General features: G+C 43.0%; 1 protein-coding gene across 2 annotated transcripts; it reads right to left on the reverse strand.

Annotated features, from left to right (window-relative positions):
* Window positions 1–6013: 6013 nt before the first annotated feature.
* On the reverse strand, window positions 6014–97349 carry LOC147426758 (Ribosomal protein L4/L1 family). 2 transcript variants are annotated; one of them, XM_086499021.1, is made up of 8 exons: window positions 97211–97349; window positions 27305–27374; window positions 8924–9072; window positions 8698–8805; window positions 8449–8568; window positions 8194–8370; window positions 7634–7744; window positions 6014–6319 (listed from the first exon to the last, which is right to left on the reverse strand). In XM_086499021.1, exons 1-7 carry the CDS (start codon window positions 97283–97285, stop codon window positions 7643–7645), a joined length of 801 nt encoding a protein of 266 aa, XP_086355147.1. In that variant the 5' UTR covers window positions 97286–97349; the 3' UTR covers window positions 6014–6319; window positions 7634–7642. The 2 variants fall into 2 exon arrangements, with proteins under 2 accessions (XP_086355147.1, XP_086355146.1); XM_086499020.1 differs by lacking the exon at window positions 6014–6319 and adding an exon at window positions 6975–7467 and having other exon boundaries at window positions 97211–97348.
* Window positions 97350–144179: the final 46830 nt, after the last annotated feature.

Here is a 144179-nt window from a genome sequence, read left to right on the forward strand (position 1 = left end):
CCAATCTAAAGTGTAAAAATAGTTTAAATGCGAACATCATATGGCCGCGTTGCCGCTGATGCCCATATTTTCTTTTGCACGTGGACGGGAAGTTGACTCGCCATAATGATACTGATATTGTTGTGTTACCGATGTAGTACCCATACAATGAGCCAATACTTACCACAAGGACATCATATTTCCCACCACGTAACCAAGGTAATATCCCCGTGGTAAGCATCGTCATGTATAACTGCTAACGCACACACCCACATGTGGTAAGTTACCTTGTTATTTTTGTACAATATGACACAAGGCACGCTACCACACAACACAAAAACGTGCATCGTGTGGTTGGGTACTCTACTAATGTTGCGCACTGCAATGCAAAGCACGCTCCCACACAGAGGAAGGCACAAGGCTCCTCTTTTAAAGAAGGTCAAAAGACATTAAGGCTTGGAGTTTTGATGGATCCTTTTATTTGGACGTTTAGTAAAATGCTTAACTCTTGATTAAGTTTGATCAAGTTTAAAGATATAGGCTTGAAAATACGTATTTTTATTTTTACAAATTAAAACCTATCCAAAAAGCGAGGTAATGAACGCATTCAGATTCATGGGAAGAAATGTAGCTTTAACTACCTAAGAGGTACTTTTAACTTGTTAAAGATCTGTCACATTCTCCCAAATTATATCTTTCTCTTTATTCCTTTTCTACACTTCAAATTTTCGTCTATTTTTTCTTCCCACTTTTTAAGAGGTTGTAGATCTACATTATCTCTCTACCCTCTCTTCAAAAAATATGATGCACTAGTTCCATATGATAAAGTGATTCATTTTCTCTCTACAAGCCATAGCTAGCAGATCTGTACCATTTCATTTCCATTTCCATTCCCACCTTCCAATCTCTATCCATCACTATTCTATCCACCACCATATCTTCTCTCTACAAGCCATAGTTATGAAATTTGCACCATTTTCTTCTCCAAGAACTCAAAGAATTGGTGACCTCATGGAAGCAGTGGCTGTGTAAAAACATGCACACCCTTATATCATCGTGAAGCACTTTAGTGGACATGCTACCGCTCCCATTGCTGATCAAGTGCAACAACACAACCCTCCCATCATAAATCAAGAGCAACAACTCCTCCTCTCATTGTGTATCAAGAGCAACAAGATGGAGGGGAGCCGACAATCCCCCCATCACCACTGAGAGCAACATGGCAGAGATAGAGAGGACACTCTTCCCATTGTGGTTGAGGAGCAGAGAGAGAGAGAGAGAGAGAGAGAGAGAGAGAGAGAGAGAGAGATCAATTTTTCCATTGTCAATGATGGCAAAAGATTGCAAGATTAAGAAGTGCGAATGTCAAAGGAAGAGAGGAGCAACAAAACAACTCAAAACACACGGTCGGAGAGGGAGCAAAAAAACAAATCAAAGAAAAATACTTTGCATCAATGGAAACACAGAGAAATGTGGAATTGTTTGCTCAAAGATATAGCCAAGAGCAAATAGATACAATCGTTATGAACACACTTACAGTCACATCTAAGAGGAAGAGGAGAGATGAACGTATCCAGCAGATGGGAGAATTTTTAACAAGAAGACATCCATGAAATATTCTCTAAAGCAACTAGTATTGCGGGTGCATGGGTGAAAGAACCCAAGCAAGAAGCTCAATGTAGGGCCAATCTGAAGAGCAGGAGGGAAGAGCAGATAAAGGATGAGCACTTAAAGAGAGGAGGAGAAACAATAGAAAGCTCTTTGCTGCCATGGGAAGATCAAAGCCAAAGCTTTCTCCATGCAAGAGAGAATGCACCAAGCGGAAGAAGCCTCTTTCTGCCTCTACATTTGTGGGCTTCTTCCGCTTGGTCCAATCTCTCTTGCATGGAGAGCCCACAAACGTAGAGGCAGCCAAAGGACATGGTGTCAACTCTTAAACTTAAAGATAACAATGTCTTACACTCCATTTAGTTATTTTCAAACCCTTGTAACACTCAAGTCAGCACACATTGTAACTATTTATGGTTAGTGTCAAAAAAAATCATCTTGAGTGTTTTATGTTTTTGTGTATTTTCATGGACTATTTGTCACGTGGTTTTGAATTTGTGAATAATGTATTTTGAGGACTTGTAGGAAATCATAGGGTGATTCTTCGAATAGTACGAAAAATCTGATCCGATTGACATCAGCTTGCTTGAGGAGCCCGAAACCAACCTGAAATCCATCTATCGTAAGCCTGTCCGTGGGAGGGGAGGTTCGGAGTGATGTCAGGTCCATCGCGTAGCAAACAAGTCGTCACCGAGCGATTAGGAGCCGTTCACAAAAGTGGGTGGTCAAACAGCTCCTTGTCGCTTTGTGACGCACAAGCCACTTTTTGGCGGGCCCCGCCCCGGCAACCTTACAGAGCCTATGTATGGGTTTCAAGGAGGTTCTTCAACCCTGAAGCAGATCGACGTCGATCGAAACGAATTTTTTCTACCATTTCTCACGGTGAACAACCACACTAATAAAAATATGAAACACGAAGTGTATACTTTCACCAACACAATTCATGTCATAAGACACTAATTCAACTATACGGACACAATGTATTTTTAAAAAAATGGATTACAAAAACCATGTTAAAGAACTTTGTTGCTATTCATTCAATGAAAACATTACATAGTATGGTATTGTAAGTGTTAGAGTTATGGCATCTCTATGGATTCGTTCAGTCGGTTCCAGTTTCTCCCAAGGATATGTGCTAGGGAGTGAGTGCTATTTTGTGGTTGTGTCCAGGTAGTGTGAAGTTGTTTTCTCGTGTTGAGATGTGTCTAGCCATGTTTAGCTCAGGGTTTTGCCTTGGTTACACGACCATCACGCTCCTGCACCATGGGGGTATTTTTCCTAGCCTTGTCAGTATTTTTTCCACTACCCTTGAGGGCTTCTAGTGCTTTCTTTCCACTTGCCTCCCTATTTATGAGGTCGTGGGAAAACAAGATGGCTGGCCGACCTAGACTTATGGGGGTCTATAGGAGACCCCGAGGGTAACAGAGGGGTAGTGTGTGCACATGCTTAGGGGTTGCACGGTACCCCTATTGGGTAGCACTAGGGTGTCTAGTGGACAAAGGGGGAGGGACAACTCCTAGCGTTTTTGGAGCAGTCCTCTTGGCGTTTTTGGGGAGCCCACTTACCTTCGGCCACTGATAAAGGAGCAGCACCACTATGGGATGGATGGACTACATGGAGGTTTTCCTTGAATTTTCCTTCTTAGAGCACCCAGACAGAGACGATGATCATTTTGATGCAAAGCACCACATATGGGGTGCAAGCAGTAGAGTAAGATGTCCCATGCTCACTAGATGGCACCAATGCCATGGCACATGTCCTTCTCCCCCTCCAGATCGGTTCTCTTGCTAGGAGGAGATCCCGCTAGAGCCTTACTTTCTCAATAGGCTAGGATAGCCCATGTGGAGTCTATGCCAGTGGTCTTGTGTTCATGGGTAGATGATAGTATCAATGGCAATCGTGTGTACCTCAGGTCTATCCATTGTGGCATGTCAGATCTATGCCATCGGACCACCTTTGGTCACTTGTATGAGCAATTTGTTATCAACATGGAGAGCCATTCCAAGATCTCCACTCTCTCTCTCTCTCTCTCTCTCTCTCTCTCTCTCTCTCTCTCTCTCTCACACACACACACACACACACATTCTCAGATGTCATGTCTCTTCCTACCTCAATAATCTATCTTCTCCATAGGTGCCTTGTTTATGTATGTGGCATTGCAAGTGTTCTAGATTGGAGTTGAGGTGTCCACCAGATCGCGAGCCAGTTCTTATCTTCATTGCATCTTTCACTGCCTATTCTAACATGGTATTGGAGCAAAGGTGACTCAACCGCCTTGGTTGCTTGGTATTGGCTAATCCGGTGCCGTTTTGGACTTGATTGAGATAGAAGATGCTTGTTGTTTGTTCCTAGTTTTTCTTTAATTTGGGATTGATTTGGGTATTCAGAGGCTATGGACACTCATCGACTTCCTTATCCTTTACCCTTGATTACTTTGGATGGCTTTGGTTTTTCGAGATGGAGTCCTATTGTTGTGTCCTCCCGCAAGCAGGCATGCGACTGTTGGATGCAGAGGGGAAGCTATTTATTTCCAGCCTCCTTCAGAGAGAAGTGTTTGGATAGCAACAAGATCATCTTCATCACTTCTGGAGTAGGTTTCTATACGTGTTTTCTTCGAGAAGATCAACAAATGATAGTTAACCTGATCACAATGAAGCCGATTAAGGGCGACCTAGTAACCCACAAAAAACCCACCGGGAAACATTACAATACCGGCGGGCCTGCTGAGAAATACAAAAAGACTGGCGGGCTGACACTTGATATATAGACGGGCCTACGGGGTTGCATTTTTTGAGCCTTGGAGAGAGAGACAAAGCTTCAGAAAGAGAAAGAGAGAGAGAGAGAGAGAGAGAGAGAGAGAGAGAGACCTCCGCAAGTATGTTGAGAGGAGAGGGGGTAAAATTCGACAACCAAATACCCCACACACACACATCCACACCCACAAACAAACACACTTCTCCCTTATTCGCAATTTTCATGATTGATGAAAATCATAGTCTCTCTCTCTCTCTCTCTCTCTCTCTCTCTCTCTCTCTCTCTCTCTCTCTCTCTACCATAAAATCCATGTAACAACGACAAATCCTGTGAAGCTTGTTTTTCCCAGATGCAATTGGAAGGCCTATCACTTCTTAATGGCCTGTTACTAATTTAGGTGAGGAATGCACAGGGACTACTTGCGAAATATGACGCACTTGGCAATGCTTTGATTGATATGTCTACACAGAGGTAGAGGGGACACAGAGAACGAATGTAGGACACAAAGGGCAGATGCGAGGCACAATGGGAGAATCTTTATACTAATGTGTTTTATTTCTAGTATACATATGTATCTATAAAAGCTCTTTAAAGCATAATAGCGAATCCATAGGCAAACATGATGGGTGGAAATGATGGTGGCCAACAATTAGAAGGCACGGGCCTCTTGACACATCTTTAGAAGGCTCTCTTAGCTAGAAACAACGACAAGTCTAGTGTGTAGGTGACCTCCCTTTTGACCTATTATACAAGGTAGTAATGAAAATAGGGTTGTAGGGAAAAACACGCAGCTTGAAGAAGACGAAGAATCTCAAGCCATGCAACAAAGAGTATATATTGCTTAGTGCACAATGAAAGATAAGTTAACCCTAGAGTAATGAGTGAGGAAAAAAATGCTCCGCTGGTCCTAAGTGTGTTCACACACATCACTACCATATGTTTATGATAACAAATCGCTCTCACACTTTACATACAAAGTGACTTCTCATAGACTGTTACAAAAGCCTTGCTTGACCAAATAAGTGCCAGCCTTCTTATACCAAGCACGAGGAGATTGCTTCAACCCATACAAAGCTTTCTTACATTTGAACACTTTTATTTTCTTGTCCTTCCTTGACAAAATTGCGAAGGTACGTTACATAACCATTCAAGAAAGCAATAACAATGTGTGATTGATGTACATCCCAACCAAAATGAGTTGCCAATATATATAGAAAACACATAGTAGTCATACGACAAACGGGAGCAAAAGTCTCTTCATAATCTATACCTTTCTATTGTGGATAACCTTTTGCAACAAGTCGAGCCTTATAGCAATTAATCTCACCATCCGGCTTGCGTATCAACTTGTAAACTCACTTTGTACCAATGGTCTTTTTGTCAGGTGGCAAATCACGTGTCATTTTCTAGTGCATCATACATGATGGCCAACCAATATTCTGAATTATGGGCTTCATCAAAAGGCAGAGGTTCCTCTACATCACATAAGCTAGAAACAACCAAAATCTAAGATGCATGGCGAGAACCTGAACGAGTACGAGTCACAAAAACTCGCTGAATATTTGAGAAAGTTAGAATGCGTGTGCTAGCGACTGGATGCAACCTGGTTTGATACCAATTGTTAGAAATAGGATTGCACGGAAACACAGCTTGGAGAAGACGAAGAAGCTCGAGGCACGCAAGAGAGAGTATGTATTGCTTAGTGCACAATGAAAAATGAGTTGGCCTTAGAGTGATGGGCATATATACCTAGGAAAAAATTTGACCCCGTGGTCTTAAGTGTGTTCAAATACATCACTACCACGTGTATGGTAACAAGTAGTCTCTTCTCTTTTGTGAATTTCATATCCTAACATCTTTAAAGGTAAAATTATGGGGCTGCACGAGTGGCCTTGACCCTCCAGCTTTTGCCATTATCCCATTAGCATGCTCCTCGCTAGACTTCCCATCTTGGTCGGCCACCCTACCCAACCATGCCCTATGCAACACCAAATCATGAAATTTTGTCATCATACATAAGCTTATATTTCTACATTCCTAATGAATTAACAGCTCACCACCAAGAGACCAACACACAGACACAATTCCACGCCCTTCCGACCCCCCTTTTGTCAACTTTCCTTTCCCAACTACACACTCACCTACACGCACAAAACTGCCAAAAAGCACAGCCCCATTCCATAAAGAGAAGATTTCCCTGTCAATTACATAATTGTCTTTTGACTTTTGTGAGCAATATAGCACATCTATACAAGCGAGCAGCCAAATCAAAGCATACATAGTCAAATAAACAAGAAATGTAAATGGAAATGGCTAAGTTCTGTAAACTGAACCAATTTTAAGCCTGATAAACGTCTCTCGAGATTTAATTGAATAGGAGACCAACAAACAACTATGAAAATGCATGAAATAGGAAATGGCTTCCAGAGGCCTGAAGTGCCTTTCATGAAAGCTAGATTGCCTTGATTGCCTTCCATCATCTCATGAATTTTGGTTCAATCCAAATACCCATCAAGAATAAAATCCAACTACTGATATAATCTATTGACATTAGAGTCGCAGACGACAATACAGAACGAACGCTACAAAGCGGAATACTCATCACAGTGCTTGCAAAAATTTTAAATAGCCCCTGCCATAAACTACATAACTATGTATGCTATTCATAACTTTTTAGAGTAGTCAAGATGAGATCTTCCTGCTTCCTGCGTATACTTATTGAGCATAAACCTCCCTTTCTATCAAGAAAATTACAGCCCATTTGTCAAACAATCTGTGGGCCAAAGACCTGGGCTGCAAGAAGTTTCTCTGCATGGCTCCTTACATCATGCACCAGTATGATGACAACGGCAATTGACAACACAAAGAAAATGAAAAACAGCTTTGCAAAAAAGGAAACAGAAAAATCTCTATGCCAGCCATACAAATCGAGCACTAGAAAACTCTATTTAAGGTGCTGCAGCTTCTGCCGGACACTTGATGGCATCAGCAGCGACTTCCAATGGGAGTAAACTGGGAGGTGTGTCTTGACCTGTTATGAGCTGCTTTCACCTTATGGTCACAATCGCCATGTCATTCTCTCTTGAACACCTCAGCAGCAACAATTCAGTGATAAGACCCAAAACGCTACACAAGTAATAACAACTTTTTAGAAGCTATTACCGCTACAAGATATGTATTGATTGTTTTTCTATCCAAGCAGCATGTGCAAGTGGGCGCAGCCAGACAGAGAGAGAGAGAGACACACAAACACACACAGGGAGAGGGGAGAGAGAGGGAGAGGCTGATTGACCTTGGCTCTTTAGCGATTGATTGGTGTGTGCATACGGTTCTCAATAAGGCGAATGGCATCGAGCGACATGATCAACGCATCATGCTGAAGAATACTATAGACATTCAGTCCCTGCAGTTATCAGTTGAAAGTCTCTTTAGTATTCACTTAATGCATATGTACATTTCAGACGAGAGTGCTTTGATGCAGTTTATCATCGCTGAAAATGTACAACAAGGTACGAAGCAAAAGCAAATAAATGTTGATGTAGAGAAACAAAGTGGATTTGAGAGGCATCTCATTACCCTCAAGAATGTAGCAATCAGCAATTTAATTGATAAAAGCACATGAAATTATTATTCTTTCTTTTTCTTTTTTTCTTTTCTTCTTTTTTTGGTGGTGGTGGTGGCACCGGGGGGGGGGGGGGGGGGGATGGTGTTGTTGTAAGTAACAATACGCCCTACTCCATCATCATGAAACAGGGAATTAGTGGGGCTGGAGCTCCTAAGGACTGTATATGTCAGCATTGAAGCCTTGCGGAGAATTGTGAGATCGTATTTTTCTTGCAAAAACGCACATACCTTGGCTGGCAACACATCAGCAGCATATAAATTGCTTGTTGCTCGACATAAAAGTGTATTGACTTTGTCAGTTCCATCAACAATCAAAACCCTCTTGCACTGTTCTATCCCTTCGATGTATTTTGCCATTTCTTTCGTCTTATGACTTGAAGGACTAACATCATCAAATATCAATAACTGCAACATGGTCAAATAAAAATCTTCAATACACATCAGGATAAAACCACATAGAAAAGCGACACGCAAAACAATAACCTTGCCCTCAGCCACACGAGCTGACAGTGCTATCTTAAGTCCAAGCCTTCGCACTTTTTTCGGAAGAGTATAAGAATAATCCCGAGGCTTGGGCCCATGCATTCTAGCACCATGCCTAAACTGTCCACAGTAAGAAATTTAACAATGAAAGGCAAAAGAAGACCTGATGAAATTTCTATTTTGAAGAGTCACAGTTAAACCCAGACAATAACACATACTTCAGCTCCCTGCATGTAAACATAACTCTACCTGTGGGCCTCGCAAAGTTCCGTGTCTAGCCTGACCAGTTCCTTTCTGCTTGTATGGTTTCCTTCCAGTCCCACTTACTTCACTGATTGTCTTGGTTGAATGGGTGCCCTGGAATATGTAACATTGATCTCAGTTTGTGCAAGCTTCATTTAATTTTCCTCAACTCTATCCTGGACCACAGGACTAGCAGAAAAAACTGAACAGCAAAAACTGCAATTTTGATCACCTGTCGGCGTTTTGCCAGCTGCCAAACCACCACACGATGAACAATATCTCGACGAATTGGAACATCAAAAACATCTCCAGCAAGTAAGGCTGTACCCTTATCTTCATTGTTGAAATTTGTCACCTTCATCTCAATATCATTATAACAACCTGAAAGGTTAAAAAATCACAAATTGGAAATAGTAAAACCATTTTCAAGAAAAAAACTTAAATGGATTGGAAGGCAATCTTGTAATGCACTTTCAAGAACCATCACCAGTACCCACTTTCATAAAAGTTACCAATGAGGAAGATAAATCCTTAAAGTACACAATGTACAGCTCATATTTCTTCCGCTAAAGTATACACACTATCTTTTGGGCTGAGGCTGGGCAGCTTGGACTACCGATTCCTTGAGTCGAGCGGTTTCACTTGTTTCCCCCATCATCATGGAGCTAGTACAATGGACCGTGTCATGACTACTGTCACAAAGCGATGACGTGGCTACCAAGAGAAACTGCCAGAAACCCTAATTCCTGCAAACCCTAATTTCCGCCAGAAAACCCTAATCTTCAGAAACCCTAATTACTGCAAACCCTAATTCCTGCAAACCCTAATTTCTGTCAGAAACCCTAATTCCTGCAAACCCTAACCCTAACTGCTGGCTGAAACCCTAATTTCAGGCAGGCAAATGCCACGTGGCAAGTAGTACGAATTTCCGGAAAATGCGGCGGATTTTACAAGCTGAAAATCCAGCTTTTGAGCGACGCAAAGTGCTGCTTTTCTCTACGCATGGGCCGAGAGAGAGAGAGAGAGAGAGAGAGAAAAAAAAATTGATTGCTTTATTTTTACTCTCTTGAGAGAGAGAGAACTTTTGCTTTTGTTCTGGAAGCTTTTGGGGCTCTGCTTTTGGTATCCCTTGTAATCTTTAAATAAGCGGTGAGGGGCTCACTCTGCAGAGCATCTAGACGCAGAGTCTGACAGTGAAACCCTAACCGCTCTCTTGTACTTTGACATTGATTAATACATAAAGAAATACCGAAAGGGGCGCCAGTCTTTGGGGCCAATATCTCTAGGCACGGAACTCCGCCGGGCCAGTGCAAATCTATTGTGATCTGTGAATTGTTTTGAAGTGGTTATTTGGTGCTGTCGTGATTGATTCTTGACTTGGAGTGTCCAAGTCTGTTACAGTGGTATCAGAGCACGGCCGATTTCTCTTCTACGGGAAATCCGATCCCCTATTTTTTTTCCGTGGCACCTATGGCTTCACGCAAGGATCAATCGACTCCCTCTGCATCTGGAGATGCGGGCAAGGATCACAACGAAGATTCCGGCAGAGAGTATGGCCCACCTCGGCCTACTCAGGCGGAGCAACGAGAGATGGAGCGTCGTCAATTGATCAGCGATGCAACAAAGATGATGCTCAATTTTGCGAAGGACCCAAAATTTGCAAAATATATGAGCGAGACTTCGTTTCAGGAAGTGCACAAGCAGTGGTAGAAAACTACAACACCACCCCCGAAACCTTCTGCTCACAAGAAATATACAAAGAAGGAATTAGAAGAGGTGGTTGATGCACAGATTGCTCAGCTTTTTGACGCACAAAAGAAAGCTCAAAAGCACGGCAAAAAGCAGAAGAAAGGCACTGACTTCCCGGGTTATTTGGGTCGTCAGTCGGCATTTGACAAAGCAAAGAAACAGAAGAAGCGTGTTCACTTTGAAGAAGTACCCAGTTCTTCTTCTTTTTCTTCTTCTTCTGACAGTTCTTCTAGCTCTTCAAATTCGAGCGAAGAAGACAGAAAAGGCAAAAAGTGAAGCAAGAAACAACGCTTCGGAAAGGGCAAGAAAAAAGCAAAGAAGTCTAAATCTCACCCTGTGATTGATAGTGTTCTACTGAGGACTCGTCTACAGTCAGTTCAGACTCCGATGACGGAACTTTTATGCGAACAAGAAGAATTTTTATAAAGCCAACCAGTATGACTTTCTGGAAGATAAAAGCAAGAAAGTCCGAGAGTTTAAGGAAGGTGGACACTCCATCAAATTTGATTTTTTCAAGATACTCAGATGCTTCGAAGGCTTTGTCTTTTACAGCAGTTTGACATCGCTTTCGCTGGAGGACGCTACTCAGAGCACTCCAAGATTCGGAGAGCTGCCTCTTACTTTAAGGGGAATGCTCGCACTTGGTGGTCCACACTTCTTTTAAACAAGACTGCGCCAGTTAAGCTTCATCAAGAAGAGGAAGTGCTTTGGATGCGGGGAACATGGACATATCTCCGCGAAGTGCCCTAAAAAGGCACAGAAAGAACAGAATGATACGGACGACGAGAAGCCTGAGAGTTCGAGGGCAGCTGAGGAACGTGGACGAAAAGGCAAGATGAAAACAGGACTGGTTCCAGATTGTGTGGGTACCGATCTTAACACCATGGACGAGAGTACAGAACTTTGTCGAGCTTGGGACAAACTGAAAGATCAAGAGGCCCTGATCTTCTTTGATGGAGGAGCCAAGGCCAACTTCATTTCACCGGAATTGGCGCGTGGCTCAAGATCACTCCCGATCGGATGGGACCACTTGCGGAGGCAGTTCTAGCAGCACCCGGCAGGGACGTAGCCATTACACCTGTCATTGGCAAACTTCGGTTGCATTGTCAGGGGTATTTGGGGCATGAGGACTTCTTCATAATGCCTTTGGAGGGTTGTAATGTTCTCTTAGCGATTCCCTGGTACCACAAGAACAACGCCGTGGTCGATTATCATGTGAGGAAAGCGACTTTGACTACAGAGAAGGACAGAACCATTGTACTTGATATTAAACTGAAGGGCGAGTCTGTCCCTATTGTATCGGCTTTGGTCATTTCAAAATTAATGAAATCCAATCTGTTTGTTTACTCGATATACCTTCATAAGTTCAGAATAGTCTGAACTCACGAATTATAAGAGGGAATAAAGCACTCATAAAACAATAAAAGCAAGGGACACAAGAAAAGCAAAAACAAACAAACAAACTAACTAAATCACTTAGTTTGCTACGAAACAAAACATTATTAACTTAAAAACGTTCTTAGAAAAAACATGTGTAAAATAAGATGACGCAACTTACTTGGCTTAAAACAAGTACTCAACTTTAAGCAAAAGAAGGATAAGACATCTTAAAAACTTAATCCTAGAAATCAAACTTCACACAACAACTTCTAACGGAACACATTCTTAAGTCCTCAGGTAAGCTAAATACGAAATCGAAAAATGAATACTCTCATGTTTACTCGATCTTTATGAAAGAATTGAGCGATAAGGATAGGCCAAATATGTCTAAACTTGATAAAGAACGCCAAGATTTTCTCCACTCTCACACCAATTGCTTCTCAGAGGGCCTACCAGACGAGTTACCACCTGCTCATCCTGAAGATCATACAATTGATTTGATACCTGGAAGCACACCACCGAACCAGCCACCTTACCATGTAATCCGAGCACAAAATGAAGAGATTATGAACCAAGTGAAAGACCTCTTGGAAAAGGGTCTTGTCCAGCCTAGTACTCACCATCAAGAACAGATTTCCGATTCCTAGGATCGATGATATACTCGACAGGTTAGAGGGATCCTCGTGCTTTAGCAGGATTGACCTAAAGAGTGGATATCATCAGATCCGAATTGCGTCGGGATACGTCTACAAGACAACCTTTCGGACTACTTTTGGGTTATTTGAGTTTTTGGTGATGCCTTTTGGCTTAACCAATGCTCCTGCGACATTTAACCGGATGATGGACAGGATTTTCCGAGAGTACAGGCTATTTGTTGGCACTTTCTGACATCATTGTTTTCTCCAAGCATGAGGCAGAACATAGAGATCATCTGCTTCAGGTCTTTCAGGCATTACGAGATCCCAAGTTAGTGATTAATGCAAAGAAAAGTGAATTTTTCTTACCAGAGATACACTTTTTGGGGCACATTGTCTCAGCAGCAGGAGTGCAATTGGATCCGGCCAAGATAGAAACTATACGTGATTGGCCCGATTTAAAGAATGTCCATGAAGTTAGAAGCTTCTTTGGACTGTGTTTGTGCTACAGGCGGTTCATTCAAAAGTTTGCAGAGGTTGCTTCCCCTTTGCATATCTTGACACAGAAAGGAGTCCCTTTCTCGTGGGGACCCACAGAGGTGACTGCCTTTCAGACATTGAAAGAGAAATTCATTACAGGACCAGTTTTGACTTTGCCGGACTTGCAGAATTCATTTGAAGTATATTGTGATGCTTGTGGTCGTAGTCTGGGTGCGGTCTTAATGCAAGGCCATGTCATTGCTTACGAGAGCCGATTGTTCTCTAGGCCAGAGATGACAGCACAAATTTATGAGAAAGAGCTTTTGGCGGTTATCCATGCTCTTACTCAGTGGCGGCATTACCTACTCGGAGCGCATTTAACTGTCTTTACAGACCATCAGAGTTTGCGCTACTTCTTGTCACAGAAGCAGCTTTCGGAAAAGCAGATGCGGTGGGCGAACATCTTGTCACAGTTTCACTTCCAGATTGTCCATGTTCAAGGACAGAAGAATGTGGTGGCAGATGCTTTGTCTCGCAAGGCGTTGGTTCTGGCTATTTCTGCGATACATCATAGGAGCTTCGAGGATATGGTCAACCAGTATGCCACAGATATAGATTTTACAGATATTTTCACACGGATACGGGATGGGGAGACAGTAGCAGGATACTCCATTCGGGAAGGCTACTTGATGAGAAAAACCATGTTGTGCGTTACACAGCCGTTGAGGGAAAAGGTTATGACTGAATGCCATTGTCCACCTTTTATGGGTCACCACGGCATTGCTACCACCATGAAAGGGGTAGAGAGATACTTCTTTTGGCCGAGACTCAAAAAGGATGTGGAAGAGTTTGTGCGCAGTTGCTTAGTATGCCAGAAGGTCAAGTTTGACAGGCATAAGGCACAGGGATTGTTACAGCCTTTACCCATACCCACCCGCCCCTGGGAAAGTATTGCAATGGATTTCATTTTTGATCTCCCGAGAACACAGAGTGGTCATGATGGTATCTGGACTGTTATTGACAGATCTAGCAAACAGGCTCATTTCATTCCAGTGAAGAAAACAGTCTAGCCGGATCACTTAGCAAGATTGTTTGTGGCCCAGATCTTCATATTACATGGCATGCCTGAGACGATTGTTTCCGACAAAGACCCCAGATTTAGGAGTTTGTTTTGGAAGGCAATTTGGGAGAACATTGGCACGCGGTTGCAGTTCTCGTCATCGTTCCACCCGCAGACTGATGGGCAATCTGAGATTGCAAATTCAGTGGTTCTAGATTTATTGAAGTCTTATATCTCAGATCAGAAGACTCAATGGGAAAAGTACTTACCTTTGGTGGAATTTGCCTACAATAACACGATACACTCTTCGACGGGAAGGCGCCATTTGAGATTGTTGAAGGTGCTGCGAAGGTTCCACCCTTCCTAAGCACGAAAGATAAGATCTTTGAAGCGGATTAATATATGCGAGACTTGGATACGGCTTTTGCCAAGGTTCGCGAGACTTTGCAGAAGTCTCAAGAACGACAAAAAAAGGCAGCGCATCGCCATCGTCGCGACTTGAAATTGGAGGATGATTGGGTGCTCCTGCGTTTTGAGAAGGCACGCCTAAGAAAGAAAAAGCGAAAGGAGAGGCTTTTTCCAAAGCTTAGTATGCGATATTACGGACCTTTCCAGATCACTGAAAAGATAAATGATGTCTCCTTCCGATTGAAATTGCCAGATACTTGGAGGATTCACAATGCATTTCATGCGTCTCTTGAAACCTTTTAAGGGTGATGTGCCTGATGATGAGCAGCCTGATGAGCAACCCGAAGTGGAAGAAAACGAGGAGATCCTTGTTCCTGAACAGATTTTGGCACATAAGGATACGAAGATTAAAGGTAAAGTCCGAAGGCGGTTCTTGGTTAAGTTCAAGAACTATCCTGCATTGGATGCGAAGTGGATGGAGGAGGAGGACCTAGCAGATACCCCTCAGATTGTGAAACTTTACCTTGATGCTTTTGGTTTAGCATAGTCCACTTCAAATGGAACCCAGAATTCAGCTTGGCCGAAGATCTGGTGCAGTGGATACACAAGATGGGAGTTACTCCGCTCCTTTGTCAACAGATGCTTTGACTTTAGATACTAGAGTCGCTGATGTCTCTTTGAGCTTCACGGATACTGAAAGTTGACAGTATTCTGTTGTATGACTTTCTGAAATGGAATTCCTGATTATGATACTGATTTGTTCTTGACTTCTTTTAAGTGCAGGAACTGATCGACGAAATGGCTGCAGCATTTTGGTATGATTGATCTTGAATAGACATGGTTGCAATAGGGGTTAGTCAATCGGACATCGATGAGGTCCCGATTGGATCTAGATGCAATTGCTAGCTACATTGCCGATAAATCATGGTCTAAGATCCGAATGAATGTTGAATGTCATGTGATGTCCTGTGATGTCGTGTGATGTGACTGTCGATTGGTACATGTGCTAGATGTGTGTTCCTAGTACGTAGGTTCTGACAATCAGTGTCTGCTAAGACGGTTTATGGCTTCTGTTGGTTTTGCAAGCGTAATCGAGGACGATTACAATGCTTTCAAGAGGGGGGTATGTCACAAAGTGATGACGTGGCTACCGAGAGCAGAAACTGCCAGAAACCCTAATTTCTGCCAGAAACCCTAAGCTGCAGAAACCCTAATTCCTGCCAGAAACCCTAATCTGCAGAAACCCTAATTTCTGGAAACCCTAACCCTAACTGCTGGCTGAAACCCTAATTTCAGGCAGCGGCCAAATGCCACGTGGCAAGCAGTACGGATTTCCAAAAAATGCGACGGATTTTACGGGCTGAAAATCCAGCTTTTGAGCGACGCAAAGTGCTGCTTTTCTCTACACATGGGCCAAGAGAGAGAGAAAAAAATTGATGGCTTTATTTTTACTCTCTTGAGAGAGAGAGAGAGAGAATTTTTGCTTTTGTTCTGGAAGCTTTTGGGGCTCTGCTTTTGGGCATCCCTTGTAATCTTTAAATAAGCGGTGAGGGGCTCACTCTGCACAGCATCTCGACGCAGAGTCTGAGAGTGAAACCCTAACCACTCTCTTGTACTTTGACATTGATTAATACATAAAGAAATACCGAAAGGGGCGCCAGTCTTTGGGGCCAATATCTCTAGGCACGGAACTCCGTCGGGCCAGTGCAAACCTATTGTGATCTGTGAATTGTTTTGAAGTGGTTATTTGGTGTTGTTGTGATTGATTCTTGACTTGGAGTGTCCAAGTCTGTTACAACTACACCCAGTTTCATTCCATGTATTGATGATTTTGTTATGGGCCCTAAGCCAGTTGGGGTGGTAGTGGATCATGTTGTCCTGACTTTTACTCTTATGTAAGAGCTAGTGGTATTCTATGGCATTTGTAAGCTTCAACCATCGCACGTAGTTCTCATAATTGCTTTCAAGGCTCAACTTTGTTTTCATTTCAGCTTCGTTGTAGTTCAGACCATAAACAGTATGTTCTGTCTAATGTATGTTGAAATACGTACTAATACCGTCAAACAAGGCTGAACTTGCATATCTGCTCCATGGAATCTTTGTTTCCATTTCAGCTTTGCTAAAGCTTAAAGTTCAATGTAAGCTGATCTTTAGTGTGATTTTATATGACGAACAGTTAAATGCAATATCAGCTATACAGCTTGACAATTGACATAAATGATGGTACAACATCGTCAAAACTTCCATTGTAGTGTGTGTAATGTGACACATATACGTCACATCGAACATGGTTTAAGTCCAGCAGAAGCTAAAGTGTGCCAGACAGTTCAAAGTCACAAGAAACGTGACCTAAACCCTTGTAGTTTTTAAAAGTGTATGTAGGCTTACTTTGAAAAAGCTAGCTAGGCAGTGGGCACTTAAAATGTCACGAAAGGTTGTAAGATTCAAGCACACCACAAGTCGAGAGTCACAACTCACAACTCAGAGTTGTAGTAAACCCTCTACTATTGCAAGGAACAAATACACCATAAGACCTTTTCTCGAAGCCACCATGAGCAAACTGGCAAAACTATAACAGATTGAAAAAGACAGAACTGTCACAAAGTGATGACGTGTCTGCCCGGGAGCCGAGCTGCTGAAAACCCTAATTCTGCAAACCCTAACCCTAAAACCTGCAAACCCTAAAATCTGCCAGAAACCCTAAACCTAACCCTAACCCTAAAACCTGTCCTAAACCCTAACCCTAACCCTAGCAACAGGACAGAATTTCGTGAAATGCGCTGGCATGATGACGTGGCATCGTACGGAATTCTCCAGAAATTGCGGCGCTGAAATTGCAGCTTTTGCTTTATTTTGGCTACGCAATTTGTGTGTGTGTGTGTGTGTGTGTGTGTGTGTGTGTGTGTGTGTGTGTGAGAGAGAGAGAGAGAGAGAGAGAGAGAGAGAGAGAGAGAGAGAGAGAGAGAGAGAGAATTCCCTTGCTTTATTTTTAAAAACTCAAGTGAGTTTGTGAGAGAAACTGATTTTGCTTTTCGTTGGAAACTTTTGGGGCTCTGCTTTTGGTATCCCTTGTAAACAATAAATAAGTGGTTTGGGCTCACTCTGCAGGGCATCTGGACACAGAGTCTGAGAGTGAAACCCTAACCGCTCTCTTGTACTTTGAACATTGATTAATACATAAAGAACTACCGAAAGGAGCGCCAGTCTTTGGGGCCAATATCTCTAGGCACGGAACTCCGCCGGGCCAGTGCAAATCTAGTGTGATCTGTGAATTGTTTTGAAGTGGTTATTTGGTGTTGTCGTGATTGATTCCTGACTTGGAGTGTCCAAATCTGTTACAATGGTATCAGAGCACGGCCGATTTCTCTTCTATGGGAAATCCGATCCCAAATTCTTTTTCCGCGGCACCTATGGCTTCACACAAGGATCAGTCGACTCCCTCTGCATCTGGAGATGCGGGCAGGGATCACAACAAAGATTCCGACAGAGAGTATGGCCCGCCTCGGCCTACTCAGGCAGAGCAACGAGAGATGAAGCATCGTCAATTGATCGGCAATGCAACAAAGATGATGCTCAGTTTTGCAAAGGACCCGAAATTGGCAAAATATATGAGCGAGACCTCTTTTCAGGAAGTGTATGCGCAGTGGCAGAAAACCACACCACCACCCCCGAAACCCGCTCTCAAGAAACCTTCTGATCACAAGCACTATTCAGAGAAGGAATTAGAAGAGGTGGTTGATGCACGGATTGCTCAGCTTTTTGACGTGCAGAAGAAAGCCAAAAAGCACAGCAAAAAGCAAAAGAAAGGCATTGACTTCCCGGGTTATTTGGGTCGTCAATCGACATTTGACAAAGCAAAGAAACAGAAGAAGCGTGTTCGCTTTGAATGAGTACCCAGTTCTTCTTCTTCTTCTTCTTCTTCTTCTGACAAGTCTTCTAGCTCTTCAGATTCGAACGAAGAAGACAGAAAAGGCAAAAAGCGAAGCAACAAACAACGCTTCGGAAAGGGCACGAAAAAGGCAAAGAAGTCTAAATTTGGCCCAGTGACTGACAGTTCTACAGAGGACTCGTCTACAGACAGTTCAGACTCCGATGACAGAAAATTTTATGCGAACAAGAAGAATTTTTATAAAGCCAACCAGTATGCCTTTCTGGAAGATAAAAGCAAGAAAGTCCGAGAGTTTAAAAAGAAGGTGGACAGTTGATCAAATTTGACAATTTTTCAAGATATACAGATGCTTCGAAGGCTTTGTCTTTTATACAGCAATTTGACATCGCTTTCGCGGGAGGATGCTACTCAGAGCACTCCAAGATTCGGAGAGCTGCCTCTTATTTTAAGAGGAATGCTCGAAATTGGTGGTCCACGCTTCTTTTAAACAAGACTGCGCCAATTAAATGGCTGAAATTTAAGAAGCTTTTTATTTCTTCTTGGTTGACGCAAGAGTATGAACGCGATATACGAGCTGCTTGGAACCATCTTCAGATGACCAAGAGAGATACAGTGGATGCTTATTGCGAGAGATTCTGGAGCTCTTTTCTACCCGCCTCTTCATTCAAGAAGATCTCGTTCAGAGAACAGATTGAGCCGTTCACCTTGGGTCTACCTAAAGAGATCCGAGATCACTGCTTGGAATAGAAGTCAGCTTCTATTCAGGAGTTGATGAGTCATGCGAAGGGGGGCTTTGCCATTCACTCTAGCAGTCTGACCTACCCCACAGATGAAGCCATGACACAACGAGCCGAACAGACTTCTTGGAATGAAAGTAGAAAGAGAAAGAGCAACCCAGAGAAGAAGGATGAACGACCCAAGCTTACTCCTCAGGAGCGAGCTCGCTTCATCAGGGAGGGGAAGTGCTTTGGATGCGGGGAACATGGACATATCTCCGCGAAGTGCCCTAAAAAGGCACAAAAAGAACAAAATGATAAGGACGACAACAGGCCAGAGCGTTCGAGAGCAGCTGAGGAACGTGGACAAAAAGGCAAGATGAAAACAGGACTGGTTCCAGATTGTGTGGGTACCGATCCCAACACCATGGACGAGAGTACAGAACTTGCCGAGCTTGGGGCAAAGTGAAAGATCAAGAGGCCTTGATCTTCTTTGATGGAGGAGCCAAGGCCAACTTCATTTCAACGGAATTAGCAGCGCGGCTCGAGATCACTCCCAATCGGATGGGACCACTTGCGGAGGCAGTTCTAGCATTACCCGGCACGGACGTAGCCATTACACCTATCATTGGCAAACTTCGGTTGCATTGTCAGGGGTATTTGGGGCATGAGGACTTTTTCATAATGCCTTTAAAGGGTTGTGATGTTCTCTTAGGGATTCCCTGGTACCACAAGAACAACGCCGTGGTCGATTATCGAGCGAGGAAAGCGACATTGACTACAGAGAAGGGAAGAACCATTGTACTTGATATTAAACTAAAGGGCGAGTCTGTCCCTATTGTATCGGCATCGGCCATTTCTACATTAATGAAATCCAGTCTGTTTGTTTACTCGATCTTTATGAGAGAATTGAGCGATAAGGATAGGCCAAATATGTCTAAACTTGATAAAGAACGCCAAGATTTTCTCCACTCTCACGCCAATTGCTTCTCAGAGGGCCTACCAAGCAAGTTACCACCTGCTCGTCTTGAAGATCATACCATTGATCTGATACTTGGAAGCACACCACCGAACCCGCCACCTTACCGTGTGAGCCGAGCACAGAATGAAGAGATTATGAACCAAGTGAAAGACCTCTTGGAAAAGGGTCTTGTCCAGCCTAGTACTTCACCGTATTGCTCTCCAATGTTGTTGGTTTTGAAGAAAGACGGATCTTGGAGAATGTGCATCGATTATAGAGCTCTCAACAAAATCACCTTCAAGAACAGATTTCCGATTCCTAGGATCGATGACATACTCGACAGATTACAGGGATCCTCGTGCTTTAGCAGGATTGATCTGAAGAGTGGATATCATCATATCAGAATGTGCCGGGAGACGTCTACAAGACAGCTTTTTAAACGACTTTTGGGTAATTTGAGTTTTTCGTGATGCCATTTGGCTTAACCAACGCTCCTGCAACATTTAACCGGATGATGGACACGATTTTTCGAGAGTACAAGCTAATTGTTGGCACTTTCTTTGACGACATCATTGTTTTCTCCAAGAATGAGGCAGAACACAAAGATCATCTGCTTCAAGTCTTTCAAGCATTACGAGATCACACGTTAGTGATTAATGCAAAGAAAAGTGAATTTTTCCTACCAAAGATACACTTTTTGGGACACATTGTCTCAGCAACAGGAGTGCAAATGGATCCGGCCAAGATAGAGACTATCCGTGATTGGCTCGATTTGAAGAATGTCCATGAGGTTAGAAGCTTCTTGGGACTGTGTTCGTACTACAGGCGGTTCATTCGAAAGTTTGCAGAGGTTGCTTCCCCTTTGCATATCTTGACACAGAAAGGAGTCCCTTTCGCGTGGGGATCCACATAGGTGACTACCTTTCAGACATTGAAAGAGAAATTGACTATATGACCAGTTTTGACTTTGCCGGACTTGCAGAAGTCATTTGAAGTATATTGTGATGCTTGTGGTCGTAGTCTGAAGGCCATGTCACTCCTTACGAGAGCCAATTGTTCTCAACGCCGGAGATGACAGCACAGATTTATGAGAAAGAGCTTTTGGCAGTTATCAATGCTCTCACTCAGTGGCGGCATTACCTACTCGGAGCGGATTTTACCGTCTTTACAGACCATTAGAGTTTGCGCTACTTCTGGTCACAAAAGCATCTTTCGGAAAAGCAGATGCGGTGGGCGAACGTCTTGTCACAGTTTCACTTCCAGACTGTCCATGTGTAGGGACAGAAGAATGTGGTGGCAGATGCTTTGTCTCGGAAGTCGTTGGTTCTGGCTATTTCCACGATACATCATAGGAGCTTCGAGAATATGGTCGACCAGTATGCCACACATACAAATTTTGCAGACGTTTTCACACGGATACTGGATGGGGAGACAGTAGCTGGATATTCCATTCGAGAGGCTACTTGATGAGAAAAAACATGTTGTGCGTTACACAGCCGTTGAGGGAAAAGCTTATGACTAAATGCCACTGTCCACCTTTTATGGGTCACCGCGGCATTCCTACCACCATAAAAGGGGTAGAGAGATACTTCTTTTGGCCGAGACTCAAAAAGGATGTGGAAGAGTTTGTCCGCAGTTGCTTAGTATGCCAGAAGGTCAAGTTTGACAGGCATTAAGCACAGGGATTGTTACAGCCTTTACCCATACCCACCCGCCCCTGGGAAAGTATTGCAATGGATTTCATTTTTTATCTCCCGAGAAGACAAAGTGGTCGCGATGGTATCTGGACTGTTATTGACAGATTTAGCAAACAGGCTCATTTCATTCCAGTGAAGAAAACAGTCAAGCCGGATCACTTAGCGAGACTGTTTGTGGCCCAGATCTTCAGATTACATGGCATGCCTGAGACAATTGTCTCCGACAGAGACCCCAGATGTACAAGTTTGTTTTGGAAGGAAATTTGGGAGAATATTGGCACGCGGTTGCAGTTCTAGTCATCGTTTCACCCGCAGACTGATGGGCAATCTGGGATTGCAAATTCAGTGGTTCTAGATTTACTGAAGTCTATATCTCAGATCGGACGACTCAATGCGAAAAGTACTTACCTTTGGTGGAATTTGCCTACAATAACACGATACACTCTTCGACGGGAAGGTGCCATTTGAGATTGTTGAAGGTGCTGCAAAGGTTCCACCCTTCCTAAGCACGAAAGATAAGATCTTTGAAGCGGATGAATATACGCGAGACTTGGATACGGCTTTTGCCAAGGTTCGCGAGACTTTGCAGAAGTCTCAAGAACGACAGAAAAAGACAACAGATCGCCATCGTCGCGACTTGAAATTGAAGGAGGATGATTGGGTGCTCTTACGCTTTGAGAAGGCACGCCTAAGAAAGAAAAAGCGAAAGGAGAGGCTTTTTCCAAAGCTTAGTATGCGATATTACGGACCTTTCCAGATCACTGAAAAGATAAATGATGTCTCCTTCCGATTGAAACTGCCAGATACTTGGAGGATTCACAATGCATTTCATGTGAGTCTCTTGAAACCTTTTAAAGGTGATGTGCCTGATGATAGGGAGCTTGATGAGTAACCCGAAGTGGAAGAAAACGAGGAGATCCTTGTTCCTGAACAGATTTTGGCACATAAGGATACGAAGAATAAAGGTAAAGTCCGAAGGCGGTTCTTGGTTAAGTTCAAGAATATCCTGCATTGGATGCGAAGTGGATGGAGGAGGAGGACCTAGCAGATACTCCTTAGATTGTGAAACTTTACCTCGATACTTTTGGTTTAACATAGTCTACTTCAAATGGAACCCAGAATTCAACTTGGCCGGAGATCTAGTGCAATGGGACGCACAAGAGGGGAGTAACTCCGCTCCTTTGTCAACAGATGCCTTGATTTAGATACTAGAGTCCCTGATGTCTCTTTGAGCTTCAAGGATACTGAAAGCTGACAGTATTCTGCTGTATGACTTTATGAAATGGAATTCTTGATTATGATACTGATTTGTTCTTGACTTCATTTAAGTGCAGGAATTGATAGACGAAATGACTGCAGCATGTTGGTCTGATTGATCTCGAATAGACATGGTTGCAATAGGGGTTAGTCAATCGGACATCGATGAGGTCCCGATTGGATCTAGATGCGATTGCTAGCTACATTGCCAATAAATCATGGTCTAAAATCCGAATGAATGTTGAATGTCATGTGATGTCCTGTGATGTCGTGTGATGTGACTGTCGATTGGTACATGTGCTAGATGTGTGTTCCTAGTACGTAGGTACTAACAGTCAGTGTCTGCTAAGACGGTTTATGGCCTCTGTCTGTTTTGCAGGCGTAATCGAGGGCGATCACAATGCTTTAAAGAGGGGGGTATGTCACAAGTGATGACGTGTCTCCTCGGGAGCCGAGCTGCTGAAAACCCTAATTCTGCAAACCCTAACCCTAAAACCTGCAAACCCTAAAATCTGTCAAAAACCCTAACCCTAACCCTAAAACCTGTCCTAAACCCTAACCCTAACCCTAGCAACAGGACAAAATTTCCGTGAAATGCGCTGGCCTAATGATGTGGCATCGTACGGAATTCTCCGAAAATTGCGGCGCTGAAATTGCAGCTTTTGCTTTATTTTGGCTACGCAATTTGTGTGAGAGGGAGAGAGAGAATTCCCTTGCTTGATTTTTTAAAACTCAAGTGAGTTTGTGAGAGAAATTGAGTTTGCTTTTGATTGGAAGCTTTTGGGGCTCTGCTTTTGGCATCCCTTGTAAACAATAAATAAGCGGTTTGGGCTCACTCTGCAGGGCATCTGGACGCAGAGTCTGAGAGTGAAACCCTAATTGCTCTCTTGTACTTTGAACATTGATTAATACATAAAGAAATACCGAAAGGGGCGCCAATCTTTGGGGCCAATATCTCTAGGCACGGAACTCCGCCGGGCCAGTGCAAATCTTTTGTGATCTGTGAATTGTTTTGAAGTGGTTATTTGGTGCTGTTGTGATTGATTCTTGACTTGGAGTGTCCAAGTCTGTTACACAAAACAATCCAAACTCGTACAAAATAAGGATAAGGATAAAAAACCTTGGTTTGTGATGGGATTTTTTTTTGGGGGGGGGGGGGGGGAGATATAGCTCTAGTACTAGGGGTATGTGCATGTCTATATGTCACTTAGTACAACCATGCAAATGCATCAAGCTAGCTAGCTCCGTCCTATGCTAATAGGAGGCTCGGATGAACCCAGCTGGGTGAGCCATCATCTAGGCTCGTCTCTCCTCAGTATCTCCTCAATATGTCTGCGGTGGAGTCGTGGGCCCGGCATCCAGTAATACGTGGGCGTCGTCTGGCCTAGCTCTTCTCAGCCTGCTGGAGAGTCACTCCCCTCGATGGATCTAGGAGTGAAGGGGGTGTGGTCTTTTGGAAAAAATCTATAAGCTATGACTATCTCCCCCTCGTCGTCTGGCCTAGCTGTTCTCAGCCTAGCCTACTGGAGAGTCACTCCCCTCGATGGATCTAGGAGTGGAGGGGGTGTGGTCTTTTGGAAAAAATCTATAAGCTATGACTATCTCCCCCTTGTTGCGTCTCTGTATGTAGCTGCAGAAGTGTATCTCTCTGCCTCTGTATCTCCAGACAGCAAGTAGCGCCCCAATTGTCTCTGATCTCGAGAGTGCATGATCTCGCGGAGGGTAGGCTGCCCTTTGAAAAGTGACTCGTATCTGCCTCTAATATCATCTTAAGCTCTGCATTTGCAAACAAAGTGCTCGTCACTCTCCACCTCCTCTCTGCATACTCGGCAAACTCTCTCCTTCCTGGGAATTTCATGAGTGCGCCCCACCTCTATCTCTAGCCTGTGTGATGATACTTTGACCCGACCAATCGCCACTCGTGAGTTGTGAGGTATGTAAATGTCCATAAAGCATGGTCGTTGTATGAACCAGTCCTCTAGTATGGTAAGGAAATGATCTCTGTAGTGTGACATCTTTCGTTGAAGGGGAGATGTGATCCAAGTCTGTCTGATATATAGCTACCAAAGATCCTGTTGGAGTACTATGTTTCTCTCACTACATGAGAGATGAACCTGGGGTGAGTCGGGGTCATACTGGAAAGGTGGCAGGCTCTCAAGATCAAGGCCATGTGCTCCAAACCATGCTCTAACCTGTGTGTATCAAGCTCTGTCATATCCACATTCTAGTGAGTCGGGGTCATACTGGAAAGGTGGCAAGCTCTCAAGATCAAGGCCATGTGCTCCGAAGCATGCTCTAACCTGTGTATCAAGCTCTGTTATATCCACATTCTACTTATTGTATGGCTGACTCAAATGCTCGCCACGTGAGTCTGTCTTGATGATGTCATGTGGCACTGTGTGCATACTTTGAAACAAGCGGGAGATCATATATACATGTGGTCTCTCGATCCGTGCCCACTGGCTATCTGTCAATCCAGGTGCCCACACTACTACTTCCTCCATCAAGGCTGGGGTGACTAATGTATCAAATAGACAACCCTTCGTGCGGAGCTCCTAAAAGTGTGCCTGATGACATCTCCGCTCTAACATGGCCAAAGTTGTATATCCTCGGGTGAGTCTGTCAGTGGCATCCTGTGCCATGGAGAAGGGTCCTTGTCTGCTAGTGAAGGTGACTCCCAGGTAGACGTAGGAGGTGACCACCTCAACTAGGTTTCCTACTACTGTAAAAGTGGCTGCTCGCCGGACTGATCTGGAGGTATAGAAGGTCATGACCTTGATCTTCCAAAGGTTCACTATCAGTCCTCTGTGTGTACAGAACTCATCCAAGGCCTCAAATGGCTCTGTAAACCCTTTGGTGACTCTGAGATCAAAACAATGTCATCCGCGTATAGCATAATGTGGACTGGGGTACTTGCTAGGTCACTCCGGCTCCTCCCACTCGTAAGATGTGGTCGGAGATCTCGTCGATGTAGAATCCAAAGAGGATCAGTGAGATGGGGCATCCTTGCTTAACACCAATGGTGCTAGCAATAAACTCTGATACGCCGCCTGGACAACGAACTCTCCCGGTCACTCTCTTGTAGAGAGCATAGATGGCCCATATCATCTTTGATGGTATCCCTAGACTCTAAAGCCGTGGAAAGAGCCTCTCTCATGGGACTGTATCAAACCCTTTTGAGGAAATCCACAAAGCAGCAATAAAGCTTCTTCTTCCCCACCTTTGCCCCATCAATGAGGAAGCGCAGAACGAAGATGTGGTCGATGGTGGAGAAGGTTTGCCTGAACCCTACCTGGCCGGGAGCCCGTAGGCCTTCATTTTCTGAAGTACTGCCCCCGTAAAGTTTGGCCATTGTATGGCCTATCATGATAGTCCTGTAATTCCTTGGGTCCAAGGTGTCCCCAAACTTGTGGATTGGCACAATGGTGTGCCGAGTCCACTTCTCTGTGAAGTCCTCCCTTATAGCCCGGTTGAATACATGTGCAATCAACAGGGCTATAGTGGCGGCTGCGTAGATGAGGTGCTCACTCTGTGATCCTGTATGTAGACGGTGGATATCCTTCTTGACCATCTCCGCTGTGAAGAGAGAGAGAGAGAGGAGGGATAAAGAAGTTCAACAACACAAACAAAAGTATTAGTGTTTTAGAAAAACGAGTAAGCTCAATTATATCGAAACCCATTGTCTGATTGGTTTGGTGAAAACACTCGCTTGGAATGCAGCCCCTCTTGCAATTTCCTTGTAGTTGATAAGAGAATTTTTGCGCACCTTATCCGTACCAATTGAAAATGGGGATATGGAGTGGCAGCCAAAGTACACTTTATAAGGTTTGAAAGTTAAGGCCTTCTTACTATGACCGTTACTAAGTACTACTAAAACACCAAAGAGAACATAAAACATACGAACAATTTCTTCAGGTGCTTTGGAATCCTGCATTGAAGAAAGGCCAACACTGTCTCACTAGGTTTGTTACTGTTCCAGGACAACTAAAAATAGAAACCTAAGCAGGTCTTGAATCAACATAGAGGCCTTAAAAACTGCGAGAAAGGGGTGTTGGAAAAAATAAACTTGAAAGTAAAAAAGAAGTTATCAAAAAGCCTAACAATGCTTGCCCAGCTCCCAAAACAACCTAAAAGTGATTGTTTACAACCAAGAACAGCTATTACAAGCAGAATACTTACCACACCACCACCACCACCACCCCCTCCGCCCCCCAAAAAAAAAAAGCTTGCATTTACAGGTTTTTTTATTAAAATACCATGTTACTTCTGGGAATTTTTTTGTCAGCTCAAAAGATTTGCATCAGGTTTCACTGGCTATACACACCACAGAGTGCAAACCTAATTCCAATCATGTAAAACATCAAAATTTCATAATGGGTACCTTGTTTCTCGCCCCCAGCATGTGTTGCTCGTAAATATGATACAACTCTCCTTTGTGCTGAAAGCCATGGCTGCAGCAGAAAACCATGACTTGAAATTCACACTCGCAACACACACACACACACTCTTCTAATCAAGCCATTTCTCTAAAGAGACGTATAGTTTGCTGCTTAACTTCAAATTGTGCCTAGATAAAATCACACAAGACAAAAATTAACCAAGAGAGTTGTAGTGCTGTAAAATTTCTTGTGAGGATTAGTGGTGCTAATCCTAGAATTAAGACTAAAACTTCATACTTGAGATTAAACTCAGACTCAAGAGACGAGAACGCTTGTTGAATTGATTTGATTGATCGAACTGTACACATAGTCTCCTTTATATAGGAGATGAATTAACACGTATCAAGAGGCATGTCTGTTGCCGAAGAGACATAACTCTAGACTAAGAGTTACATCCTTTGACCAATAGTTGTGACCAATCGTTGTAGAGAAGTGACCATTCGGTGTAAGGGTGCAGCCATTCGATGAAGAGGTGTAGCTGTTGGGCTAAGAGATGCACCCTTTCAAGAACAAGTATCTCCATTCTGGTCCATGTTTGTATCTGCAACAAGATCAAGTGGAAGAAGGTAACGTATGGATGGAGTATACGTCACAATCGTGACATTCCCTCCCATTTAAAATGAGAGCCTTGGTTAAAGAAATGACTTCTAATGTCGATAAAATTCTACAAAAGAATTGAATTTCTGAAATTCTTCACTCTTAGAGTGATCTAGAAACTTTGCCTTGAACTTTTGCCTCTTGCGAAACCTTTTTGCTTTGATTGCTAAATCCCATGTCATTGCATCATTCAAAGACTTTTTAAAAAGAATATGGCTTAATCAAGTTGACTGCAACAAGAGAGTGATCTTCAAAATCCTTCATGTGATGTGAGACTTTTGGTTTAAAATCTTGCAATAACTGTACAACATTCAGTGAAGAGGAGATCTTCTTAAGGCATTCTTTGAAAAGGGCAACTTTACTAATCACCACAAAGGATTGTTGACTTAGACTGCACTCATCATCCAATAAAGAATTCTTTAGAAGTTATCACTTCATGACTTGCAAGTGGTATATCATTGTCCATCATAGAATCAAAGAAAGTATAATCGTCTTTTGACTTAGATCTGCAACCATATCTTTATCTTTATTTGGTAACAAAGTATCACTTGGAAAAACTTCTTGCTCTAAATCATCTTTGTCTTCGTCAGTTGATTCAGGAGAAGTGAATGAATCCAAAAATTCATCAATAATAAGTTTGGCAACTGCATCATGATGATTGATTTGTACGCTTGAGGCTTGAATCCCTCGTTCCACATGATAAAGCCCGTGTAAAATCAATTCACCTCCATCTTTGAACAGGTTGATGGTATGTCCTCCAAAGCTAATAGCTGGAACAACCAATGCTGACCAAGAATCATGTCGTAGTAAGATAAAGGCATGACCTTGAAATCCAGTTGATCTACATAATTTTTAATATCGAACTGCAACTATCAAATTGTCTCCTCACAAGTTAAAGACGATCCATCTACTAATACCACATTGTATAAGTGAGATGTCTTTTGAGTTGACAAGCCTAAGTTGTCGAACTATCTGAGTGCTGACGAAATGATTGGAGCAACCGCTGTCCACCAAAACATTGATGGAGCAACCATTGAAAGTTCCAAGAAGGCTCAAAACTTACTTTGAGAGAGGCTCCAAAACTGGAGAATCACATTGAGCATGCTTCATAAGGATAGTCGTATCTGCTAAGGCATGAATTGGATTGACGACAGATTTTCCTTTGTCCTTAGCAAAAGCAAGATTTTCAGAATTCGATGATCTTTCTATGTTGGAATTTCTTCTCAAATTAGACAAATTTGGTTTCTTGGGACACTCATACCATCTATGGTCACCACCACAAATTGTACATAATCCATCCTTCTTTTACGTCGAAGAAGTATCTTTGATCATTATTCAATCGCCATATCTTGCAAAAAATTACATCCTTTACCACGATCAAGTGGAACATTTGAAGAAAATCGACTTTGAGATTGTCGATCTTTGAAGTTAAAGAAGGGGTCATTGCTTGCTACCTAAACTGAGACTGTTGTTGTTGACTTTGGCTATAGCATTTTCTTTCGTGTTGTAAAAAGTGAGCGTTGTTTGAAGATCGATCACCGAAAAAAAAGTTCCTTGTAGGGCACCGATTATCGCCAAGACGTTCCACATTGGTGATTACAACATCCAAGGTGGTAGCATTATATTTGTGAACATCGTCATTCACGGTTGGCTCGAGCCTGTCAATGAAACTATAGTTTGTCAGAGGGGCAGTCTCTATCTCCAGAGTTAATTAAACTCTATGATATACGCGGCCAAGGAACCAATTTGGCTCACGTGGCTGAGAGAGGACCGGGTATGGAAATCTGCATTAGCGGGTTCAAAGGCCTTGCGAACAGCGCATCGGAATTTTTCCCAAGAAGGCGTGTGTTTGCCATCAGCAACCCGTCGTTGCCACCACCACCAAAGAAATGCTATATCTTTTAACAGAGAGCTAGCAACTACAACCTTTTTGCTCTCTATTAAAACATTGTTGGACAAGCAGACCTCCATTTTGAACAGCCATGGGTCCAGCACGCGCTTGTTGTGGCAAACATTGTAAGGCTCAACATCCAATTTCTTCTTTTGTGCAACGTTAATTTTATAGAGAAGTTGAAGTTCACAATTGTCTAACTCAACAGTTGGGTCTGGTTATTCGTGTTCGTCCAGGAAAGCTTTGGAAGAGGATCACAGAGAAGTAGTATGGGAAGTCCAAGAAGCGGTATGGTAAGTTCCTGAAGAGGTTTGTGTCTGCAACTGCTCCTAGCGAGTATTGATTGATGAGAGGCTTGTTGAAAGTGCTGCCATCTGCTCCTGGATAACAGCATGAGCATCCTCCAATTGGCCATCACCGTCTTGAGATGTCAGCATCGTCCATCCTCAAGAGAATCGGACAAGATCTGTGGCCCTTAGATGGGCGATGTTGATGCGGATTCGTCGCCAACTTGTGCCAAGAAATCCGGATCAAGGTCGACCTCGTCAACGGGAGGTGACTCTGCTGAAGTCAAGGACGTCTAATCTGGAACCAGGAGCTTGTTGCGAACTCGAACCATAGGCTGTAGTGAAATAACATTGTTCACCGCATCCCATCAGCACTTCATCAAAGAATAAGTTGTGAGGGTACCATCTGAAAATGTACTCGAAGTGTAGTAAGTGAAGAGGCTCGCACCTCAGATAAATGTGCCACACGACCCAGGTCTATAACTAAGAGAAATGGCGATGTGTAACATAGATCAAGTAATACGGGAATTGGAACACCCTGTGGAATAGGAACTGCCTCTCAATGGGTGATTCTGGCACATGTCATGGACCGCCTCTAGAACGGGTTCCGGCTCTAGAGTTGGAGAATCGAGATAATTATCACTTTCAGCTCAAAAGCAACAGAATCTCGAATCACGATGTAATAGACTTGGGCACTCCAAGCCGAAGATCTACCACAACAAACGTGAGAAAACTGAAAGAACTGAACAAAACTGAGAGAGAGAGGACACCGCATGACGAAGTTCCGCGCCCAAAGAGATTGGCATCCCTTTTGGTATTTCTTTATTATTAATGCTTCACAAAGTACAATATCCGAGGGTCCTCTTCTCAGCAACGCACCCAAGCTCAACTGCCTGAGACTAAGGCCCTAGCAAAGAATTTATAGGCCCTAGGCCTTCCAAAGTAGTGTATGAAAAGCTTCAAGTCTAAAAGCATCTTGGCCCATAAGCTAGCGCTAGAAGCTGCCAACACAAATTGCAGAAATCCGTACGGCCTGCCACGTCAACAGCCTTTTACGCAAATTTAAATCCTTGTGTCCCTTAGGCCCCATCGGACAAGGTCCCATAAGTTGGTAGGAATTAAACTTTTAAAAATAGGCTACTAGGCACCCCCTCGTTTGAACCCCATGGTCAGCATGCAGAGAGACCACCTGGTTGGTAGTAGGCCTCATGTTTCTTGGGGTCCCATGGCAGAGGGTCCAGCCCGCACTCTCGGTGATTGGCTTCAATTTTCAGGTTTGTTTGAGGAGACAACTGTAACTAACTGCTGACGTGTCGACCTACTGAAGAATGGAGCTACCGGCTGAGGGGCTTAAACCCTAAGAAGAACAAGCAACAGAAGAAGTGTCACAAAGTGATGACATGGTTGTCCGAGTGCAGAAAACCCTAGCCCTAATTTCTGCCAGAAACCCTAATTGTTGAAACCCTAATTCTAGAACCCTAATTGCTGAAACCCTAATTCTTCAAACCCTAACCCTAATTCTGCAAACCCTAACCCTAAGGCAATAGGCTGATTTCCAAAATTTGCGCTGGCTGATGACATGGCAAGCTGTACGGATTTCCGTGATTTACGTTGGCAGCTTTTTGGCTTTGCTTTTGGACCAGAAGCTTTTAAGTTTGAAGGCTTTTTACTGTAAACTGCTTTTTAGGCCAAGGGCCTTTAAATATGAGCTAGGGCTCATTCTTTGGCATGCTTCCTGGAGAAGGTGCAAAGTCTGGAGTACCGGCTTGTACTTTGATGATGCAATATAAAGAAATACCGAAAGGGGCGCCAAGGTTTGGGGCCAATACTCTCTGGGGTGGAATTCCGCCGCTCCGTGTCGCGTGTCGTCTCTCTCTATTTCAGTTCAGTTGTTATTTGAAGTGCTTAAAGTTGTTCAATCTGTTCTTTTCTATTGGCACGTGGCGCCCGCCTTGTGACAGTGGTATCAGAGCATCAGGCGTGTGCTTTTCTGAAAGCATACCAGTCCTACAAAAGAGCAGACAAAGCTATTGGATTTTGTTATGCGAGGTATCTTGGCCCTCCAACCCGGACTTATTAGCCACCCAACCCGGACTTATTAGCCACTCCCACCCTGACTTATTCGCGCATCAGGCACGCTCCCGTCTTCACCGCAGTGTCTTACAGGGCACAAGCCAATTAAGATCACTTGCAAGAGAAGGATCCAGATTTGTTTCAAGTCACTGTTTTTTTTTCTCATAAGCAGTGTCATGCAGATGTTGATGTCTACAGCTACCAAGCAGCATACTCCAAGTACTTGGCAAGCTTTCAAGAAAATTTTTGCCCGAAGTTATATGGTTTCTGACATCTTCCTTCGGAGTGCAACTTCTGGCAGAGTGGGGTATCCTGAAATGCTTGCCATGGAAACCCTAGCAGATTATATCTTGAAATTTCTCGACATCTCTCAGCAGATGTCTCTTCACGAGCAGATGACCTTGGAGGTTTAGTGCGATTGCTATCTTGGGACTACCATCGCCGCCAAAGCAACACTGTTTGTCCAAGAGCTGGCGGACCGTGTTGTGCTCGGCTACGACCTCATGGAAGGAACCTAACCCTAATTTTTGGTGCAGGTTTCAGGATGAAAAGTCAGTCGAATTTTTGAGCTCGACTAATGTCGAGATTGCTTTTTAAGTTTGAGTTCTATTTGATCTTGTTTGGAATTTGTTTGAAATAGATGGTATCTATTTTGAACCTGTTTTGGTGCCGATTTGAATTGTTTGACTCTGGTTTGATACTGGTTTCAATGATTGGTGATTTTACTCCCGGGTGGAGAAGTGAGAAATACTGTTTTGGTATTGTTTGAACCTCGGAACAACGCAGGCCGATGCCTAGGGAGCGTTTCGTTGTATGTTTGAAAACCTCCGAACGACGCAGGCCGATGCCTGGGGAGCGTTTGGTTGTATGCTTGTAAAATGATTGTTGTTGTGACTCCCGGCCCGGACGTGGATGGTTATGCGGGAGGAGTATTAAGAAGTCTGAGCAGTTGCTACTCTCAGCACCTCCAAACGACGCAGGCTGCGGTCTGGGGGGCGTTTGGTTGTAAAAGGCCTCTATATCTCCCGGCCCGGACCTTTTTAGGTTATGCGGGAGGAGTGATGAGGGAGTCACTAAATATCTCCCGGCCCGGACCTTGTTAGGTTATGCGGGAGGAGTGTTCATCGGCGGCTTTATGTTTCTATGTCTTGTAACATGCATATGTGAGCATTTGTGTTGCATTGTGATGTGCCAACCACTGAATATTCCTAATTGGATGACATTGCCTGAGTATGTAATTTTAGTGCATCAAGACACCCGCGGAAGATCAGTACGGTCTGGGTGTGATGGCTAATTTTACTACGCCGGAATATCAAGAGTTCCGATCTGGAGAAAGGAGAAGCTAACTCCTTGATCAAAACAGCCGAAAGGAGAAGCTAACTCCTTGATCAAAAGAGCAAAAAGGAGAAGCTAACTCCTTAATAAAAAGAGCAAATTGATTGTCCCTCCGAATGTCCCTCGGAATGACCCTCGGAAATTTTTGAACTAACTTAAGTTGTTTTACATTGTGCTGTAATCGTGGACGATTACTCTCTTTCAAGAAGGAGAGATGTAACAAACTGCTGACGTGTCGACCTACTGAAGAACGGAGCTACCGGCTGAGGGGCTTAAACCATAAGAAGAACAAGCAACAGAAGAAGTGTCACAAAGTGATGACGTGGTTGTCCGAGTGCAAAAAACCCTAGCCCTAATTTCTGCCAGAAACCCTAATTGCAAAAACCCTGATTGTTGAAACCCTAATTTTGGAACCCTAATTGCTGAAACCCTAATTCTGGAAACCCTAACCCTAAAACCTGCAAACCCTAATTCTGAAAACCCTAACCGTAAAACTGTAGAAACCCTAACCCTAACCCTAAGGCCAGCAGGCTGATTTCCAAAATTTGCGCTGGTTGATGATGTGGCAAGCTGTATGGATTTCCGTGATTTACGCTGGCAGCTTTTTGGCTTTGCTTTTGGACCATAAGCTTTTAAGTTTGAAGGCTTTTTACTATAAACTGCTTTTTAGGCCAAGGGCCTTTAAATATGAGGCTAGGGCTCATTCTCTTGCATGCTTCCTGGAGAAGGTGCAGAGTCTGGAGTACCGGCTTGTACTTTGATGATGCAATATAAAGAAATACCGAAAGGGGCGCCAAGGTTTGGGGCCAATACTCTCTGGGGTGGAATTCCGCCACTCCGTGTCGCGTGTCGTCTCTCTCTATTTCAATTCAGTTGTTATTTGAAGTGCTTAAAGTTGTTCAGTATGTTCTTTTCTATTGGCACGTGGTGCCCGCCTTGTGACAGCAACAGCTCCGAGATGGATGGGGACCTTCACGCGACTGGAGATCCTCATCGCAATTCCACCTTGCTCGGAGTCTGTGTTCTTTGAGGTTCAGGGAGAGGGTCGCCTTCATAAAGTCCCATTGGAGGCTCCACAAGTTGCAGAGTGTTGTTTTCAAATGATACGAGTTTTGTGTATCAAGGGGAGGACCTGTGTCTTAGATCCTGACCCTGCAGATCTTGAGATAGGCCACTGGCGGCTTTAGGCTTGGAAGATGTTATGTTCCACTCACAGGAGAGGGGATCTAGCCCAGATGCCGTCGGGATGGGCGTCCAGTGTCCGGGCGGACGTAGTGTGAACCCGGCCAGTGTGGCTGCAACCGGCCCGTAGGGCGGTAGGCATTGGCTTTCACCCGAAATTCTTTACTTAAACACACACACAGAGCACTTTGCAAAGGAGACCTGTAACGAGAATTAACACTTCATCACACACACGGCTCGGAAGCTAGAATGCTCCGAGCAGACGCCGACAACCTGTAGGCCCCAAAATTGACGCCCCTTTCGGTATTTCTTTATTCTTTAGGAGGGTAAATTACAAGGTAAGGTCCTGGGAATCCTTCACGTGTATCCCCCTAGATACCATTTGATTTGGCCAAAATTCGGCAGCATAACAACCCCAAAACTTGCGCGAAACCAATTCCCCTGCTGGAACTCGCTTGCACTGTCGTATACCCTCTGATTCCTGTCCAAAAACAGTAAATTCAGCACGCTGTATTTACTGGTTTTTGCCCTGTTTTCAGCCCCAAACAGTCCCCTAACTGTCCTTTGCCAGTGGGGCACGATTCCCAATGATCCTGGCGTCCGTATGACTGAAAAACAGTGAATTTACAGCGCATACACAGCGCTGATTTTGCACCTGTACGGTGAGGTTATGACCCTCACCAGTGCCTGCTTTGGAGCAGCAGTTAGCTACCCCTGTTCCTGCTCAAGGAGGCTCTTGCCTCAGCACAAAAGCATGAACCCACACAACTGTACATCAGTCAAATGAGTAGCCCTCTTGTGGGGCATCACATAACTGCACGTAGGGGAGAGAGAGAGCAGTGTGTAGTGTGCAGGGCATCACTCCTAGCACCACACTGTACATGAGAGGGAAAGAAAGCACTCCATAGCTCTTAACCTGTGACAGGTTGCAAATGAGGCCTCTCCCAGCATAAAAATCAGCGCCCATTTTTCTGCAAGAGGAAAGTTCACCAAAATGTGACACTTGGCGCATTTTCAAGCATTTTCCCGTTTCGGGTTCGCCGCTTAAAAATATCCCAACCGACGCGTCAGTTAACTTCGCGGCAGAGTTATAAAGTGTTCCCCTAGTCATACCGGAGGTAATGACGCGAACACATTTCACGGCCCAAAATAGCAGTTCCCTAAATTTTAGGAGATGCTTCCGTTGGGCTCCCACTGGTCTTCTGACCATCTATCCTCATTGGGACCGCATCCAAAAGTGCAATGTGGCCCAACTGTTGGATACTTTTTGTTGGTAGTCCCACCTTGACTTTACGCCTTAATTGAGTTCACTTCCTAGTATCCACCAACTTGCTAAGTGCGACGGGGGGACCTATATGATCTTGCTCTGAGCCTAGACATCCTCTTACCATACGAATTCCAATGCCGACCACTTCCCGTCTGCGGGTGAATCTACCGTTCACATTGGCCATACAATGTCCGACCGTTTGCTACTTCAAGAAGAGGGTCTTAAACAAATAAAATAAACCCCATTGGAAAGAAACCAACAACCAAGGTTAGCAGTTGCCACATCTCTGTGACATGGTTAATAACTACCACGTCCTCGTGACATACCCCCCTCTTGAAATCGCAAACGTCCTCGATTGCATACCATAAATACACGCCACTGATGATCTTGTGCTATCAACACTCTTTTATCATCGCATGTATCCGCAAGAAAGGTCGTAACATACATAGATACAAATGACTTAATGAGGCCTTCATTCTTTTGCCATTTCCATCTATGGCACTGAATTCATATGTACATTTGATGTACTAGCTCTATCATTACCCCTCCTTTGCACACGTTGGGTTGGGGCATAAGTAGGCTGTAACCCAAAGGCTTCAAGGTAAAGCTGCAATACATTTGGTGACTCTGACAGTTCATGCTCTTCCATCCACTTTGCATCCATAGGCGGATAGTTCTTGAACTTCACCAAATAGCGTCTTGCAACTTGTCCTTTAACTTTTCTGTCCTTATGTGCCAAAACTTGCTCAGGTACCAAGATCTCATCAAGTTCTTCAACTTCTGGCTGATCCTCAACTGGCATATCTTCTGGCACATCACCCACGAAGGGTCTTAGAAGACTCACGTGAAACGCATTATGAATCTTCCATGCATCAGGCAGTTTCAGCCTGTAAGCCACATCGCTGATCTTGTCAAGCACTTGAAAAGGCCCATAGTAACGCATGCTGAGCTTAGGAAACAGCCGTTCCTTACCCTTCATCTTCTTTAACCTTGCCTTTTCGAACCTTAAAAGAACCCAATCACCAGGTGATAGTAGCAATTCACGACGGTGACGATCAGCAGCCTTTTTCTGTTTTGCCTGAGTCTTCTCCAAGGCAACTTTAATCTTCTTATACATCTCATCCAAGTTCTCAACATATCGATCTGCCTCAAAGATCTTGTCCTTTGTATGCAAAATGGGAGGAACCTTTTTGCCGCCTTCAACAATTTCAAAAGGTGCTTTGCCAGTAGACGAATGCACTGTATTATTGTACGCATACTCAAGCATAGACAAATACTGTTCCCACTTGCCCTTATTATCTGACACATAGCATTTCAGCAGATCTAAGACAGTAGAATTGGCCTCTTCTGACTGTCCATCAGTTTGTGGATGAAACGAAGACGAGAACTTGAGCGTAGTACCCATGTTCTCAAACAATCCTCTCCAGAACAAACTGGTCATGCGAGGATCACGATCACTGATAATCGATTGTGGCATACCATGGTACTTAAACACATTGTACATGAACAAGCGTGCCATCTGATCAGATTTTATCTTCTTCCTGACAGGGATAAAATGAGCCTGCTTGCTGAACCTGCAGATAATGGTCCATATACCATCATTCCCTGTTGGAGTCCTTGGAAGATCAAAGATAAAGTCCATAGCAATGCTTTCCCATGGCTTATCCGGAATCGGCAGTGGTTGTAACAACCCTGGTGCCTTTTGCCTGTCAAACTTGACCTTTTGGCAAACTATGCATGCTCGCACAAAGGCATCCACATCTCTCCTCAAGGTAGGCCAATAGAAGAACGTCTCTACCGCTTTAACTGTTGCATCCATGCCACGATGCCCTGCATACGGTGGGACATGACTCTCTTCCATGACCTTACGTCGCAATGGCCTAGTGACACAAAGTCTGCCATGCATCATCATAAAACCATCTCTGAGGAGGTAGTGCTCATGATGTTGCCCCTCTTGTAACTGTTCAAAGATCCTTGCAAAATCTTCATCAGCAGTATACTGTTCCTTCATGTCATCTAACTCATGATGATAAGGAATTGACACAGCTGAAATTTGTGGCTTTCTTGATAACGCATCAGCCACAACATTCTTCTTGCCTTCCACATGCATAATCTGGAAGTGGAACATGGAAAGAATGTTTGCCCATCGCGTATGCTTTTCGGATAACTTTGACTGTGTCAAGAAGTATCGCAAGGTCTGATGATCTGTTTGGACAACAAAATCAGCACCTAAGAGGTAGTGCTTCCAGCTAGAAAGCGCATGAATCACGGCCAAGAGCTCTTTCTCATAGACTTGCATAGTCCTCTCTGGCCCTTGCAAAATTCGGCTTTCATAGGCTACTACCCATCCATCTTGCATTAGCACTGCTCCGATGCTACTGCCACACGCGTCACACTGGACCACAAATGACTTCCTGAGATCTGGCAAAACAATAACTGGATCTGAAGTCAACTTTTCCTTTAAGAGACTAAAAGCTGAAATCTCTTTTTGGGTCCATCTGAAAGTGACCTCTTTCTTTTGCAATGCGTGAAGAGGCGATGCTATCTCTGCAAAATTTCTGATAAACCTTCTATAGTATGAACACAATCCCAAGAAGCTTCTGACATCGTGCACAGTCTTCAAGTCTTGCCATGTCTTGATAGCTTCGACCTTTGCGGGATCCATTCTAACACCATCCTTTGAGACTATGTGGCCCAGAAAGTGGATCTCTTCAAGGAAGAATTCACTTTTCTTAGGATTGACAAGTAACCTGTGACTGCGCAGCTCTTCGAACACAATGGTCAAGTGACGCCTATGCTCCTCTTCATTCTTCGAATACACAATCATGTCATCGAAGAATGTTCCAACAAACTGTTGATGCGAGCGGAAAATCCGGTCCATCATTCTGTTGAACGTGGCAGGAGCATTTGTTAGCCCAAACGGCATCACTAGAAACTCATAAAGATCAAATGTCGTTCTAAACGCAGTCTTGTGCACATCCTCTGGGCTTATACGAATCTGATGGTACCCACTCTTTAGGTCTATCCTACTGAAAATTGTAGCACCCTCTAAACGATCGAGAATATCATCAATGCGAGGAATAGGAAACCTATTCTTGATGGTATTCTTATTCAACGCACGGTAATCAATACACATGCGCCATGAGCCATCCTTCTTCTGCACTAGGAGCACTGGGGAGCAAAAGGGTGAAGAACTAGGCTGAATCAGCCCCTTCTCTAATAACTCCTCAACCTGGCCCATAATCTCTTTCTGCTGCGCCGCACTAACCCTGTAGGGAGGTCTATTTGGTGGGCTACACCCTGGAACCAAATCTATCCGATGGTCCTCAGGTCTCTCTGGCGGTAATTGCGACGGTAATGAATCAGAAAAACAGTCACTAAACTTTTGCAAAAATGCTGACCTTTCTTTATCTAACACAGATAAATTTGACTGATCCCTATCTGAGACATCACGTGCAAAAATCAAGTACACAGAAAGATGATTCTTTATTACAGAAGTGATAGCAGAAGCAGATACAATAGGGACTGACTCTCCTTTAAGCTTTACATCCAAGATGTGAGTTTTGCCCCTATGTTGTACAGTGATCTTTTTGTTGTAGGCATCCAAGACTCCATGCACTCGGAACATCCACGGGATCCCCAACAAGGCGTCACAACCTTCCAGCGGCATGATGTAAAACTCTTCAGTGTCCACATACGACTGAATATGCAGACGCAGTTTTCCAATGATGGGAGTAACACACTCTAAGTGGCCAGGACATGCCAACCCTGCCTCTGCTGTGTACCCCATCTCTTCAGCTTTGATGCCGAGCTTCATAGCTAACTCTGGTGAGATAAAGTTGGCTTTGGCACCTGGATCAAAGAAGATGAGTGCCGTCTGATCCCTAACTTTACCCCATGCCCTGCATAACTCACTGGCATCTGTGCTGGCCTGTCACCCACCATGTCTGGCACTAAACCTGCCGTGGGTTTTGGCTTCTTGCCTTTCTGGTCTTCTTTATCCTCTGAGTCAGCTGGCCTTTTCCTTTGTGGACAATTGATAGAAAAGTGACCAGGCTGCTCGCATATAAAGCATTTGTTCTCAGCCATTAGAACCTTCTTTTCCTCGAGCGACTTGCGCACAAAAGGCTTCCTTTTCTGTTTCTTTGCCTGCGCTCCAGAAGTCCCAGCTGAATCCTTGTCTTTGGTGGCCTGTTCAGACCCCTGTGACGCATCAGGAGCCGTTTTCACAAAGGGCTTCTTCGCTGAATTTTTCTTCTGCTGCCCTCCTTTATCACTGCTCGGAAATCCACTGTCCTCTCCTTTCAACAGGGCAAGACCAGTGTTCGCAACTTCCATAAGCTGAGTAAGGGTAGCGACTCTATTCTTTGTACAGTAATCGCGAAGCCCTTTAGGCAACCCACAACAATACTTCTCTGTCTGCTCTGTCAGTGGCACAAATCTGTAGGAGGTCACTGAGAGTAATGCTTTACAAAACCTCCTATTGTACTCCAGCAAGCTCTTGCACGAAGCTGCCGTAAGCTGGTGCCAATCTGTCAGGACATCGGCTTCAAATTCATTTGATAGCCAAGCAGATGCAAACATTTGCTTGAAGTAAACCCAGGTGGCGGGTGCCTGTCCTTGCATTAACAATGTCGTCCACCATGTAAGCGCATTGTCCTTTAAGAAAGTGGCAGCTTTCTTGACCTTCGAGGCCTCTGTAAAATTCCCTCCCGCATAAGCTGTATCAAACTGCTGGAGGAAAGTGAGTGCCTTTGTCTTATCCTCGAAACCACTGAAGGTACTGAACTTTACCGCTGCACCACCTTCTTTGTAAGCCTTCGGCTTCTCTAGTGCCCCCAAGTTGTCATACGGGATGGTCTGCAACATGGGCACTGTACTAGGCACGATCGGCACGTGTTGGCCATTCACATTTTGCGTCAGAGGTGCGATATCTGGCTGCTGTCCAGAAAAACCAGCCATGCCAAAATGAGCCTGTGGCACCCCAAACTGGCCCTGGTTGCCGTGGAAACCTTGCTGCATGCCGATAGTACCATACATGGGGTTTGGCATGATGCCTTGCATACCCCCGAACACTGTTCCTGGCATGTACGGCTGACTTCCAGACGCATAACCAGCCATACTTTGGAACACTGATCCACCCCCGAAATACCCAGGATGTACCGTGGGTGGTGGAAAAACTGAGTGCATAGCCTGGTATCCAGCTCCCTGTCCATTCAAGACAGCATGCTGGCTCTGAAAGGTGGCGGGCTGAACTGGCATAACCTGTGGAATAGGCGTTCTAGCCACCTGTTCAAGCACGGGAGGAATCTGCTTTGGAGCCCCCGACTCCGCAACATGCGAGTGTTCCCTTTCCTCCTGCGCCTCATGAAGTACCTGGGCTTGAGCTTCAACAAGCTCCGTACGCGGCGTAGGTTGCCTATTTTGATGTTGCACTGGTGGCGCTTGCAAGAATTCCATAAACCTCGGATTCTGCACCAGCTGCGAAAAGACATTCACCGCGGCAACTAACTGAGTCTTAAACGCATCATCCTCGAGTTGCCCTGTCATAAAGCCCTGTACTACTGGAGGGACATTCACGTTGACAGGAGGTACAGACTGACGTGGCCGTGAGCTCTCGCCAATCTCAAAAACCATAGGAATCTCCTGCCTGTCCTTTGGAGAGGAACCCTCTTCCATAATTCCCTTCCCCTTGTCGGCCATAGTGTAATCCCCGCGTTCTTGCACTGTGTGTCTTTACCCTGAACAATCCAGGCTCACTCTTTGAGGAAAAAGTGATTGATGTCCCGGCAACGGAACCATGCAACCGGCCCGTAGGGCGGTAGGCGTTGGCTTTCACCCGAAATTCTTTACTTAAACACACACACAGAGCACTTTGCAAAGGAGACCTGTAACGAGAATTAACACTTCATCACACACACGGCTCGGAAGCTAGAATGCTCCGAGCAGACGCCGACAACCTGTAGGCCCCAACATTGGCGCCCCTTTCGGTATTTCTTTATTCTTTAGGAGGGTAAATTACAAGGTAAGGTCCTGGGAATCCTTCACGTGTATCCCCCTAGATACCATTTGATTTGGCCAAATTTCGGCAGCATAACAGCCCCAAAACTTGCGCGAAACCAATTCCCCTGCTGGAACTCGCTTGCACTGTCGTATACCCTCTGATTCCTGTCCAAAAACAGTAAATTCAGCACGCTGTATTTACTGGTTTTTGCCCTGTTTTCAGCCCCAAACAGTCCCCTAACTGTCCTTTGCCAGTGGGGCACGATTCCCAATGATCCTGGCGTCCGTATGACTGAAAAACAGTGAATTTACAGCGCATACACAGCGCTGATTTTGCACCTGTACGGTGAGGTTATGACCCTCACCAGTGCCTGCTTTGGAGCAGCAGTTAGCTACCCCTGTTCCTGCTCAAGGAGGCTCTTGCCTCAGCACAAAAGCATGAACCCACACAACTGTACATCAGTCAAATGAGTAGCCCTCTTGTGGGGCATCACATAACTGCACGTAGGGGAGAGAGAGAGCAGTGTGTAGTGTGCAGGGCATCACTCCTAGCACCACACTGTACATGAGAGGGAAAGAAAGCACTCCATAGCTCTTAACCTGTGACAGGTTGCAAATGAGGCCTCTCCCAGCATAAAAATCAGCGCCCATTTTTCTGCAAGAGGAAAGTTCACCAAAATGTGACACTTGGCGCATTTTCAAGCATTTTCCCGTTTCGGGTTCGCCGCTTAAAAATATCCCAACCGACGCGTCAGTTAACTTCGCGGCAGAGTTATAAAGTGTTCCCCTAGTCATACCGGAGGTAATGACGCGAACACATTTCACGGCCCAAAATAGCAGTTCCCTAAATTTTAGGAGATGCTTCCGTTGGGCTCCCACTGGTCTTCTGACCATCTATCCTCATTGGGACCGCATCCAAAAGTGCAATGTGGCCCAACTGTTGGATACTTTTTGTTGGTAGTCCCACCTTGACTTTACGCCTTAATTGAGTTCACTTCCTAGTATCCACCAACTTGCTAAGTGCGACGGGGGGACCTATATGATCTTGCTCTGAGTGTCACCAGCGTGTGACTACTATCTATCCTTTTTGTTGATTTCTTTCTTATTATCTATTTACTTTCACTTTTTGGAAACACCCCTCGGGAAATCTAACTGCCCTGCATTGCATAGCTAGTGTGGAACTGTCCAGAGGGAGTCCAGGCCTGAGGGCAAGAGAGCACTAAGGTTGGACAAGGACTATGGTTAGCCAAGTGGGGTCATTGACTAGCCAAAGTGGAATCCTTTGCTACAGAGGCTACATTTCAGTTCTGGATGTGGCCGCAGTGTACAAAGAGGGTCGGATGACCTAGAAAGATACAATGGCAGCATCTCCTAAAATTTAGGGAACTGCTATTTTGGGACCTGAAAATGTCTTCGCGTCATTACGTGCAGTTTGACATGGGGATCATTTTGTTACTCTGTGGCCAAGTCAACAGAGGCTGCAGGTGAGATATTTTTAGACCCGAGGGTCTAAAGCGGGAAAATGCACAAATGAGTGACACTTGGCACTCTGAGGCCAGTTTACTACTTATAGAGAAGGCAAAAACGTGATTTATAGCTGGGAGGCTCATTTTGCAAGTCTCTGTCACAGGTTAAGAGCTATGGAGTGCTTGCTTTCCCTCTTATGCACAGTGCGGTGCCAGGAGTGATGCCCTGCACGCTACGCACTGCCCTCTCTCTCCCCTTTGGCAGTATGTTATGCCCCTCTAGTGGGCTTTTCATTTGACCAATGTACAGTTGTGTGGGTTCATGCGCGATTGCCGAGGCAAGAGCCTCTTGCACAGGTACTGGATTAGCTAGCGGCTAATCCCCCCGCAGGTACAGGTGAATTCGGAGAGGTTTCACGCCAGAAATCTCGTCCGATTCAAAGGGCAAGTAGCCCTACAGGTGCGGGAGCTCGAGGACTTGCTAGGGATGCGACCGGCACGCGAAACGGAGCCCGAAACAGTGAATTACAGCCTGCTGTGTATTTTTGCAGGTTTAGGGTTTTGGCCCTAAACGGACCCTAATACCCCCAGGAGGTTCGGGGACGCAAGGGGACCGCTGTACAGGCGATCTGGAGCATTTTCAGGGCTGAAAACAGAGAATTCAGCGTGCTGCAGATTCTCGCCAGGTTTTGCAAAGTGCCCGTATGCGTCGGGAAAGTCAGTCAATGCGTGGGAATACTGACCGTGAAGGGTTCTAGTACAGTTATGCTGCCGAAATCAGGCTGGAACAGTGGAAATTCAGCCGAGTTTGTGCGGGGCAGCTTGTAGGGAACCACAGCGTTTATTCCCTCTTTTGAACAATAAAGAAATACCGAAAGGGGCGCCTAAGTTAGGGGCCAATCTGGTGTCCGTCTACTCATACAGGTGCAATCTAGCAGCCTGTATCCCTCTCCCCTTTGTTGTGTCTTGAAAGTACAGGTAAAATAGACGACTAATAATGGGTGAAAGCTAAATCAAGGTTTAAAGTAAAGTCTACCGCCCTTTTTGGATTGAACAGGCCGGTTTCATGGTTCCATCGACGGGATTAAATCACTTTTTCCCATAGAAGTGAGCCTTGGTCAGTTTTGGGCTTGAAGACACAGGGGATCATAGACGAGACACAGGGAATTGCAATTATGGCTGACAGACCAGATGATGTGACTGAAGAGGTTTCCTCTTCACAGGGTCAACAGACACATGAAGTGGGTGAGTCCTCAAGACCACCACAGACTGATGATGATATATTCAGGACCCAGTTGGCTACTGTTGTGGCTATGTTCACACAAGTAATGCAGAACCCAAGGTTTTTAGCCTTTCTGCAACCTCCTGTTCCGTCTCAGCAAGTTGGGTCACTGGATCATATTCAAAAGCCTGTTAAGGCTCGAGCACAGGTGATTCATACCGCACAGTCAATGGAAACACCTGTACACTTGACGGAGAACATGCAGTCTCCACAACCTGTGCCTAAGGTGCAAGAACAGGTGGCTGAGATGCCAGTTTTTCAAGCTGTACCAATTCAGCCCGCCACCTTTCAGCAGCCTATAGCTGGTTCTAATGGGCAGGGAAGCAACTTACAGGCTATGCAACAGGTCTTCCCACCACCTTCAGTACACCCTGGCTATTTTGGAGGTGGATCCGTATTCCAAAGCATGGCTGGTCATGCACCTGGAAATCAGTTTTATACGCCAGGAACAGTGTTTGCGGGTGCTCAAACGATGATGCCTAACCCCATGTACAGTGTCATGGGTATGCAACCAGGGTTTCAAAGCACTCAGGGACAATTTGGGATGCCACAAGCAAATTTTGGTATGGCTGGAATTACAAATCAGCAGCCAAATATGGCATTTCCAGGTCAAGTTAATAGCGGCCAAGGAACACAGATGAACCCTAATAGTGTTCCCATGTTTCAGTCACTTCCATATGACAATTTAACGCCGCTGGAGAGGCCAACTCCGTACAAAGAAGGTGGCAAAGGAGTGTCATTCACGACCTTTACAGGGTTTGATGATAGGAAGAAGGCTCTTTCATTCCTCCAGCAGTTTGATAAGGCCTATGCAGGGGGAAACTTTACAGAGGCTTCAAAGGTCCGCAAGGCAGCCACTTTCTTGACAGGGAATGCGGGACAATGGTGGACAACTTTATTGCTTCAAGGGCAAGCTCCGTCCACATGGATTTACTTCAAGCAGATTTTTGCAGCAGCATGGTTATCTGATGATTTCGAAGCAGATGTCATGACAGAATGGCACCAGCTTAATGCTGCCACTTGCAGAAATCTGGATGATTACAATCGGAAGTTTTGGAAAGCTCTACTTCCAGTAACTTCCTATAGGTTTGTGCCATTGACAGAACAGATTGAAAAATACTGTTGTGGCCTACCTAAAGGATTGAGAAACTACTGTACGAAGACAAAAGTCACTACTTTGACGCAGCTCATCGAGGTAGCAAACACTGGCAATGGTTTGCTCAAGGGAGAAGATTGTGAATTTAACACTGGCGTCAAGGCAGGATCAGGCAAGAAAAATTCAGCCAAGAAGCACGTTCCCAATGAGGCTCCTAAAGGGACTCAGGAGTCAGCCAACGCAGGGAAAGACAAAGCTACGGCTGAATCAGAAAAAGGACCAGCAAAGAAATGGAAAAGACGTTTTCCTCGCAAGTCAGAAGAGCAAAAGAAGGTCCTGAGGACAGAGAACAAATGCTGAAGAATTTTACATCATGCCACTGGACGGATGTGATGTGTTGTTAGGTATTCCTTGGTTGTTTCGTGTACAGGGAATCATGGATGCCTACAACAAAAAGATCACTGTACAGAGCAGGGGAAAGACTCACATTCTGGATGTAAAGCTTAAAGGGGAGTCTATTCCTACTGTATCAGCTTCTGCTATTACTTCTGTAATGAAAAAGCATCTTTCTGCGTACTTGGTTTTTGCACGTGAAGTGTCAGATTGTGATGAATCAAATTTATCTGTGCTAGATAAAGAAAGGTCAATGTTTTTACAACAGTATAGTGACTGTTTTTCCGATTCATTACCGTCTCAATTACCGCCAGAGAGACCCGAGGACCATGCGATAGATTTGGTGCCAGGCTGTAGCCCACCAAATAAGCCTCCGTACAGGGTTAGTGCGGCTCAGCAGAAAGAGATAATGGCCCAAGTACAGGAGCTGTTAGAAAAGGGGCTGATTCAGCCCAGTTCATCTCCATTTTGTTCTCCAGTATTGTTAGTGCAAAAAAAGGATGGCTCATGGCGTATGTGCATCGACTACCGTGCACTGAACAAGAATACCATCAAGAATAGGTTCCCTATACCTAGAATTGATGATATTATGGACAAATTAGAAGGAGCAGCTATGTTTAGCAGGATAGATCTAAAGAGTGGGTATCATCAGATCCGCATTAGATCAGAGGATGTGCACAAGACTGCTTTTAGAACAACGTTTGGCCTTTACGAATTTTTAGTGATGCCCTTTGGTCTCACAAATGCTCCTGCTACGTTTAATAGGATGATGGACAGAATTTTCCGTCCACACCAGCAGTTTGTTGGTACATTCTTTGATGACATGATAGTCTACTCAAAGAATGAAGAGGAGCATAGGCATCACTTGGCCATTGTGTTCAAAGAGCTACGCAGTCATAGGTTGCTCATCAATGCAAAGAAAAGTGAGTTTTTTCTGGAAGAGATTCACTTTCTGGGACACATTGTCTCAAAGGATGGTGTCAGAATGGATCCTGCAAAAGTTGAAGCGATCAAGTCATGGCCAAATTTGAAGACGGTGCATGATGTCCGAAGCTTTTTGGGACTATGCTCCTATTACAGACGGTTTATCCGAAATTTCGCTGAGATTGCTTCACCTTTACATGCTCTTCAAAAGAAGGCAGTCACCTTTAGATGGACACAGAAAGAGATTTCAGCTTTTAATCTCTTAAAGGAAAAGATGACTTCAGATCCAGTCATTGTCTTGCCAGATCTTAGGAAGTCATTTGTGGTCCAATGTGATGCCTGCGGTAGTAGCATTGGTGCTGTGCTAATGCAAGATGGCAGGGTAGTAGCCTATGAGAGCAGAATTTTGCAAGGGCCAGAGATGACCATGCAGGTCTATGAGAAAGAGTTACTGGCTGTGATTCATGCGCTCTTAAGTTGGAAACACTACCTGCTAGGTGCAGACTTTGTTGTCCAAACGGACCATCAGACCTTGCGATACTTCTTGACACAGACAAAGTTATCTGAGAAGCATATGCGATGGGCAAATATCTTGTCCATGTTCCATTTTCAGATTGTGCATGTGGAAGGCAAGAAGAACGTTGTGGCTGATGCCTTGTCAAGAAAGCCACAAATTTCAGCTGTGTCGATTCCTTATCATCATGAACTTGATGATATGAGAGAACAGTATGCAAATGATGAAGATTTTGCAAGGGTCTTCGAGCAACTAATGGATGGACAACGTCATGAACACTATCTTCTTAAAGACGGGTTCATGATGATGCATGGCAGATTGTGTGTCACAAAGCCATTGCGACGCAAAGTTATGGAAGAGAGTCATGTCCCACCGTATGCAGGGCATCGTGGTATCGATGCTACAGTTAAAGCGGTTGAGACATTCTTCTATTGGCCTACATTGAGAAGGGATGTGGATGCCTTTGTGCGAGAATGCCTAATATGCCAAAAGGTCAAGTTTGACAGGCAAAAGGCACCAGGGTTATTGCAACCACTACCTATTCCAGATAAACCATGGGAAAGTATTGCTATGGATTTTATCTTTGATCTTCCAAGAACGCAGACAGGAAATGATGGTATTTGGACCATTATTTGCAGATTCAGCAAACAGGCTCATTTTATTCCTGTCAGGAAGAAGATAAAGCCAGATCAGATGGCACGCTTGTTTATGAGCAATATTTTCAAGTATCATGGCATGCCACAGTCGATTGTTAGCGACCGTGATCCACGCATGACAAGTTTGTTCTGGAGAGGTTTGTTTGAGAATATGGGCACCAAGCTCAAATTCTCTTCGTCATTTCATCCTCAAACAGATGGGCAGTCGGAAGAGGCAAATTCTATTGTCCTAGATCTGCTCAAGTGCTATGTGTCAGAGCATAAAGGAAAGTGGGAGCAGTATTTGCCATTGGTGGAGTATGCATACAATAATACAGTGCATTCATCAACTGGCAAGGCACCTTTTGAGATAGTTGAAGGTGGCAAGAAAGTTCCTCCCATACTGCATACAAAGGACAAGATATTTGAAGCAGATAAGTATGTTCAGGACATGGATGAAATGTACAAGAAGGTCAAAGTGGCCTTAGAAAGGACTCAGGCAAAGCAAAAGAAAGTAGCTGATCGTCACCGTCGTGAAGTGGTATATTCACTTGGTGATTGGGTGCTTTTACGCTTTGAAAAGGCAAGGTTAAAGAAGATGAAGGGCAAGGAAAGAGTGTTTCCAAAGCTCAGCATGCGTTACTATGGGCCTTTTCAAGTGTGCGACATAATCAGTGATGTTGCATATAGGCTGAAATTGCCTGACAGTTGGAAGATTCACAATGCGTTTCATGTGAGTCTTCTCAGACCCTATGTGGGTGATGTGCCAGAAGATATACCAGCTGAAGATCAGCCGGAAGTCGAGGAACTTGACGAGATCTTGGTCCCTGAACAGATTTTGGCACACAAAGAAAGGAAAGTGAAAGGCAAGGTTGCTAGGCGTTACTTGGTAAAGTTCAGAAACTATCCACCAATGGATGCTAAGTGGATGGAAGAAGGTGAACTTGCAGAGTCACCAACTGTGTTATCACTTTACCTGGAAGCCTTCGATTTGCAACCTACCTTGACCCCTTGAGTTTCAAAGCTACATGGATTGTCAGTGTGACAATGGCTTCTGAAACAAATGATGTACATGGTATTTAAAGTAAGCTCAAATGAAATACCTGTTACATGAATGTTAGAGCTGTACAGATTGTCAGTTTGGCAATTGCTCTTATGGAATGTCCAAAAGTTTGGTTAGTGCTATAGAAGTGAGTATTTCTTGTCAGTCTGTCAAGGATACAGTGATTGCTTCTATTAAAGAGTACATGTGTAACTGCATTCTTAAACTGTCGGTTTGGGTATGCTCGAAAGTGTTACGGGATCCAACGTGTACTATAAGACAGTGGCAAAATGTGCAGCTACCATTTTGTCATTGGAAAGTTAGTGACTCAAAGCAATGGCAGAGTGCGAAGCTACCACTATGTCATTGGGACAGGGTTCACACGCAGGCAATACATGAGTCGACGAGGTGTTGAATACACCAGGGTTGACAATGAGCATGTATGTGTCGTATATGTGTCGACATGTGTTGAATACATCAGTGTTGACAGTAAGCATGGACGACATAGATGCAAACGAGGACGTTTGAGATTTCAAGAGGGGGGTATGTCACCAGCGTGTGACTACTATCTATCCTTTTTGTTGATTTCTTTCTTATTATCTATTTACTTTCACTTTTTGGAAACACCCCTCGGGAAATCTAACTGCCCTGCATTGCATAGCTAGTGTGGAACTGTCCAGAGGGAGTCCAGGCCTGAGGGCAAGAGAGCACTAAGGTTGGACAAGGACTATGGTTAGCCAAGTGGGGTCATTGACTAGCCAAAGTGGAATCCTTTGCTACAGAGGCTACATTTCAGTTCTGGATGTGGCCGCAGTGTACAAAGAGGGTCGGATGACCTAGAAAGATACAATGGCAGCATCTCCTAAAATTTAGGGAACTGCTATTTTGGGACCTGAAAATGTCTTCGCGTCATTACGTGCAGTTTGACATGGGGATCATTTTGTTACTCTGTGGCCAAGTCAACAGAGGCTGCAGGTGAGATATTTTTAGACCCGAGGGTCTAAAGCGGGAAAATGCACAAATGAGTGACACTTGGCACTCTGAGGCCAGTTTACTACTTATAGAGAAGGCAAAAACGTGATTTATAGCTGGGAGGCTCATTTTGCAAGTCTCTGTCACAGGTTAAGAGCTATGGAGTGCTTGCTTTCCCTCTTATGCACAGTGCGGTGCCAGGAGTGATGCCCTGCACGCTACGCACTGCCCTCTCTCTCCCCTTTGGCAGTATGTTATGCCCCTCTAGTGGGCTTTTCATTTGACCAATGTACAGTTGTGTGGGTTCATGCGCGATTGCCGAGGCAAGAGCCTCTTGCACAGGTACTGGATTAGCTAGCGGCTAATCCCCCCGCAGGTACAGGTGAATTCGGAGAGGTTTCACGCCAGAAATCTCGTCCGATTCAAAGGGCAAGTAGCCCTACAGGTGCGGGAGCTCGAGGACTTGCTAGGGATGCGACCGGCACGCGAAACGGAGCCCGAAACAGTGAATTACAGCCTGCTGTGTATTTTTGCAGGTTTAGGGTTTTGGCCCTAAACGGACCCTAATACCCCCAGGAGGTTCGGGGACGCAAGGGGACCGCTGTACAGGCGATCTGGAGCATTTTCAGGGCTGAAAACAGAGAATTCAGCGTGCTGCAGATTCTCGCCAGGTTTTGCAAAGTGCCCGTATGCGTCGGGAAAGTCAGTCAATGCGTGGGAATACTGACCGTGAAGGGTTCTAGTACAGTTATGCTGCCGAAATCAGGCTGGAACAGTGGAAATTCAGCCGAGTTTGTGCGGGGCAGCTTGTAGGGAACCACAGCGTTTATTCCCTCTTTTGAACAATAAAGAAATACCGAAAGGGGCGCCTAAGTTAGGGGCCAATCTGGTGTCCGTCTACTCATACAGGTGCAATCTAGCAGCCTGTATCCCTCTCCCCTTTGTTGTGTCTTGAAAGTACAGGTAAAATAGACGACTAATAATGGGTGAAAGCTAAATCAAGGTTTAAAGTAAAGTCTACCGCCCTTTTTGGATTGAACAGGCCGGTTTCACTGAGCCTAGACATCCTCTTACCATACGAATTCCAATGCCGACCACTTCCCGTCTGCGGGTGAATCTACCGTTCACATTGGCCATACAATGTCCGACCGTTTGCTACTTCAAGAAGAGGGTCTTAAACAAATAAAATAAACCCCATTGGAAAGAAACCAACAACCAAGGTTAGCAGTTGCCACATCTCTGTGACATGGTTAATAACTGCCACGTCCTCGTGACAGTGGCCGGCCATTATTATAAAAGGGAGGTCAAGGCCTCATTTACAGGGATCGACCCCCGCTGGCAGAGTGCCAGTGGTTAGCCCGCGAGGCTAGGAGTGCGCGAGATCACCTCGAGGAGGTGAGGCCGGGTGGTATGGGACGCCCGATCTTACAGGTGCACGCCTACGTCCTCGGACACTAGCCCAGCACGGGGGAGCTGCCGGATGGTGGCTATGGTCGGGTGGTTCGTCCGACGCGCATCTGTAGGCGGTCTGTGTGGCCGGGAGATCCTATCTCCTTGTTCGTTTCATGGTATCAGAGCCGGCTTGGCTACACGAAGGACCGAGTGCACACTTACAGACTGGTTCGAGTTGGAAAATCACTGTTTTATGTCATTTTTGATGAATTAATTGTTTAATTGATTATTTTCTTCTCATAAGCTTGTGTGCAGGTGAAATTTAATGCGTTGCTTGCTGATTTTTTATAAAATTCAGCAGTCTAGCAAGTGGAAGTGCTGAAAATCAGAGGATTATTTATTGATTTTACTGGTTTTCGATGAAAATCAGTGTATTATCATTAATTTGCTGATTTTGGATAGAATTCAGCATATAGTATGTTGTTTTTCTCTCTGTAATCTCCTTCTCCTTCTTTGTGTAGAGCATAGAGAAGGAGAAGGAGAGAGAGAGAGAGAGAGAGAGAGAGTAACTCTCAGCAGTATAAAGCGAGCAAACCTGTCTGCCAGTCGAAGAGAGAGGGGGTCATCGAAGGAAGAAGCCCAGCGTGGAAGAAGAGAGGTAGCGCAAGAATTCCAGCGTGGAGAGGTTGCTAGTCCAGCTGGCCTCCAGCATGAGTCGGGCACGCGCATCCACGAGCTTGGAGGGGGGGCGATTTTTTTTCCAATAGGCACCTCCTGGCAGCCTAGCGCACGTTTTTTTTCTGCAGCGCTGCTCGTTGGCTTTTTTTTTAAGCCATCTATGGGTTGCCCTTTTAATTTATTAAGTGGCCTTATATTTTAAAATGTGGACAGGACCTTTTGAGTTTTTCTAAGTTAAGGTCTGAAACATGAGTTATTAAAATAACTCACTTCCAGAGACTTCAAAGTTGCAGAGAAATGAGTTTTTAGCCTCTCCTTCTCTCCCCAGCCTGCTCTCTCTCACCCGCTCGCGCTCCCGCGCTCCCGCCATCACCTGCTCACCTTCAAGCGCTCACGCCGACGCGTGGAGCTCTTCGCGACCGAAAAGTGCAGAAAAAGCTCAGTTTCGCGTGAATTTTCCAGTTTTTTCACGCACTTCGCCATGGATTCCTCCAACTCGCATGTGCAGCGTGATGACGCGCCAGGTAACATTCAAATTCCATTCACGCATGCTCTCTACACATGGATTACAAGCACTTTCCAGAGCTTCGACCAGCGTACTACCGCTCTGGAAAACGCGAATGTTCAGACAAACCTTCGCTTGGCCTCTCTCGAAGGGGTCGTACAGGGGCTCAGTTTCCGACTTTCTACTCTCGAAAATATGGCTCACTCGACGACTGTACGTATTTCCGAGGGCGAAACCCATCTCCAGCATTTGCGGACGCAGATTGCTTCTTTTGGGCGTTCGCAGGGTGGTCCGACTGCCACAATTCCGTATAAAACTACAAATCTCTCAGCTGAAGAGAAAGAGTGTACGGAATTGGCTATAAATAATTGGCTGCACCAGTGGACCACATATTTTGATCTCCATGGGGAGCATGATGAACGGAGGATTCAGACGATTCCTCTTTATCTGCGCAGTAAGGCGCTTACCTGGTGGCGTGATATGACAGAAAAGCCTACGACGTGGGCTGATTTTTGTGTGAAATTCAAGAAGGATTTCGCTAAAATGGACCCTCTAAAAGCTTACGCCAAACTGCAGAGTCTTTCGATGAAAACTCTGTCTATTGATAAATATACGACAGCTTTCAAAGAGGCACTCACCTTCTGCAATGTGGATTCTACGCATGCCGTGCACATGTATCTGTTGGGATTGCATGAGGACTACCGTTGGGCCTTGATTAAGGATAAAGCCCCGACTGATGTCGAGGATGCAGTGGCCAAGGCCAGAACGTTCCATTTGATAAATGGAGCGAATTATGAGAAGAAAAGAACTGCAGACCATCAATCCGGTGAGGATGCTTCGAGGAAGCGACCCCGATTCCAGCGTAAATCCAAATCACCGCCGAGATCTTCTCAGGAAAAGAAGAAAGCCAGAAACGCTTCAGTTGCTGATGCAGTGAAGAAGGGGGCTTGCTTCGGATGTGGCCAGACGGGTCACCAAATCAAGGATTGCCCTAAGAAGAAGAAGACGCAGAAACCGCAAGGCCGTCCTTCGGTTCAGATTCACGAAATCTCAGGTAACTCTGATGTTGTTCAAGTTGAAATCCATCACTTAGCGCACAGTTCATGCACAAACTGTACTTTTAGCACCAAAGTGTTTGATAAGCACGATCATCTCCGTTTCCCCGGGAAGATCAATGGTCACGACGTGACCGTACTCCTTGATAATGGAAGCTCACACAATTTTGTGGATGCAAAATTGGTGCAGAAACTGAACCTGCGGACGCAGGACAGTGACCATGAGTATCACGTGAAGATGGCTCGTGGCGTGGATACGGATGTATGGAATCAAATGGTTCCAGACTTGTCGCTCGAGCTGGCTGATTACAAAGAGAACCTGGACTTCCACATCATGCGCCTGGACAGAGCAGATGTTATTTTAGGAATTCCATGGTTTTATGATAAACAAGACTCGTTGTATATAGACTATGTACATCACTCTTGTTTTTGTTAAGCAGAACATGCCTCATGTATCTGTGTCGCTTTGTAATCAGAAGTCTGTCAATAATGGTTTTGCAATACCAGTTGTTACTGCTTTGGAAATGTATAAAGAAATAAAGTCTTCTGATGTTGACTTTTATCAATGTGTACCGTCTGCTTGGTTTGATTCATTAGTGCTTGGTACTTCTGTCATTGAATTTCGTAAAAATGTTTCATGTTCTTCTGTTGAACTTGGAGATTCCGACGAATCCAACCTTATCCGAGAAATCATGACTGATTTCAAGGATGTTTTTCCTGATGATCTACCTCCTGCCTTGCCGCCTTCGAGAGGAGTAGATCATGGCATTGAGTTGGTGGCTGGTAGTCAACCCTTCTCAAAGCAACCCTATCGGTTTAGTAAAACCGAGGAGGACGAGATTCAGCGACAGCTGAAGGATTATCTCGACATGGGTTTTGTTCGGCCTAGCAAATCCCCGTGGGGAGCACCAGTGCTACTTTCTCGAAAGAAGGATAACACTATGCGCTTCTGCCTGGATTACAAGGGGTTGAATAAGCTCACTGTCAAGAACAAGTACCCGCTCCCGCGTATGGACGATCTGATAGATCGGCTCCATGGAGCGTTGTATTTTACGAAGATAGACCTACGATCAGGCTATCATCAGATACGGATCAAACTGGAAGATATTCCTAAGACAGGCTTCCATACGCGTTATGGACACTACGAGTTTTTGGTCTTGCCTTTTGGTTTGACCAATGCTCCAGCCACGTTTCAGCAGATGATGAATGATCTGCTAAGACCATTTTTAGGCAACTTCGTTGTTGTATTTCTCGATGATATCTTGATCTACAGCCGAAGTTTGTCTGAGCACCCAGTGCATATACGTACTGTTCTCGAAGTATTGAGAACTGAGAAGCTTTACGCTAAGGCTTCGAAGTGTGAATTCTTTAAAAAAGAGCTTCTATATTTGGGTCACACCATTACTCGCGATGGAATTCGCGTCGACCCTGAAAAGTTGGATAAAGTGAGAAATTGGCCCATTTTGAAGAATGTGCGCCAAGTAAAGTTCTTTTTAGGCTTTACTGGATTCTTTCGCAAGTTTATCAAGGATTACTCTGAAGTTGCTGCTCTGCTTACGCACCTTTTAAAAGGAGGGTTGAAGGGGCCGAAGACCTCGGGCCCTCGTCGTAAAGGTAATCCCCCTGTTGTCTGGAATGAGCGTCTTGACGAGAGCTTTCGGACACTAAAGCACTTGGTGACTACTGCGCCAATATTACACATTGTGGATCCTAGCAAACCATTTGTGGTTGAAACGGATGCTAGTGATTATGCTATTGGTGCGGCATTATATCAGGATGGACGTCCTGTCGCGTTTGAAAGTAAGAAGCTTTCTGACGCTGAAATGCGTTATCCAACGTATGAAAAGGAGCTTTATGTTGTAGTCCACGCCCTGAGGAAATGGTGGCACTACTTGTATGGCTCTAAGTTTGTTGCATGGACAGATCATCATTCCTTGCGCTATATCTGTGATCAGGGTGATCTCAGAGGCCGGAAGGCTAGATGGGTTGAGCTTATGCAAGAGTTTGACTTTGAGATCCGCTATAGAAAAGGATCCAGCAATCGAGTTGCCGATGCGCTCAGCAGGATTCCTGAGGTCAATGCCTTGTCTATGGCTGAAATCTCGACAGATTTCTATCTCTCTCTCCGAGGGCTATGCCGTTCCCATGGCCATTTTGGCAAGATATGGAACGAGGTCGAAACGGGGCATGACTCGCATACAGGCTTGGGTGGTCCGGAGACCCAAGTGAGTCGTGTTGGAGAGACGAGACAGCGACAATATTCCATTAGAGGTGGACTATTGTTTAGAAATGGTAAAGTCTGCGTGCCGGAAATCGATGAGATTCGACAAAAGATTTTGTGCGAATGCCACGATGTTCCTAGCGCTGGGCACCCAGGCATCCAGAGAACTTTGGCTTTGGTCAAGCGATATTTCTATTGGCCAAGAATGCGCTCTTACATAGAGAGCTATGTGAAGAGATGCGCTCAGTGTCAGGTCAATAAGGAAGAGCGCCTTAGGGTAGCTACACCCATTGGAAATCCCAGATGCCAAGTGGCAGAGTATTTCCATGGACTTCATCGTTGGTTTGCCTAATACTAGTCGGGGCAATGACGCTATTTGGGTTGTGGTCGAGAGACTCACAAAAATGGCGAAGTTTATACCAACGAAGTCGACAGTAAAAAGCCATGAGTTGGCGGTTTTATTTGTTGATCAGCTTTATAAGCTGTATGGTCTCCCAGAAGATATCGTCAGTGATCGAGATACTAAGTTCACTGGCCAATTTTGGCGAGATGTGTTTGCTCATCTTCAGACGAAGTTGTCGTCTTCTGACCATCCTGAGTCCGACGGACAAACTGAGAGGATGAATCAGACGTTAGAGGACATGTTGAGAGTCTATGTCTCTCACAGGCAGTCTGATTGGGAAAGGTATCTTCCACAGTTAGAGTTTGCCTATAATAGTAGCAAGCATTCTGCTACTGGATTTAGCCCATTCATGCTGATGTATGGATTTGAGCCTAAATCCCCGATTGCTATTGGCTCAGAGAAAGTCAAGGAACGCCAAGCTCGTGATTTCTTGTATGACATGCAGGAAATGCTCGAATTGGCTAAAGATAGTATAAGAACGGCTCGTGACCGAGTTACTACTTATGCTAATCAAAAGAGGTCTCCAAGGACTCTAGATGTGGGACAATGGGTTTATCTGAAGATACCCAAGGATTCCAAGACTATGCGAACAGGAAAGCATTATAAGCTTTCAGCTAGATATTGTGGTCCGTTCTTGATCACAAAGAAAATTGGCCAAGTTGCGTTACTGTACATCCAGTGTTTCATGTCAGCCGCCTTAAAGTGAAATTGGGCAAAGCTGATGTTGTCGTGCCTATCGAGGAAAATGTATGGAAAGATATGCAAACTGAGTATATTCCTCGAGAACCAGAAGCAGTTTTGGATCATCGTACCCATCATTCTCGCCAAAAGGCTTATGACGAGTACTTAATTAAATGGAAGGGTCAATCTGAAAGGTTTGCTACTTGGGAACCTATTAGAGCTTTGAAGGCTCAGTATCCCCACTCCATTGATGAGGACATCAATGGTTCTTAAGGGGGGAAGTATGTTATGTCCCACTCACAGGAGAGGGGATCTAGCCCAGATGCCGTCGGGATGGGCGTCCAGTGTCCGGGCGGACGTAGTGTGAACCCGGCCAGTGTGGCCGACCATTATTATAAAAGGGAGGTCAAGGCCTCATTTACAGGGATCGACCCCCACTGGCAGAGTGCCAGTGGTTAGCCCGCGAGGCTAGGAGTGCGTGAGGTCACCTCGAGGAGGTGAGGCCGGGTGGTATGGGACGCCCGGTCTTACAGGTGCACGCCTACGTCCTCGGACGCTGGCCCCAGCACGGGGGAGCCGCCAAATGGTGGCTATGGTCGGGTGGTTCGTCCGACGCGCATCTGTAGGCGGTCTGTGTGGCCGGGAGATCCTATCTCCTCGTTCGTTTCAGGAGAGCTGCCCTCTGGCACGAGTGCAGTGGGACCCAGGAGAGTGGTTCTGGAGAGACCCTTTCTCTTCACTCGATCAGCTTGGGATCCCATTCTTTCAGTACACAGTTCAAATGGGGCGTCACATACTGGAAGCACAGAGGGAGACTCGTCCTGCTGCAACACTTAATTGGCAGGAGGAGGGACTCACAGCTGAGTTCCTATCAGGTTTCTTGGAGCGGTTGTGGGAATCTAGATAGCCGAGGAGAGTCACTTTGTTCCAGTGGCTTGTTGCACACAGAGCTACAACAGTTGGGAGCCGGCTAGTACACAGTGGCTTTTCGACAGCCTATGCAGCTTGTGGTCATCCTTTGGAGAGTCAGCAACACTGTCTGTGTGATTGCCCCATGGCACAACAGGTTTGGCTTCGAGTTCTTCGGCTGATGCCAGCTCTTTCCACAGCTCGACAGTACACTTGGGGTGTTGCAGCCTGGTCCACTCTTACGGGCCCTGCGCTCCAGTTTGAGTTGGCTTCCACCAGCAAGATGATAATGATCCGGGGGGGTCGACCTACACTTCAGCTTGCCACAAAGCTTACCCCCCAAGAGTGGTGCAGTGAGAGAGAGGTGTGTTGGGAGCTCATATGTGGCTTGATACTCTGGTTCATTTGGCAGGCCCGCTGCTTCTGCATCCTCAAGGCTTTCCATGTTCCACCGAGAGAGATTGTTCGTGATTTTTGGTTGGTGCTGATTCACACTCTCAGGGGCCAGTTCAAGAGACTCCATGACAGCTCCGACCGCATGCATGAGTGCAGAGAGGCTTTCTTGCGATTCTGGTGGCCAGGGCCTTTCTTCACCTTGGTCCAGGGTGCACCCAAATGGCACTACCGTCCACCTGTGTGGCTCTTTCCTCTTCCCATCTCGTGATTTAGCCCCCATTGTACATATTCTGTTTTTTCATTGGGACTCTGAGAGTCTCTCCTTGCTATTGATATAGACCTCTCTAGTAGAGGTGGTTGTAGCCCTATGGTTTTGTTAACTAATGAAAGGATCTTTTTCTCGGAAAAAAAATGTCGTCATAGTGCCTGAAAACAATCGGTAGCAGATGGTGTCGATGCTCTGCCTCATTCTTAGAGAATACGATGATGTCGTCGAGAAAAGTACCCACAAATGACCTATGCTTTCAAACAATCCTGTCCATCATCCTATTGAACGTTGCAAGAGCATTTGTGAGACCGAAAGGCATCACCAAATACTCGCACAATCCAAAGGACGTCCTGAACGCGGTCCTCCAAGAATGATCTTGATATGATGATAGCCACTTTTCAGGTCGATCCTACGGAAACATGTAGAACCCTGAAGCCTGTCCAGTATATCCTCAATCCTGGGTATTGGAAACCTGTTCTTGATGGTGATTTTGTTGAGAGCACTGTAGTCAATGCACATTCTCTAGATCCATCTTTCTTTAAAACCAACAACACTGGCAAACAATAAGGTGAAAACATTGGGTTGAATGAGACCCTTCTCCAAAAGTTATTTCACTTGGTTCATAATTTCCTCGTTTTGGGCTCTGCTAACTCTTTAAGGTGGCTGGTTCAGTGGCGTACTGCCGAGAATTAAGTCAATGGTGTGATCTTCAGGACGCTGAGAAGGCAACTTTCCTAGTAAGCCTTCAGAGAAACAATCAGCTTGAGCTTGCAAAAAGCCTTGTCGCTTCTCAAGGTCGGACATATTTGACATGTTCTAACTTCTTGTTCTCTATCTCATGTAAGAAGATCGAGTAAACAAACAGACTGGATTTCATTAACTTAGAAATGGCCAAAGCCGATACAAGTGGGACGGACTCACCCTTTATTTTTACATCAAGAATTTTATCTCTACCCTTCTCATTCTTCGAAGTCGCTTTCCTTGCCCTATAGTCAACCACCACATTGTTCTTATGGAACCAAGGGATTCCCAAAAGGACATCACATCCCTCCAAGGGCATGATGTAAAAGTCCTCATGCCCTAAATACCCCTGAAATGCAACCGAAGTTTGCCTATGACAGGTGTAATGGCAACATCCCGTCTTGGTGCCACTAGAACTGCCTTAGCTAGTCGTCTCATTTCATCAGGCGTAATTCCAAGTCGAGCCGCCAATTCAATCGAAATGAAATTCGCCTTGGCTCCTCCGTCAAAGAAGATGAGGGCTTCTTGGTCTCGTACTTTGCCCCACGCTCTACAGAGCTCAGTACTTTCATCCACTTGATCAGGGTCTGTGCCCACAAAATCTGCTACCATTCTTGCTTTTGTCTTTCCTTTCTTTGCTCGCTCCTCCGTTGCTTTTGAACTCTCTTGCTTGTCCTCTGACTATTCTTTAGGTGCTTTGTTGGGGCACCTGGCAAATACATGCCCATGTTCCCCACAACACGGGCATTGCAAACCCTTGCTTTGCGTGTCCTATCAATCGTTGCATGGATTCGGACTTCTGCAGCAAACAATAATCCCATATCTCTTTGGGAAGACCACATAAAAATCGCTCAATTTGCTACTTGAAAGTGATTTTCTTGAAAGAAGAAGCCGGTAAAAAAGTGTCCCAAAATCTCTGACAGTAAGTATCCAGTGTGTCTTCCTTGGTCATCCTCAGATGATTCCAAGCAATGATCACATCGCGTTCGTATTTTTAGGTGAGCCATGAAGAAGTAAAAACTCGCTTGAACTGTAGCCACTTCGTAGGTGCCTCCTTTCGTAGAAGCAGGGTAGACCACCAAGTTTGTGCGTTCCCTTTAGGTAAGATGACGCTCTCCGGACCTTGGAATGCTCTGAGTAGCGCCCTCCGGAGTAGGCTATGTCAAACTGTTGGATAAAAGCGCGGGCCTTGTGGGTATCCTTAAAGCCAGAAAAAGTATCGAACTTTATTGCCTGCCTATCCTTCTTGAAATCCTTGGGCTTCTTGCTCTTATCCTCGTGAAAATCATATTGTTTGGCTCTGTAAATGTACTTCCTCTTGGTTGAAAACATCGGCTCATCAGAATCCGAACTCTTTGAGGAGGAAGAATCCTCGTCCGAACCATCAAAATACTTCCGAGATTTTGTGGGATCGTCTCTTCTTTGCACTCTTCTTGCCTTTGCTATGTCTCACTGTCTTTCTCCTCTTCTTGCTCTTTCTATCCTCGTCGCTAGACTCAAAGGTAGAAGAATTGTCCAAGTTGTCAGAAGAGGATGAGGATGAACTCGAAACGCCCTCAAATCTCACACGTTTCTTTGCCTTCCTAGCATTCTCAAAAGTAGATCTCCGACCCAAGTAGCCTGGATAGTCTACTACTCGACTTTATTTCCGCAGCTGCTTCTTGGTCTTCATGAGCCTATTGACTCGTCGTTCTACTGCTTCCTTGAATTCATCCTCTTGACTATACCTCCTGAGCGGGTATTCACAGTAGTCATTTTGTTCAAAGCAGACTTCAGAAGTGAATGGATGGTGGTGCGCCATCGAGAATGCATCTCATCAAGTGAATGCTTGACCACAAATTTTGCATATTGAGGATCCTTGGAGTACTGAAGCATTTGTTGGGCACAAGCATCAACCTACTGTTGACGCTGCATCTCCATCCTTTCGTACTCAGTAGGTGGAAACGGGCCATACTCTTCCGAATCTTCCGAAGGTGGACGATGACCATTGGAATCTTCATTTTTCTCTCCTAAACTAGAGTGGTCGAGTGCTTCAGTTTCCTCTTGACGGGATTCGTCGACAGAATCCATGTGTGTTACGAGTAAAGGGATCGGATCCTTTGTAGAAGAAGAATTGATTGAGCTCTAATACCATTGTAATAGAATTGGCCACTCCAAGCCGAGGATCTACCACAACACACGTGAGAAAACTGAAAGAACTCAACAAAACTGAGAGAGAGGACACGGCACGGCGAAGTTCGAAGCCCAGACAGACTGGCCCCAAAGACTAGCACCTCTTTCGGTATTTCTTTATAATTAATGCTTCACAAAGTACAATGCCCGAGGGTCCTCTTCTCAACAGCGCTCCCAAGCTCATCTGCCTGAGACTAAGTCCTTGGCAATGAATTTATAGGCGCTAGGCCTTCCAAAAGCAGTGTACATGAAAAGCTTCAAGTCTAAAAGCATCTTGGCCCAAAAGAGCGTTAGAAGTTGCCAACGCAAATCGTACGGTGTGCCACATCAGCAGCCTAAATCGCGGGCATCCGTAAAGCTGTCACATCATCACTCTTTTACGCATATTTTAATCCTTGTGTCCCTTAGGCCTCACGACAGGTGTCCCATTAGTTGGTAGGAACTAAACGTTTAAAAATAGGCCATTCGGAAAGACTTGAAAGTTGGTAAAACTTCATCTGCATCTTTCCCTAGGGATTTGACCCCTCTCCGTCCGGAGTCCGTCCTTTAGATCATGCCACGTCATCACTTTGTGACACACAATCACTTCGTGTGCAAGAGAATTCTCCGGCAAGATTGCTTCGAGCATCTCGTCTACATACGAGAGGAAGGGAACAAGCACGAAAAACTGTTCGTCCGCCATGGCCGGGAGAGGCACCGTAAGAGAGAGATTGCCAGTGAGCCAATGATGGCCAGGAGAGATGGCACAACATGAGAAATCTGCAATCTACAAATGCTGGGCTTGCTGCATTTTTTTTTATATGTAAGTTTGATTTGATGAATTTCACTTGAAAGGTTGCTTTCACATGGGGTTTAAATTTAGGGGGGCCACTAGGGTTTTAGTAAAGGGCATATGAGATAAAATTGTAGCGCTAAAGGTCTCCAACAACGCAAAGTGCAACCAACGTAGAGATCCCAGCACTAAGTTCCAGCATACTAGGTAACGAAAAGGCATGCAGCACCCAACGTGTCAAAGGTGGTAGTGGAAGATGCAATGAAGACAATGAAGACAAGAACTGGCTCGTGATCCGGTGGACACCTCAACTCCAATCCAGAACACTTGCAATGCCAAACACATGAACAAGGCACCTGTGGAGAAGAGAGATCACTAAGGTAGAAAGAGACAGGACATCTGAAATGAGAGAGAGAGAGAGAGAGAGAGAGAGAGATCTGGGAAAGGCTCTCCATGCTGATAACAATCTGCTCATACAAGTGACCAAGGGTGGTCTCGGCATATATCTGACATGCCTCACGAGTCACATCTAGACCCGAGGTACACACAATTGCGACTGGTACTGACACTGCCAACTGCTCCTACATATGAGACCATGAGACCACTGACATGACGACAACATGGGCTACAACCCCAACATTGATCCACCTCCTGGCATCAAGGAAGAACTAAAGAGAGAGAGACAGAACTGGATCTCTGCTCTCCTAGGCTAGCACACATGGATGGTGTTATGCCTCTGACTGAGATGCCCACGGGATGGTCTGGCCTGACAAAGGGGACAATCTGCTGCCCATCTCTCCTAGCAAAGGATCACCTCCACAAGAAGCCCGTCATCATCTGCAAACCCTATCGTGGCTGCCCACCAAAAACGCTGAGGGCTGCCAGGAAAAAATACTAGGGCTATAGTGAAATCATTGCCTGCTGAGAAAAACGCTAGGGCTGCCAGTCGATGATCTCCACCTGCTGCCCCCGGGCACCCATGAGAGGGCGCCCCCCACTAGGGTTGAATGCAATGCCCGCCTATATAGGCCAGATATGCCCGACCCACATGCTTAGCCCTCACGACCCAGCAAAATAGAGGAAATAGCTGAAGGGGGTTCCACAGAGCATCTCGGAACATTTGGGAAGCGAGGGAAAAAATAGGGGAGACTAGGATAAAATATCTCAGGCCTCCAGGAGCCTATCTGGCCATGGAACAAAGCCAAAACCCGAGCTAGACATGGCTAAACACAACCCGACATGAGAGAACAACCTCACACTAGCCGGGCACAGGCACAAAACAGCCCTCACTCCCTAACACCTGTCCTTTAGAGAAACTGGGACCGACTATATGAATCCAGAGAGATGCATGAAGTGTTGGGAAGAGCAGTATGACCTTTTGGGAAGGGGTGCCATCAGATGAAGAGGTGCCTACACGTAGTGAAAAGGTGCGCGTGCAAGCATGAAGGGCACTACCCGATGAAGAGGTGCATGAAGAGGCACCAGCAGGAAATTTCCAAACGCTCACCGCGTACGCCACACACACATCTGTGTCTATCGTACGTATGTGCAGTTGAAAAAGAAAGATTTAGGTTACCTCAAGGCTCATACTCGTAAATGTGTATGTACATCTTTCTTCTCCATCCATGCAACTCTGAGAAGGGGGAGAGGTGAGAGTGTAGCAGCAAGGGTGAAAGGCTCACGACCTTTGGGTCCCGCGAAAAATGTTGCCAATACCATTGTGAGGATTAGTGGTGCTAATCCTAGAATTAAGATCAAAACTTCATACTTGAGATTAAACTGAGACCAAGAGAAGAGAACACTCGTTGAATTGATTTGATTGATTGAATTGTATGCATAGTCTCCTTTATATAGGAGATGAGAAGACACATATCAAGAGGCATGTCTAGTGACGAAAAGATATTACTCTAGACTAAGAGTTACATCCTTTGACTAATAGTTGTGACCAGTCGCTATAGAGACGTGACCATTCAGTGTAAGGGTGCAGCCATTCAATAAAGAGGTTTAGTTGTTGGGCTAAGAGACGCACCCTTTCAAAGACGGGGGTCTCCATTCCTGGTCCATGTTTGTATCTGCAACAGGATCAAGTGCAAGAAGGTAACATACAGATGAGTATACGTTACAATCGTGACAAAGATTGTCCATCATATCAAAGAACCTCTAGGGATCAAGACAAGATATGAGAGCGAGAGAAGTGAGATGCTTGTCATCATCCCAACTTTCCTAAAGATGCAAGGACAATCAAACATGACAACTCCTTTGGTGACACCAATCAAGACTCATGTCTAGTCTTGTGCTCTTACATTCCAATTAGGAGTGTAACATAATTAGAGATCGTTGCACTTAAGACATCCCAACAATGATGTCGGCAAAGAAAAATTTCGCACTAAAAACATTGTGTTACTTTAGTTGGACAAGCGCCAGCAGGCCTTTGGTTACATAAACTTGAGAGAAGATGCCAAAAAAATGTCACATAAGAATGCTCTCTAACCCAAAAACTTGAACACTTTATTATTCAAAATCCGTACATTGCAAGTTTGCCTGCTTGCTCGGGTTTACTCTCTCTCTCTCTCTCTCTCTCTCTCTCTCTCTCTCTCTCTCTCTCTCTCTCTCTCTCTCTCTCTCTCTTATACAGATTGCTCCTACTTTGGAATGTCTACAATAGCCTAGAAACCCTCCTTATATATCTCCTAGTCTACTAGCTTTTGGCCACCAATTTTCTTTTTCTTTCTCTATAATATCCACATGGGAATCACCTCATGGTGATGTGGCAGGCCAAGGTGAGGATGCATCAAATCTACCGAAAGCGGAGCCAAAAAGTTGCGCCCTATGCTTTTGGTACTTTCTCGCTTCATGGCTACCACCCTCCAACCACCGCTTGACGCAGCACAAGCCCAAAAAACTTCACGTCCAAGCTTTGCACGCTGCCGATGCCATTCTTGAGCTTCTATTTTCCTTCGTTTCACACTGCCTCAGCTTCTTTATTTTATGAACGGCCAATTTTAATGTTACCTTCACACTAAGCCCCATGTTGGGCAGCCGTTTGATCCAAAAGCCCAAAAGTCAAGCCCCAAAATCATGCAGTGTCCAAAGCCCCAGCAATGTTTTGGAAAAATCTTTATCTCGAACATACACAAATCCCCTTCAAGCCAATCCTCAAAAAAGAAAATTACACTATTTTCTTGCAGAATCCAAGCGGGATTTTCAATTTCCTCTCAACTGGCTATCTTGAATTTCTAACCAGCTCAAGGCTATTCTAAAACACTAGCTAAAAAACGCGTTTTCTCCTAGTGGATGTGTAGCACCACGACATCCACCCCCTCTAAACCTACACACCCTCTGCAATTGCAAACCTCATGGTATCCTCTAACATCCACAGCATCCTCTGTCGTCCCACAATCCCCTCCAAGATCATATGGGTAACTCTAAAACTTGGTCTTCAGTAAGCAAAGACATCTAAACTCTAAAGAACTGTTTGGATCATACCCATGGAACCCTTAGAACCCTTCTAACCACTTTGAAACTCGTTGTATCTTGCAACTCTTCCCGGATCATAAGGCATCATCAAATATATTCATATCCATAACATCAACAACAATAGTAGAGAAACAACTGCAGACCCTTTAGTCCTCACTTGAACCCTCATGGCATCTCTCTCATCATATGATTCATTAGTAACTCCATTTGAACATGAAGGGTAATCTTGCACAAAACCTTCATCAAGCAAAGAGATAAGTTTCACATCATCCTCCTCAGAAGATGTAAGGTGCAGCAGAAGTGAATGTTGAACTTTGCTCGAGATGAGTGCTCTGAACTGTGCTCAAGGGTTCCTTTTACTTACCGAAGGAAGAGCCTTCCATTTCTTTAGTGAGAGAGTGCAAATGATCACACGCTACTGCGGAGTCTAACTGCTGAAAACTGAAAACGCTGATGCAATGGCTGATCCTGTCGCTGGAAATCTGCAAACGCTGATGTGAATCTGCAAGTGTAAAAACGCCAGGCTGGTCTTGATCTGCATAGAGTTAAAACGCTATGCTGATCTTGAGAATCTGCTAACGCCAGGGAATCTGCTGCAGAACGCCAAGGCTGATCTGCTGTGCAAAAACGCTGGCTAGTCTTGATGGCTGGAAAACGCTAGGTGATCCTGCCGGTCTTACTGAGAAGGTGCACTGCCAGATGTTGGGTATCTGCTGCCTCTTCTGCCAGAATGTGCTAGCGCTAGCTTTTCTTATATATCCACTTAGCCAATTTGCCCTACCCAATTTCCCAACAAAGTCACTTATTAATGATAAGTGAAAATATGGCTAAAATAGGGAAAATGGGTTCTGTGCACTATAAAATGCTCATGATGGCTACTGACTGTAATGCATGATCATGCTGTGTGCAACCAGAGGATATGCAACTACTCTAAGTGCTTGGACATGCACGGCCTGCGAACAGACTCACAAAGATGCCAGAACACTTCCTAAGTTGACATGAACCCTAGACCTGAAGTAGCTTGTCCATATGCACATAGAGTTAAATGTGCACGTGACAGAAGGCCCTTCTAGACTACCAATATTATGCTACAAAGAATCCTTGTCACATACAGCATGCATATAAACTATATATGCCCTTAAATTTCTCCTCAACCCTCTCATGAACCTGTAAATACCTTTGTATCTCTTTAGCATAGAAGTCTGTTTTTGCATCTTTCTCAAAAGAACCCTCTAGACAACCCTTTTTTTGAGAGAGAAACTTTAAGCATACACATGGTAAACCTCTTTTCAATCCTCTCAACTTCTCTCAAATACGTCTGTACCTTTAAATCATAATACTCTGCATGCTTCTAGGAAATAGCATCTATTTCCCTGTCCATATCATCGTCATAACCCTTAAACTCGTTGGTAGCTCGAAATCCTTCTAAAGCTTCATCCGAAAGACCCATAAGATCTACATCTTCTTTCTTGGAAGAATCCTTTAGATAAACCTTCTCATCATATAAAGAAGCTTGTTTCTTCATCTTTCTCAAAAGAACCCTCTAGAAAACCCTTTTCTTCATAAAAAGAAACTTCAAGCATACTCATTGTCACAAAGTGATGACGTGTCTGCCCGAGAGCCGAAACCCTAACTGTTGCTCAAAACCCCGATTCTGGAAACCCTAACCCTAAAACCAGCAAACCCTAAAATCTGCCAGAAACCCTAAAATCTGCAAAAACCCTACCCCTAACCCTAACCCTAAAAGGGCAGCAGTGAAAAGCGCTGATGGATGACGTGGCCAAAATTCCGTGAATTGCGGCGCAAAATCAGGGCTGCGGCAATTTTGCTTTTCTCTACGCAAGAGAGAGAAAGAGAATAGCTTTTGCTTTATTTGAAAACTCAAGAGAGTTTGAGAGAGAAGAGAGAGCCTTTGCTTTTATTTAGGCTTTTGATTCGAAGCTTTTGGAGCTCTACTTTTGGCAACCCTTGTAAACTTTAAATAAGTGGTGAGGGTTCACACTCTGCAGAGCATCTGGACGCAGAGTCTGAGAGTGAGACCCGATCCACTCTTGTACTTTGAACACTCATTGATACAGAAAGAAATACCGAAAGGGGCGCCAATCTTTGGGGCCAATATCTCTAGGCAGGGAACTCCGCCGGGCCAGTGCAAATCTATTGTGAACTGTGAACTGTTTTGAAGTGGTTATTTGGTGTTGTTGTGATTGATTCTTGACTTGGAGTGTCCAAGTCTGTTACAGTGGTATCAGAGCACGGCCGGTTTCTCTTCTATGGGAAATCCGATCCCAATTTTTTTTCCGCGGCACCTATGGCTTCACGCAAGGATCAATCGACTCCCTCTGCATCCAGAGATGCAGGCAGGGATCACAACGAAGATTCCGGCAGAGAGTATGGCCCGCCTCGGCCTACTCGGGCAGAGCAACGAGAGATGAAGCGTCGTCAATTGATCGGCGATGCAACTAAGATGATGCTCTATTTTGCAAAGGACCAAAAATTGGCAAAATATATGAGCGAGAGTTCTTTTCAGGGAGTGCATGAGCAATGGTAGAAAACCACACCACCACCCCCGAAACCCGCTCTCAAGAAACCTTCTGCTCACAAGACCTATTCAGAGAAGGAATTAGAAGAGGTGGTTGATGCACGGATTGCTCAGCTTTTTGACGCGCAGAACAAAGCTAAAAAGCACGGCAAAAAGCAGAAGAAAGGCACTGACTTCCCGGGTTATTTGGGTCATCAATCGACATTTGATAAAACAAAGAAACAGAAGAAGCGTGTTCGATTTGAAGAAGTACCCAGTTCTTCTTCTTCTTCTTCTTCTAACAGTTCTTCTAGCTCTTCAGATTCGAGCGAAGAAGACAGAAAAGGCAAAAAGCGAAGCAACAAACAACGCTTCAGAAAGGGCAAGAAAAAGAAAAAGAAGTCTAAATCTCGGCCAGTGAGGTCTAAATCTCGCCCAGTGACATTCTACAAAGGACTCGTCTACAGATAGTTCAGACTCTGATGACGGCAACTTTTATGCGAAAAAGAAGAATTTTTATAAAGCCACCACTATGACTTTCTGGAAGATAAAAGCAAGAAAGTCTGAGAGTTTAAGGAAGGTGGACAGTCGATCAAGTTGACACTTTTCAGGAGATAAAGATGCTTCGAAGGCTTTGTCTTTTATTCAACAGTTTGACATCGCTTTCGCGGGAGGACGCTACTCCGAGCACTCCAAGATTCGGAGAGCTGCCTTTTATTTTAAAAGGAATGCTCGAACTTGGTGGTCCACGCTTCTTTTAAACAAGACTGCACCAGTTGAATGGCTGAATTTTAAGAAGCTTTTTATTTCTTCTTGGTTGACTCAAGAGTATGAACGCGATATACGAGCTGCTTGGAACCATCTTCGGATGACCAAGAGAGATACAGTGGATGCTTATTGCGAGAGATTCTGGAGCTCTTTTCTACCCGCCTCTTCATTCAAGAAGATCTCATTCAGAGAACAGATTGAGCGGTTTACCTTGGGTCTACCTACAGAGATCCGAGATCACTGCTTGGAACAGAAGTCAACTTCTATTCAGGAGTTGATGAGTCATGCAAAGCGGGGTTTCGCCATTCACTCTAGCAGTCTAACCTACCCCACCAATGAGGTCATGACACAACGAGCCGAACAGACTTCAGCGAATGAAAGTAGAAAGAGAAAGAGCAACCTAGAAAAGAAGGATGCACGACCCAAGCTTACTCCTGAGGAGAGAGCTCGCTTCATCAGGGAGAAAAAGTGCTTTGGATGCGGGGAACATGGACATATCTCCACGAAGTGCCCTAAGAAGGCACCGAATGAACAATATGAAGAAAGGCCAGAAACTTCTAAAGCAGCTGAGAGACATGCAGAAAAGGCAGATAAAAACCAGAACTGGTACCACATGGCGTGGGACCTGAACCAATCAAATGAATGAAAGTACAAACTTTGCTGCTTTTAGGGCAAAGTGAAGGATCAGGAAGCTCTTTTGAAGGAGCCAAGGCCAACTTCTTTTCACTTGGAATTGACGGCTCGATTTGGAACTACGCCCAACAGGCTGAGGCCACAGGCGGAGGTAGTTCGAGTGGCACCCAGACGAGATGTTGCCATTACACCGAGCATTGGCAAATGTCGTTTGCAATGACAGGGGTGTTCAGGGCCCGCGAGTGACGTTCTACTCAAAATCCCTTGGTACCACAAGAACTACGCCGTGGTTGACTACCGGGCCGAGAAAGCGACTTTGACAAAAGATGGGCTCAGAGATTGTACTTGATGAACTTCAGTTTCTTTACTCATTCTTTTGGGAGAGAACTGAACGATGGATAAAGGTCGAATATGTTTTGACCTGAACAAAAGATCGACAAGATTTTTCTCCACACTCATGCCGATTGCTTTTTAGAGGACCTGAAGATCATACCATTGATCTGATACCAGGAAGCACACCACCGAACCGGCCACCTTACCGTGTGAGCCGAGCACTGAATAAAGAGATTATGCACCAAGTGAAAGACCTCTTGGAAAAGGGTCTTGTCCAGCCTAGTACTTCACCGTATTGCTCTCCAGTGTTGTTGGTTTTGAAGAAAGACGGATCTTGGAGAATGTGCTTCGATTATAGAGCTCTCAACAAAATCACCATCAAGAACAGATTTTTGATTCCTAGGATCGATGATATACTCGACAGATTACAGGGATCCTCGTGCTTTAGCAGGATTGATTTGAAGAGTGGATATCATCAGATCAGAATCGCGCCAAGAGACGTCTACAAGACAGCTTTTCGGACGACTTTCGGGTTATTTGAGTTTTTGGTGATGCCTTTTGGCTTAACCAATGCTCCTGCGACATTTAACCAGATGATGGACAAGATTTTTCGAAAGTACAGGCTATTTGTTGGCACTTTCTTTGACGATATCATTGTTTTCTCCAAGAATGAGGCAGAACACAGAGATCATCTGCTTCAGGTCTTTCAAGCATTACGAGATCACAAGTTAGTGATTAATGCAAAGAAAAGCGAATTTTTTTTCCTACCAGAGATACACTTTTTGGGACACATTGTCTCAACAGCAGGAGTGCAAATGGATACGGCCAAGGTAGAGACTATCCGTGATTACCCGATTTGAAGAATGTCCATGAAGTAAGAAGCTTCTTGGGACTGTGTTCGTACTACACGCGGCTCATTCGAAAATTTGCAGAGGTTGCTTCCCCTTTGCATATCTTGACACAGAAAGGAGTCCCTTTCTCATGGGGACCCACAAAGGTGACTGCCTTATAGACATTGAAAGACAAATTGACTACGGGACCAGTTTTGACTTTGCCGGACTTGCAGAAGTCGTTTGAAGTATTGTTAGGTGAAGCGGAATGAATGTTTGCAATTTGCTCAAGATGAGTGCTCTGAACTGTGCTAAAGGTTCCTTTTGTTCTTATGGCAAGTAGAGCCTTCCATTCTTAATGAGAGAGTGCTATGATCACAAACAAAGTGAATGGACACTATGCGTGCAAGTATATGAGACTGAGAGATAGAGAGAGAAGAGAGATACGACACCAAAGACGTTGTAAAACCCTCCTCCGAAGGCCCCACTCGTCGGCGAGAGTGATCTACTTATGATTGCACAAACTGGTACAAACTGAATGCATGGGACTGATGCAAGTCTAGGCTATGTCGGCGATGACGATGGGGATGGCGAAGCCGATCTAAGGGCTGAAATCTGCAAGTGTGTATCTGCTGTCCAAAAACGCTATGGGCTGAAATCTGCTGTTGCTGAAAACGTTGGTTTTGTGGCCGATTCTGCCGATCTTTGTCGCTGAAATTCTGCAGGTCTTAGGGTTGAATCTGCTAGATGATCTGCTGCAAAAACGCCAAGGCCTGTTTGCTGCAGAAAACGCTAGCTTGGTCTTGATGGCTAGAAACGCTATGGGATCCTACCGGTCTTGCTGAGAAGTTGCCTGTTGAGCTTCGCTCCTATTGCCTCTTCTGCGATTTAGTGCTAGTCTAGGTTTGCTTATATACAAACTTACTCAATTTGCCCTACCTACTTTCCAACAAAAATCACTTTAAAATAATAAGTGAAAAATGTCAAAAATAGGGAAAATAGGCTAAATGCACTGGAAAATTCCCCTGAAGGATTCTGATGGATTCTGATGGGAATGCTTATGATCATGCTGTGTGCAACCAAAGGATATAAATCTACACTAAGTGTCTGGACATGCACGGTCTACGAATAGACTCACAAAAGTGCCAGATCACTTCTAAATCTGGACTGACTGAACCCTGATCATGCTTTCGCTTGTCCACGGACACATAGGGTTGGATGTGTCACGTGACAAGTATATTGTGATGCTTGTGGTCGTAGTCTGGGTGCGGTCTTAATGCAAGAAGGCCATGTCATTGCTTACAAGAGCCGATTGTTCTCAAGGCCGGAGATGACAGCACAAGTTTATGAGAAAGAGCTTTTGACGGTTATCCATGCTCTTCCTCAGTGGCGGCATTACTTACTCCGAGCGGATTTTACTGTCTTTACAGACCATCAGAGTTTGAGCTACTTCTTGTCATAGAAGCAGCTTTTGGAAAAGCAGATGCGGTGGGCAAGCATCTTGTCACAGTTTCACTTCCAGATTATCCATGTTCAAGGACAGAAGAATGTGGTGGCAGATGCTTTGTCTCGGAAGCCGTTGGTTCTGGCTATTTCCACGATACATCATAGGAGCTTCGAGGATATGGTCGACCAGTATGCCACAGATACAGATTTTGCAGACGTTTTCACACGGATACAGGATAGGGAGACAATAGCGGGATATTCCATTCGGGATGGCTACTTGATGAGAAAAACCATGTTGTGCGTTACACAGCCGTTGAGGGAAAAGGTTATGACTGAATGCCACTGTCCACCTTTTACGGGTCACCGCGGCATTGCTACCACCATAAAAGGGGTAGAGAGATACTTCTTTTGGCCGAGACTCAAAAAGGATGTGGAAGAGTTTGTCCGCAGTTGCTTAGTATAGCCAGAAGGTCAAGTTTGACAGGCATAAAGCACAGGGATTGTTACAGCCTTTACCCATACCCACCCGCCCCGGGAAAGTATTGCAATGGATTTCATTTTTGATCTCCCGAGAACACAAAGTGGTCAGGATGGTATCTGGACTGTTATTGACAGATTTAGCAAACAGGCTCATTTCATTCCAGTGAAAAAAACAGTCAAGCCGGATCACTTAGCGAGACTGTTTGTGGCCCAGATCTTCAGATTACATGGCATGCCTAAGACGATTGTCTCCGATAGAGACCCCAGATTTACGAGTTTGTTCTGGAAGGCAATTTGGGAGAACACTGGCACGCGGTTGGAGTTCTCGTCATCGTTCCACCCGCAGACTGACGAGCAATCTGAGATTGCCAACTCAGTGGTTTTAGATTTATTGAAGTCTTATATCTCGGATCAGAAGACTCAATGGAAAAAGTACCTACCTTTGGTGGAATTTGCCTACAATAACACGATACACTCTTCGACGAGGAAGGCGCCATTTGAGATTGTTGAAGGTGCTGTGAAGGTTCTACCCTTCCTAAGCACGAAAGATAAGATTTTTAAAGCGGATGAATATACGCGAGACTTAGATACGGCTTTTGCCAAGGTTCGCAAGACTTTGCAGAAATCTCAAGAACGACAGAAAAAGGCAGCGGATCGCCATCATCGCGACTTGAACTTGAAGGAGGATGATTGGGTGCTCTTACGTTTTGAGAAGGCACGCCTGAGAAAGAAAAAGGGAAAGGAGAGGCTTTTTCCAAAGGTTAGTATGCGATACTACGGACCTTTCCAGATATCTGAAAAGATAAATGTTGTCTCCTTCCAACTGAAGCTGCCTGATACTTGGAGGATTCACAATGCATTTCATGTGAGTCTCTTGAAACCTTTTAAAGGTGATGTGTCTGATGATAGGGAGCCTGATGAGCAACCCGAAGTGGAAGAAAACGAAGAGATCCTTATTCCTGCACAGATTTTGGCACATAAGGATACGAAGAAAGGTAAAGTCCGAAGGCGGTTCTTGGTTAAGTTCAAGAACTATCCTGCATTGGATGCGAAGTGGATGGAGGAGGAGAACCTAGCAGATACTCCTCAGATTGTGAAACTTTACCTCGATGCTTTTGGTTTAGCATAGTCTACTCCAAATGGAACCCAGAATTCAGCTTGGCCGGAGATATGGTGCAGTGGGATGCACAAGAGGGTAGTTACTACGCTCCTTTGTCAACAGATGCCTCGATTTTGATAACTAAAGTCACTGATGTCTCTTTGAGCTTCACGGATACTAAGAGCTGACAGTATTTTGCTGGATGACTTTATGAAATGGAATTCCTGATTATGATACTGATTTGTTCTTGACTTCGTTTAAGTGCAGGCACTGATAGAAGAAATGACTGCAGCATTTTGATGCTTTTGGTTTAGCATAGTCTACTCCAAATGGAACCCAGAATTCAGCTTGGCCAGAGATATGGTGCAGTGGGATGCACAAGAGGGTAGTTACTCCGCTCCTTTGTCCACAGATGCCTCGATTTTGATAACTAAAGTCACTGATGTCTCTTTGAGCTTCAGGGATACTAAGAGCTGACAGTATTCTGCTGGATGACTTTATGAAATGGAATTCCTGATTATGATACTGATTTGTTCTTGACTTCTTTTAAGTGCAGGCACTGATAGAAGAAATTACTGCAGCATTTTGGTCTGATTGATCTCGAATAGACATGGTTGCAATAGGGGTTAGTCAATCGGTCATCGATGAGGTCCCGACTGGATCTAGATGTGATAGCTAGCTACATTGCCAATAAATCATGGTCTAAGATCCAAATGAATGTTGAATGTCATGTGATGTCCTGTGATGTCTAGTGATGTCCTGAGATGTCGTGTGATGTGATTGTCGATTGGTACATGTGCTAGATGTGTGTTCCTAGTACGTAGGTACTAACAGTCACTATCTGCTAAGACGGTTTATGGCCTCTGTCTATTTTGCGCGCGTAATCGAGGGCGATTACAATGCTTTCAAGAGGGGGGTATGTCACAAAGTGATGACGTGTCTGCCCGAGAGCCGAAACCCTAACTGCTGCTGAAAACCCTGATTCTGGAAACCCTAACCCTAAAACCAGCAAACCCTAAAATCTGCCAAAAACCCTAAAAACTGTAGAAACCCTAACCCTAACCCTAAAAGGGAAGCAATGAAAAGCGTTGATGGATGACGTGGCCAAAATTCTGTGAATTGCGGCGCAAAATCAGGGCTGCGGCAATTTTGCTTTTCTCTACGTAAGAGAGAGAAAGAGAATAGCTTTAGCTTTATTTGAAAACTCAAGAGAGTTTGAGAGAGAAGAGAGAGCCTTTGCTTTTATTTAGGCTTTTGATTTGAAGCTTTTGGGACTCTGCTTTTGGCAACCCTTGTAAACTTTAAATAAGTGGTGAGGGTTCACACTTTGCAGAGCATCTGGAGGCAGAGTCTGAGAGTGAGACCCGATCCACTCTTGTACTTTGAACACTCTTAATACAGAAAGAAATACCGAAAGGGGCGCCAGTCTTTGGGGCCAATATCTCTAGGCACGGAACTCCGCCGGGCCAGTGCAAATCTATTGTGAACTATGAACTGTTTTGAAGTGGTTATTTGGTGCTGTGATTGATTCTTGACTTGGAGTGTCCAATTCTGCTACACTCATCGTAAACCTTTCTTCAATCCTCTCACCTTCAAGCATACTCACCATAAACCTTTCCTTAATCCTCTCACCTTCTTTCAAATACTTATGTAACTTTGAATCATAATACTATGCATGCTTCTGAAAAATAGCATATATTTCCCTATCCACATCATAGTCATAACCCTTCAACTCGGTGGTAGCTTGAAATCCTTCTAAAGCTTCATCCAAAAGTGTAACACCATGTGCCAACAAAAAAGAGCAAACTAAATAGACTTTAGACGCTTCAAAACAACTGAATGGAAAGACATGCACAACACACGAGACACGGAATGGCGGAGTTCCACCCCAAGAGAGCATTGGCCCCAAACCATGGCACCCCTTTCGGTATTTCTTTATATTGCTTCAACTCAGTACAACGCCGACACCACTTCTCTGCATCTGCACGTGGAAGCATGCCAGAGAGTGAGCCCTTGGCACATATATAAAGGCCCTTGGCCCCCAAAAGCACTTCACATGAAAAGCATGAAGTCCAAAAGCATCTTGTCCCAAAAGCCAGCGTATGAAATCACCAACTTGATTTGCGGAAATCCGCACAACTGCCACGTCACCAATTTTTACGCAAGATTTTGTGTGTGTGAGTGTCTTGCTTTACTATTTGAGGTCAAAGGTTCTTCAAGTTGTTGGGGTTTGGATTTTTAATCCTAACCCTTTTGATAATTGGGCCACTCAACGAGGATCTATAAGTTGGTAAAGACTTCTTCTTTTTCTGCTTCTGCTAGGGTTTAGGCCCTCGGCCAGGATCTACAGATTGGCTAGGGTTAGGCTCGAGGAGCCCTAGCCCGTTACGACTTCAGTGGCTCGACATGTCCGCAGTTTGTGACATTCCCTCCTCTTGAAAAAAGAGTAATCGTCCACGATTACATACCTACAAAACAACTCAAATTAGCTCAAAAATATTCCGAGGGGCTTACACTTTTTCATTCCATATCGGAGCTCTTGATATTTTGGCATAGCAAAATTAGCCATCACACCCACACCGCGCTGATCTATAACGGGTGTCTCGATGCACTAAAATTACATACCAAGCAATCTCACCCAATTAGGAATATTCAAAAGGTTGGCACATCACAATGCAACACAGATGCTTACATATGCATCTTACAAGACACAACAGACGACGCCGCTAAGCACTCCTCCCAGACAAACGGTCTCGGGTGTGAAGCTACTAAACTGTGAGAGTACGTGTGTGCGGAAGAGAGAGAGAGAGAGAGAGAGAGAGAGAGAGAGAGAGAGAGAGAGAGAGAGAGAGAAAGAGACCACTAAAACGTTGTTGCATGTGGAAGAGGGGGGGATCAGTCCTCCCATGACTACCAAAACAAAAGACCAGTTAATTGATCAGCTGATCTATGACTATGATTGGGTACCCCCCCTCGCCTCACATATATAGATGCCCATAGGGGAGGTCGAGTAGTGCAAGGAATGCTCCCACGACCCACCATAATATAAGAGAGTAGGGCGTCCGGACAAAAAACAGGCGGCCGAGTGGGCGGCCGGACAATGGAGTGAGTGGCCAGCCCAGAGACATACTAGCCGTACATGCATGGCCTAGACCTATGTGAAGCAGCAGAGTGGTGTAAGCATAGCACCCCCTCTCACCACCGGATGCTGAACAAACAGCATGAAGCCGAAGATGTGAGGCAAATGATGAAGATGCCTGCTGCAACATCCACTAAAGGACAACACTCCGACGAACTCCGCGAGTGTAGCAACAGTCTAGGGTGTCACGACCGCCAACAAATCTCCATGGTGTGATGTCGTCACGAGCAGTCTAGTAAATTGTTGTACTCCGCCGATACAGGGTATACTGCGTGAAAGTCCCAAACTAAGTGTGAAAACAATTCCTTGTCGTAAAAGAAGTGCCAATAGACCTGCAAGTGTCCTGCCCAATAGGATCTGTGGTGTTTGGAGTCAAACCATCTGGAGAAAATGGGGAAGCCCAAGAACCGTCATGACAATGACCGGAAGCCTGTCAATCCATGAACCTGCAACCCAAGGTGGCCAGGTGGCTAAGCTGTGAAAAAATACAAGGCCAGATGTAGCAATCTACGCCATAAACTCCTCCGAATCAAGGAAAGCCAGACTAAGCAGTCTGCACTGTAGAAGCTACCGTAAGCTGCAGCAGCAGTCACTGAGAGACCGCACGGACCACCACCAAATGGTGTCCTGTCAGTAGGTAGGGTAATCCAAGACGAGGGGAAACTTGAAAGCCAGACTCAACAATCTGCATTGTAAAGGGCCTTTGAGAAGAGGTGTGGTCAGACCAAGCTGTCTACACCATAATCATCCTATATAAAGAAGGGAAGCAAGACTGAGCAGTCTGCGCTTGATACTCTCTAGGAGAAGTGGCCAGACCAATTTGTTTGCACCGTCTTGCCTGTATCTTCTGCCTCCAATACTCTAGTGTCCACCAAAACAAAATCCACGCCAACAATGCCACCAAACCGCATGTCAGTGTGGCTCTCAATGTGAATGAGCTGGGAGTGGGGCCTACTGTCTAAGTCGAGGGATAAGTCTGTTGTAAGGTTACCGAGGGTGAGTGTAAGCAACTCTGGAGGTAGTGATAGCCGTTTTTCGGCTCTTTGTAATTGCCACAGTGAGTTACCTTACCATACCAAAATCACCCAAACACTGTGGCTATCCCTACCATTTCACTGTACATAGGCGTGCGTGAGTCACGGGACTTTTCCCATATCTTCTTAAAAAACCCTCAATTAGCTAGTCATTGGGCTAGTTGAGCCAAAAAATATAAAAAATATAAAAAATATAAGTATATTATGGCCCATGCGTATGTAAATATTTCTTTGTATATAGGGCCTAAATAAAAGATTTTTTCATAATTATTTTGATATTTATTTAAATATTTTTACCTAGGTGTGTGTTATTTATGCTCTGTACATTGCCTCACCATTATCACAATTTTTCTTACCATTTTTCATACTCTTTATTCCATATAGAAATATTTTCATGTAAGCTTCTCTTATATTTGGTGTAACTCCACTCCAACAAAAATCCAAAAAAACTAGTTTTATTTATGTGTATATTTTTTCACTATTGTGATTTTTCCCTTCCTACATCTATTTTGTTTTTTTTTCTAAAAAATTAGAACACCAAAAATATTTATCTTTTTATGGTAGCCTCATAGTGAGAGAGATTTCTTTTGCCCCTTTATATTTTTTCCACTTATATTATTTATATTTGACATGTACATATTTTTTAGACCCCTCAATATTTGATTTTCTTAGTTGTACTATTCACTTATATCATGATCTCAACAATATCTTCAATTATAAACCTACCAAATAAGGTCAAGGGTAGGTGGCATGCATACATGCACTATGGAGGGCTCACTCTTGGAGGTATTCAAAAGAATCATCCAAAGAAGGACCCCACAAAGACCTAGTGCAGTGGAAAAAAACGGTCGGTTTTGTTGAATTTTTAAAGTTCACTTGCTCTCCGAATTTGAAAAGGTGATACAAACAAAAGTTGTAGCTCGTGGGCTGAACTTTTGCCTCAAATTTTTTCATATTTTTTTGAGCTACGAGCTGTGAGCTATGATTTTATTAGTGGACCTCAGTTTTCCCATGCTATGCTGCCACTCTCTCTCTTCCACTTTATCATTTTTCTCTTTCACACACACTTCTCCACTCATCATCCCCACCTCTCTCACCACTCCTCTCTGCACCCTACTCACCTTCTCCTCAACCTTGAAGAATAAGAGAAACCATGGTGAACTCATACCTCCCACACACAATTCCATTCCAAAATTGACCACCTAGTCTCATTTTTCCTCCTCCAATTTACCCATATCTATAAAAAAACCACAAAATTCAGCCTCTTCTCTTAAAAGACAGCATCATGGTGGTTGATTACTCAGCTTCAATTACCTTGTCTCTCAAGGAAGGTCAAGAGTGGAGAAAGAATGTACCGTCAAAGCTAGTGGACCGTCAACAGGCGTCAAAATTGGCCCTACTCAAGACACTTGGAACATCAACCTTGTAAGAAATCCACCTTTTCTTACCTCTTAAGAGTTTTTCTTCCTTATTTGTATCCTACATGGATACTCCCATTGTAAATATCCAATTCCATTTGTAAATTAATACTAACTCTACTAACACTAACCCACTATGAAAAGTCCTATCACCTCCATTTCTCTCCTCTCTCTTTCCCCACCAACTTCTTGATAATTCCAAGCAAAAGAAATTAGATAAATTGCTGAAAATCTAACCCAACCATGGTTAGAGGAGTAACCCTAGCCTTCAAAATTGCTATAAAAGGAGGGTGTAGCTAGCACAAAAGGGGGAGCCATAAGCAAGAGCACTATGCTATAGCTTGAGAAGCCAAGCTCAACCTCTCTAGAAGGAGCTCTTGAGTGGAAGCTCATTGTCTTATGCATGTGCATCTGTTGTAATAGGGGATTAGCAAGGGAACTCTATGCCATTGTAAGAGAGAGAGTGATCATTCAATTGAGAGTAGGAAATCTATCATTTCTCCTACTAGTGTAAGCCCAACATTTGCTGAATCAAGGAGGGTGGATTTGGACTAAGCTTGGATACTTTGTCTCCCTTCCAACGTGAAGTAATGGGCAACAATGATGCGTAAGTATCTTGGTGTTTTTTGTTAAGTTCTCGATAGCTTGTCTCTGGTGTTGTCATCAATCTAGCCATAAATCCCACATACTGTAAGAGGGCGACAGGGTGGAGAGGACTCCCCTGGCCTTAAGACAGTGATTGGGGTGGCTTTTCTTGTGATGTGTTGTGGTGAAATTTACGCAAGCTATGTTGAAAAAATACTAATCTCACTTTGATTTGTCATGACAGATTTGTAAGAAGGCATTAGTGCAACAAGCACCCCCTTCCCCCCTCTCTCCCTTTCTTACATATATATATTTATGTTTGCTTGATCATTAACGATACACTTCAAAGCAGCCCGAGCACCATCTCTCTCTCATCTCTCTCTCTCTCTCTCTCTCTCTCTCTCTCTCACACACACACACTCTCGTGTTTTAGTGTGTGAGAGTGTTCCATTGGTGTTAGGATTAGTGTAAATTCCTTGCTTGTTTGTGGGTTGCTCAAACGATTCTCCTCTTTTGCGTCCTAGTTCGCTCTTAAACTAGGTGGTGCCCCTTGTGTAGTTGGGATTTGGCTGGGGGTTTGTTGTTTTGGTTTGTGTTGTATTGTGCCCCAGCCCCATTGAGCAGCACGGGAGCCTTGAAGGGTGTCTAGAGGCTGCTCTTCTTGTTGCCCGCCCCGGACAGCCTCAAATTGGTGCCCCCACTGAGGACAGGCTTGTGTATGTTTTGTGAAGGCTCAACCTTTAGCATAATCAAGTAGCTTGCATGAATCACGAGAATTTGTATGATCCCTTCATTCCCATTGCAAGGCAAAAGGTACACATAATTGTTAGTACTAAGTTGCAATTTCGGCGAGTAATTCGTAGAATTTTAGGTCCTCTTAGGTTAGCCGAGATAAACACTTCGGTAAATCCTTTTATTTTGCCTCTCATTAGGTACAATATTAGCTTGGACGTCTATATTTTTGTGTTATTTTAAGCATTAGGACATGCATAGGCCATAGATAATGGCCCAGGAATAGAGGTTTTTCCCTTTCATTTTACTCCACACATTAGAATAAACGTTGCAATTAGTAGAAAGATTCATTTTCAACAACGAATGGTGTTCATGTTTGGTGCCCAAAGAGTAGGAGAAATTCTTGCATCACCAAACCCTGTCATTCTACCTCTCATCAACTACCACACTTCTTTTGATGTACATGTGTTCATTTTATTTTAAAATGAAGTGCAGCCCGGCAAAATAGTGTGTATGTTTGTTTTTTCTTTGTCCAAGTTGTTAGAAGAAACAAAAAAACTATCATTTGTTCTAACTGGGAATGTGTGTGCAGTGAAAGTTCAATCCTTAGAGATCTAGCTCTATTACCAATTGAGTTGCAGGAGCAAGTAGTAAGGCGTCTCCCTCATAACAAGAGGGTGGTGAAGTTAAGACGGAAGGTCCTACGCGTGGATTCCATTTTCCTCTTGTTGTTGGGCACTAAGGAAGACCGCGCATTCATCCAACTAGTGTGTGCCTTAAGATTGGTAAATAGAGTGAAATTTGGCGTTTAGCGAGTGCATTTCACCATTGAGGAAGACTCTTCAGGAAACTTGCGGCCAGAGTTCATGCTTCATAGACTCACATTTGGTGAATTTTTCCCTCATTTGCGTCTTATTAATAGTCTTCCTTTCGCTTTCAACAAAGGAGATAGGGAGCTATTCAGAGCTTGTCTTAATAAAGAGAGCATAGAGAAGATTGCAAGTTTGTATAAATTCTCATCTTTCTCTACTTTCTATGACAATTTGTTCATAGAGACATTATAAATCTCTTTATGCTTTTGAATGACTTAACCATAATCCTAAGGAGTTTTTGTCCAAGAATTTTGTAGCACAAGTGGAGTCTTTAAATCTTGCAAACTTGATTGGACTTGATGAGGATGTTCTTTATGAAATTGTGAGAAGGTTGCCTCACTCCGACTGTGTGGAACTCGAAGGAAAGGAGCTCCTAGTCAATTGCTACTTTCTCATGGCCTTCGACGAGCATGAAGATCTAGTTTTTATACAAACCGCTTGTGTGTTGGGAATTGTAAAGCAAGTGCAATTTATCACTTGGGACGTGGTTGCTCTTTTGGATCCAAAAAATGAAGTTCTAGAGATTTCTGTTTATCGCCTTAGCTTTGAAGAATTTCAACCCTTCTTAGAGCTCATCAATAGTCTACCTTTTTTTTTTATCAAACAAATCGAGACCTCATTGAAGCTTGGATAGCTGAAGAAGAAAACCTAGAGTGGTATTTTCTTACTTCTTCATTTGCAGGCGAGTGGTTCTAAATCTCTATTGTATCCCTTATCGTAACTCGTGTTGTAATCTTTCATAATAATGGAGAGCCAACGCCAAATGTCTGGATATCCTCTTTTCTTTGGAGAGCCTGGAGAGGATGCAGAATTATTTTTAGCAAATTTCAAGATGTCTTGCCGTATCAAGAGGATAGTAACCGATCAAGAACGTGTAGAAATGTTTGAGGTGGTCCTTAGGAAAGATGCTAGTACTTGGTTTGACTCTTTGCCTGAGGAAGTTAAGGGGAATTACACAGAAGTTTTGAATCGTTTTAAGAGATACTTCTTTGATCCCCAAAACACTCAAAAACTATGGCAAGACATTGTTTCTCATAAGCAAAAAGACTTAGATGACTACTACTTGTACAAGCAAGAGTTTCTACGTCTTTGGGCTCTATGGATACGAAATGTTGCTAACCCTGGTGATGGTGCAGAATTTTTAAAGAAGGAGAGGTTCATAGCCGGACTCTTTCCTGACCTTAAGGTAAAAGTTGAGGCGGGTGCACCTGCTACTTTTGCTGCAGCGGAAACTAGGGCTGCTGAGAAGTATAGGAAACTCAAGTGCTTAAGGGGAGAGGTTCCAATAGAAGTTCTTAAACCCAAAGGTAAGTCACAAGCATCAACATCTAGGGAGCTTCTTGAGGTGACGGTTGAAGTGATTGAGAAGTTAAATGAATCTTTAAGCAGCCTGTCAATTCACCTTGCACAAGCTGTAGGTCCAAAGGGACAAGCAAAGAAGTCAGAAGAGAGAGAGCCACGAACTAGGAGAGTCTTGCAATGTTGGAATTGCGGAGAGTCTGGACATGGGATGTATAATTGTCCTTGGCCCCGTGGAGAGCCAGGGAGACCTAACTTGAATTACCCAGTGATGAATGCAGGAGAAGGAGCTGGTCAACAACCAAGGCTTCTACAAAGGCCAAATGGACCGAGACCACCTCCACAAGGGGTAGAAGGAGTTCCACCTTTGCCAAATCCAAATGTGCATGTGGTAGAGGTGACAAATTCAAATGAGGTTGACATGGAAGCCAATGGCATTAAGCGTGGCCGAGGAAAAGGTAAAGGGAAAGAAGGAGTCACATCACAAAGTGACCATGGACAAGGCAAGAAGGCAAAGGAAACCAAGGAAACCAAGAGAAGTCGACGTCGTATCAACCTCCAAGACTTCCCTCTTGGACATGGTATGGCTCCGTACGACTTGTTAGAAGACATGAGAGGTAAGGGTCCTGATATTTCATGGCCTCAATTTCTTGCATTATGTCCACAAGTTAGGAGGGATTTAACAAGGGCAGTTAGCACTAGGAGAAAGGTAAAAGAGAGAGTGCCTATTGTAAAAATTGCACAAGCTGAAATGAATGAGGACATTACACCGGTGCTAGATTGTTACATCAAAGGAAGATTGGTTAGGAAAGGTCTAGTGGATGGGGGTGCACAAATTTGCATCATGACAGAGGGACTCATGCAAAGACTAGGCATGCACATCCATGAGACACCTGAAATCAAAGTCAAGATGGCAAACAATAGCAAGGCTAGGTGTGTAGGCATTTGTAAAAATGTCTTTGTAGAGGCCTTTGGCATTAAGAAAGCGGTGGATTTTTATGTTATGTCGACCAAGGGAAGTGGTTATCCATTTATCCTAGGAAGACCATGGCTAATGAAAATGCGAGCTTTGCAGGATTGGGAGAGTGGGAAATTAATTTGCAGGAATGACAATCACAAGAAGGTTGTCTTTGACATGAAGGAGCAACGCCAAGAGGAGCTCCATGAAGAATCATCTCAAAGTGAGACGGAAGAAGGTTGGACCGATAGCACTTCAGAAGAAGAAAGTAGCGGCAGCATTACTGAAGAGGAGTCTTCCATCGAAGTCATGGGGGTAAGGTTTAAGCCAAGCAACCAAGAGACCTCTTGTCAAGGCTTGGAGGAGGTAGGTCCTCAAGAGAACGAAGGTGTTCAAGATGAAGGGATGCTGGAAGGTATGCTATCAACAACACTTACAAAGGATGAAAGAGAGGAGTTCAAATGTGTGCTAAGGAAGTTTCCTAGGCTTTTTGCTAAAGACTACACCGACGTGCGTGGAGTAGATGTTGTTCAACACAAGATTGAGTTGAAACCAGAGGCCACACCTAAGGCTCAAAAGCTACGAAAGCTAGGAGTCATTAAGGAGCAGGCTCTACTCAAGGAGGTAAGAAAGCTTCTAGCAGCAGGTTTCATTTATCCAGTGGAGAATTCAGAGTGGGTCTCTCCCGTTGTTGTCACTCCTAAGAAAAACGGAAAGTGGAGGGTGTGTGTGGATTACCGTCCACTCAATGAGGCAACAAAAAGAGATCACTTTCCCCTCCCATTTCAGGATGAGATACTAAATGAGGTAGCTGGTCATGAGAAGTACACTGTGTGTGATGGCTACTCAGGCTACATTCAAATAGGTATCGCATTGGAAGATCAATTGAAAACAACCTTTAGCACTCCTTGGGGTTGTTATGCTTTTAGAGTCATGCCATTTGGTCTGACAAATGCTCCTGCAACATTCCAACGTTTCATGAACATGGTGTTTCAAGCATTCTTTGGAAAGTCAATTAGGGTGTTCATTGATGATTTCTGCATTTATAGCTCAAAATCATTGCATCTACAAAGGGTAGAAGAAGGTTTAAAGAAGCTCTACGACATGGAAGGTCAACTCAACCCCGACAAGTGCCACATAGGTGAGGATGAAGTGATCTTGCTTGGTCACAAGGTTTCCTATAAAGGCATTAAGGTGGATCCTTCAAAGGCAAAGGCTCTTATTGAGCTCCCCTCACCCAAGAATCTCAAAGAGGTCATATCATTCATTCAAAAAGTGAAGTATATGTCACGCTTCATTCACTTAGCCTCGGAGTTGCTTCATCCTTTGCAAAAGTTGACACAACAAGTAGAATTTGCATGGTCTGATGAGCTTGAAGAGTATTTTTGTAACATTAAAGTCATTTTGTCAGAGCTACCAACACTCATGCCTCCTTGTTGGGAGTACACATTCTTTGTTAGCTCTAGTGTTGGAAGGGAAACAATTGGTGCTGTGTTGCTACAACAAGATCTCCACAGTACAAGGATGCGACCCATCTACTTTGCTAGTAGGGTCATGAATGCTTTGGAGAGAGACTACACAGAAGCAAAACTCATGATGCTTTCTCTCATGTTTGCGGTGAGAAAGTTTAGATCCTACTTGCTCCCAAAACCTTTTGTAATCCTCACCGCAGAGAATTTGTTCCCTTGGGTGTCATCTCAAATGAATCTTAGTACTAGGATCTCAAAGTGGATTATGGAGTTGCAAGAGTTTCAATACTCTTTCAAGGTAGAAGATAGTGTGCGTGCACAATTGGCAGGGATTCTCACTTATAGGGTGCATGAAAAGGAGATTAAGGTGCCTGAAGTAAAGACCCTGCCATTGCCACCACCAAAAAGTATTCCCAATGCTTTTACCTTGTTCTTTGATGGAGCTTTTCGACGAGCCACAGGGAAAGCAGGGGGAGGGCTAGTGTTGCTCAACCCAAGTGGAGAGGTGGTCATGAAAGATAAGGTCAATCTACCAAGTTCAGCTAGCAACAATGAAGCAGAATACGACACACTACTTCATGGTTTGAAGATGTGCATTGGCCAAGGGATAAAACGTCTCATGGTAAAGGGAGATGCACTTCTCATTGTTAAACAGATTTTAGGCATTTGGACATGCAAGAATGAAAGCTTAAGGACAAAAGTTCATGCCATTCGTAAGATGTTTAATCAGTTTGAAGAAGTGCAACTATATCATATTCCTAGGAAACAGAATGAAGATGCCGATTTACTTGCACAGCAAGTAGTTACATGTGTTGAGAAAGAAGTGCAGGTCATCATGGTGGCAGCAACTGTCAAGCAACCGAGATACCAGGGATTGGAGTCATTAACCCCCATTATTAGCTACATTTTGGAGGGCGAGTTTCCACAAGACTTCACGAAGGCTCAGAAGAGGAGACTCATGAAGAAGGCAAGCGCATATCTCTTCCTAGAAGGCTCCCTCTATCAATGAGGGAGGGATCAAGTATGCAGAAGAGTACCAACTATTGAGGAAATTCCAGCCATTCTAAAAGGTTTGCATGAAGAAGCATGTGGTGGTCATTGCCCAAGAATTAACTGTGAAGAAGATTTTGCTTGCGGGGTATGTTTGGCCAAGTCTGCATGTGGATGTCCAACATTGGTGTAAAAGTTGTCACAATTGTCAGGTGAATGGGAATAGAAGATTGGTTTATGGTCCAAGGCAAATCGTGCTTGCAAATGGACCCTTTGAAAAGTGGGGTATTGATGCTATGGGTCCTCTGCCTAGGACAAAAAATGGTAAACTCTACATTCTAATGGCTGTAGACTATATGACTAGGTGGGTGGAAGCACAAAGTGTGGCAAAGGTAAATGAGAAGACGGTGAGCAAATTCGTCTACACTCACATTTGTTGTAGATTTGGCACACCTTTGGAGATTGTTTCTGATAATGGTCCAGGGTTTAGAAAGGGATTGCTCACAGAAGTCTGTGAAGAACTTCACATTCTACATCGTCACAGTACACCCTACTATCCCCAATCAAATGGTTTGGTAGAAAAAGCTAATGGTGTCATTGCAGGCATCATTAGAAAGATGGTTAAAAACAAGACAAAGTTGTGGGATGACTTCTTGGATGGTGCCTTGTGGGCGTATCGAACCACATATAGGGAAGCCACGGAGTTCACACCATTTCACTTGGTCTATGGTCAAGAGGCTTTACAGCCAATCGAGCTAAACATTCCAACAATGCGACTTCATGGCAAATCAGCACAAGATGATCAAGAAGCATGGATGGATCGACTTCTTACCTTAGCTGAGCTTGAGTGGAAAAGAGAAGCAGCATACGAGTGCTATAAGAGGAAAGCCACACAGACAAAGGAGAAGCTTGACAAGAAACTGAAGGACAAAGGCATCAATGAAGGAGATCTTGTGCTAAGGTATGACAATCGACTCGATAATCGTTTTGATGTCAAATTTGAAACAAGATGGCAAGGGCCATACATAGTCAAGAAGGCTTTCAATTCAAGTTACTATCAGCTTATCGACTTGAATGGTAAAGAGCACTCCAGGAAAGTAAACGGGTATCGCTTGAAGCCCTATTTGAGTCGCCTTCTACCAAAGGATCTACCAAAGATCTATCAAAAGGCCACTGTCTCATGTAAGTATTGTTACATGAAGCATGAGTGTAACTCTAGCCAAAATTCTGAGGGGCCAAACAATAAAGATCTCGTCAAGGACTCTGAAGCACTCTCTTTGGCAAAGATGCTCGATGATGGTACATGAATATACCATCATCCAGGGGGAGGGCTAATGATAGCCAATTTTCGGCTCTTTGTAATTGCCACAGTGAGTTACCTCACCCTACCAAAATCACCCAAACACTGTGGCTATCCCTACCATTTCACTGTACATAGGCGTGCGTGAGTCACGGGACTTTTCCCATATCTTCTTAAAAAACCCTCAATTAGCTAGTCATTGGGCTAGTTGAGCCAAAAAATATAAAAAATATAAAAAATATAAGTATATTATGGCCCATGCGTATGTAAATATTTCTTTGTATATAGGGCCTAAATAAAAGATTTTTTCATAATTATTTTGGTATTTATTTAAATATTTTTACCTAGGTGTGTGTTATTTATGCTCTGTACATTGCCTCACCATTACCACAATTTTTCTTACCATTTTTCATACTCTTTATTCCATATAGAAATATTTTCATGTAAGCTTCTCTTATATTTGGTGTAACTCCACCCCAACAAAAATCCAAAAAAACTAGTTTTATTTATGTGTATCTTTTTTCACTATTGTGATTTTTCCCTTCCTACATCTATTTTGTTTTTTTTCTAAAAAATTAGAACACCAAAAATATTTATCTTTTTATGGTAGCCTCATAATGAGAGAGATTTCTTTTGCCCCTTTATATTTTTTCCACTTATATTATTTATATTTGACATGTACATATTTTTTAGACCCCTCAATATTTGATTTTCTTAGTTGTACTATTCACTTATATCATGATCTCAACAATATCTTCAATTATAGACCTACCAAATAAGGTCAAGGGTAGGTGGCATGCATACATGCACTATGGAGGGCTCACTCTTGGAGGTATTCAAAAGAATCATCCAAAGAAGGACCCCACAAGGACCTGGTGCAATGGAAAAAAACGGTCGGTTTTGTTGAATTTTTAAAGTTCACTTGCTCTCCGAATTTGAAAAGGTGATACAAACAAAAGTTGTAGCTCGTGGGCTGAACTTTTGCCTCAAATTTTTTCATATTTTTTTGAGCTACGAGCTGTGAGCTATGATTTTATTAGTGGACCCTAGTTTTCCCATGCTATGCAGCCACACTCTCTCTTCCACTTTATCATTTTCCTCTTTCACACACACTTCTCCACTCATCATCCCCACCTCTCTCACCACTCCTCTCTGCACCCTACTCACCTTCTCCTCAACCTTGAAGAATAAGAGAAATCATGGTGAACTCATACCTCCCACACACAATTCCATTCCAAAATTGACCACCTAGTCTCATTTTTCCTCCTCCAATTTACCCATATCTATAAAAAAACCACAAAATTCAGCCTCTTCTCTTAAAAGACAGCATCATGGTGGTTGATTACTCAGCTTCAATTACCTTGTCTCTCAAGGAAGGTCAAGAGTGGAGAAAGAATGTACCGTCAAAGCTAGTGGACCGTCAACAGGCGTCAAAATTGGCCCTACTCAAGACACTTGGAACATCAACCTTGTAAGAAATCCACCTTTTCTTACCTCTTAAGAGTTTTTCTTCCTTATTTGTATCCTACATGGATACTCCCATTGTAAATATCCAATTCCATTTGTAAATTAATACTAACTCTACTAACACTAACCCACTATGAAAAGTCCTATCACCTCCATTTCTCTCCTCTCTCTTTCCCCACCAACTTCTTGATAATTCCAAGCAAAAGAAATTAGATAAATTGCTGAAAATCTAACCCAACCATGGTTAGAGGAGTAACCCTAGCCTTCAAAATTGCTATAAAAGGAGGGTGTAGCTAGCACAAAAGGGGGAGCCATAAGCAAGAGCACTATGCTATAGCTTGAGAAGCCAAGCTCAACCTCTCTAGAAGGAGCTCTTGAGTGGAAGCTCATTGTCTTATGCATGTGCATCTGTTGTAATAGGGGATTAGCAAGGGAACTCTATGCCATTGTAAGAGAGAGAGTGATCATTCAATTGAGAGTAGGAAATCTATCATTTCTCCTACTAGTGTAAGCCCAACATTTGCTGAATCAAGGAGGGTGGATTTGGACTAAGCTTGGATACTTTGTCTCCCTTCCAACGTGAAGTAATGGGCAACAATGATGCGTAAGTATCTTGGTGTTTTTTGTTAAGTTCTTGATAGCTTGTCTCTGGTGTTGTCATCAATCTAGCCATAAATCCCACATATTGTAAGAGGGCGACAGGGTGGAGAGGACTCCCCTGGCCTTAAGACAGTGATTGGGGTGGCTTTTCTTGTGATGTGTTGTGGTGAAATTTACGCAAGCTATGTTGAAAAAATACTAATCTCACTTTGATTTGTCATGACAGATTTGTAAGAAGGCATTAGTGCAACAAGCACCCCCTTCCCCCCTCTCTCCCTTTCTTACATATATATATTTATGTTTGCTTGATCATTAACGATACACTTCAAAGCAGCCCGAGCACCATCTCTCTCTCATCTCTCTCTCTCTCTCTCTCTCTCTCTCTCTCACACACACACACACTCTCGTGTTTTAGTGTGTGAGAGTGTTCCATTGGTGTTAGGGTTAGTGTAAATTCCTTGCTTGTTTGTGGGTTGCTCAAACGATTCTCCTCTTTTGCGTCCTAGTTCGCTCTTAAACTAGGTGGTGCCCCTTGTGTAGTTGGGATTTGGCTGGGGGTTTGTTGTTTTGGTTTGTGTTGTGTTGTGCCCCAGCCCCATTGAGCAGCACGGGAGCCTTGAAGGGTGTCTAGAGGCTGCTCTTCTTGTTGCCCGCCCCGGACAGCCTCAGTAGCAATCCAAATGATCAGGAATGTACAAGAGCAACTGCACTACCATCCAAGCCAAGCTTCGGGTGACCCCGGATGTAGTCGCGGAATGATTCCTGATCTCCCGCATCTCAGTAAACTCTCCAAGAGAGTCCAAAGCACTGAAGTCTCACTCCAGTCTGTAGATCCAAGCAATGAACCTGTCCAAGAAGAGATGCAAGATCCTCAACCTAAGTCCATGTAGATGCTCCTGTGTAAGCAAGCGATCTGACGTGTCAAGGTCAATTGGTAAGTGTCTGTCCACCCAAGATGGTGGTGTCCTCTCTGGGAATTTCGGAATCCCATATGCCATGAGCATGGCCATATCTCATGTGAACTCTGATGAGCGCATACGTGTGTCCATAGCAAACCACAAGTCACCACCCCCTCTAGAGTGCGCAACCGCCGAAATGGCTGGAATGAATGGATCTCCCAAGGATCGTATGCCCGTAGATGATCAAGCCGATGTCGAAGATACCATGTACTGCAGCAGTTACAGAGAGACCGCATGGACCACCATCGGATGGTGTCCTGGCACGAGGTAACTTCATCCTCTGTGAAAAACACAAGCCAGAGGCTGCTGTCCACCCAAAACGCAACTGCGAGGTGATGAAACGCTGCTGTCCAGCGATTTTCAGCATGCTCGTACGCTCCCGGAAGGGTCCGGAGCGGTGCAGAGGGTATGAGGAGGATGGTGAATCCCTGGCACAACCCCAAGTGGGCTGGAAACAGAAAAAACAGCAGTGAATGCTGGCTGAAAACTGTGCCGGCAAAGCACTGGATGCTGAGCCCGGTAGGAGGGCAAGATTCAAGATGGACCAAGGCTAGCGCTCCCCTCCTCTGCTGAAAACGCAGCCCTGCTCCAGAAAACGCAGCTCTGGGTGAAAACGCAGGTGTTAAAGGAGGGTTTTCCGGCGAGGAAACAGGTCCCAAACCCTAGCGCTAGTGGAGAAACCATCAGATCTGCAGGTTCTTGCAAAAACGCAGGTGGCATGAGCATTCTGTCGCGAGAAATGCTGTCCAGAAAATGGTGCCACCCCCTCTTGCAGAGATCGCTGGCCGATCTGATCTTGGGAGGAGTACCTGATGTGGCTGATGGGCCCGGACCATGGAGAGCCTGAAGCTGATGATACCATGTGATGCCTGAGCTCTGATACCATGTGAGAGTACATGTGTGCCGAAGCGTGAGAGAGAGAGAGAGAACACAAAACGCTGGTGTATGTGGAAGAGGGGGCGATCAACCCCCCATGACTACCCGAACAAAAGACCAGTACAATGACCAACTGATCTATGACTATGACTGGGTACCCCCCCTGGCCTCACATATATAGATGCCCATAGGGGAGGTCCAGCAGTGCAAGGAATGCTCCCATGACCCACCATAATATAAGTGAGTAAGGCGCCCAGACAAAAAACAGGCAGCCGAGACCCAGAAGTGGGCAGCCAGACAATGCACTGGGTGGCCCGCCCAAAGACATACTAGCCGTACATGCATGCCCTAGACCTATGTGAAGCAGCAGAGTGATGTAAGTCTAACATAAACAACTACCTCTTCACTCTTCCCAAATAACCTAAACAGGTTCGGGCCATAAGCTTAGAGGACTAACATGTTTAAATCAGATAACATCCATTTTAAACAAATTCCAAACAATATTCTCAGATAGGTTATCAAATAAAGTTCAAAAAGTGTTTAAATCAAACTCAAAAAGCATTCTTGTTGTATCTTACGTGGTCCAGCTCAAAAAGTTGTAGCTCGAAAAGACAACTGGCTTTCCATCCCGGGACCTGTACCAAAGTTAGGGTTAATTTCCTTCCATAAGGTTGTAGATGACCGCAACATAGTCCACAGGCTCTTGAATGGTCAAAACTGGCTTGGACACACACTGATCCAGTGGCAGTGATGGCAATCCCATGGTATTGCAATCACATGGGCCTCCAAATTTATCACCTACGAGGATTTTCAAGTTGTAATCTACTAGGGTTTCCATAGCAAGCATTTCAAGATACCCCACTCTACCAGAAGTTGCACTTCGAAGGAAAATATCAAATGTCATGTAACTTTGGGCAAAAATTTTCTTGAAAGGTTGCCAAGTCCTTGGAGTGTGCGGCTTGGTAGTTATAGACATCCATCGGTGCATAGCATTATCTTTGAGAGATCTCGCGGCTCGAGAGATCTTTGATTTGTCTTAGCAATCCCCTATGGCATAGATGTTGTCAAACTACAACGGGAGCTATAAAACTTTCTTTCTATCTCTCTCCCCCGCAAAATAAAAAAATAAAAAAAATCTTATGAAATCAAGAAGCGCCATCTTGCTCTGTCTACTCTTGAAAGGATCGGCATGCTTTCAGAAAAGCACACGACAGGGGCTCTGATACCACTATGATGGGAGGGCACCACATGCCAACGGAAAAGAACAGACTGAATAGACTTTAGACGCTTCAAAACAACTGAACGGAAAGAAATAAAGAACACATGAGGCACGGAGTGGTTGGAGTTCCACCCCAAGAGAGCACTGGCCCCAAAACCATGGCGCCCATTTCAATATTTCTTTATATTGCTTTAACTTAATACAATGCCAGCACCACTTCTCTGCATCTCCTCACGGAAGCATGCCAGAGAGTGAGCCCTTGGCACATATATATAGGCCCTTGGCCCCCAAAATCAGTTCACATGAAAAGCATGAAGTCCAAAAGCATCTTATCCCAAAAGCCAGCGTATTAAACCACCAACCTGATTTGTGAAAATCCGTACAACTGCCACGTCATCAATTTTTACGTAAGATTTTGTGTGTGTGAGTGCCTTGCTTTACTATTTTAGGCCCTAAGCAACGGTTCTTCAAGTTGTAAAAATCCTAACCCATTTGATAATTGGACCACTCGACGAGGATCTATAACTTGGCAAAGACTTCATCTTTTTCTGCTTCTGCTAGGGTTTAGGCCCCTCGGCCAAGATCTGCAAGTTGGCTAGGGTTAGGCTCGGGGAGCCCTAACCCTAAGGGCTTCAGTGACTCGACATGTCAATAGTTTGTGACATTCCCTCCTCTTGAAAAAAGAGTAATCGTCCACGATTACATACTTACAAAACAACTCAAATTAGCTCAAAATATCATGAGGGACTTACAATTTTTTTATTCCATATTGGAGCTCTTGATATTTTGGCGTAGCAAAGTTAGCCATCACACCCACACCGCGCTGATCTATAACGGGTGTCTCCATGCAATAAAATTAAATACCAAGCAATCTCACCCAATTAGGAATATTCAAAAGGTTGACACATCACAATGCAACACAGATGCTTACATATGCATCTTACAAGACACAACAAACACGCCGCTAAGCACTCCTCCTAGAAAGACGGTATCAGGCGCGAAGCTACTAAACAACTACCTCATCACTCTTCCCAAAAAACCTAAAAAGATCCGCGCCATAAGCTTAGAGGACTGACAGGTTTAAAACAGATAACATCCATTTTAAACAAATTCCAAACAGTATTCTCAAACAGATTATCAAACAAAGTTCAAAAAGTGTCTAAATCAAACTCAAAAAGCATTACTGGCTTTCCATCCTGGGACCTGTACCAAAGTTAGGGTTATTTTCCTTCCATAAAGTTGTAGATAACCGCAACATGGTCCATAGGCTCTTGAATGGTCAAAACTGGCTTGGACAGACAGTGTTCCCGTGGCTGTGATGGCAATCCCATGGTTCTGCAATCACATTGGGCCTCCAAGTTTATCACCTAGATGTCGAGAATTTTCAAGTTGTAATCTACTAGGGTCTATAGCAAGCATTTCAAGATACCCCACTCTACCAGAAGCTGCACTCCGAAGGAAAATATCAAATGTCATGTAACTTTGGGTAAAAATTTTCTTGAAAGGTTGACAAGTTCTTGGAGTGTGCGGCTTGGTAATTATAGACATCCACCACTGCATAGCATTATCTTTGAGAAATCCCGCGGCTCGAGAGATCTTTCTTTCTATCTTTCTCTCCCGCGAAAAAAAAAATTTCTTATGAAATCGGGAAGCACCATCTTGCTCTAGCTGCTCTTGAAAGGATCGGTATACTTTCAGAAAAGCACACGACAGGAGCTCTGATACCACTGTGACGGGAGGGCACCACATGCCAACGGAAAAGAACAGACTGAGTAGACTTAAGACGCTTCAAAACAACTAAATGGAAAGAAATAAACAACACACGTTCCATTTGGAAATGATACCGCCTGAGGCTTCTCCTGCAACATCGGAAGTTGAGACAATTCGTGTCACTTGCACATCTAACCATATGTGCATGTGGACAAGCTAACTCCTATTTCTAGGGTTTAGGACGGCCTAGGAAGTGTTCTGGCACCCTTGTGAGCCTGTACATAGGAACGGGCATGTCCAAACACTTTAGAATAGCTGCATACCCTCGGATTGCACATGAGCACAGCCAGTGTCTCCTAGGTGTAGACACTAGGGTGTACTCCCATACAGTTGCATTAGTACCCAGCCTAGGTATTTATCTGCATGTGAAGTGTCTCTTATAAGTGAGTTTATTAACTCGTTAATAAGTGACATTTTTTGAAATCGTGGGATTTTTATTAGCATTGCTCGACCCAGCTTCAATCCCATATATAAGTGACCCTAGGGATCACTTTTCAAGCATAAGTCAATACCCTCAGGACCAGCACCAAGTACCCGCAGTACCTCAGCATCTCTAGCGTTTTTTGCACCAAGTCAAGCCATCAGTACCAACGTTTTTAGTTTTCAGCCCAAGACAACAGATCAGCCAGCGTTTTCAGAATTCAGCCCTAGCCTCATCGTCAGATAGCTATCCCAAGCCAGATCAGCCCTAGCGTTTTGCATTTTGAGCCCTTAGCCTCTCAGATCCAAGCATCGGTAGCAAGATCCCATCAGCATCTCAGCATCTAGAACCATTGTATCAACATTTGTGCAATCTAAAGCGATAGAAGAGGGGGGCCCTTGGAGGGGGACTTTGGGACCCCATTTGGTGTTAGTCTTATCTCTCTCTGTATCAGAACCTTCATTCACACTATCATTCTCTCTTTTCTCTCTAGTCTTTGCACATCTCTCATGAAGTAAAAGGAATTCTCTCCCGAAGTACAAGGAACCTTGAATACGCATTGAGCACTCATCCTCAGCATTCACCATCCATTACTTCTGGTCACATTACAATTCTTGCAATTTGAGACTTTCAAGATTGCATCCTAGATGTGGTGCTTCATAAATCACGCCACATGATACCTTCGGAGAATTGGATATTGAGCATGCGACGACATTGTGGTTCGGTTTTTATTGGCAATAAATCGATGAAACTTATCCACAACGAGGACACTATGGAGTTGATCCTAGTCAACATTGTCAAAGTGCAGCAAAAGGTGTGGTGACAAGGAACGCACAGGCGGAAGAGAGAGAGGTATACAAGCAACCTAAAAACGAAATGTTCTAGACCTAAAACGTTTCAACCTCGAAACGTGGTGTTTCACTCCAAAAGTTTCACCCTCGGCCAAGGTTAGCCTTGAAATACATATACATAATAAATAAATAAATATTTTGGGAGCAAAATTCTCTAAAGAGAAAAAAAAAATTCAAGCATTTCATTTGCAGGGTGAGACGTTACGTTCCTGCTAGTTCACCCGTTTCGCGTTCAAACGTGTTGAAACATGTTTCATAGTGATGCTAGATACAAGCCCTGCAAGCCACAAACTCTGCAAACAAGAGAGTACCAAGCTCTAGAACAAACTCTGCAAACAAAAGAGTACAAGGCTCTACAACACTACTAGAATGGGGGCACCCTCGTCTCCCTATATGTCACAAAGTGATAACGTGGCATGACTCTACCGGACCAATGAGGAGAGCTTGAGCCTAGTCAAGCGCTAGATGAAGCAAGGGACCCATAGTCTCTGATCAAGAGCACCTTAGTGGTATGAGCAGATTTAAAAAACGCAAACTCAGATCGAATCCATCATCTCGCATCAATGTGGGGATGCCTTGAGGTGCAATTTGCTTCACGATAAAGAGCATTTGCTTCTATGGCATACCCATGCAATATTAATAAGAGCCTTCATGACATTTGAAGGTCTAGGAAGACACTCACCTAAGTGAATTAGTGAGGGTTCCGTAAATTGGATGCAGCATTTGGCACCCTGAGGAAGAATACTGCAATTAAACTTCGCCACAATACAGAGGTGATGAGTTCTCAATGTGAGACAAACAATTTTGACTTGACGTTTTCTGTGGAATGTGCCAGAAAGTATATGCTTGACACCAAAAGAAAAGACAAAGAGTTCTGTCAAAATGAAGTCTAGATTTGGCTTAAGAGTGAATACAGCACATGCTTCTATGGATGATACAGAGTAGCTGGCATTATGCAAAACAAGGAGTAAACTCAAGATTGAATAGCAAGTTACTCATTGAATCTCATTTGTCAAATTTTCTTTCCAGATTGAAGATCTTCCCTAATTCTTGAAAAATGACTACCACTCTCTCGCTCTCTCTCTCACTCTCTCTCTCACACACACACACACAACACACACGTGCGTGCCAGCATGAGTAGTGAAAGATGTACCTGATTGACCTGAGGCTTGACGGAAGCAGGAGAGCTTTGAAGTCGTAAGTAGCGACTCAGCGCTCTCATCGCCATGCCTACACTTCAAAATATTGCCTCAAATCAAAGAGTCTACATAGTCTTCAATGTTAATCTATAAAACCCTTACATTTTTGAACATTGTTCATAAACCTATTATGTTGTTTGAACATTGTTCATAAGCCTATGTAGACTCTTTGATTTGAGGCAATATTTAGCCATTCAAAGCTTCGCTACAACTAGTTTTACGGGATTGCGCCCTCTCACCCACACCCTCGTGTCTCAAGGGTTGAACTATAGTGGGCGCGCTTAAAGCCCTCACCTTTACTACTAGGCTAACATTGAAGTTTTTAACACTATTGTCCTTCACTTTTTGTAGGTTTTCATACATTTAGTTTGAATGGGTACATTTCATAGGACGAACTTCATTTTCTCTAGCACTAATAGTTATCATAAGCAAAGAGTTTCATTTTCTCTAGCACTAATAGTTATGATATGCAAAGGAGCTATATCATACAAATGACTGTCTCATAAGCCATGTGGATGAGCTAATACATGCATTTTTCTTTCAATAAAATGAACTAAGTTGGCCCCTCTATATTCTTCTTTGATGTACCTCTAGTGTCGAAGGTGGCCTTATACCTTTAGGAGCTAAATGAGTACCTCATGATCTACAATAGGGATGTGAATGTCTATTCCAAGATTTTCCTTATCTTGAAACAAACAAAGTTGGCTCGTTTATGCTTTTAATGGGTGTGTTGAATGTTAGGGGTGATGAGCTCATGTTTGCCACCCACATCCTGAAAAGCCTCTTTCCTTGATATAATTTCATATGTGCAGGGTGGACTCCATACCATGATCGAAGGCAAGGAATATTGAAAGATAATAATTATGACCTCGTGTATTCGCCTATGTTTTTTGGAAATTGTAAGTTAACATGAGACTTTTGTGTAGAGTGGATTCCAAGGTGGGGATTATCAATACACCGTTATTGAGTCAAATAGAGGCCGCTAATCACAATTAGTCTTGCTTGGTTGGCCTTATCATAGTAGTTGATGTGGGAACTGGTATAAATGTATAAATAATAGTCATAGTAAATGTGGAGATAGGATATTATGGGTAAATTTCTTTGTGAGTTTTTCTAAACAAAAAGATAAATCAAAGAAAACATAAAAGATTTTGTGGAAAGCATTTGTGGAATTAAACCTTTTTTAGAAAAAACATATGCATGCAATCTCTCCATCAAGGCAAAGCACCAACCTTATATAAAGAAAAAATGCAAGTTTGTATGGCAAAAATCTCACCTTTGAGGAGCTACAAAAGAAAAAGCAAAATACAAGTTAAACTTTTCATACTAAAAACATTCAAAAACATATTTAAAATGTAGATCGTGCACAGCCTATGTGAGTGCCATACAAAAGTATGGTGAAGAGTTGGCACAATGTCTCTCCAAAATTATTAGAACTGGAAGTTGTGCCCTACCCCGTATTCGATTTCCTACTACATAGTCATGGTATTCAAGAACAAGACATCGAACCTAAATTTCTCTATGATGATTTGATATTCAAGTCCATGCCACTTCCATGTGAATGTCTTTCTTGTAATTTTGTATTCTAGTCCTTGCCGGTATACCCTATAATCAACATGTTCCAAGAGACTACGTTTCAGACAGAAGCTCACTAAGACTTTGTCTTTGCTCCTTTATAGATAGCTTTGAACAATGACCAAAAATGTGGGTGCTGTACCAAATGCATCCTTTTTCCACTCTAGCACATCATACGCAGAGTCCTATACCACGAAGTGTTGGGAATGGACTTCAGCCTATGCTCCTGACCTTCTTTGTGAACCTCTCCTTAGGAGCATGATGATCTACATGATGTACCTCTTGTCTACTAGGAATTTTATGTGTCTAATACCATGTGATAGTATGGGAAAAGGTGTCCTAGGTGTACATGGACCCATTGGGGGCATTTCCAAGTCATGTGCATACCCCTAGAGATAGTTATGAAGCCGCAAAAGTGCCTCCAAAAGTCACCCACGAGTCTTGAAAGTGGTCTTGGCTGATTTGGAATCTTTGTATGAGGTCACAGATGATGTCAAATGAGATGCTATGCCTAGCTCTATACAAAGAGCCTTCTTGTAGTCATTTTCAAGCAATAAACTAAGCATTTTGTGTCTACACTTTTTTTTAATTCTATTGTTTAATTATTGTATGATTAAGTGTTATTAACACCATGTCTCAGCCAGGAATGGCTCTCACACTCACCCTCCATAGCCATCTTCAAGCCCATCAAGTGGTATCAGAGCCGATGGCTCAAAACCTAGGCGTAACTAATCACTTCCCTTCTTGAATCTCGAGCATTCTTGCATTAGCATCTCTTAAGCTAGACTACTCTCTCTCCTTTGCTTGATCTAGCTATAAATAATAATTTCTTTCATTGCATTTAGTGATTGCATAATAAAATAGCATTGGTAGTTTATTAATGTGTGTGTGTGTGTGTGTGTGTGTGAATCTTGAACCCCGCCTTTGTACTTCAAACTTTGAGATCCTCATGACCCTAAATTTTTCTACTCATGTGTGTGTGTCAAGCCCCTCAAGCATAGCTCTCAAACGAGCCAATCCATGCTCATTTTGGGGCACATTTGATCAACTTACTCTCGGCCAAACTACTGCAGTGAGCTTAACACTTACAGAGTCCACCTTCTCCAACGAGCAAGTGCTTAAGTCGAGGCGGCTTAAGGCGGTGACTCTATTTGCAGCTTGGTGGGGTTGTGGTGTCAAAACTCACTCCCTAACTTTGGAGGCAAATGGGCGGACACCAAATGCCATTCAGATTTCCACAAGCCCTCATTCCCACGCTTTGACCCCTTGGTTCTAGTCGCCCGGACACCAAATTGCATTAAGCATAGCCTATTGAGGCTTTCGGGTCCGCAGCAAGACATTCCCACGGCGGAGTTTGCTTCAAGCTTTTGAGCCACACTCCCCATTGGAGGTCCTTCCTACAGCTACGGTAATGCAGAGCTCTAGCAAGCCGAGAAGGCATTCCCATGTATATTTTTTAAGGCATTTTTGGCATTTTTAAAAGGCAACCAACCCATCAACTGCTGAAGGTTCTCTTTGTCAAATCTTGAGGCTACTCTATGAGCATTCAAAGGCTTCAAAGCAAAGCAAAGGGAACTACTTCCTATTGTGAAGAGGGGCTTCATTGCCGGTGAAGAGGAGCTTCACATAACGGAGAACATTCTCTTTCTTCCTTATTTTTGTGATGATAATGATTGCATCCTAGCACCAAAAATGCAACAAATTTCTCTACTATCACCTAAGGGGCAATTGGTTACGATATACATGTGTTAGTGATGTGTGTGAACACACATAGGACTGTCGAGGCATCTTTCCCTCACTAGGAGGGTTTTTCCCCTTGTGCATTGTATATACACCCATCACTCTAGGGTTAACATATATTTCCATTGCACACTAAGTAAACCAATCTCTACTCTGTGCCTTGAGCTTCCTTCATCTTCTCCAAGCAGTGCGTGTTTTCCTGCAACCCTAATTCCAACAATTGGTATCAGAGCAGGTTGCATCCTCCCGGGCTTAGTCGCCAGTAGCTCCAACACAGGCCTGCTCACTTTTTCCGTTTTTAGTGAGCATTGGCGAGCGCTCACAGGTCGACAAATATTCTGGGAGTGCTCAAAGAGGTTAAGCTGTTGAGATTTCTGATTCGGGTTCATTTTGGCCTCCGTTTCCACTACAGTAAGAATTACGTAGGCTATTTTGTCATTCTGTGCAAATTTTTTGTCAGTGCCGTTTTCTGCATAACAGGTCCCTTACAGTCTTCTACGGTTTTTGCTATATAGCACGTGTTGTTCCCGCTTCATTTCTCCTCTTTTCGGGCAGTTTTCACATCAGGTGCAGGCATTCGCCATGGCCGACAGCAACACAGATGTGTTCAAGATGTTTGTTGCTGAGGACAGGTTGGATGGGGACAATTACCCTATGTGGGCTTACACGATGCAACATGTTCTTGTGTCAAAAGGTGTCTGGAATATTGTGCAGGGCATTGATGTACATCCTGGTTTTGAGGATGTAGGCGATGTTGAGGATGTTGCACGTCTTGTTGCAAGGATTGTTGTTGTTAGAGTTGTTTTGCCTATAGCAGAACAAGCTCATTGGGATGTAAAAGGTGCACAAGCACATGCATTGATTGTGTTGTCTGTGAAGTGCACTATTACTCCTCACATTTGTTCAACGAAACCTGCAAAATAGGCTTGGGATATTCTGGCTGGTCTTTATGCAAGTCGCAATGAGACAAAAATTGCATTGCTACATAAAGAGCTGGAGTCGAAGATTATGCATGAGGAAGATGATATGGACACTTTCCTTGTTGGTGTCAAGGATATCAATGAGCAACTTATTTTTGCAAGTGAAGTCATTTCATACAGTTCCCTTGTGCAGACTGTTCTTGATGCCTTACCAGATTCTTACCAGACTTTTGCTAGTACTTGGAGACTTATGACCCAAGAAAATCCTGAAGTTGTCAAAGTTTGATGCATTATGCACATTGATGTTGCAAGAGTCGCTTTCCAAAAAAAAACGGGACTAGCTAGCGTGCAGTTGAACATGCCTTTATTGTTGCTCAAAGAAAAGGTGGTAACAGTAATGCAACCACTTCTCATGGTTCTTTTGTGAGTGGAAAGTTACATGTTCCTAATGCTTCTGTTGGCAGAAATTCGTCTGGAAATTCTGGTGATAAGGGCAAAAAGAAGATGCATTGCCATTATTGTAAAGCTAATGATCACTTGATCAAGCAATGTCCTAAGTTGAAGGCCAAAGAGGCTGAGAAGAAAGAGGCTAGTTCCACTACTAATGCTGGTTCCACTACAAATGCAGCTATTGTTGAGTCTTCTATGAAAGGAGACTGTGATGCTAATGTTGATGCAAAATGGGATTTTAGTGCAGAGTGCACTTATAATCCTGTAACCTGTTGTCCATGATGCATGCATGTCAGTTGTTGTAGATTCACATGTGTGGCATTTTGACAGTGGTGCTACAAAGCAAATTACCTCACATTGTGATTTGTTTACCTCTTTTGAAATCTCTCCCTCGTAGTAATTCATTTACTTTGTGCCAACAATGCCTCTTATCCGGTTCAAGGAGTTGGAAAGATTGTGCTTATTGCTGCCAATGGTAGTTCTTTCACACTAGTTGATGCACTTTATGTACCTTGGGATCAAGAAGAATCTTTGTCGGTATCTGCACTTGCTAGACTTGGTCTTGTAGTCAAATTTGTGGATGACAAATGTATTGTACATGATCTCAATTTCGATGATGAAATTGTTGCATCTGCCATTTTATGTTTTGGGCTGTATAAGCTCACTTGTATGACAAGTGTGGGAAGAATTTTGCAAATGCAATTGTGGATTGAAAGGCTATTTTAGATGCAAAACTTTGGCATGCATGTTTTGGTCATCTGAATTTTGCCAGTTTGCTGCGTTTGCAAAAATCTGATATGGTTGCTTCTTTGCCGCCTCTTGAAGCACATGGCAAACATGTCTGTGAAGTCTGTATTTGGGTAAGATACAACATTCTAAGTTTCCAAAGAATGGTTCAGTTAGGGCCACATGCAGGTTGCAGCTTGTGCATAATGATGTTTGTGGGCCCATGCAAACTCCGTCCTTGGGCAATTACCTTTACTTCGTGACTTTCATTGATGATTACTCTAGGCATCCATGGGTATTTATGCTTAAAGTGAAGTCCGAATTATTTATGTACTTCAAACAATTTCTGGCTATGGCTGAAAATGTCTCAAAATGCACTATGGACACCCTCCGTTCGGATCGGGGGGGGGGGAGTATATGTCTCATGAATTTAATGCATTTCTGGCTAGTCATGGGATAAAACACCAATGTACAGTGCCTTATACGCCTCAACGAAATGGTGTTGCTGAGAGGAAAAACATGTCACTTACAAAAATGGCATGATGTATGGTCAAAAGTCAAGCTTTGCCGCATTCTTTTTGGCTTGAGGCCATCACGTGTGCCACTTATGTACTTAACATGTGTCCTATGAAAGCTTTGCAGTCTATGACTCCATATGAAGCATGGCATGATAGAAAGCCTTCTATTGAGCACATGCGTGTTTTTGGCTGTTTGGCATATGCTTTGGTGCCACAAACACAGCGCAAAAAATTGGATGATAAGGCTATCAAATGTATTGTTGTTGGTTATAGTGCTGAAAGCAAAGGTTACAGGTTGTATCATCCACAAACAAAGTGTATTCTGGTATCATGAGATGTTGTGTTTGTGGAAGATTCTCTTCAATCCTTGTTGTCATGTACTAGAGACAGTAATGTAAGCTCACATGACATTTATGACACTGTGTTGCCTCTTTTTAGTGGTGGAAGTTCGAATGTAAATTCCAATGAGGCTAGTGTACAGTCTATGGGGGTTTCTGAAAATGTTACAAATCAGCCTATTACTAATGCAGATGTACATTATGTACTTGATGAGGAAAGGGCTGAAAATGAGCAAGCTAGAGATATGCCAAAATGGCTGGTGCATACATTGCGTGACAGTAAATTGGATGCACCTTTGTCTCGTCGCACTCGTTCAAGATCTCGCCATGCATCTTATGCATTAGATTGTTATGCTTTGGCTATGTCTAGCTTACATGATGTTGAGGTACCTCTGTCTTTTGATAAAGCACATAATTCAAAAAACTGGAATGGGTTCCATGCAATCAGAATATGATGCACTAATAGAAAATGACACATGGACTTTATGTGATTTTCCTCCTGGCAAAAAGGCCAGATTATGAAGAGACTTTTGCTCCAAGGACGGGTATGGAGAGAGATTTTGAAGGAAGCTTTTTCTATTCCTCTACTTGGGCAATTTTTTCTAGCCAAAAGCTCTCCACGCTGTGGCTGGAGAGAGCTTCTTGAAAGGAGCTTTTTTCGTTATTTATCAATCCCTTAGAATATTCAAACTACCATTGTCTTTGATAAAAAATTATGCTTGAAACATATTTGAAGGACAATAAGATACAATCCACACTTTTAGGACATGTGAGCTCCGACACAAATCACAAATTTAACTCAGCACATAGCATCCACTAACAAAGAAATATGTTATGCACATAGTAGACAAACTGTAAAACAAATTCAACCTAGTACATAGCATCTACAAACAAAGACATATGATATGCTCAAAGTAAACAAACTGCAAAACTTTTTTTACTCAGCATATACAAAGAAATATCTTATGTACAAAGGCGACGATTCTCAAAACAAAAGACATTACATCATCCTGAAGCCAAAGCAAGATTTCTCATTAAACGAGTTTCAATACCAAATCAACCGCAATTACATACAAAGTTGCAAGTGCTCAAGGACAATTATGTTGCATGTCGACAATTGAACACACATAGCAGATCTTCATTTGTCAGCTTGCTCTGATGGACGAACATATTGTGGTTCAAATCCAAGCCAAAATAGCGGAGGAATATGTAGTATATATGCTTGGAGGCCATATATGGTTTACTTTGAGCCACTCATTCTGCAAAGTCTCCACATGTACGCATTGGACTACTGGCAACATGAACTTCATACCTCTCTCCTCGAGCTTGAGAAGAAGACGTCTCCACCATGAATTTTTCATGCATGCCTGCCTTCACAACAGTGTGTTGAACACTATGTGCCTCCATGGTTATGGCCAATTCAATTCTCTTAAAGCTACTTAAATCGATACTCCTGGCCGATGACACACATTGTTGGTTTCCCTTGCTACAATCTTATTTACGGTGAAGCCCCCTATCTCCAAATCCAATAGCCCCAAGGCATTTAGGTTTGTTCCCTTCTCCACATGCCAAGTTTTGGGTATGCTTGCGTGACATTTAGTGATTTTGTTACAAATTTTCCATGTCTAATCCACACTATTATTGCAGAACCACATGAATTGTGCCTTCAAAGCACTACCTTGACCAGTGTTATCCCCTCTTTCCCATGTACGAATTCCCCAGAAGGATGGTCCAAGTGCACATGCACCCGTGTCCCTTATGATTTTCTTGCATTTATCGAATCTAGATCCCAACCACCCTTGACATTAAACCCTACTACCCTTTGGCATATGAGGGATTGCCCACATTGTCTTATGAATATCTGTCTCTTCTACCATCAGACCATCCCCGTGTTCTTCAACCTCACGACCTACCCTTGTAAATGTTGTTTGTGGTCCTCGACAATTGTGAGGAATGTTATGTGTAATATATTCAGGTCGGTGTGATACGTTCTATTCCTCACAATCTACTATCTCAGCTTTTTTGTGCCTTCTGGATACTATAATATTATCACCCTCCATTGCCGGTCGTTGATAGAGGGGCGTACCTCCCAGCCTATCTTCAATCCCTTTTGCAATAGTTGCTAGACCCGGTGCTCTTCCTTGTTGTGCGCGACGACCAAGTTTTTCGACCGAAGGGCCTACTCCATGATATCAAGGATGTGGTTAGTTTCTTGAAATATAAATTTCATGATGAAAACACCCGGTCAGAGGTGACTCAAATTTTTTGGGATGTCGAAGGGGCCGATATGACAAGGGAGAGGAAATGGAATTGCAAGTGAGTGGAAGGGTCACGCTCTTTGCATTGTGTGAATGGACACTCTAGGACTGACAAGTGTGCACTTTGCTACAAAGCTCTCTCATGTACACTCTAGGACTGACAAGTGTGCACTTCGCTACAAAGCTCTCTCATGTTTTTGTCAGTTTTGTATGTCACAACGTTGGAGGCGATGCCTTAACAACACACATGTCAAAAACTGGCAGTATATCCCCATCAAGCCCTTGGACAGCAGTGACAAAGAAAGTGATCAGTCAAGTGGCGATGAAGGATCAAATTTGCCTATGTATGGTGGACATTATGATGCCATTAGTGATGATCTGCATGTAGGTGACAACTTTGACATGGATACGAATGAAGACTGAGCACACTTTTACCTCCTGAGGTGCTCAAAGGAGAAATAAAAAACAACATGAGCTCTAAGAGACTCTTGGGACAATTGCATTTTTTCGAATTCCTATTTGGTTGAGGGCTACTACTATGAGCTAGTCGATGGTACTAAGGATGCTTATTACATACCTCCTGACCAGCCAAAAATGTTATTGGCATCGCACTTGGTTTGATCCATCAAGATACCTTTGGAACCCTTGCATGGAGAGCCACACAAGTTCAAATTATCTCCAGAGGTGTATGAAAATGTGTACAACAGCATGCCAACGATTTTGTAGGTCTTTATATCTTTGAGCATAATAAACAGTTGTTTTGCTACAATTATTGTTTGTTGTACCTGAGTCCTCCCAAAACACCTAATCATAAATGTAGTCTCGTGGTTCTCTTTTCTCTTTCTACAGTCCATGTGTGGTGTGTTTCTCTCTCTCCCACTGCCACTTCTCACATGATATCAGAGTGCTGACAATAAACTATCTATCTCCCATTTACTGTACCAGCATGTGTTCTTCAAAGTAATTCAAAACTTACTACAGTTCAGGTTTCAAGCATCTGATTGCTTGTTTAGGTACTTAAAGGGGGTAGCCAGGTAGTCTCAAAGTACCAATGACAGGCTTTTAGTGCATGTTCTACAATGTAGAAGTGTGCATATTAAGTACATAAAGTAACATGCATGGAACATATTTGTAAATTAGTTACTTTAAGTACCATTGTTGTTAGTCTCCCAGCATTCTTCACATGTATCTATTTGCAGATAGGGTACCCTAAACTACCATTGTGGGTGTTTTGAAAGTTCCCTTTTAAAATACTTGCATGCACATCAGATACACCAAGTACCTTGGTTTGTACCTGTATTGTGTGCTAGAATGCTAAAACACAACATGATTGTAATGACAAGCCTCTAATGACTACACAACATGGCCTCAAAAACACTTAACTTATGTGTCTGGCACCATCCACAACCACAACCAAACACACACAACCCACGACATAACTTGAGCCCAAAGCACAAAAACTAGAGTCCAAAGCATGTTAAACTGACATAATGGAATAACTATAAATTCAACTTTCATGTTGCCGATAAGTTACGTGTTAAATCACTCAGTATAGAGGCATTCAAAATGTTATCCAAAAAACCATCCCTCATGGGAAGTAGGCATATCCATGGGTTAGTAGAGAGCGTTAAGCTGTAATGACAAAACATGGCAATACAAGGGCTTTCTACAAAGCTTGGCTTCCTAAAACTACATGAGCTTTTTAAGGATGAGATACTAGGGCGAAAAGACCATTGGCATCAAATGCGGCCCCGTCAAGTATTCTCCATAACTGGTCATCTTTCCACCTCGCTTGAGTGCAGCTTTAACATAGTTTTCCTCCGATGTATGCTTCACATTGAAGGTGAAAGCTTCGGCTGACCAATTTGTAGCATCATGCCACTTGGCAAGAACCTCTTGCAAATCGATGGACAAGAATTCAATACTTCGATCCTTTAGGCCAGGTACAATGACGTAAGAACCAGGCAAATTATAATGACATTTATAAAGATTTTTGTAGATCAATATCATATTTCTCGTACCGTATCGCGAAACCAACTTTAGAAAATTTCATAGATTCTTGAAAAAGACTGGTTTTCCACCTACCATTTGAATGTGGCAAAATCACCTAATTGTTGTCCAGCCCATCCGTTGAAGTAGTCACAAAGCCCCCCAAAAGCTGCCTTGATTATTATGTCCACTCTTTTCAGCATTGTTGAACTCCAGATGTAAATTTCTGCCCAACCCACAACCCAAGCTAAAAACTGTTTTGCATCCTTGGGAAGGTAGAGGTACCTGAAGAAAAACAATTCCCGCTCTGTGGGCATGCCCAAATTGTACGTACAGCAAAAATATTCAAAGCCTCAGTCAAACTTGTCATCCTTTTTGTTGATGAGGTCAAGCCCAACAGTTTCAAGATCAGGTGGCTGAGCATCCGAGTTATCAATATCTTCAATCCATGAAGTACAAAGGACACCGTTAAGATCAAACACTAATGTTGGTCGTGATGGGATATCAAATGGCAATGATGTGATGGTTTTTGGAATATAGGGGGGTGGATCCTGATAATTATCGTTTCTTCGACATGCAATTTGAGAGTCCCCTTTTCTTTTGGTATCTCTGTAAAAGACATGGGTTTTACATACTTCAAGGAATAGACTAAGCACTTTTCAACCAAAACAAGAGTGACAATTGCAATAAATTGAGAGATAGAGAAATGGAGGCCAACATAAATTTCTCATTTCTATTCAAAAAGCAAGAATCAAAGATTCTGTCATTACAAGAGAGTGTAGACACGAAGTGTCTTCAATGTCATAGTTTCTTGCAAACATGAGGCTTTGGGGAGTGGGAAATAATACTGGAATGCTAGAGGGGAGTACTTTTTTTGGGGGACTTCTTCGCAGGAGGCGGTGACTTTGGAACTTCCTCGCTCATCAATTTTCCATCTCTGCCTAAAACCAAAACCCAAGAGATTTACATGTTGATGAGCATGAACATGAGCTATAGAAATAAAACTATCAATGAAGTTGACCCTACAAACTTCCTCTACGTGCTGAGATGCTTTTCCTGAACAAGCCATGAGTAAAAGAGGTATCACCATCATTCTCTTCCTCAGCCTTGTTACTTTGCTGCTTTGAGCGGTTCATCTCTGATGCTCGCGTATTTTTGGACTATCCAGCTACACCATAAAGAGACATCAATTTTAATCATTCAATGCATGTAGGGAGCCAAGTCCTAGATAGCTAAAACAACTTACCATCATCATGTTTCTTTTGATTCATTGACTTCTTCACCATATCACTAAGGAAGACACAAAAATCTGGATCTGCATCACCATGAACCATGCGTTGCACTGCTTCCACCCCCTCTTGCGCTACAGATCTGTCATCTTAACATCAACATCTTCCATTGGTTGAGTTTCGTTTGGTTCTGGTTCACCCACTGTCTGTTGAGAGGGATCCACCTCAATAGCTGGGGTTTTGTCAATTGCCACCACATGCGAGCCTTCCTCGCAAGCCTGATTTTTGTCACTTGCCAATGATGAGCCCTCCCTGCCACCTGGAGTTGAGTGATCATTAAAACAATGTACAAACACATGCATGGTACTTTGGAAACACGACATATGTACTTTCTAAGTATCGACCTATGAAAGGTACTTTGAAAGATAAAGGCATATATTTTGTCAATGCACCTATGATAGGTACTATAAACTCTACCAAGTAATACAACAATATGTACAAAGTGCCTATGTGGGTACTCTTGGTTGTACCTTGAATTTGAACTACCATATTACTTAGCTTCACAAAGTACCTTTAATCCTAGCCCAATGGAGGACTTTGTGATTTCCACCACCATCACTAAGATTTGTGAACCACTGGTCAATAAACTCACATTGGTACTTACAAAAAGTACCATGATCTACTTATCCACAGTCAAATGTTGGATTTTGAGAGTTCTACCTATTTGCTACCATTTATAAGCTATATGAAGCACCAACAATGCCTCAACTGTAACTACAAAAAGTACCATGGTGTATATAATCAAAATCACATGGTGGAATATGAGACTTCTGCCTCGTTTTTACCATCCCTAGGCTTTGTGAAGCACCCATACGGATCCATTGGTACTTATATAAAGTACCATGACATATTTAATCCTTGTTAAATGGTGGAGTTTGTGTAGTTCTATCTACTTGTGCCTTGCTAAGTACCAAAAAGACTCCATTGGGACTTGTGGAAAGTACCATGCAAAACATAATCAGAGTCAGGTGTTGAATCTTGATAGTTGTACTTGTCATGTAATATCCCAAAACTCTATGAACCACTTAGAAAGTTCACATGGTACTTACGTTGCACTTAAAAACCTAAATGCAAGGTTTAGTTTCAATACACAATGTATTGATCTTGATGCATACTGCTGTACGGTCAACGCCATCTCTAATCTTTGAGTTGCTTGCATCAGCCCCTAGAGCTATCAATGCACTTGAGAGAGCAATGATCTTTGCATCAATTACCATCAACTCGAATCAGATGCACCACATGCTCCTCCCTCCATACTGTCTTTCAATGTTTGAAGCTCAATTAGTTGCCCTTGAAGCACTGCTGCAGCTGAAGATGTTCCCTGTATCTTCCACATGCTCTGACTTGTCTCTTGTAGTTGCACTTGGGATGCATTTAGTGGCTTTTCACACTTTCTAGTGTACTCTTTCTTGCAGCCAACATCTGCTCCACTTTTGCCACAATTTGGAAATTAATAGAGCTGCAATTCAAAAATGAGTGAGGGCCCAAACTGCAAGAAATAGAAGTTATCCCCCCATGGTCAATGAGAGACTTTGGAGTGTGGTCCGAGTCACATGCTGACCATTCTCATTGCAGTCAGTCCAGTCCTTGAGAATTTTGTCCATCCCGCCCGGAAGCTTCTTGCAGTGATTTAGGACCTATTAACCAAAAATAGCCCATGCAACCTTCCTCTGACCCGTTGGACTTTGCATGGCAGCTGGGCATCTCTCATATCCAAACAATGTTGAAAACTTGTGCGTGATTTCTTTGTTGATTGGTATGGCTTGATATACTTTGTGAAACAATAACCTACATTCTTCTGCATATTCTAGCCGCACCAAGAAAATCTTGGCACCCTTTTCCCTTTCCTTTGTGAAGATTGCCAGCCAATCCTCATCTGTCACATCCTCTTCAAACAAATGTTGGTACATCGTGCCTTCCAAACATAGATCATACTCCTTGTGTAGGTTCATGTCGGGTAAAGCAAAATTTGATCTGCTTGGGATATTGACCCTTTCGAGGTGCTACTATTGAGCACAAAAATTCAAAGGGAAGGGGATTAGTCAAAACACTTCCACTTCCATGTAAAACAATGTATCCAATGTAATAAAACTAATGAAATGTGGACATGCAAAAAACAGTGGCAAACCTTTAACATCTAATTTTTTAACCAAAAAGTACTAATCTAATAGATTTATACATTCATGAGAAGGAAATGGGTGATTACCATTGCTCTTATTAGAGGCAAGAAAGGCGTCCTTTAATGACAAACTTGCAACACTCTTGGGCCGTTTGCTACTGCTGGAATGCAAGCTGGTGGATAACACTTCAACCGGTGATTTGTTTGGTAAGGTGCACTTTTGCGGTGGCGTCTTCATTTTTTGTGTTCCTATAAAAGAACTATCAAATCTCATCCAACAATGAATGCAACACCCTCAGCACACACACACACACACACACACACACACACACACACACACACACACACAGAGAGAGAGAGAGAGAGAGAGAGAGAGAGAGAGAGAGAGAGAGAGAGAGAGAGAGAGCTCACTACCTTGAGGAAGAAATGGTTGTTAGCAATCTCGTGGCACTAGTGGCACATCACAGCAGAAAGTGAGCTCCGAAAGATTTGCAAGCAGGAGCAGTCCATGCAACACGACCTTGGCGCATGTTGGCACTGAGAAGATTACCTTTTGCTGCATGCTTGCATTTCAAAAAATGATGAAATCTTGAAGTGATGTTATCAAATCTTGGTACCTTCAAAATCAACTTAGACTACCCTCACACAATATGAAAGTACCAAATCGATCCACCAATTTTGCCCCAAAATCTGACCACCTTTTCATGCTTTCACCCTCTTGTCCTTTCTTGACAAAACAGCGAGGCTGTGTTACATAAACTTCCTCAAATATGTCACCATTAAGAAAGCAATAACAATGTTTGATTGATGTACATCCCAACCAAAATGAGCTTCCAATGCACATAGAAAATGCACAGTAGTCATACGAAAAGTGGGAGCAAAAGAGTAGGGTATTGAACGAAGCTTTTCGAGGGAGCTTTCGAGAAAGCTTTTTTTAAAAATAGAACAATTGATTATTTTTACAAAAAGATTTCTCTATGCTTTTTTTAGTGGATTGAGTTAAAAAGACAAAAAATCTCTCTTTCTGCTCTACGTAGCACCTACTTAGGACAACCATAGTGATCAATTGTGCTTACAAAATAGCCAAAAATACAGGTAGTACTCAAGAAACAAAAAACAGACAAGTTTGTACATCCTCTTTCACTATAAATGATATGGTTTATGACAACAAGCAAAAGCTATCTTTACAAGTATTTGCAAGCAAACAAAACACATCTATTTATTCACAGAATATTCAAAGCATGCGTATACAATGGAAGACCATAAACAACATCGTCTACAAAATGTGAGGTATCTTGTTGTTAGTCTACCCTATGGGATGGGCTAGTGGATCCAGTTCCACAATGTTTGGATGCGGCTCCACAAGAGATGATGCCTTCAGGGAACGCTCGACCTAATCTTCTAGTCTCTTGTCTTGCTCTTGAATCTTTCGCAGTCGATGGGCTTGCATCTCTAAAAGATTGTTTAGTTTGTTGGAGACATCCTCATTGCTCTCAAACATTGTCATCATGCGGCCCATCTGGCTACCCATTAATGCCAATGCGCTGCAATCACCCCCGTATTGAACGACAACGCCATTCTCATTCGTGTATTGTGCAAGCAATTGCCAAAGGAACCAGTGCCCACGTTCCATACCCCCTACACAAAAAAAATTTGTCAAAGGATTTAGTAACAAGACACAGGAAAACTATACTTAGAGCCAATGAAAGAAGGAATGTACCTCGCATTGGTGTCCCATCCTCCTCTCGTGTCCAATCATCCTCTTGCAGTAAATCGTACCAAGCATCATCTGATGGAATTTCAATGGCCTTTGAAGTCTAAGTTTGCTCTTTTCTCATAGTTGACACCAACAACGTGCGCACGGTTCTACTTTTTGTCTTGCACATAGGTGTCTTACACACAATCACATTCAAGTGATCATCTCGCCAACCAACAGTTGATGCCATATCATGCACCATTCCATAATTATCTGATGGACAAACAACTACGAACACACCTTTGTCATTGGCTGTTGCCAATGCAAGTCGTGCGAGTTGTCCAAAATGGCATGCTTCCATCTTGTTCCAATTAGGGACTTCTGTTTCTATACAGCCCATACACATGCATGTTTGATGGTAGGAAAATAATAGATGCATTCATCGATGAATCAACGGCTGACCCAGCTCGCATTGGTATCAGACACTTCTCCACCATGTGAGGCCTGACACATGCTCAACAATGCATTTTTCAAGTCATCCTCTGTCTTGTCCCAGCCAAGATGCAAAATCTGGACATGCTCGCCACTTCCACCTGCAAACCAAAACATGAACTAAGCAAGCAAGCTCTTGAATCATACTTAAACAACCATTCACCCGAGATTAGAAATTACCAATAGATGGTATTGTAACTAGTGGCAAGTTTGAGACATGCAATATTTCTATTTCCAGACTTGTGGCAAAGTCTACCACCTCCTCTACAGACATCTCACTTCTTTTTCTTGAACAACAAGACCATACTAACAAGCTAAACAATCAAGACTATGATTCTTACGAGCATCAATAGAACTTACGTTTTCCTTTCATTCTAGCCTCTCGTTGTGAGTTGGAAGAGCGAACAAACTGTTCAATCTGCATGACAAAGCTAAATTTCTTAGTGAAATGAAATGCCACCACAGTGACGCCACTCATAAGTGAAGAGTTTTTAAATCATGAAATGATGGTACCTGTGAAGTCGTATCACATCCCTCCCCACGAGGCAATTACACACTAGACTCTTCTGCTGTGGACATTTTTGTACATGCACGCGTGTTGGAATTAGGGTTGTAGATAAACACACACAGCTTGGAGAAAACAAAGGAAGCTCAAGGCACAGAACAGAGAGATATTACTTAGTGTGCAATGGAAAAATGAGTTATCCCTAGAATTATGGGTGTATATACAATAGACACAAGAAAAAACCTCCTAGAGAGGGAAAAAATGCCCCAACGGTCCTCAGTGGGTTCACACACATCACTGCCACATGTATATGGTAACAAAGCCCCCCTGGAGTGATGCAGTGAATGAGAGCTGGCACATAGAGTAAAGAAAGTGCCATGCCCTAAGGACATGATCAGTCCACAAAGGGGAGTAGGCCCAAAGCTTTGCGAAAAGCTTCGAACTTCTCACACGACAATGCCTTTGTGAAAAGATCTGCAAGGTTGTCCTAGGTGGGCACATAAGCCACGATGATCTCTCCTGCTGAGAGCCTCTCCCTGACATAGTGGTAATGCACCTCAATGCGCTTTGTGCGAGCATGAAAAATTGGGTTCCTCGCAACTGCCAATGCGCTTTGACTATCAATGTAGATAGTGTTGGCAGTGTCCTGTCCAACACCCAAATCAGCCATAAGGTGTTTGAGCCATACACACTCAACCGTAGCTGTGAAGACTACCCTATACTCAGCCTCACAATTGGAAGTGGCCACAGTACGTTGCTTCTTGCTCAACCATGGTATGCACGAGTTGCCAAGCATGAAACAAAAACCACTTGTGGACACTCGTGTGTCAAAACAATCAGCCCAATTTGAGTCCAAAAAAGCATGTAAGTCTCGCGGCATGATCCCCCTTTGGGATAAAACAAGCCAAGATGTAAAGTGCCACTCAAGTAGCAAAAAATCCTCTTGACAGCCTGCCAATTCTTAGACCCTAGGCTATGCATAAATCTGATGACCTGTGAGACTGCAAACTGAATATTTGGCCTCGTGTTTCATACATAAATGAGGCATCCAATAGCAGTTTGGAAAGAGTGACATCTGCAAGATCACCAGCATCATGTTAAGGTTTTTGCATGTGACAGATCAATGGAGAACCTTGTTTTCCCACTTAAGAACGCTAGTTCATCTTCATTAAGCTCAATTTCAAGCTCTTCTTTAGCATCTTTGTTTTGAAAGGATTGTCAAGATCTATGAGTCTTACAGGATGGCGAGCGAGTTTTTTCGAGCAGTGAAAAAAATGAGCGAGTCCTTCAATAAAGTTTTCTATGAATTAGAGAGATTTTTAAAAGTGATATAGTACACAAGAGACATGGCAGTTGTGACAGGATAAGGGAATTGTGGGCCAATGTGAGAATGGGCCTTGCGAACATCCTACGTGTCCATGGGGTGTTGGTAGGACAACTATAGCCAAAGAGAATGACTACTTCTTTGCTATATTAGGGACACATCCTAAGGTTACATTCAGGGGTGTTTCCTCTATGTCTGTTGCTTTGATTGGCAAAGCAAGTTTATGTTGGTTGCCAAGCCTACCAGTTGTTGGGTTCCCTTAGAAACCATGCTCTTCCATCTTGCGTTTGTGTGGGAAGTGCAAATGCAGAGCTTCAAGAAATTAGAAAGTGAACATGTAGCAGAAAAAACAACTAATAGGAGATTTTGGGTTAGACCTTTCTATGCACCTGCGTCCACCCTTTGTGAACCTACTTTCTTCACCTAAACTTAGAGTAAATAGTACTATATCATCTTTGTTGTTCAAGATTATAATGTACTTTTCAATATTTTTCTCATATATAGCAAGCCACAAAGTTGTCGATCTCTTGCATAATGTTTGCAAAAAATTGAACTTTAGTGTACTTTGAATTGATGCAAATCATTAGTGCTATTTTAGAGGGTTGCAAAGGTTGTCACTCCATTTTGGTTGCTGCTATTGATGACAACCCCAAGTGGTATTATAGCTACTTTGATTTAACATGGATGATAAGTGTTAATTTATAATTGCATTATCATTATCTACAATTTATCTTGTTATTTTGTGCCTTTCAACTAATTGTGCTTTTATTAAAGTTTATCTAGAGCCATGTATAGCTTAGGCATAGTCTAGTTGAAATCACCCCAACAGAGTAGGCCCTTTCATGCCCCTCTTAAACAACAAAATCTTTCTACTCCTCCCCACTAGTTATGTGTTGTAAGTGAACAAAAAGGATGGTTCTCACTTCCTCTTTGCACGCGTATAAGGCTAAATAGCTTGTCTGTTGTGAGCAAACCAGCCACCAACATATGTACTTCTCCCCATCAATTAGCTACTCCTATCAAAATCAATTGCTACCATGTGTTGGAAATCTACCACTACATGATTGGCCCCTTTCCTCAACCCTTATCACTGTTGCCAATTGCATCTCTTCTCGTATGCACATTATAGCCGCCGATAAAATAGTGGTGCTCTCTACAAGTGAGGCAGCTTGCATCTTGGCCAAGCCCTGTAAAAGAAACTACACCCACACCCACTCCATCTGAGGTGGCCGTCTTAGGTGCCATATAAGCCATTAAATCAGAGGGATTGTAATACCAATAGGAGTTGTCATCAGTACAATAGCCCAAAATAGAGTCACGGCCTTTGCAGTCCTTGAAAATAGCACTTATCATCGCTAGCTCGAACTCGTATGTTCCAACGAAGACTACTTTGGAGGTATGTGATACAGTTTTTGAAAATAAAAAGAAGAGGAGAATTAACAAATATTCTCCTGATGCAATCTGCATAAAAAGGTCGAACTTCAGTTGGATGGTCACGTTGAGTGGTAGATGGTGGCGCATGTGCATGCGACAAGTATGTAGTGAACGTAAGGACTCTCTCTCTATCTCTCTCTCTCTCTCTCTCATATGAAGGCCACATGGAAGGCTATGTCTCTGTGATGTGATGCACAGTATTGCAATGCTCTTTTTCTATTTGCAGGTTAAAATTGAAGAAGCCCATTACGGGCTCCAACTTGGGCCTCTTGAATAACAAGTCTTGAGTTCAAATCTCGTCAGACAGATCTTTGAGGTCTCTTGGGATGGTTTCCTACGACGTTAAAATCCTCTTCTTCTTCTTCCTCTCTGTCTGTCTCTCTCTCTCTCTCTCTCTCTCTCTCTCTCTCTCTCTCTCTCTCTCTCTCTCTCTCTCTCTCTCTCTCTCTCTCTCTCTCTCCCCCCCCCCCCCCCCCCCAGGTTTAGCCCTAGCCCATGAAGCCTGTAGCCATCGTGATATCTCTCTCCATTTGAAAAGCTGCAACCTAGCTCGCGCTTGCTCTCATGCACTCACTCACACACTCTCTCTCTCAGCTCTGACAAAATCCACGTTGAAATTGTGTGCCCTAGAAGATATTACGTAGGTTCAAATGCGGTATACACCTTGCGAACACTGTTGGAACCAGTCCGCGCCGGCGCGGACTGGTTTCGACAGCTTGCAGAATATTCAAGCAGAGGCAGCACGTGGTAGTAGGCCAACTTGGGCAAATACTCTCTCTCTCTCTCTCTCTCTCTCTCTCTCTCACAGCTCTGACAAAATCCACGTTGAAATTGTGTGCCCTAGAAGATATTACGTAGGTTCAAATGCGGTATACACCTTGCGAACACTACTGGAACCAGTCCGCGCCGGCGCGGACTGGTTTCGACAGCTTGCAGAATATTCAAGCAGAGGCAGCACGTGGCAGTAGGCCGACTTGAGCGAATACTGTTGGAACCAGTCCGCGCTGGCGCGGACTGGTTGCAACAGCTTACACAAGGCTCATGCGGCTGATGCAGTTTAGAAGCTAATCAAGTTCATAAAGAGATTGATTGTGTGTGCTACTTTTGACCAGCCATTATTCTTGGATTTCACACTGCATATTTGGAGGCAATGGTAAATGTTTTCAGTCAGTGTACTGCTCGGGCTATGAAAAAAATTTGAGACTATGCTTCTTGAGGCTGAAGCAAAGCAATTTGTCCATTTTGAAGTTGACATGGAGCAAGAGTATTCCAGCTTGGCTTTGGACATTATTGGATTGAGTGTGTCCAATTATGATTTTGAATGCATAGCAAAAACGTCTCCGGTCATACAGGTATGTGTTTCTCTTAAGCCAAGCATTTCTGCTTCTATGATACAAAGAACGACACGTGTACATAGGAGGCCACGGACATGTTTTGCGAGTAAAGCGCTCATCGTGTTACATTTTCTGTACTTTGTTAATGATTTGATATGGCCAAGATAACTGCTTTGAGGCAGAGGACATTGTGATTGTTTGTATCCCAAGAAATGTTGTGCATATGTCACAATCCCCTCTATCACTACCATAATTGTGCAAAGCACAGAAGGTTGAGAGTATTGTTGGTGAGAGCCATTCTCAAAGAAAACACACAACCCACTCTCTTGTATCTTAAGAGATGGGAAGGGGAAAGAGCCAAATAGGAGAGCCTTGTACCGTTTTCAAATGGAAACAAGAAAGGGTTTAATGGCTATTGGTCAGGATGGGACCTTTAATCAATTGGCCCCAGTACGATGGGGTTGGGTAGCAATGAAGTGAGAGCCATAGCTATGAGTGTCTCAGATGATTCAATGCGAGGTATGGGTGCTGGCGATACATGAGCCCGTTTTAGTGTTCCTGTTACTTGATTAAACCAGGTTCTAAGACCTACAAAGCAACTCGTAGCAAGTACAACTGTTTGCTAAAATTGTAGGGCAAGTGACACTCTTATATGCCTTCGCTTCTCAGTGCATTTTGATTTTTTTGTATCAAAATTAATCACTTGAAATGGGAGACCCAAGTGAGACTTTTTGGTGTGCTAGACTAGCCATTCATGTGGTTTACGTGGCCTGCTTGCTTCATGTTTATTGAAAGAGATGGAGGTTTTCCATATCTAGAAAACTTTTATAGCATTCTTGTACTACTCCTAATCAGGCAGGCTGCTTGGCATCATGATTAGCAAATATGCTATGAACTCACCCCCACTAACAACCCACATTCACATTCACCTCTTGACAATGCTCAAACAATGTCTAGATTGGACACCAGATGCCTTGGATGTCCTATAATTGACTAACAGCAATGTTGTACATAACTTCTCCCCCAACAAAATTAGCCTTTTTCTTTTAAGATATGGCATCAAGGCTCGGATAATGAATAGCCCCTCCACCTGAGGGAGGGTGCACACTATTAGAGTGGCTCTGCAACAACAAAGCTTGTGAAACAGATGCAAGACAAGTTTAACAAACACTTCGACAACTCTTATCCACTAGTGTGGCCTTCATGAAGTTTGCCATAGCCAATTTTGATCAAGGAGGTCGTAATTGTAGATGTCTGACCCATTTGTGTTGAGAAGAAGGTCAAATTTAAAATGACATGAGTATTTGCTCCAATATATCTTACGCTCACATCAATTTATCAAGGGTGTTGCTCATATTTGCTCGGAAATTGTCTTTGCTCGATTTTCTTTGCTCGTTGATTGGAAAGCCCCAAGATCTATTAGCATCATAATTGGGCTAATGTTTGCTTCTACTTCTATCATTAGGGATAGAATGCCCGTGTTTCTCCTTGTCTGTACTCTTGCTTTTAGGGGGAAGAAGAACTTGAATTCTTGTGAGAAAACTTTTAACAAAATACTCAAGGAGCTCCATGCCATAACCATAACCCATATCTCTCTATATCTCTTCACAACATTTTTTGTATCATGGAGTTATACGTGTGGCAATTTGTGACACATGCACAATCCCTCCTTTTGATCACGAAATCTTGCAAGTTGCAAAAAGCAAACCATGATCCAAAGCACATGAAACCAAAACCTTGGTAAACATAGGATTGTATGGTTGATGCCCTTTTGAAGAGCTAATGTTTCTATCATCTTGATTCCTCCTACTTCAATTCTTGTGTTCATCATCAACATCATTGCCCTACGATCATCATGATCTCTATGAGTATCCCTATGGCTTTGATCCCTTATATTTTTAAACTTTTTCGTCCTCACTGTCATGGTCTCTTTGACTTTCATTCTTCTCTCATGTTGATCATGTCTACCCCGACCTCCATCATCATGTCATGGTCACTTCATCTTTCATACTTCTATCATGTCAACCATGTCTACCTGGATCTCCATCATTATGTTGATCATGTCTATTGCGATCAACATAATCATCTCAAATGAAACTTCTAAAGTCGTGCCTATCCATTAGGGTAAAGGGGCAAATATAAGGCCACTTAAGAAGTGGGAGCCAATAGAAGGACATTCAAATAGGAATGATTAGCTCCTATGCTAAGATTGAAAATTTTGAATGAACTTGATGTGAAAATATAGCTCATAGAAAACTCTCCACACTCCACATGCCATACCCATCATAATTTCCATATATCTGGAAAATGTTTTCCATTTCATTCGATGTTGTCCTTGTATTGGACCCCGGTCCGTTATTGGCCCCTTTACCCTATAAGACCAGCTTTTAAAAGCTTTTGATGCACTAGATAGTCAACACATGCAATAAAAAGTGGCTCTCATGTTGATCATGTCTACCCCGATCTCTATCACATGGCGATCATGTCTATTGCAATCTTCATTATCATCTCTTTTGTGACTTTTATGGTCATGAGATGCACACATTAGAATCCCATTGTTATGTAGCTACTATTTTGTACAACCTTTTTAAGGATTGGTGGCAGCTACTATTATCGTGTATGAGTGGATTATGCATACCAGACCTTTGGATGGGCTAGGGTAGGGTATATGACCATTGCCAACAATGCAATAGGCCTTGGGGGCATCTGCCAAGTATCAAAAGGTATGTAGTGATGCATTCCACACAACAACAATGCAGCACTAAGTACATCCCACGAAGAGCATCAGGGCATCTTGAACAATTAGTTGGAGAGAGAAGAGGGCCTGGGTTGCAATGGTCCTCCTTTACACGAGCCTAAAACTTGTCATGTTTGTTGTTTGCATTGCACAGTTGGAGATGATGGCCTAAAGGAAACTTTGAGGGAAGGATAAATGTGTGTTCCTCATTCTCTTTTGATGCATTAGACAATCAACACACGTGAAAAAAAAATTCCAAGGGACAGGTTGTGTTGCAAGTTGTTGTGTTGATTTACGATAACTTTCGTCTATAGATAACGACATTGTACTTTCAGAACCTGATGAGCCATGGTCATTGCTTAGTTAAAAATCATGGAGCATCGACTGCAATGTTGCTATTTAAAGGATTAGAATCGTCTGTTGTTTACATCAATGGTGGGTATTAAGATACATTGAGCTTCTTCTAGGCTCATTTCACAAAAAGTTCTTAGGCCAACCAAGTAAACATAGCTTGAGCGAGACCAACTCATCTTAAGTAGGGCTATGTTTACATAATTATTTTAAAGATATTGAGAAAGAGAGAGCTTGATCTATTGCAAGCACACACTCACAAGACCAAGAGAGCACACAATGGAGATGGATGCTGAAAAGATGCTACTTCTTCTTTGACTAGCAGGTTTAGTGCTTAATTGTGCTATGCTAGGTTAACCCCAAAAAAGGCAGCTCTTGGAATCCCATCATTCCATTTTCCCTCACTAATGTACACTTTTGCATGCTTCGTGTATGTGTTTGAATTTTTGCTTATGCTTCACATTGAATATTCTTTCATAATGAGCCTTGCATGTGTTTGAATGTTTGTTTATGCTTCACATTGAGTATGCTTTCACAATGAGACCTACAAAGCAATCAACAAAATTGTTGAGGGAGAAAAAAGCATTGATTCATTCAATTGATTATCCAATGGGTGCATGCCAATTTAAGAAACTGATGAAATTTGACATGCCAATTTGAGCCATTGATAAAATTCAACGAATCCAGTTAATGAAAATGGTAGTGAGAGGGGATGGGTTCAAGTCTCTTGTCCCTACCATAGCTTTTGAACTTATATATTTTTTCTTTTAAATATGGTATCCAAGGGCATTTGTCTGGTTCAGAATTGTTAGTGGGTATTACCCCCACTAAGGCAAAGGCTTGAATATTAAAGCTTAGACTTTTGAAAAATAAAACATAATGTTATGCCAGTCAAGTACATGTTTCTTGAAGGGCAAGTGAATGAGTAGGCTCTAGTGCCGGTCACACCATATAACAAAGAAAGTTCCGCAATTGTGGGAGTAGAGAACAAGTGGTACACTCAATCAACTCCTGCCATGGTAGAATAAGTTTATCAGGCACCTCCTAATGCAACACCAGTTTACTTACTGCAAACTAGGGAACTAGACAACCATGGTGAAGCCAATGCCTAAGCCAAGAACAAGGAATTTCCATGATTATTGTTTAGATGACCATTGGAAAAATGAATGTCCAGAGCTAGATAAGAATGCCAGACTAGTTGAGGCTTATTGCATACAATGTGGCAGAAAGGGCGGACACTTTCTTGATGAGTGTCATAGAAATCCGGCTAGCAAAACCATGGCTTGCTATTCCCTCATAGTATGGGCACTCTCAAGTCGGACAACCTTGAAGGCTCAAAGTTGATGAAGCAGAGAGAGAGAGAGAGAGAGAGAGAGAGAGAGAGAGAGAGAGAGAGAGGGGCAAGGGCATGGATGGTAGAGCTACGGCATTGATGGTAGCACCGACAGGCGAGGGTGGAGGGTGTGCCAAGGACGAGAAGCATCTATCAAGAAAGGCGGGAAAGGGTGTGCCAAGGTCAAGAAGCATGTTCTTGGTAGGAATGTTTTTAAAAAAACGAAAGGGAAGGGATGGGAAAAGAGTGAGAAATTAAAATAAAAGTGAATGGAAGAGGAAAAGAATGAGAGGAATCAATAAAACGCCTCTATAGCACCAATGGTGATAGTGTTGAAGATAGAAAATGGAGGAATTGTGGAAGGACTTGTGCAATTTCACAATGGACAAGGAAGCTTAATTGGGAATCTTTCAAAAAAGTGGTGCAAATAATGAATCTCTCAAATACCTCTCCACGGAAACAACAAGAGTTTCCGGATGCTCTTTGAGAATTCACGACTTATAATTCATGGGGAGAAAAGTCAATTAATCACTACATGGTTCTCTTGTTGTCTATCTTGCATCTTTAATTGGGCCTAATTCTTTTTCTAATGTTAATTTTTGTTAACCATTTTGTTGTTTGTACATGTGCATCACATAATATTTTCCAATGGTGCATACTTCATGAATACTTATGAATTGCTAGACATGTGGAGCACTCAAGGAATGAACAAGTCACATTATCATGCCAAGGGTGTCTATTTCAAGAGCACTCACCATGGGGGTGTTCATACACCTTTAAATTATCTTGGTGAAATGTTTTTAGGATTTCCTTTAGAAAGAAACAAAGTAATATGTACAAAACCTGTACAATATTGAATCATCACAATGGCTTCACCCCACACCCATCAAGTTGATGCAATGTGGAAACCGCACCGAAGCTAAGATCTTTGTACGAGCTTTGTAGTGAACTTGGACAAGCTCTAGCCGCTTATTTATCAATACGTTCATGAACAAATGCATGCCATAGTACTTCCTTGCTAGCATATGATGCTATAAACATATTTAGCCTTTGTGGTGGAAGAGGATGTGCAATCTTGAAGACATGATCTCCAACAAATATCCCCTCCAACAAATATGAAAATATAGCTAGATGTAGACCTCTTGTTCTCTATATGTTCTACATAGCTGCATCCACACACCCAACAACCAATGCATCACTATTACTAAAGCACTTGCTTGATGTACCTTTCAAATATGTGAGGATGTACTTCATTGCTTCCCATTGTCTCTTTCTAGGATTTGCCATGTAGAAAATAACCACTCCCACTGTAAGTTCAATGTTTGGCCTTGTTGCCACCATTGCATACATAAGACTGCTCACATCTCAAGAATATGGTATCTTTTCTATCTTGGCTTTCTCAACCTCGAACTTGAGAGAATCATCTTTGATAAGTTTCAAATATACAGGCACTGGGGTGCTCAATGTCTTCCTCCCTTGCATATTGAAATGACACAAGACCTTTTGAATGTATGATTCTTAATTTAGCTTGAGAATCCTCTTAGAACTATCACGTTTGATACACATACCAAGAAAGTGACTAGCTTCTCCCAAATCCTTCATAGCAAAGTTTTTACTCAACGCTCTCTTCAAATTGGCAATTTATGAGTGGACTTCTATGCAATAAGCATGTCATCAATGTATAACTTCGCTCTTGTATCATTGCGAGGTCATGAAGGAGAATGTGGTGAAGCTGCAAAATTCTCAACACTATTTTGCAACAAAAATTTGACTAAGTAAAAGGTCAATTTTTAGCTTGGTTCCCACAATCCTTATCAGAAACATTGTGGTCTACAACTTTTCAGCTTAAAGCACTCTTTTGCATTGACATTGCAGTGATTTTGCAGAGTTTCTAATTGAGACTTTGATCTCTATGCAAAGGAGACTTTGCCAAAAAATTTGCAGAAATTCTGCCATAAATTTCTAGTCTCACTCTCTTGCATTTTCTCCTGTCAGTTATGGTAGGAAATTCTAAGAAAGAAGAGGATTATATCAAGAAGTTTGATGACACAAACTTCACAATATGGATGCGGTATATGATTGATGTCTTGGTCAATAAGGGCCTTGCAATGCCATTGAAAGAGCTATTGACACTTATAACAAGTGGAGGACCTTGATGCTCATGCTATGGCAACCATTCGCTTACACCTTTATGAGTCCATTTTCTTTACAACTATGGACAAGATTACTGCAAAGGAGTTATGGGAATCATTATGCTTAGCTTGGGATGGTAAGAGTGCATTGAACAAAATGTTTTTGATAAAGAAGGTTATGCACTTGAATATGAAAGAGGGTAGCAGTGTCAGTTCCCATTTGAACGAGTTCAATAGTGCTTTCACATAGCTGACTTCTAAAGGGATGAATTTTGATGATGAAATGAAAGCCATTTTATTGCTATGCTCTTTGCCTGCATCATGGGATACATTTAACACTACCATTAGTAACCCTGCCCTCAAGGCAAGCTTGTTTTCAATGATGTTACTAGTGCTTTGCTCATAGAAGAGATTTGACGTCAATCTCTTGACAGTGGACACTAGTGGGCATGGTGATGTATATATGGCTAGTGAAAGTAGCCAAAAAAACCATCAATGGCAAAGAGGTCGTAGTTGTTATGAGCGCGTATAGAGCTAGAAGAGAGCAAGAGGAGGCACTCAGAATGTACAAGAACTTGGACTTGATGATAAGCTTAATATTGATTACAAGACTTAATACTTTATTAAGAGAGCTTGTGAACCTTTCATAAGAACATTCTTTTTAGAGTAAATTATAATGCCACTTTGAATAGAATGGTTAATTCCAAAAAAATTCAATACTTAATTGCCCGTGATTATGTGGTACTTATCTCGTACATCTTAAAAATAGAAAAAGATATTTCTAAAGAGATTTAAGGATACGAATAGATATTAATCATCATCCAGCATGCATGCTATTTTAGTATGATCTCCAATCACCTATGGTTAAAAAGAGTGCTTGCTACTCTCTCTATGCCATATTAGTATGGTAATCTAGAGAACCAAACTTAAAATATAAGTATGATCTCTAATCACCTATGGTTAAAGAGAGTGCTTTCTACTCTTTCTATGCCATATTAGTCTGGTAATCTAGAGAACTTGAAACAACGGAACTTGAAATAACATTGGGGCTAGTTGTTAGCAACATGGTTAGTTATGATTAGTGATGAACCATAATTAGAGGGAAACAACAAAATTAAGTAGTTATTTCTTCTTCCCAAGCAAAAGGCTTGCTTATGGAAAAACAAGAGCTTAAGCATAAATTTATGTAAGCATGAAAGTAAATCACTTTCAAGCAAGTGCAAGAGCATAAAAAGAACAAGAAAACATTACCTTAGTGTGTGTGTATGGTCTAGTCTTCTCCGTGCTTTGGATGTAGTCGGCTATTCACTTTTCTTTAAGACCACCAATTTGGCTACTTGGAATGAGAGAATGGTAAGAGGCAAAAGGAATTCAAGTCATGGAAAGCTTGAGAATTAGGAGAGAGGAGAGGGAGAGTATAGTGTGAAGAAGAAGATTAAGTTTTGACAAACTTGATTAAGGTTTTGGCCATGGCTTCTCTTGGAGAGATATGTGTGTGTGTGTGGGTGTGGGTGTGTGTGTGTAAGAGGTGTTGTGTGAAAGAGGTTTGGCTATGGCTTTCTCAAGCTTACTCTCAAGTTTGCACCTTGAGAAAATAAAGGAGAGAAAGTAAAAAATGAGAAGAGAAGCCCTCTTTTTATGCACATTTTTTATAATTGCTTTCACTTATCTTGATAGCTTATCTTCTTTATCTTGATAACTTACCTTGATCACTTATCTTACTTATCAAAACTTTCTCAACAAGTTACTTACTCACCTTATCCTTATCTTCTCTTTTCCTTCTCTACTTTTTCTTTTTTCCTTTTCCCTTATCTTATCTTTTCCTTTATGCTAATTTTCTCAAAATGAAAAGCTAATTTCCTATGTATTGGTTATGTCCATGTTCCCATGGCATAAGCCGAAAGTGTCTCGTGAGTATACGTGTACTTTGGTGCTTAAATTGAGCCCGAATTTTCTCGAACATTTTTTTTCTTTATATTATTTTCTTTTTTTATTTTTATCTTTTAAGTCAGTGGCTTAGATGTGTTGGTCTTGCAGAATGGCTAGGAGAAGGCCCTTACAAATCTTGCGAGGGCCATGCCAGGGACCCTCGGTTGCACCATCTCCAAATGGATACACCACAATTTCGAACATCCCTCTCGCTTGAGACCGACACCAAGACAGGACTCCTCCCGCTCTATGATGCCAACTCAAGGGGGTGATAACATTCACTTTTCTCTTATAAAACCTTAACTTGGAAATATCTTTTCTTATTGCTTTGAAATTTCCAGTCGAATTCATCAGACTAAATGTGAACTCAACCTTCCAGGGTCAACTGGTGGGAGTCCTCTAATTCATCCTTGGTTCAAGGTCACTAATGCTTTTTTCGCGGCTATGATCAAGCACAGCCGTCAGTACGTTCCCCTAAGATGCATGTATTTAATAACTACACAAAGCCTTCATTCCCAAGTTTGATCCCCAATACGTAAATTGGAATCCCTTCCCCCATTCTTGTCTTAACAGAAAATATAAAATTGGGTTCAACTTTTCGGCCAACAATTAACCCTCTAGAAACCACCCCTTCACCAAACCGTTTGGTAAATGAACATTCCCAAGGTAGTGCTATGATACTAGAAAACAGTATTCCAAACATGTCAAACCAAGAATACTTTTTAAGCATTTGAAAGCAGCATGCAAACTGTTGCATACCCTTGCAAGTGTGCATTTATTAAGTCGTTCCCACCTTTTTCCTTTATAAAATATTTTACTTCCTTTTTCCTTTCGTATTAGTAAAATTATTCAATTATTTTTCAAGCAATCACATATACTCCTCCAAGCATATCTCTATCCTTGTCCAAGGACTTGGGTATCTTGTCTTCTCCGTCACTTGTGGAGGCGTCACCTTGACACAATTTCCAGTTCTTATTTTTCTTTATATTGTTTGGGTAAGGCTCACAAAAACATATTCTATTCTAGATTCTTTTTAAAACAATAATCCGAGAAGCAGAGCAAAAACATATTCTATTTTATTTTATCTTGTGTGGGAAAGGCTTACAAAAACATATTTTATTTTTCTTTATCTTATGTGGAAAGGCTTACAAAAACATGTTTTATTCTAGATTCTTTTTAAATCAATAATCCGAGAAGCAGAGCAAAGGTCCGACGGATGAGGATAATTGCGGAATAGCCCATTTAGGTTCCTAGATTTTCCATGGTTTTTTTTCACCAAACAATTAGAAGAGTTCCTTAATTAAATCACATCCTCCTTCCTTATCCTGATCCCTTCATGGATCCATTTTCCTTCCTCCTTTTTTCGTTGGCATCAGGCTTACCCGGACTAATCTAATATCCAGACGCATCTGCGGGTCCCTATCACCCAGTCGGGACTCACTCCCATTCAATCCCATTTCTAGCAGTAGATGAACCTGAGCTCAAAACATAGACCAACGGTTATCGATCCTAGCAAAAAAGGACCATCTCCCGTTGTGTCCCATAGGTAAACACCTGCGGTGGCCTTTTCCAAGAATGTAAGACAAAGTTCATATTTAAATCTTCTATGTTATGCTAGGGCTATCCGCATCAAATATTCTTGGTAAAGTTGTAATCCTAGTTTAAATTTAAATTAAGTTCCTTGAGTTATAATCTCTTAGTTCTTAGTTCATTTTAATTTTTAATCCAACAAGAACTTAAGAAATACAACGAGTCTCTTGGAAGTTTAAGGTTTTGTCTCGACGTAAGTTTCAAGTTAACCCTGACTTTGACGAATCTCATTTTGGTCCCTTATCATCATTTGCCATCCATGGGGCATATCCATGGAAGGGATGGGAGTTTTATGTTCAAGCAACACGGTCACGACATCCGTAAAACTATTCCCTTACTCTCCCCTTTGAATCTTGATAGCTTATCTTCCTTATGTTGATAACTTATCTCTCTTTGCTAGCTTATCTTAATAACTTATCTTACTTATCAAAACTTTCTCAACAAGTTACTTACTCTCCTTATCCTTTTCTTTTCTTTTCCTTCTTCATCTTTTTCTTTTTCCTTTTCCCTTATCTTATATTTTCCTTTATTCTAATTTTCTCAAAATGAAAAGCGAATTTCCTCTGCATTGGTTATGTCTATGTTCCCATGATATAAGTCGGAAGTGTTTCGTGAGTATACTTTGGTGCTTAAATTGAGCCCGAATTTTCTCAAACATTTTTTTTCTTTTTCTTTTTCATCTTTTAAGTCGGTGGCTTGAATGTGTTGGCCTTGCGTAAGGGTTAGCCGGAGAAGGCCCTTACAAACTCCCCAACAAAAAGAAAGAGTTGTCCTCCGCCTGAAATAATAAACAAAGGTGATAAATCGTCAACCACAAGTTATACCTTTAACTTCTAGGTAATGCTAATTCATTCTTCTCTAGAGGGTTCATTTATATAAGACAGAATCTATCATCATCTCTTATGGTATTCTGACCTTCATCTAATTTGTTTTGCTTCCCATCTCCTTGTCAAGAACTTCTAAGGATTGTCTCTTTTAACCCTTTTATACTGTATCTTTTCTCATTACCTTACTTTATGGATCAATGGCAAGAGCTGATCTTAATTGTGGCCATTCCTCATCTGCAACAAACAAGTGAATCAGTCGTGAGGGATTTTGTGAAGCGGTATGAGCGCCTGCTCTTCCCCCACTTGGGAACTTCAGTAGCTTAAACCAAATGGTGGACGTTCTAAGACATAACAAAGGTGACACTTTGGGGTCGGGACCACTTTTGCAACAATGTCCGCTTGGCTATGGTAATTGAAACAATGGGTTTGGTTCCTCGATACTAATATGTGATGAGGTCAATGTATCGTGGGTTCTCTGAGCGAGTCTTTTTGCTTGTACAGTTTCTTCCTCATCAAAAGATATATCTTTACCCTCACTTTGGTCTACCTCTTAGAGGGCCCTTTAACTTCTCACTTCATACTCGAGAGATCAATGTAGCAATTTCACAGTGAATTCTTCCTATGGTTGAAAGGCCTAATATGTGTCTGCTTATAATAGTTTCTTTTGTGATCATGTGATGGATGGGCTTATTGACTTGTAAAAATCCATCTTCATTGTATTTCTTAACAAGTGTGTCGTTTATTAAGATCTTGGTTCTTGTCTTAAATCCTTCTTTCTTTGATTTTTCTTGATAAATACAATTAAATTTGTTCTTAGCTTCCTATGTGTGGTATTTTTGTAGAATCCTTTGATAGAAATACAAATGTAGCTAGCTTAGTTACAAAGGATAACACTGATCTTGTTATTATGTAGCAAAATAGTCAAGTTACATTGCTTGGGTGACGCAAACGTTTAGTAAGATAGGGCTTGTTGTGGTAATTACATGGGCTAGCAAGGTCCATTTTGAGCCAAAAAAAGAGGAGAGTTCTCATCAAAAAGCTGAGAAACTTGAAAAGTAAGGCATTCCTAGTCCTCTGAGTAAGTATCTTCAGTGAGATAGTCCTCCCACTGTACCAAAAATCTCCTAAACCATTCTCTATGTAGCAACTTCGGCTGCTTCATGTCTAAAATTTTCCCTAGTTCCTTCCTCATACTCTTCCTTAGCCTCAAGAATGGGAGATTGTTGATTCCAGTCACTAGCATTCAAGGCAGCATAGACATTGGCTTGTTCATCTATCTCATCCTTTAATGATATAAAGTTTACTGCTACTGATCTAGGTGGATTGACGGTTGGCCTTTGAGAACAAAAATGAGTGGTAGGGGGAGTTCTTGCTTGGGTTGGATTTCTTCCTCTTGCTCCAAGGTTTTTGACTTGTCCCCCTTGACTGGGTGGATTCTGAAGGTTAACAGGGAGTCTTGAATTACTAGGGTCATTTCCTTTAGGGCACTGGGCCTTCTTATGACCAAATTCTAGGAATTCATAACACTGAATTTGCCTTCCACTCTAAGTGACTGGAAGAGCATTCACATGAACAAAGTGCGGTGGTGATTGGGGTTGGTCAGCTGTCTTTGGTATAAATGGCACTTTGGGTGCTCGAGAGGGCTCATTGGGCTAGGAAGGGAGATCATGCTTCCTACTTGTTGTAGTACCTCCCTTAAAAATACTCTTGTGTTTTGACTTGGCCCAGATTAGAGCATATACCAGTGAGGTAGGTCGAAGGAACTCTACTTCGGGAGCCAAATCTTCTCCAAGCCCAAGGATGAAGTGACTTAGCTTTTGTTCCTCTGTCATGAGAGGAGCATCTTGTGAAAGTCGAACAAACTCCTCATAATAAGCTTTGACAGTCTTGTTTCCCAGCTTGTAAGAAAGAAACTCATTCACCTTAGTGGTGGAATAGTTTAGGGGAAGATATCTCTCCTTGAGATGATGCTTTAACTCATCCCAACTCTGGGTTACCTCAGTTGCTTTAGCGAGATTGGCAGTTGAGCTTCCACCATGTTTTTGCTGGTCCTTCTAACTTAGCTCTCCCCATTATTCCCTGAGAAACCACATTGTAGCTAGCAAGAGCAAAGTAGTCAACCATCTAAATTATCCATTCTTCTAGTTGAGTAGGCACATCATCACCCGTGCCTAAAAATGGACGTGGTTGCACAGATTTGAGCATGGCCTTCAGATCCTTGTCACATCCAAAATCTTCTACGAGTGTTGTAGCAAGCGACATCTGATTTGGTACAGGGACAACTTGTGGTGTTGGTGACGCTCATGTATCAGGTTGCACCGAATCTAAAGTGTTAGCTACAGACGAGTCCTGAGAAGCTCTATCTCTTGGGAGTTTACGTGGAATATTTTATGGTTGTGGCAAACAAAACTACTTCCTCTTAGTGATAGATTCATAAATATCATAGATACACAAGGGTCTCTTAAAAAGTCAAACATTTCAAAAGATGGATTCTCTTTATCACGTCCAAAACTACATTTGGAGAAATAATTAACGATCAATAGAAACACCTCTTTAGCATTTTGTAAATGCTAAGTTCCCACATTTCATGCTTTTGAGAGGACTACCCTTAAATCTCTAGGGTTCCTAGTAATATAGTATTATAGACTAGGATTAAAAAAATGACATGTGAGTCCATATACAATACCAATTTGTTTCAACAATAGTACTTGGGACCTACTCCCAATTTTTCTATCACCTTTTTTAGACAAAGATTATCCAAAATTCATAGTCATGGGGCCCAAGGCAATATGCAAGTTATATTGTACGAGGTCTCCTATCTTTGTAGATTTCCAATTCTCTCTTTGGTAGGAAAGATGAGGTAGACAAAGTTCTTTATCATGTCCTCTTTCTTTTCTTCTTTCTTTTTTACATTTTCCATCTCCAGTTATTCTTACACAAACTGGAGAAATTTCTCTTCTTAATTAATATTCCCATGTCATTTTTGTAAATACCTCACTCTCTTCCTACAAAAGTTCATACTGAAAATCTTTGTCTGGCCAAGGATAGAAACTACACTCTGATATCGATACCACTTGTGAGGGCCATGACAGGGACCACCTATTGTACCATCTCCAAATAAATACACCATGATCTCCAACATCCCTCTTGCTTGAGACCGATACCAAGAAAGGATTCCTCCCGCTCTTTGATGCCAACCCAAGGTGGTGATAACATTCAATTCTCTCTTACAAAACCCTTAACCGCAAAATATCTTTCCTTACTGCTTTTGAATTTCCAGTCAAAGTCATCAGACTAAGTGTGAACTCAACCTTCCAAGGTCAACTGGTGGGAGTCCTCTAATTCATCCTTGGTTCAAGGTCACTGACACTTTTTTCCCAGCTTTGACTGAGCATAGCCGTCAGTACGTTCCCCTAAGATGAGTGTATTTACTAAGTACACAAATCCCTCGTTCCCAAGTTTGATCCCACTCCATAGATTGAGATCCTTTTCCCCAGATCTTAACTTAATGGACAACATAAAATTGGGTTCAACTTTTTGGCCAACAAATTAACCCTCTGGAATCCACCCACCCACCAAACCGTTTGATAAATGCACCCTTTCAAGGTAGTACTATGATACTAAAAAATAGTATTTCAAACATGTCAAACCAAGAATACTTTTCAAGCATTTGAAAGCAGTATGTCTTTGCAAGTGTGCATTTATCAAGTCGTTCCCACCTCTTTTCTTTTTAGAATATTTTACTTCATTCTTTCTTTAGTATTAGTAAAATTATATAGTTATCTTTCAAGAAATCACATATACTCCTCCAGGGATATCCCTATCCTCATCCCAGGACTTCGGTATCCTATCTCCTCCACCACATGTGGAGGCGACACCTTGACACAATTTCTAATTCTTATTTTTCTACTATGTAATTTTATTCTAACCAAATCAACTATTAAGTCTCGAGAGTTAGCTAAGTTATTCATGAACAATCTGTACAAGTTGTATGGGATGCCAAGTAACATTGTGAGTGATCTTGATCCCAAGCTTAACAATCATTTTTGGAGGCTTGTGTTTAAACGTTTGGGTACACAACTCAACCTTAGTACAATGATTGGGTACACAACTCAACCTCAGTACAATAGATCATCCTGAAATGGTTGGTCAGGCTGAAAGAGTCATCAAGTGCTAGAGGATATGCTACGAGCATACGTTAGCAAGAAGCAATCAGATTAGTAAGAGTATCTACCTATTCTTGAGCTTGCTTACAGCAGTGCCAAGCATGTAACGACTGACTTTAACCCTTTCATGCTCATGTACGGTTTTCAACCAAGCTCATTGGGGTTACGGTGGGGTTGGCAACTGAAAAACTCCAATAGGTCAAGGATTTTATCCAAGACCATATGGATATGTTGAAATAGGCTCGTCAAAATGTTTGACAAGCGCAAGATTGGTATAAGAAGTAGGCTAATGAGAAACATTGGGAAGTTACCTTCACGAAGAAAACCCATAAAATATTAGAAAGTCCAAGATAATCCTAAAGATGAGTGAAAACCTTATTTTAAAATTGAGAGTTGAGGTTAAAATGATCATTGAGAATTTATAATGGTGTGGGATTCTATATCACTTAGGAAAGTTAAGAGTCAATAACCTGTGAATGTCAAGTCAATGAGATTTGGGCAGTCGTCCAAATCTCATGTTTAAGCAACATTAAAATTTGAGATAAGCCTTGAAAACAAGAGAACTCATAAAATCTTAGAAAGTGTAAGAGAATCCTAAAGATGAGTGAAAAGTTGAGAGTTGAGGTTAAGATGTTTATCAAGAACTTATAATGGTATAGGATTTTGTATCACTTAGGAATGTTAAGAGTTAATAACCTATAAATGTCAAATCAATGAGATTTGGACAGTCGTCCAAATCTCATGTTTAAGCAACATTTTTGAGATAAACCTTGAAAACAAGACAACTCTTAAAATCTTAGAAAGTCTAAGAGAATCCTAAAGATGAATGAGAAACTAAGAAAGGAGGTTAAGATGGTTATCAAGAACTTATAATGGTATAGGAGTCTATATCACTTACGAATGTTAAGAGTCAAAACCTATGAATGTCAAGTCAATGAGATTTGGACAATCGTCCAAATCTCATGTTTAAGCAGCATTCAGATTTGAGATAATCCTTGAAAACAAGAAAACCCATAAAACCTTAGAAATTCTAAGAGAATCCTAAAGATAAGTGAAAAACCTATTTTAAAACTGAGAGTTGAGGTTAAGATGTCCATCATCACTTAAGCTCACATAAATGCTATAGACATTAAAGATTCTAAATATGTATATGACAAGTCTCATAGATATATACAAACGTCATGTTCTCATGTTCAAGCTTGAATCTTGTTGGGGTTGATATCTACCATTGGTTATGAGTATGCATGAGAATGTATCTTAACATTTTATATCTAACATTACGGGCATAGGAGGCTGGAGCAATAAGATATATAAAAAATTGTAACCATTAAGAAATAATATATAAAAGAAAAAAAACTAGATACTTACATCCCAATTGCTGCGGACAACTTGATTTTTAGTCCCTTGTGATGGTTTCTTGGGTGATCCAAAACTCTCCCACTGCCTCCTTACATGCTTCAATTGTTCTAGAGCTGATTGTTTCTTTAGCACATGTTGAAAAAAATTTGAAGACTGGGCCAACACCTAAATTATCTCTGAGATATTGTGGACCTTTCAAGATACTCGAGCAAGTCGATAATTGAGCCTGCAAACTCTCCTTACCTGCACACTCTCGTATTCATCCAGTATTTCATGGAAGTCGTTTACGTAAATGCTTGCATGGGGACAACAATGTCATTGACCAACAGATTTTGGTAGATTTCGTTGAACCTCCTACCCAACCACATGAACCTCACAAATCTTAGACTATTGTCATAATAAAAAAAACTAATATCTAATTCTCCTAAATGACTTTCTCATGTTAAACTGATCATTTAATATGGGGAAGTGCTAGGGGAGAAAAAGCTAGAGTATTGGTTAAGCTAGCAGACCGGCCACATTAGGGATCCAAAGCAGGGAAAATAGGGATCCAAATAGGGGGGCCATCTGCAAAAGAGCAAGGTTCAACAATGGGCTTTAAAGACCCTAAGGTTCAGCCCATTAAGACTTCCAAAATGCTAAGGTTCCAAAATTCAAAGGTTTTGTCCAAAGGTCAAACACTAGGAAAATTGGATGCTTTGTGTGTGTACCAAAAAGTCTTCATGGCTCCTGCATAGGAGGGGGCAAGCCTTGCAAGTAGGGGATGAGAGAGAAACACACACACACACACACACACACACACACACACACACACACACACACACACACACACACAAGCTCCCTTTACACAAAGGGAATGAGGGACACATGTCAACTCCCTAGCCTAGATGCCCACAAGGTGTACTCAAATCCTATTGGATGGCCATGGAGGTGGACCAATGAGAATTAGGCTAGAGTAAATCTAGTTTAATAACTTTAAAAACACTTGATAAAAGAACCAATAAGAATTAAACTCTCTAGAAGACTATTGGACAGTCTCCCAAGGGGTCCAATGAGCATTCAACAGCGTAATGGCTTGCCTGATTCCTATTGGCCAAGAGACAAAGGGGTCCAATGAGAGTTTAGTTGCATTAATTAATTACTTAAAGCTCTTGAAATTCCATTGGCTAAGCCAAGAATTTCAAGGGCATGTCAGAAGGCTATCACTTATGCTCTTGAAATTCCATTGGCTAAGCCTAGAGAGGTCCAATAGGGTGTGAGCATGAGCAAATAGCAAGAGGGGTCGACCAAGAGAGAGAGGGGGCTGATTTTCTCAAGGCATTATTGCATACACACTCACACTATTCCATGTGTGGAGTAAGAAGACTCTCTCTCTCTCTCTCTCTCTCTCTCTCTCTCTCTCTCTCTCTCTCTCTCTCTCTCTCCTTCTCAAGCTTTAATGGAAAGCTTATCACCTACTCCAAGCTTGTGAGAAGGGAGGCCCACACCAACAACTCTTGGCTTTGTGATGCAAATCCAACCAAGAGATAAGCTTCAATGCATGCTCATCTCCTCTACCATGCTAATTACTAAGCTAAGCTAAGCTATGCTAATATGAGTGATGTACATCTTTCTCGTAAGAGTACTCCTTCTTCCTCTCAATCTACTCTCATACCCTGCTAGCTCTCACCATCTTCAAAGGTGTGTGAGGTCTTGAGTCTCAGAGCGTGAGGGAATTGATGTTGTGTTTGATAAGTATTTTTCTTAGTGCTTGAAGCTTCCATCTTCATTGCACTAGCTAGTATTGAAGGAACACAAAGGATTGTATTGTAAAATGTCTCTCTTGATGGGAGAAACCATAATACAAAGCCTTTTGGAGGGGGGACCGGCTCCATTTAAATCCAGTCCTCAATTGTTGTCAATAGCTTAATTTCTCTCTCTTTTAAAGTATTGTTCATGCTATCTAACTAGGTGTTATACTTTTTGTTGCTCTCTCTCCACCCAAGCACTCTTGTTATTCTCATTAGGAATCTATTCTAATGAAATTCATGCTATTTTCCGCTACACACAAGTTACTAGGCCGTTAAAAGTTACATTGGTATCAAAGCACAAGTTTTCTCTTTTCTTGCTCAAGAAGGGAGGTTTTGAAGCTAGCTATAAATGGTTATTATTATTAATTGTAAATGAGTAAGTAGAATAGGGATTTTTCAGCCTGCAGTGCGCCTGCCTTCCTGCAGAGAACGGGGCATCACCATTGAGAGCTATGGTCTTAATAGTGGAGTCGTACGGGGCTTGCCTACGGTTAACCACTATTGAGCTATTAGAAGCTTGACAGGAGCCGGTGTTGTTTGGGTGGAACGACCCTCTCTTCTATTCCTTGCAATTAATGGTATTTGAGCCACGGGTACAATAGCTTGAGTGCTTTTTCTAAAGGGGTAAAGAGGAGTAGCAACTAGGGCTTAAAGTGCCAAAGTACACCTAAAAAGTTGTTAGAATGACTGATAATAGTAAAGAGAGTGAAATTAATGTTGATAACTTTGATTTTGCTAATGAGCAGGCTACTAATGATGCCCCTATGCTTGTTAACTACCTTGTTTCCATGCTTCAACAAGCCATAGGAAATCCATCCCTCCAAAGTGAAGTGCAATGTGAGCTTCGTGCTCATGGGATTCTCCAAACTCCCCACCATGACGAGAGAGTACCTAGGAAGCCTCCTTGTGAGACTCCCAAAAGAGGCCTCTCTCCGATTCGGGAAGAAGAAGAGGATCCATATGAAGGGCTCAAAAATTTGCTTCTTGATGATGCATCTACTTCCCAAAGGAGAATTCAAGAGCCCCCACCAAAGGAACAAGAAAGAAGTGAGTCTCCTGCCACCTCAGTGGAGATAGCTCCATGAAGACCACGGGCTAAACGCTCTCCATCACCTCCAAAACAGAAAAGACCATCTCACACTTCTCCACACCATAATTCAAAGAGGGATGACAAAAAGCAAGAGAAGAAAAAGACGAGAAATAGGACATCCTCTTCTCCATCTTCTTCCTCCTCTTCCTCTTAAGAAATTGATGGTGCAGACAAAGAAGATCAAGGCAAGAAAAAGGCGAGAAAGAGGTCACCCTCTTCTCCATCTTCCTCAAATTCTTCATCTTTTGAAGAAAGTGATGGTGCAACTTTTGAACCATCAAAAAGAAGAGGCCATAGGAAATCCTATGCCGCATGGAAGAGGTCGTCCAAGCTCAAGAAGTTCAAAGGGGAGGGAAGAGCATCTCTTTCCTTACCTATGATGGCACCTTTGGTGTTACGGACAAAGTCTTGGCCTTTATCCAACAGCTCGATGCAGCGTTTGGAGATGAGGGCTTCACGAAGTCCTCTAAGCTATGCCATGTAAAGTCCACTTCCCAATGGTGAAGCTCCACGAACATGGAAAGCTTTAAGAGCTTCCATTATGAAGCAGTTTTTGGCCACCGATGCCACAAAGACAAAGTACTCACCGAATGGCGAAGCTTGAAGCTCTCTCCCTACGAATCCATTGACAAATATGTAGACAAGTTTTGGGACTTACAACTGAAAGCCACTGCCTTCAAAAGCATGGATTTTGGAGAGAAAAAGCAACAATTTTGTGCGGGCTTAACTGAAGAAATGGCAGAGTATGTCAACTCCCAAAGGCCACGCACCATATCCGCAGTTATACACCATACTATGTTGGCTTCTCGAATCAATTTCCAAACAGGGGCTAAAGGAAATTCTAAGCCCACAGAAAACAAGAGTTCCAATGAGCCTAAGGGGAAGGAAAATGTCCAAAAGTATCCTAAGGGCAATTCCAACAAAGCTAAGGAGAAGGGAGTTTACAAAGACAAAAACAAACTCTCTCTTGAAGAGCTTGAGAGTTATCACAAGGATAACCGTTGTATCAAGTGCAGTGAGCAAGGGCATGCGTACCACTCTTGTCCCCAAAAGAACACCCGCCATGAACCTCCTAGAGCTACCTTGGTCAAAATCCAAGAGGAGGAAACTCACCACAAAGGATCTCCTCTATGCCATGCTTGAGGAAAGGTAAGAGAACATGATGCTTTTATTCTCTTTGACCCTGGTTCAAATCACAATTTCATATCCACATATTTGGCCACCAAGCTAGGCATACAAGCTTATGAGATGGGAGATGTCCTATCTGCAGACGGTGCTTTCAAGGGGCAAGAAGATTCAGTTACTCCCTTAATCAGCAAATTGAAGCTCCATGTCCAAAGCTATGTGGACAAAGAGGCCTTCTTTATCTCTCCTCTCAAGCATGAGGATGTAATCCTAGGGGCACCATGGTTTGATCGCATGGTTGCCAATATTAAATTCCCTGAAAGGAAAATCTACTTTAGATTCAGGGAAAAAGATATGTACATAGATGCTAAGCAGATGGGTAACACCATACCCATTGTACATACGCAAGCTTTCAATAAGTCAATAAAGAGCTCTATTTCCATGTACATGATTTTTGTTAAAAATTCTCAAATGAACCTAATGCTTTAGCAAAAGAAAATATAAATGATCACAAGGAATTAGAGTTATCCAATTTTCTCAAGGGGTTTCAAGATGTCTTTATTGAAGACATCCCTTGTGAGCTACCTCCTAAACGGGGCAATGATGACCATGCAATTGAACTTCTTCTAGGAAGTCACCGCCTAATAAACCTCCTTATAGAGTTTCTCAAGCTCAACAAGAGGAGATTATGTGGCAAGTGCATGAGTTAGTTGAGAAGGGCATGGTTAGGCCTAGCTCATCTCCATTTTGTTCTCCCTGTGCTATTAGTGGAAAAGAAAGACGGTACATATCGTATGTGTGTCAATTATAGAGCACTAAATAGGATCACTATCAAGAATAGGTTTCCCGTTCCATGGGTAGAAGACCTATTTAATAAGCTACAAGGGTGCACCTACTTTAGTAGGAATGATCTAAAAAGTGGCTATCATCAAATAAGGATAGTTGATCAAGACATTGTAAAGACCGCATTTTGCACTACGTTTGGTCTTTACGAATATATTGTCATGCCTTTTAGCTTGACCAATGCACCAGCCACATTCAACCGCTTGATGGAGAAGCTATTCAGGCCTCACCGAACTTTTACTAGCATGTTCTTTGATGATATCATCATCTACTCTAATTCATCAGACGAACACAAGCAACACCTCCAAATAATATTTCAAGTTCTAAGAGAGAATAAACTTTATGTTAATCGAAAGAAAAGTGAATTTTTCTTACAAGAGATTCAGTATTTAGGTCACATTACCTCTCAAGATGGCATCCAAATGGATCCATCAAAATTAGAGGTAATAAAAGGATGCCCTTGGGTCTGAGATTGGGAGGGAATTGATGTTGTGTTTGATAAGTGTTTTGCTTAGTGCTTGAAGCTTCCATCTTCATTGCACTAGCTAGTATTGAAAGAACACAAAGAATTGTATCGTAAAATGTCTCTCTTGATGGGAGAAACCATAATACAAAGCCTTTTGGAGGGGGGACCGACTCCATGTAAATCCGGTCCTGAACTGTTGTCAATAGCTTAATTTCTCTCTCTTTTAAAGTATTGTTCATGCTATCTAACTAGGTGTTATACTTTTTGCTGCTCTCTCTCTACCCAAGCACTCTTGGTATTCTCAATAGGAATCTATTCTAATGAAATGCTCACTATGTTCATGCTATATTCCGCTACACACAAGTTACTAGGACATTAAAAGTTACAACTATCATGATTTACATACGCGTCATCATGTACTCGACAAGCTTTAGTCAAGTGGAAAGATCGACTTAAAGAAGGTGCCACTTGGGAAAACATTAGTGTTCTTAAGAAGAAGTTTTCCACTTTGTTTTCGACGACGAAAACACTTCTCCAAGGGGGGAATAATGTAATGCCAAGGGCAACCCTGAGGTCACGGACCTGGCTAAGGGCCGTGACCAAGGACCGACCGCTATATGGGTAGGGAATCCTATAAGGCCAAGGGCCTATAAATAGGGAGGTAGGGAGGAGGATTCAGCTAAGCAGTTCCCTGGGGCATTTCATAGTCTCCATCCGCAGCACGCATCTAACAGATTACAACAAAAAAGGAATCGCCTTTTTTAATTGCGATGATGATGAAGTATGTGTATGTGTCGCATTAGGAGACTAGTTAGTATTTGTACGAGTGTGTAGCCTTCTTTGTTCTGGCATAAGTGTGTATAGCTAGCCATAGTTATGTGCTCTTGTACATTACCCCTGAGGTTACCTTTCAGGTCAAGGGACCCAAAACTAGGTCACCGTCTTCATGTGCTCGAGATTGTAGGTGATTGGAAGAATATTCTCTAGAATTTGGGTGGGTTAGGACCCTTGTCACACTAGGACGAGCACCCATCTCCTTTTTTGAAACTTTGCCAACCATTTCCTATCACACGAGTACGGGGTACCCAGCTGAAGAAAATGGGAAAATCTCTAGAATCTTTGAAAATGCTCTCCCTCGATTTCCAAGTGAGTATGCAGGTCGAAGGTGGGGTAGGGTGAGATGAGAGCACGTCGCCTCCATGCGGGATGAGGCATGAGGAGAAACTAGCGGGGACTGGAGGCGCAAGGACAGCAAAGCAAAAACGCAGGTGAGACTTATAAGTGGAAAAAAACGTAGTTGCAAAGAGGTGTAATGAGTAAAGGGTACTGAAGTTTTTAGCGACATAGCGTTGGCAGTATGGTTAGATCGTGCCCCTTTTTATTTAAGACGTCACGCATTCGAAACTTGTTGGAGGGTGTTGCTTTTGTCCTTTGAACCTAGTAGCGCACGATGGGATCTACTAAGATTCCGTACCAATAATATGGGGAATGAGTATATGAAGCTTAAGCTATGCTTTTTCTTCAGCAAATGGGTGATAACCATGCGGCAAAGCGTCTCCAACCCACGCCAATCACCAGTGTTCAAGCCCAATCTTCGCCCTTCCCACATGCACTTTTGTAGTTGGCATCGCAAGGCCGCCCCGCTAATGTACCTTCGCGTCCAACTGCCAATTTTTCTGTACCGAATAACCTGCTGCCACATCAGCTTGGCCCTCGGTCACAACTCACCCTTCCCAGTGTGTCCTGAAGTGTTCATGTAAGGGTGGTTACAGACTGCCCTTGAGTGCCCAGCGCCTGCCCAAACATTGAGCAGCTTTTAAAAAACTTGTCCACCCAATATTGGGTACTGGTGTTTACAGACACAAGTTTGGGCGCTGAAACTTATATAATAAAAAATATCAATCTGTTATGCGCAAGAGCAAAACCAAGCATTTTTTTCACGCATCAGCTACATCAGCTATCAACAGAAAGTTATCACTACGTGCAGCCACAAATTCGCTATCAGCTCTAACAGCAAGACATACGACTGCGTTAAAAAGTGCTCCGCCAGTATGACAAGACTGTTGTTGCAAAACAAGATTACTCTTTGAAGACTAGAACGAATCAAAACACCAGCAAACCATAGAGACTAAACCATGCACAACACAAAATCGTACATTCGACCTACAAGACAAATTGATTGTTCATTCACGACCACCAAGACAACCACTGCAAGACCTACAAGACATTGATTTGTACTTAACGACCTGCCAAATAAAAATTGTACAGTCGACTCATCGAAATGATTCTCGAATGCATTAACAACAAATCATGAGTGGAGACATAACCTTGCAAAACAGCACTGCACGGATTTGTACTTGATGACCTGCAACAGAACTGCGTTAACAACAGCATTATCCAGCAAGTACATAAAAATTGTACATTCAACTCATCAGAACAATTCTCGAATGCATTAACAACAAAACATGAGTGAAGACAAATCTCGAAAGCATTAACAACAAAACATGAGCAAGTACTCTCCAATACAAATCAAGCCTCGACTCTCCAATACATAAAAGATAGTTGAGCTACTCGCTCTCAAAACTCTCGTCAGCAGAATCATTGTCTCCAAAAACCGCAACAGCATTTCTTCGCTCTCTCTCCTTAAACATCACTCTAGCAATGTTATCTCGCCTATGTGCCCCACTGACTTGTGAGCTTTGTCTTTCTTATACGCATCATAAAAGCGTCCCCATTTTTTCCTGCAAGCTTGGCCATCTTTGTCACATTCTGGAAAAAGCGAAGCAAGCTGTGTCGCAACCTTTGACCAAAGATCTACACCCTATTTGGGAGGTTTCCCAAAGTCATCGTGCATAGTGCCATGAATGTGAATGAGTTTCACAACCCAAGCATCCTTCCAGTTCTCTCTCCCCTTCTTGTCTTTGCTGCCCTCATCTGGACTAGCCATGTTGGCTTGATTCTTCTTTCTTCCTTTGCCTCCACGGCTTGTAGTGTTCATCACTGGTACCACTTCGCTTGTTACTGCTTGAATCCTTCGCTTGGCCGGCAATTTGGGTAGCCTACCTTCGTCCCCATTTATGCCCTTGCTGGTATCTCCCTCCATTGTTATTGTTGTTGTATCAGCCTGCGGAGGTGAAGGAAAAGGACTCCGTTTTGCGATGTGTTGAGTCGCTGGTCGTATGGGTGGATGAAATGGCCTGAAGCCAAATGGAGATCCTCCAAAAGGGGAGATGGGAAAGCTACCTTGACCAAGTGAAGGAGAGTATGGGCTTTGAGAATACTGGGACAGTAGAGGAGTGAACTCACAATCCTGACTCGCTTGGGAGTAACTAGAAGGACTTTGTGAATCCATTTTCTAAGAAAACAATATAAGATCAATAGGGACTAAACTCAAATCAAGACCATCAAGAAAGAAAGGGACATAGCAACACCATCATCATTATTCTAAAAAAGTAAAAGCACTACTACTTGCAATAAATTTAAAATGTATGCAATACCTAGAGGAAGGAAAGCACTAAGGAAAGGCAAATGCTAAAGACAACATATGTGAGAAAAACATAAGCAGTAATTCCATAGCACTCTCTTAAAAAGGTTGTGAAAAGACTCTTGGCTTTCCAATGTCTCTAATCTTTTCATATACCATTCAACTTTCGCCTAAGGTTAAAAGTCATCAATTCTTCCAATTCATACGTTTTTCCTTCTTTTTCCAAAAATGTGGAGACGTACTCGAAAAAATCTATCTATCTGTCTCTGAAAGGCTCTCAGAAAATAAAACCTTCTATCTATTTGTATCCTATTGGCTCTTCAAAGATAAGATCTATCTATCTATTATATCCTACTGGCTCTTGAAAGATAAGATCTATCTACCTATCTATCTCCTAATGGCTCTTGAAATAAAAATATCTACCAATTTCTCCTAAGATGTCATTGGGGATTATTCCCTGCACTTTGAGAACATTAAAACGCAAAGAATTCACAGAAAAGGAACTAGAACAAGAAAAATGGAGCACAATGATGATGCGGTGACATCATTCCCTTTTATATGCGACATCATTCCCTTTTATATGGCATTTGCCCCTTGACTTTCCGAGTACCACAAACTCTCAGCCTTTCATAATCTTCACATTCACATTCTATAACCTTCACAAACACATTCGATTTCCCATGTTTAGACTAGTGAAAAGTTATTCATATTTTTGAAATTGTGGCACCTCACATCAGCATAGAAAAACTACTTCTACTTAAGCAACCTTATTAAACCAAGCCAGCTTATTTTAACTGAAGCAGGAGTCAAATGCACAAAATAAACTTGAAATACCTGGACTGTCAGGGCTGCAGAGATGAAGAGCCAGCAATGGTGAGAGGCGAAGGCTCCCTCAGTACTTCTTGTAGGCTGCAAAACAATGCGCTCTCACCTCCTTTTCAAATGATGTGCATGCTGTAGAAAACCGCGAACGCGATAAGCGGGAAAGGGATGC

The sequence above is a fragment of the Adiantum capillus-veneris genome, chromosome 24 (genome assembly GCF_014529385.1).
Source record: "Adiantum capillus-veneris isolate H3 chromosome 24, ASM1452938v2, whole genome shotgun sequence".
Classification (NCBI taxonomy): domain Eukaryota; kingdom Viridiplantae; phylum Streptophyta; class Polypodiopsida; order Polypodiales; family Pteridaceae; genus Adiantum; species Adiantum capillus-veneris.

Coding starts and splice junctions, on each gene's coding strand:
- LOC147426758 (XM_086499021.1), bottom strand. CDS start 97,285: ATGGCGATGAGAGCGCTGAGTCGCTACTTACGACTTCAAAGCTCTCCT. Junction 27,375..97,210: donor TCAAGCCTCAGGTCAATCAG/GTACATCTTTCA, acceptor TTTCTGCTGCAG/CCATGGCTTTCAGCACAAAG. Junction 8,806..8,923: donor AGCTGGCAAAACGCCGACAG/GTGATCAAAATT, acceptor TACATATTCCAG/GGCACCCATTCAACCAAGAC.